This window comes from Lutjanus erythropterus, chromosome 10 (genome assembly GCF_056507025.1).
Source record: "Lutjanus erythropterus isolate fLutEry1 chromosome 10, fLutEry1.hap2, whole genome shotgun sequence".
In the NCBI taxonomy this organism is placed as follows: Eukaryota; Metazoa; Chordata; class Actinopteri; order Lutjaniformes; family Lutjanidae; genus Lutjanus; species Lutjanus erythropterus.
In genome coordinates, this window is record NC_139326.1 from 20,902,879 (window position 1) to 21,047,057 (window position 144,179).

Consider the following 144,179-nt stretch of genomic DNA (forward strand, 5'->3'; position numbering starts at 1 on the left):
TATGGGTGCGATGGACTTGTGACTCAGATTAACCTTATATGACAGCAGATTCATTCCCTCCTGCAAAAATAAAACAAAAATTTGTGACAGAATTCACTTGACTTGTTCACATATTTCATTCCTGAATTCACAGATTTGCGTTTGGCAACCTTTTAATGAACTCATTATCAACCTGCCTTCTTTTCTGTGAATGACAAGGTCATTAATATTCTAATGGTATATTGAGTACACTGGCGACAGCCTGCTGTCAAGCCACAGCAGACATTCATTTTGCCTTAATGGTTATTATTACATTGTGTTCTGGCTCTGCCCTTGAAAGAAACTTGTAGCTCTGTCTGGTGGCAAAACAAGCAGAACAATAGATTTCGGTTTGTCCTGTGATTTGTTCACTTTTCAGCTCTGGACTTGCCACAAAATGTACTGAACCAGCCCTCTTTATAGCTGCCTTCCCTACTTTGAACATGTTACAAGCCTGTTTCTGAATCCTCTAAGGAGAAAGCAGATACAGTGCTTAATAAAGTGGCCACAAAAAGTATCCACAATGAAAAAAATTCCAATGACCTGACAAGGTCACTATGATCTACCACAACTCTGGGATATACTCAAACCTCTGTATTTTAGGGACCAGTGTGTAGGATTTAGTGACATCTAGTGGTGAGCTTGTAGACTGCAAACACCTTGCCTCCATGGAAGAGGACCAGCACATCTGTAGATATAAACAGCTCATTCTAAAGTTACAAAAACAAACATCAAGCTGACCTTATAATATTTAATGACATCTTTATGACAAGTCCAAAATGTACCACTTTACATGCAGACAGACACACTTATGATGATCCCACGACGGCCAATGCCAACGGCAGCCACATATGACGGTATGATTTAATGTTAAAACATAAAGCTTAACATTTTAGTTTGATAACATCAAGTTGTCATGGCCAAGACATCTCAAACAATGTAAACTTTGCAAAAAAAAAAAAAGACACAAATGACCAAATAACACTCAATGACAACAGTCATAAACATTCATAAAGACTCCTTCATGTTCATGACAGGTGTGGTGATATGCACATCCTTTCAAATAACTTTAAGGAGAGATTGGATACACCCAGCAGTACCAGTGGTGGATGATATGGACAACACTAATATAACAATAATTATCTGTCCTCTTTTGAATTTAGTGTGTGACAAACTTTTTGGCCAAAAAAGCTTCAGATTTTGACTCTTATTGTGTGTGGCAGGCAGAGTCCAACATCCATATTAAGTGAGCTGGAAAACAAGAGTGTTTTAGTGTGGCATTTCAGTACAAGCTGACAGGTCAACGCTAGTCTCTGTCTAACCTCCCATTGTGAACGTGCTGTGTTCACGCAGAGCGCAGCGCTGGACTGTTGAAGTGGATTAAGTGATCTAAGTGAGGGCTGTGGAGGAGGATGCTCCACCATTACAGTGAATGATACTCCTGTTACAGCTCTCCAACCGCCACTTCAAACAGCCAAAAGTGGGAGAGAAGGAGGAAAGGTGGGGATGCAATGTGGGAATGAGCCACCCTACTTCAGTGTTTTATATTAAGAGCACTTGCAGATTGCAAATTGCCCACTTTCCTGACAGACATAGAAGTTGGATTAAACAAACAGGCCACACAATAGCAAGATGGCCTCAGCTTGCATGTGTTGCATCACGTTGCTGATAGATTTGGCTCGTTAGGCTGCAAAGATTAACATTACTTTTCTTCCTAACGAGACTGCAGACTTGGATGTTAAAAGTATGCATGTTTGTGACTGCTGTTACAGTTGTTGTCCTTCCAAAAACCTTCATGACCATGTTAGCAACCTCACAGTCTGCTAGTATAATGTTTGCAAAGTGCCACTTTACAGAACCATTATAATACTCTACTAAACTTCAGAGCACTGTCAGAATCACTCTTAATTAATTCACTTTCAGAGCACTGACAGCACACTCTGGAGTCTCCCGAAGAGGATTATACATGCAGAGCGAATATTTACTGCAGTTCAAAACAATGTGAAGCTCACTACAAAAGCACTGAACAAGAGTCTACAGCCATGAGAGTGGTTCTGTGAAATTGTACTTGGACACGGTTTTTAACTTTTGGCTAACATGTCACTAGCTTGTTTTGTCATGATTTGTGTTTTTTGTTTGTAATCTCTGGATTTATTTTGTTGTCCTTGTCTACTCTCTTGTTTTTGTTGTTTCACTTCCTGTCTTTGTCTCTTCTCCCTCCTTTTTTCTGATGGCTTCACCTGCCCCTCATCAGTTTTTTTTTTTTTTTTTTGTATATTTGGTTCTGGTGTTTCTCTATTTCTTTGATGGTTCATCATCGCCCTTTGTGTGTCAAGTGTTTCATCCATTGGTTTCATCTTTTAGATTGTATGTCCTTTGGATTCAGCTTTTTGCTATATATACCTTTTTGTTATTAAATCATTTCAGCTGAAATTGCTCTGCCTCCTGTCTGCATCCCATCAACCCCACTGATGGCTGATGGGAATGTCATTTGCTTTTACAGGTATTTTGCCATAAACCAAAGTATTCAAATAAAACATAGCTCCATTATGGTGTTATAAGGGATATAGAGTTGCTGTCAGTATCGAAAAATGCCTCACATACTGCCTTAAATGCCAGTATAATGCTGGCAAGTGCACTGAGCTGATAACAAAGAATTTATTAACCCAAAAGCAGCATATGCCATATTTTGCTCATGACATTCATTCTCTTTTTGTATTGTTTGTAATGTTTCCAACAATCTTCTAAGCTGCTAGCCATAGTTGTAATTGCTATAACTTCTGCGTTAACATAGAATACGCCAGATATGTCAGCGAGCGACGAAGGACATGATTTTTGCCTGAGTCATGTTAGATAGATTTTCATGTGATATGGTGGTTGTTTCACAGTTAAGAAAACAACTCTCTTGATCCTGCAACACTTCACAGGATCAACAAACTACGTCAGAATTGATGTATTGTGTATTTTAAATGGAAATCCACACAAAACAAAAAGAGAGAAAAAGTCAAGGGATCACCAGCAACAAAATACACAAAATTTCATTGCAGTCCATCAGGTTTTTAGATATTTCAGTCTGGATCAAAGTGGTTGACTGACCGTCACTGGCATACAGTAGTCATGACTCGTGTGTAGTGAAATCAGAAAAATAAATTACAAATTACAGCAGAAATCAACCATATTAGATTCAATTTCATCCCAACTGAATGCTCACCGTATTAATGCTCACCTATTTCTGGTCCATTACCACATCAGCAGAGCCTTCTTGCCCTCTACGGACAGATTAAACCGCTCTATATAAAAGTGTTATTTCTTCTGGCACAGTACCAGTTGTGGTTGCTAGGAGATTTTTTTTTTTTTAACAAAACCTCTATACCTGATTGGGAGGGTTGGTGAGCAACATCATTACCTTTTACTGTGCTTTGATCATAAAACCTCAGCTGAACTTAAAATCATCGGTCATTCTTTTGATGGGATACACAAAAACCCGGGAGACAGCAGTGGTGGATGTGCTGCTGTGTAGCTTTAGTCTTTTATTCCCTTAAAAGATACACCCTGCACAGAGGGGACAATTACCCCTGGAAATACCAGGATTTTTTTTAAAACTTAAATAATGAATGTGGATGAATTGATAAAACACCTGACCAGCAATAATAGGCGGATTTTATACTCCTTTAGTTCTTGTGAGTATTAGCTGTGAACAAGAGCACACTGCAGGCAACTTAATAACTCCTGTCAAGTAAAAGACATTACCTTATAACTGAGGATCAGAGAAACTCCGTTCTGAGATAGTAATAAAGTAATAGAAATACATTTATGTTGAAATAGTTCCAATCCCTGGTCTACGTTAAAATGATTTTATTATGTGACTTAATTACACCTCTGTAATAAAAACAAACGGAACAAACGCAAAAACACATTTAGAGGGATGTAACGGCCAACTAATTTTGTAGCATATAGGGCAACCTATATGGCACACATTTTGTCCACTGGAGAGGCACTACAGAGGGCAGTTATCATACTTTACCCACCAGAAGGGCTCTGTAGAGGGCACTTCATCACATTTTGTCCATTAGAAGAGCACCCTAGAGGGCAATATTTCAAGTTTTGTCCAATGGAAAGGCACTTTAGAGGGCAGTTTTTCACGTTTTGTCCATTAAAAAGGCACCCGAGAGTGAGACTAGTGAACTTTTGTCTGATGGAAAGGCACTTTAGAAGGCAGTTTTACACAGTTTGTCCACTGGAAGATTGCACTTTATGTAGATGTCTTGGATATAGCACCACCACAGAGGGCACTTTACCATGTTTCATCTGCTGTAGGGGCATCTAAGAGGGCACTTCTGCAGCATTTTTCTTTTTGTTCAAACATGAGTACCCCCCTTTCCACATAGCAGAGCAGTAAATAGACAAACAAGTAATGGGCAAGGCATTAGTTTTGTCACAGTGCTAGTATTTCTGACACCTATTCACATTATTGTAACACTAGGATGAGAGTACATTTTTGTCAGTCCCTGCTCCCACCATACATAAAAATGATGCCTGCACTGCTGCAAGAAAATGTGACTTATTATGTGAATACAGATTTGTTCCTTTGGTATATGGAGTCACGGGTTATGCTATGTGTTCAGGATGTACTTTAACATATCACTACTTTATAAGGTTCATAGTGTTCTCTTTTACAGCTGTGTATTGCATTTGAAGTCACACAAATCTGTCCTTGTCATATCTGGCTTACTAATTTCACCCATTTTTCACCTCGCCAGTGCTATCACATCTGTGAAAGAGATTGGACACGAGGGACCACGTCCATCAGCGTGTCTGCTGGAGTAAATTTGATAAGATGAAAGATTTGTAAGGAGCTTTATACTTTCAAGCGATTCAAAGAGACATTTCTCACAACAACAGATGCTGCTAACAATTTCTTGCCCTATTACAGGGTGGACTGATGATTAATTCATGTCTCCGCCATCTTAACGAGGTTGTGCCCGTCAGTGGGCGGGAGGGGGCCGCACTCTGTGGTGCTTTGATACCTTAAATTCAAGGCTGTGTCACACATTAATGACTTCTTTGAGCTGAGAAACGAGCATCATTATCTCTTTTCAAAAAGGTAAGAATGGGAGATTTCAGCTCAGCTTGTATAAAGATAGGGGAGAAAACTGTTGCTGTGTGTGTGTGTGTGTGTGTGTGTGTGTGTGTGTGTGTGTGAGGCACTGACTGAGTGACACTTGAGCATTGCCTTGTATTGCAACCTGCATTTGTGAGAAAGGATGGTGGAAGCTGATTTTCTGCATACAGTTCAACCCAGACAGAAATTAAAGCTGGGGTTGGCAGTTGATTTTTGCTGTCATTGGACAAACCTTTAAGGATGATGTAATTCAAGTATTCTGAGAGAAGACTAGACCTCTGCTCCTCCTCTTCACTCTGTTTTCAGGCTCTGTAAAATCTAGCCAGTGATGGGAGACTTCGGCCAGTTACATGTCAGTTGATTGTTTAGTCTCATTAGAAAAACGGAAGTATTTTATGACCTGGGAATGCGTTTCAACAATCAGCTATCTTTCTCCAGAATCACTCACTGCACCTTTAAACCTTGAATCCTTGTTTGTTGTGTTGAATTCTTGTTTGTTGCATCTACTTGTTATGTGTAGGACTACAGATGGAAATTAGTGTTTCGCTAAATCTGGTGCAACCGTGTTTTCATTTCCTGTAAATGATCAATGTCATTGGACACTGTCCTTTTATAAATCAAATAAACTAAACCAAACTAATGGGGTTGAAACAGGTTTCATTGGGTAAAATTAAATGAGTGCCTGGAGTAAAAGATATAATACTGGACTCCCAAAAAGTTGACAAACAAATGATTTGTCAATTGATGCAGCAAAGAGGCTGAAAAGTCCTCACTTTTAGCTCCAAGAAAAGCTGGATCCTACTTTTTCCATAATGCAAGCAGATTGTGTCTTTCATTGTATCCTTTTCCTGTAAATGCTCATGTCTTTTAGACCCCACCCCATGGCAAGGTTTTTGACAAATGGTTCAGCTGATACATCTTCAGAGCCACAAAAGACATACAACAGTTTTCACAGCCTGAGATGTACTGCCCATGTTGAGTAAACTGACCTTTCATCTGAAAAATGGGGGAGTGCCCACTTGAATGCATCTCAAGACTAAGGCTGGGTACTGTTCAAAATGTTTCCATACCAGTGCTGATACAGTACCTGAGTTCTGGTATCCATTCTAAAGCTTAACTTGTTTGATACTTTTCTTTGAGAGAAATAAACACTCCTGTTTTTATTGAACAACAGAAATATCTGTCATTAAAGCTGCTATTATATTTCCCATGTCTGCGAGTGTGCAAATTACATCGAATGCACATTGTCAAACATAAATTTAATTACCAGAGGGTGTATGCACAGGCTCTGTGCAGACATTGAGTGCCCCCAATTTGTTGTTAAGTTCAACTCGTGCAGTAGATCATCATCTATAGGATCTATGTAGGATTTGTGTGGACGACAAATGTGGGGTACAACACATGTCTGCACAGATGTGTACACTCTCAGATGTCGATGTCTACGCCATGTGTAACAGACCCTGGCACACGTGCAGATGTGAAAAGTATAAGATCACATGAGAAACTTTGCATCCTTTATTTGCATGTAATTCAGCTACAGTGAATTCTGAGTGGTGCTTAATCAATACCAAAGATGTGTTTGTGTTGTTCATCTCAACAGTCAATGACCACTCCCCTTATTTTGTGTGTGTGTGACTGGGTGTAATACCAGCTTTATCCGCTGATATTTCCATCCAGCCACCACGCCAATCCTGTAGACGCTGAGCTATTGAGCATGTGTGGAACATATCTTCCAAGCAGACTCCAGACGGTAGTATAAACAGAACTACTGCTACATGCAGCTGCCCATGCACACTTCTGTTTGGGAGTATAATCCAGGCTTGACACACTGCAAGAAGTGCACCTACCTAAAATACTCTCTGAAACTATCAACATTTTGATTAAATGAGGAAAAAGTAATGAGGTTTAATATCCAGGCTCAAAGATAACACATGCAGTTCAATGTGCATGAATTCTAAATTCAAATCAAGAAGCTTGACTATTTGCTCAGCCAAGTAAAACTGTATCAAGCAATATATCACTGGAAAATACTACAATAAAAACAGAGTACTTTCTGGCCTGGTGCTGTAACGTGGCTCAGTGATATGCCTTGATGTTCTGATATACTCAACCAGATTCCTTGTCTGACCTTATGATTTTCTACAGATTTCATGACAAAATGATACTCTGTTCTACCTTTTTTTTATATATATATATATATATATCCAACCCTGGTGTGCTTTTTAACCACTCTACTCTCAGTCATCAAAATATTTTATTTATTAATTTTTTCTACTTTAAGAGGCTTTTCATACCTCTACATCTATTCTGTCACTTCAGCGCTGCAGCAGTGAGAAGGGTTCAAGGGTCACGGCAAAGTAGAGAGAGCAGGCTGAGTGAGAGGGTTTGAGTTCACGCAGAGAGTGGAGGATTGTATATTTCCTAAGAAAACAGGAGCAGCCATTTGAGTGGAGGTCATGGACATTTCTATGCATGCTGATAGAATAGGTGGAAGCGTTGGAGGAGAAAGGCCTCTTAAAACTAAATGAACTAAAAGCTCTTGGTTTGAATGCTCTTCAGCCTATACTCTGCCAAATGTACTCTAGCTCGAATAAAGCACTCAGGTCACAAGGGACGTTTTTTGAAGCTTTTAGGCTAACTCTGATTCCCACTTAAAACCAACTTTAGTTCCCATTTCAAAATGAGACAAGACCTTTTCTCTGCATGTGTTTCAGTGTTACTATAGCATTTTACAGTTGAATAGAAATTTTCTTTTACACTTTTTCAGACACTTTATTAAATGGAAAATGAGCCTCTTTGCCTTCAGATAAAGATAACACAGTCAACTGTATTTTTCTTTTTAATTTCTTAGATTTCCTTTTCTGGAGTTCAGCAAGACACGTTCTTAGAAAAGATTAAGTGTCTTTAATATGGATACTTACACACACACACACACACACACATAAATTATGCACAGATTTATGGAGTGTAGTGCTTGTAAAATCCAGATGGTAGCAGCATGGATCTCTCTTGTCTTCATGTTGCTTTTCTAGCATAAAACAAATCACAAACCCACACCAAGTTTAAATGCTTAAAAACATAATGTTTTAATTGATTGATTAAGTTTTAATTTCTTTGTCAATGTGAGAAAACATATTTGGGCTTTAATGTTGTGGGCAGATCTTTACTCAATGCACATTCAACATCTTTTTTTGAATTTTAAATTGCACCTGCTCGTATATATGTACATATATGTATATATACATAGTGTACATACTTATCACATACTTTTGGTCCTCAAGCTGCTTATCTTATCAAACCATATCACAGACTACAGTACATGTCAGGTGTAAGTACATTATGGTTTTCAATGGTATGCAGCTGAAAGCTCTAGATAAATGTAAATGGACCCTGAGTTCAGATCTTTTTGTCAAAGGTTTTCATTATAAAGGTTTTCATTTACACAAATAAATCTCATGATTATGTCTTATCTAAAAAAAAAACCACTCAAATTTGCAACTGGAGCATTTATTTTTTATTTTTTATTATTTTATGTTTTTATTAATAATCTAATTAATAAATTAGAATTATTTATTATTTATTATTATTATTTAGCATTCCCCCTCTTGGCATCAATGAGGATTTGTCTTGTCTTATCTTAACCACCAGGAGGCCATATGGAGCTTGAGTCTTTCTAACATTAACCACAGAAGAAGAGCACTGCCAGTTTAGTTAGCAGGCTAGCAAGTCGCACATATAGTTAGCAAGACGTGAGCATCAAAATGCTTCTGCGGACGGCCAGACCGTGGTTGCTCCGTTTCAGGAGTCTACCTTTGGCTTGCACCAGGTCATACCACGCCGACAAAGTAGCTCGAGTCGGCTCTCAACCGGATAAACTGTCTTCTGAATATCAGGTAGGCTAGCCTGCTGCTAATCCTAGCTAGCCAAACTGTGACGTTAATGTTCCACTCGCTGCTAATTTCATCGTTAACTCTTCAGCTGGTTAGGTGAAGTTGCTCACCTGACAGGCAAATCTAAAATCACACCAAGCTCAGGTAATACTGACAAGCATTAAAACTGTAGTGTAGACCACGCAGATAATAATTCTAGCTACTGTTGTGGCTACAGGAGGTCAAAACCTTGAGCTTTCATTGTGCTCCTCCAAGGTCTTTGCATCATCACATTAGCCTGACAGAAACTTTGTCTCAATTTGTCTTTGCTTGCATGTGCAAACGCTACATTAAAACACAACATATCACACCCAGACAGGACAGCTTAAAATGCATTTGCATTAGAAACACACAAGCCTGTGAACTTTCGTAGAGTCCCCTGTGCACAGAAAGGTGTCTGTGCTCCGCTTGTCATAATAGTCAGTTTGTGACTCCTGTCCATCCTCCTCTTTATCCTTATCCTTATACTTTTACTGGAGTGAAACTGCACTTGTAATATGGCTGCACAGTTAATTTCAATTGCATTATGCCTATGTGCAATCTCATACATGAAAAAGGAAACATATCAGGATTTTGATAGTTCTTTTTTTTCATTGAAAATGGAAATTGCAATACATTTCCACTAATTGCATCACATATTGGATATCACAATTTCAGTCAAAATAAACACAACTTTTTTTTTTACCAAATCGTGCAGCCCTAATTTGTACGCATCTAAGCCCCATTTTATACCTTTCAGTGTGCATTAATCATTACAGTTGAAACTTTTCATAACTATGCCTACACAACAGTACATCAGTACTCAGTGACCAGAGTTAAGAGCCTCTTCCCCAGAATATAACCAGTATAAATAAAAATAAAATTTAAATACTCAAAAGACAACATTACCAGAAAAAAACACCTGTTGTTAAACTGTAACCTCTGAAAATGACCAGTTTGGTGTCAGCATTACTCACCATTAAAGCATCAATAAAATATAGAACCCAAGGTAGCAGAAATGCAAATTTGATTTACTTTTTTATGGTTTAAATGCTTAAATGTGTTGAGGTTATAATTTAACTGTTTAAATCAAAAGATGCATCAGTGTGACCAGTAGTACATAGTGTCCACATTCAGTAAAAAAACAAGTATCTCATCCTCACTGATGCAACACAAAAAAATGCCACTTGATGGCACCATAGACACATTTTCTTCACAGTTCCAGCATGGAGAAAGACTTGTTTGAAATGCACCAACATAAACATGTCTGTTAAGTGATAGTATTGCACATTAAGTCAGTGTTATTGCAGCTATGTTCTTGACCTTTTTCATTTCCTCTTGACAAATGCAGTTTGATGACAGAGTGTTGAGGGAGTAGTAAACGTCTTTATTACAAACAGTCGAAGAGCTGACTTTACACTTTAATTGGCTCCATAATCATAACTTGTCCTATTTTGTAATGGGGGGGATCAGTCACGATGTTCGCCCACTCAGATGATGATTGGGTGTTATTGCAAGCTAACACGGGTGTTTTCTGTTAAAGGCACTGATCTTATATGCAATTTTATTTATTAATCGCCTTACTTTGTATGAGGAGGAACAGATTAATTGTAAGAGTCAAGTGGTGCTTTTATTTGATTAAACTTTGAATTATGTGTTTCTTCCATTAAAAATAAGGTATTACTCACCTGAGTATTTTCAAGGCTTCATCGTTCATGTGCATGACTTTGAGACTTTCCCACAGGCCTTTTTGACTAAGTTACAGCAGCCAATCTTAACCCTGTCAGTAGTTTCTTAATGTGGTGCTTTTTCTGCCACAAATTGCCATCTTTAGAAATCATTCCTAGACAAACAAAATAAATGAATGTGTTGTTTTTGTTGTTGTTTTTCAGGAGAATTATGAGCGAATGCAAGTTCTTGTTGATGAATTGAAAAGCCGGACAGAGAAGATTAAACTGGGTAGGTATGAGCACATGGTGGATCACGCTAGTGCTGCAACTAATGATTATTTTCATGGTCAATTAATCAGGTGGTTATTTTCTTGATAAATAGATTAAGAATTGTTTGTCTATAAAATGTAAGAAATGGTGATAGTGTGTTGATCAATGCTTTTCAAATCCCAAAGTTACATCCTCAAATGTCTTGTTTTGCCCACAACCCAAAAATATACAGTTTATTGTCATAGAGGAGTAAAGAAACCAGAAAATAGTCACATTAAAGAAGCTGGAATAGGGGGATTTTGACTTTTTTACCCTCAAAAAAATTACTCAAACCGATTAATAAATTATCAGTAATCATTGCAGCTCTAGATTATGCACTACACAAAAGTTAAATTCATGACTTAGTGTTTTAATTCCAACATTGCAAATTAGTCTGAGTTCAGCAGTCTATCTTACCCCTACCTCATATTTATTATAATTTTTTTGGACTCAAAATGTTCATTATTCTTTGTCACTTAACTAATGTACTTTTTTGATGGATAAGCCTAAAATAGAGGGAAGAAAAGCAGCGCTTAATCTGTATCAGACTGAGGTGGTGGAGCTATCGATAATCAAACTGGATGAAACAAGCATCCAATCAGTCAAATGAATATTTTTGCACAGATTTGAGTGTGCAGTAGTTTGTGATACATGACAGTAGTAGATTTCAGTGTCCAACAGTTGTCATGGAATTTCTAAATGCAAGGTCGTTGCTTGAATGGTAGAAGTTGCAGCTGTTAGCAACCCTACGTCCCTTACATTTTTCAAGGACATGCCTTACCAGTAATAATGCCCCATTTTCCTCAGTAATAATAACACTGTGTCACTGCCCCATTATGAGGGCCACTTAAAGACTTTAGTTCGGATCAACAATAGAGTTTTTTTTTTTTTTTTTTTTTTTTTTTTTAGAGTTTAAGCAACAAAAGCTGGGAGATTGTATATTGATTGTATATAAATCAAGAACCCACAGTCTAACAATGGCTAAGAAAATCTTTAAATCAATTTGTGACCTTCAAATCAAAAGTGGGCGGCACGGTGGTGCAGTGAATAGCACTGCCGCCTCACAGCAAGAAGGTCCTGAGTTTGATCCCCAGCTTGCTCGGGCAGGGCCTTTCTGTGTGGAGTTTGCATGTTCTCCCCGTGTCTGTGTGGGTTCTCTCCGGGTTCTCCGGCTTCCTCCCACAGTCCAAAGACATGCATGCCAGGTTAATTGGTGACTCTAAATTGCCCGTAGGTGTGAGTGTGAGTGGTTGGCTGTCTATGTGTCAGCCCTGCGTTGAATTGGCGACTTGCCTCTCGCCCAGTGTCGGCCGAGCTCCAGCAGCCTGCGACCCTTACGGAATAAGCGGTTACAGAAAATGAATGAATGAATGAAATCAAAAGTCAAATTGAACTGTGGAGACTGACTTGTGAGTCTAAGTGTATGGATGTTTTTTTCCATTCAAGTAGAAAAGCCTAATCAGGGACAGGGGTCACAAATTAGCCTCGGCTAGAAATCCTATATGCAATACATCCGTATCCTGCTATTGAAACCCGTTGCAGTGTTTTTTGCATTGCCCATAATAAATAAACTACTAAATGAACAAATTAGGTATCTGTTATAGTAAAACTGCCAGTCCACCTGTACATATTAAGGTTTTAAGGGCCTGCTGTCACATGTGAATGTGCAAACTTCGAGTATCAACTGATTAATAAAGGGTAAAAGCTCTTATACTGTGAGCAAACACTGTCGGTCACACTTTTATTTACAGTAGATATTTCGGCGCTGACACTCATCTAACTTTGAGTAGATTACACTGTATAACCACAGCGCGTTTCATTCCGGTTGATAAAATAGTATAGAAATATTTTAAATGATTATCTTAGTTTTAATGTGTAGGGTACAGGTTTGTGGTTTGGGTTCACATCTACACTTTGACTCATGCTAATCAGTTGAAGATCAACATAAAATTATTTTAAGTGTTTTCAAATGGTTTGTTAACATGCTGTTTATTTTTATTAATCCAGGCGGGGGAGAAAAGGCCAGAAGACTTCATACATCTCGGGGGAAACTCCTGCCCAGAGAGCGCATAGACAGACTGCTAGATCCAGGGTAGAATCACCTTCTTCCATCTTTGGTTCTGACTTATTAATGGCTGACTCATACCCAGCAGACCACATATATAAGATTTGTAATGCTTTGGTTTGACGTCATTGCACAAACCATGGCGCAGGTAGTTTTTTATGTCTGATGCTGTACACGCTCCCTGTACACTGAGAACAGGGAAAAGATGATGGCATTGCTGTCTTCCTGTTTTCCACCATGAGGACAGACGTGTTCGTGCTAAAATTTTGAACATCACATGTATAAAAGTGTAAAAATTTCAAGTCTGGACATTTTTTTACACTTGAGAATCATTTTACATGATGTTTTTATTTGGGTTTTTTTGCAGGACCCCTTTCTTGGAATTCTCTCAGTTTGCAGCATATGAGTTGTATGGGAAAGAGGAAGTCCCAGCAGGCGGTATACTTACTGGGATTGGGCGGGTTTCAGGGTAAGCACCACTTTGTGTTTACCTGTAAATGTGTCACAGTGTGAGATCTTTGATACTTGAGTGTGTGTGTTTTGATTAGAGCAGATATTTCTGCTAAAAAAAGACTCCAAAAATAAAAGTGGAGTGTTAATTTAATCTTTTTGATTTGTAAGTAGGTTTTTGTTTAATTTCCGGTGAGATTTTGCTGCAGCACTGCAGGTGGACCTGAAAAATGTCAACATGTTTTTAATTTCTCATAGGGTGGAATGTGTTATTGTTGCAAATGATGCTACTGTCAAAGGGGGGACATACTATCCAGTCACAGTGAAGAAACACTTGCGTGCACAAGAGATAGCCCAGCAGAACCACTTGCCATGCATTTACTTAGGTGAGTTTTTCCTACATTTTCCAACGCGTTTATTTTTATTTATCCTGAAGGTTTTATTGTGACTTTTTCTTTTACTTTTATTGTCACTTCTGCTGTAGTTCCAAAGTCAAATGGCCCCATGGGAAAAATTCTAATGGTATTGTTTTTGTCAGTGTAGACTTAAGACATCCCAGAGGTCCCTGGTTGAGGCTTTCAGGCTGCAGTTCATCATAAAAGTGGAGACTGGGTGTCTGTAATCTAGCCAGAGGCTATATGTTAATAATAATCACTGAGCTCTCAAAATTTTCTGATGTTCTTGACTCCTTTAGTGGATTCGGGCGGGGCCAATCTACCCAGACAGGCCGATGTCTTCCCAGACAGAGATCACTTTGGACGCATTTTCTACAACCAGGCCAGGCTGTCTTCAGAGGGAATAGCACAGGTGATGCTTGTAAAATTGTGTTTCACATAGGGCAGCACAGTCAATTGCAAAATTATTGGAATGAAGTACTGTAGTGCTGCAGAGATTCCCTATCCTTCAAGCCTTGTTCTCCAGATGAAAGAAGACATGTTTGTTTGGTACAGACCCACGAAAATGTCACGTCATCACAAAATGAAAATTTAAAAAGATTCCCACTAATCATATCGCAACAGCAATTTCAGACTTTCAGACTTTCTTACCGTTTCACGCAGCCTTACTTTCACATGTTTAACACACTTAGAGCAGCTGAGACCTGACTTCATTATTTGCTCATCAACCTTTGGTCTCTCACAGCAGCATATTGTCTTTACCCTGGCTGGTTTATTTGGTGGATTTGAATTAACTTGCACTGATTCATGAATCATTCCTTAGAAGCAGAAAAGGCTTGTCGAAAAAAATTATACCAGAGAGAGCAGAGATGGTAATTTTAAATGAACTGCACTGCTGTAGGTTATTCATCTTTTCATTGTCTGCCGGCACCTAGAATCCATCTTGCTATTGACTACTGAAGAGGAGACATGCTTTTGTTTGGAAGCGAGACAAAAACAAGTCAGTTTGTGTAAGAGCTGATAAACGCAAAGGGTGCTGCTGTAGAGAAGTCAGGTCTCGCACTCGTATCTCTGCAGTAGACCCAGAGGTGATAAACACAGCTGAATATATTCATACACCCTCACCTAACTGAATGCCCTGTGATTCATGCTAATATTGTCTCTCCTAATGATTAAAACAATATTTTATTCAAGGCTTTTCCTTCTGTGGCATCTGCTCTTCTTTCTTAAGGTTTTTTCCCCCCGAGCTATATTTAGTAATACCTGCAGATGCACCACTAGATTGCTGTATTACAAATTTACGAGTCTAGTTTCCAGTGCCCATTACATTGTTATTAATCCCATTGACAATTCAGATCTTCATATAGATAGGCCTAGAAGGACAGAGCTACGATACAGCCTAAAATCAGTACTGAGTTTGAATTCCTACCGGGTGTGAAAATGCAACATTTCAGAAATAATGGCTTTCATAACTTTTAAATTGCGCTGGTGTTACAGCAAACATTCAAATTAATCAGTCATTCATTTGATGCCAGAAATTTTTGGATGTCGTCTGTTAATATTAGAGTCATTCTTTTTCTTGACTCTCTCAGATTGCTGTTGTGATGGGCTCCTGCACTGCCGGAGGAGCGTACGTACCTGCCATGGCAGATGAGAGTATCATTGTGCGGAAGCAAGGAACCATCTTCCTGGGAGGACCTCCATTGGTTGGTAAAATTTTCATCCTTAAATTGTATAAGAATGGGATGAAAGTTGGAGCATCAAATTGGCTCTTAATCCTGCTAGTGGATCGGTGGTTCATATACCAGGCTAAATTAAGCAAAAGAAATAGCACACTAATAGCGTGTATTTGTAGTAGCCTCATCCAAGTTGTACAATAAATAGTGACACACAGCTAGCGGACGCTAAAGTGGAAATTGCGGTTTCTTTCGTATTTCTCGGTTTGCACATCTTCAATTCCTGTCCATATCTCTGCTCCTTAGTCCCTCCCACCCGAGATGTGAGTGGAGGAGGTGGGGAAGAGACACGAGTAAAGAGAAGTTGAGGCAACAGGCATTTAACAAAATGAGACATCCCCTTCTGCTGAGTTGTCATTTTAAAGCGACTTCGATTAAAATATGACGTTTGGCACAGCTGCATCATCTGTCCTTTGTTCTGTTATCTACTGCTGTGATCTCTGTCAGACCTGCACAACAGTGTTCATGACAACTTATCTACTTTCTTTAATACAATTTACAATGTGGCATAATGTGACAAGAATGTCCAGATGTTATACATATTTATTATTTTATTCAACACAGATCTATAAAGAGGTTTTACTTATTTTATTGTGTGAAGCATTATACATATTTATATGAAAAGTACTATTCAAATAAATAAAGAGATATATATGATCTATGTATATGTACAAAGTATATATTTTTCCCTCTTTTCTCTCCGTCTCACACACAGTTACAGCAGTTGAATTGAATGTAAACTACATTTAACAATAAAAACATAGTTCTTATAAAGGTGAATTGTCAGTAAAGAATGTGGTTAGAACAACACCTTTTGAGGCACTACACAAACAGTTAAGGACAGAAAGTTTGATCACTACATTTGATCAACACTAGATTTGTAGAGTCCTGCTCCTGGCATGGTTTGTATGTTCCAGCTGTGTCAAGTTTCTTTTATTTGTCACAAGTGCCAAAAACACTTCCGCCAAGGATAAACCTGTGTATCATCACTCATAGCTCCTCCAGGAAGCCTCCTTTCTCCTCTCTACTCGAGATGCATTTTAGGAATTCAGACATCCTTCAAGATGATGCACTGAGATCAGTTTTCGGGTCACAGGCAGGAGGACGGAGGATCGAGATGACAAGGAGGCACAAAATAAAGAAATGAGAAGAGCTCTTTGTTTTTGTTGTTAGAGTTTGTTTGAGTGTCTCCGTGTCTTTGTGTTTACAGGTCAAAGCTGCCACCGGGGAAGAAGTTTCTGCAGAGGACCTCGGTGGTGCTGATCTTCACTGCAAGTATGATATAACAGTATTTCATTATGTTGATCTCATGTTTCTGCTGAGAAAATGTGGTACAGATATTTTCCAGTGTTACCCTTTACAAGCTGGGTTTACACAGAGAGCAGGTTGTTCACCTCCTTTTGTAATTGTGTAGACAATACCGTAGTTGTGATTTGTTTTTCACTTTAGAAAGAGCACATGTAGATCTGCGGTCATAAAGAGTAATTTAAAGTAAATGTATTTTTCATTGTGGCCTATAGCCACTATTCTTCTTCTCATCATTTTATTTTTCACTTGACGTAGATCTCAGTATTTTTAAAGGCCAGCAAAACAGGCAGAAAAGCTCCACATTTACAGATTTAAACCCTGTAGTTTTATGGAAAAATAATACACGATTAAGAAATATCATAATTTTATTTCATTTGCTCCTATCAGTGTTATTATTTTAAGTATTGATTCATGTGCTGTAATAATTTCACACTGATTTGTTGTTAATTTTACAGAAAATCTGGTGTGACAGACCACTATGCTTTAGATGATAACCATGCGCTCCATTTAGCAAGAAAGGCAGTGAGAAGCCTCAACTACAAGAAAAATATTGAGGTCAGTCCAATGATGACAATCACTGACAATCACCTTTTGTAAGTTCAGCTGTCTGTGCTTTCTGTAGACATGGAGCCTGTTATATTTTTCAGGTCACCACAGAACCTACTGAAGCCCCTCTCTACCCTGCAGATGAACTCTACGGCATAGTTGGAGAGAACCTGAAACGCAACTTTGATGTCAAAGAGGTATTTGTCCAATTTTCTGTACATTGTTTCAAAGGAGAAAAAAGAAAACAAGTTACAGGCTGTGCTTCATGAGGAAATGCCTCCCATATTTCCACCACTCTAACCTATATCTTTTCAACTAAATGATTCAGAGGTTTATTAAATGTATAGTTTGGGTTTTTGTTCTGGTGGTTTGAGTGATTTTGAAGTTAGAAAACTTGATAAGCTACTACGTGGGACTACATAATGGTCAATTTAAATTCCTTTATTCTTTAACTCCACTCTCATGTAGCCTCTTAGATATAACTTTGCCATTTAATGTGTGCTTAGCACAGCATTATGATTAATTACATTGATTTTATCACAAGAAAACAAGATTTATAGAACATAAACACACTTTGCACTTTGGTTTTATACTTGAGATTTATGAATAATACAAATGAAGCTGAATTTTACAGGTTCAGAATGCATTGTAAACAACTGTCAGATCTCTGTATCAGGGGCTCAGTCGATAATGGACAGCCTGCATCAATCACTTTGTTTTCGCTCTCTCTGGCAGGGTTTGCCAGATGTTCTCATTCGGTTTAAAGCCTGTGCCTTTGATTCTTGATGTAGACCCAGGAGCAAGAATTACTGCTAACTCGAGAGATGTCAAACTGTTTGTAGTGTTGAACAGTATTGGCAGTCCGTTTAGGATGCAAGATCAACTAGCTGCTCCCTCTTTACAGGAGTATTTCAGCTGTAACAGGCTTTTTAACACAGGGCACATCTAAATCACTCAAACTATTGTGTAGGATTTACAGATTTGTAGGCAGAATATGGCAAAAACCAAATACAGTATTCATAAGTATGTTTTCATTGGTGTATAATCACCTGAAAATAAGAAGCGCTTTATTTTCGTTACCTCAGAATGAGCTGTTTATATCTACAAAGCCTGGAGGTACACCACAGAGGCTGACATGTGACACTACTGTTTTTCTACAGTAGCCCAGAATGGACAAACCAAACACTGGCTCTAGATACGGCCGTTTGCATTCTTTGAAAGATTCGCGGCCACTGTAGGTTTTAATCTGAAAAGATCTTACTAACAAGAATTGATAGTGTAGTCGGGCCCAACTGATACTGGATTTTAAGGGCCGATGCTGATATATGTTCTGTTAAGAAAAAGTTTTCATATAGGCGCATATCAGAAAACATACAGTGCATGCAGATACCCATATAGTATAAAGGCCTAATGTTAGTCAACTGATATATTGTTTAGCCAAAGGCTGATACCAGTATATTTTATTCTTCTGTTTTATAGAGCACCAAATCTGTGGCTGAAAATAGTCTGTAAAAAAAATCAGTTTACTGTTTCAGTTGCATCTTCAGTAGCCAGTAGGAGTGAAGAGACCTTGGGCTTTGGATTTGTTGACAGTCACAAAAATATAGAAAATCAGAAACGTAGAACATGTCAAAAAATGTTGTCTAAAGCAAACATGAAATTAATTGTGCTTTCTGCATTGCTGGCATTTACAACTTTCTTCTATTCATTTGACTGCAGGTCATTGCCAGAATTGTAGATGGCAGTAAATTTGATGAGTTCAAGGCTTTCTATGGAGACACACTCGTCACAGGTATTTGGCATTTGACATTTTTTCCATTTCTGCAACCCAGAGAATATTTTTTTTTCTCATGGAATCTACCGGCCTTACTTTCAATATTTACCTTTTCAGGATTTGCAAGAATATTTGGTTACCCTGTTGGAATCATTGGAAACAATGGAGTCTTGTTTTCGGAGTCTGCGAAAAAGGTAAATATTGTTTGTGCCAAAAGATGACTGAAACGTCTTTTTGCAGTATGACCACAGTGTTAATAGTAAGCCTATAATTTGCCCCTGGTTTGTCAAAACATTCAGACTTGTGGCACAGTTTCGATTCTGTCATATTGAACAGATGGACAACACCTGTATAAAGTGTTAAAGAGCTCCACCTCATGAATATACTGACTTTTCATACGAAATAAGCATTATACTGGCATTGTGTCTCTCAAGTGTCTTAAATGTCAAGGACTTAAACACAATACTCACGCAGTGTTCTCCATAGAGACTTGCTGCTTTTACAACAATGACTACCCATATTTCTCTCAAGAGGGAGTTTTAGTCTTCGTAGATGGTTTGTACTGACCTTTCGCTTTCAAGGCGTTGATTTTGTCCCGTACAATAAGCTCTCAAATTGCACTTGTCTGGGCCATCTCATGAGTGCTCTGATGAATGGCATTGTAGTAACACAGCATTTAGAAACCATGGACAAGAGACAATGATAATTTTCATTCAACATAATTCACTTAATTTGCAAGCCAGTCTGCCGTGAACAGAGCTGAACTTTACACGGGCTTAGGAAAGATGAGGAGCTGAATTTGTGATTATAGACTAATGCGTTTTTCAAACACATTTTGAATTAGATTACAAGCCTGACCTGAAAAAAAAAAGGTTTCTTTGATTCATTTTCTCTGTGAGGTCTCAATATGACAGTATGAGTGTTCGGTATCTCATCATTGTAATTACTGTCGAAAAGGACTGACACAGTGCTTCAGACACACACAGATGTGGAACAGACATGCTCAGAGAGCATATCCAGGAAAAATCAATACAGCACCTGCATTTAGAGAGAGGTTTTTGAGGCATGCTGTCATCACTTAAGACATGCCCAGGCTTCTATTATGCTAACAGCTAAATTGTTAAAAGCTTTTCCCCAGGTGTTTGTGAAAGGGAAAAGGAAAAAAAGGCTAGATTTCTGTTGTTGAGCGCACATTTGGGAGCAAACTGACGGATCATTTTGACAGTGACAGTTTCTAATCGGCAGCTGTCTTTCACACCATCTCCAACTTCTGTCTGCACGGTGCGATGTGAGGCAGGATGCTTCACTAAAACAAAAGCCAGTAGAGGTAACTGCCAAAATAAAGAAAACACCTGAGTAATTCAGCAATACAAAGTACATGCAAATGAGGTATCTCCACGCCGCTGGCAGTCTCTTGTGCTTGTTTTCCTGCGCAATAGCTCCTGGCAGCAGTGTGTTGTGCAGTGCATTTTCCTGGCATCGCTGAAGGCCATTTGGCTCCTTCATATTCAAAGTCAAATCAAGCAAACACAAAGCCAGTGTGAAGCCTGATGACCTTCCTCCCAAGTGGAGAAATTTTGGTCTTGACTGGTCTCGACTCAGACAAAGATGATGGTAAAGGTGAGACCAGCTGCTCACAGACACACTTAATGTATGGTTTGATGAACAGAAGCAGTCTTCAATATATGAGCTATGTTTGATTCAGCATCCAGCATCTCCAGATGGTTTCTGACTTCTCTTGAAAGCACAAACTTCAAATGTGTTCTGGACTGCACAATTGGTGTTTCAGTTGGTACGCTTTGATTTTTGTTCGTCCAGACTGTTGCCCTGTTCTGCTTTCTAAGATATAAAATTCAGAACTTCCAAAAATAAATGATCTTAAAAGCAGTGTTTTTCATGATGTTTGGCACAGGCAACCAGTGCAGCCAAATTCTTTATCACTGCTTGAGACGGCGTGGGCCAGAGCGAACTTGACGTGGTCGAAAGTAAGGCAAGAAGTATGGTGTGCGATTAAACACGCGCTCTTACGCAGACCTTTCCCAAGTGCCTCATAACTGTACCAAATCTGGACATCCATGACCAAATTAGTTTGAAACAAAATGCAGCAATATCTTTGATGTGCATATATACCATCACAAATAACCAATTTTTAAGATTTGCTGAACATGCATGTGTTATGCAGTGATGTAGTTTCCAGACAAGTTGATCATCATCTTTACGGGCAACTGGGCAAAATCAGATTATTTAACTTTTTCAACTCATTTTCATGTTCTTATTTCTAAAAGAGGCTAGAAGGAATCGGTAACATAAAATGTTGGTTCAGTATGTTAAGAGACAAACATACAAGTTTAGGTAGCACAGGTTAGTTTGCTTCCTCTCTGGGCAGAGATGTTTGACAGTGCAGTATCGCCTAGTGAGAACAGACGTGACGAGAACTGCCTTAACAGTTCCAAATATAAAACCTGGCTGGCTAATGATTCCAAGTGGGTAGAGAAAGCTATATGTAAACTATATGTAAACTATTTCATGTTAACAAGATACATGCTAACAGCTGAATTTTAAAAACATTTATGTACATAATAAAATCCAGCTATTTGTACTCAGATGTCAAATATCGTCATAAACATTTTCCAAGTAGTCTGAACATTTGAGTCTGGAAAAATGTGGAACTTTTAAAATGTAAAATGTGTAGGAACCTTGTTATATTCTATATTAATTCTTTATGCAACTGTTTTTGTTGGTAGCTCATTTGCAGGTTTTATTCCTGTTATGATACCCAGAAAAATAAATCACCCTCTCATTTTATTTTAAGGTAGTGATAGCGGTACATGTCTGAGTTTTCCTGTAGCAGTGTGAGAATGTACTAGATTGACTGAATACTTGAATTCTTTTTCAGGGGACGCATTTCATCGAATTATGCTGCCAACGCAACATCCCACTTATTTTTCTCCAAAACATAACAGGTCAGTGGGGATTATTGACATCAGAGATTTTGTTCTGCTTTGCTGTTTTTTATTTTCTCTCTCTATTACTCTGTCGCCTCGGTTTAGAGTGAACACAATAATGAAGGTTATTTATTATCTGAGTGCTTAAATAACTGAAAATATTATGTCAGTAATGTTGCTTTTAATGAGACCCTAGACACCTAATGAACAATGTATTTAATATAAGATTATAACGGCTCACTGCAAAGTGATATGTGATAAAAGGCAATATCACATTGATCAATTTTAACACTCCCACAGTACTGTAGACACTTTCCCTTGAGATGATGACACACAAAGTCAACCCAGTTTTTATTTGCAATCTCTCATCTACATCTCCATCTCAGGCTTCATGGTGGGTAGAGAGTATGAAGCGGGAGGAATTGCCAAGGATGGAGCCAAGATGGTGACTGCTGTCGCCTGTGCCAATGTACCCAAGATTACTGTTATCATTGGAGGCTCCTATGGTGCAGGAAACTACGGCATGTGCGGCAGAGCCTACAGGTACGAACAAGTAAATGAGACCGCGCCAGTAGCATCACAAATAGAAGTCTGGCCAAGACCAGTTACATAAATATGATCATTAGCTGTGTCTGAGTTGTTAGTGCATAATTTAAGTGGACAGAATGTACTGTGCTGTTCCAATCGAGGGATAATATGCATCAGAGATTTTTACATTTAGACCGAAGTAACTGCAGAAGAAGAGGCTTTCACAGTTGAACCTGTTCAATGTTGAAAAGACATTTTATAATGAAAATATGCAATTTAATTAGAATTTCCCGTCACTGATGACACCTCTTCGTCATGCATTGTTCATTTTCTTTATAAAATGTCCCCACAACCAAATTGCTTCTATAGGAATGATGGGATACAAAACAAACCTCCCAAACACAGCACTCCAAAAACATTGTCGGACACACAGTGGACACCACTGAGATATATATATGCAGGGCTGTATGTTAGCTTTTTTGCACATAGCACTGGTGCTACAGAGGTTGAGCGTTTTGTACATGCCACTACAATTATAGCACAGGTATAAAATATCCGTTACCGTCTCTAAAACCCCCGCCATTGTGCAGTTCAACACTTCGAGAGGCGTGTGACTGGCAGTGGACATTAATGTTGCATACAAGGCACACAAATCCAACAAATATATTCTTGATTTTCCCACAACGATACATTACAGGAAGGTAAAACCTTATGCTATACAAAACTTCTGCTTATAATAAGCAGTACAAAAATTCAGTAAATTTATATCATATTTACTATTTCTAATATCATTTATGTTAAATTCGTATTGATCATAAAGTATAAATCTATAAAGTGTTCTTGTTCTCCGATTAGTGGTTCACAAAAACAAACATGGGAAGTGGTGTAACTACTAAAAACTAAAATCCAATCCAGTTCTCAGTTCTCTTCATCAGCAGTATGTTTTATAAAGTCGCACCATTTTTGTTTTTGTTTGTTTTTTTCATTATTGGCAATTTATTGAATTTTAGGACCTAGGAATACAAACATGAAACAAGGGGAGAATGGAAGGGGATACATATATAACTGAAAACGAAAATAAAATACAAGTAAGATTAAAGTAGAAAAGAGGCTGTGAAAATGGGACCAAGTAAGCAGATGAATGGCTGTTTGTACATAGACGGGAGCTAAGCCATAGGTTTGTCTTGAAAGGCCGTTAATGTATTGAAGAACTTTTTCCCATTTCAGATAATACCCTTCCGTCCTACACAGCAAAGAGAAGGATACTCGTTCATATGCCGCCAACCTAGCAAGCAAATTATGCCTGTGTGGGGTCGCTGGTGCGTGAGTGGACTTCCATTGTTGGTCAACAGTCTCCTACCCAGCATGATAGCAGTCTGGACCCATTCAGTATACAGAAAATGGAGGGTCTTTCAGGGTAGATGGGTCCCCCAACAGAAATAAACACATGTAAAAGGGTACTTTCTGACCAGCAGTTCTTTGAATACAATCATGAGTTTGTGTCCAAATTCACTTTTTGGATTTTTTTTTTCATCCGTAGTTCTGTTTTCACAACAGCAGGTGAGCTGCAGCTGGAGGAGGCTCATTGACTAAACAATTCTCAAATAGCAGAGCGAACAGGAGGTTGAGAGAGGAGAGACTGTCCACTAGTTAATTGGTTGTTGTTTCAGACTGGATGAAAAAAAAATTGTTAAAAATGTCACCACGTAACTTGTGCAGCCATTGATATACTTGGGCGAACGTCCTCAAGTAAAGTCTACGTGTGGAAAACATGCATCAATTCACCTCACACACAAACAAGCAGTTCTGTCCTTCACATAGCATTTTTTCTCTCTGCCCTTGGAACATATTTGTCACACTGTACAGCCTCACATGATGCTGATCACAAAAGGATCGATGCAGTTTCTTCCTCTTATGCAGTACTATTCCCCAAGACCTGTAAGCAAATTTTGATGTGTAAAATCAGTGGAGTTCCTCTTAAATATTTCTGTGTGCATTGCGTGTACACTCAAATTTCAAATTTGCTTATGTTGTGTGTATTGTTCAAACACAAGCTATCATCAGAATGTAGACTGAATTAAAGTAAACCTTTCACATCTGTGTCTCACTCAGCTCATTCTGCGTATTTGTTTTCCATCAATTTAAATATATTTAGAAAACTGTTGGCAAGCATTCTCTTGTAAAAATTTAAATAGCCACAGATGATTTAGTATTTTAGAAAATTTATGCTGCTACTCACCTTTGGTTGGACTTGTTGAATTATTTAGTATTGCAAGTGGTACTTTTCCCAGCCTGAGCTCTCATAAATCATGTTTTGCTGTAGTTGTCATCAGATTATTAGACTATTACTGGAGTATTAGATCTTCATTAATGCAGGTTTCTGTTTGCTGTTTTTGTTTTGGTCTTATTAGCTGTTCATCTTTGATTTAGCTGACTATTCTGGCTCAGCAAACACCAGCAAATTGATGCTTCCTTATTTTTCTTTCACAGCCCCCGCTTCCTGTATATGTGGCCAAATTCTCGGATCTCGGTAATGGGCGGTGAGCAGGCAGCCACTGTTCTGGCCACTATCACCAAGGATCAGAGGGCACGCGAGGGGAAGGAGGTAATGATTCACATTAATCATCTCGTCTCGGCTTCACTGGAAGGGTTCAAATTAGCTTTTGTGGATGTGCTGCCAAAATCATAAACATTATGAAAGACACTTTTCTTTCAGCAATGGTTTGATGTGGCACTTGTACAAGGGTAAAATTATATCAGTGTTAAGTGTTACAGTGATGACTTATGCTGAATAGTGCAGTCATCAAATGGCTGTAATTAGACTGTGTCAGGTATGCTGTTATGGGTGTATTAAGAGTGCATTAATAGCTTCAGAATGACACCTCACGTCAGTGCCCTGATGTCAGCCGTTTCAATCTGTGTTTAAGATAGTTTAACAAAGTATGACATTAAAAAAATCTGAAAGATGGCAGAAACTAGGCATTTTTCAATAGATTTTAATTGTTCTTATTGTACTGCTCTATTTGTATTCACAGTTGAAGTGATGATTTTTGTAGATATAGCCAAGCAGTACCATGCAAATGAAACCAAAATATCAAAATCCCCATCACTTATTTCTTCTGACATTGCATCAGATGGTCTTAAAGTCACAATAAAATGGCAGTTAGAGCGTTATTATCTTCTGCAGTGTGACTGCAAAGCTCAAATGTGAATACAGCAGGAAGACACAGAGCTGTCTGATAGAGAACTGTCAGCCTCCACCCACATCTCCCTCACCCATGTTATTTTATCAGGAGCAGTGGATGAGAAAGAACTGAATAAATTAGACAAAGTTTTTACCAACTTGCGTCCAAGTATTCACCTCTGACCCATGGTATTAATCTTCCAGCTACTGCAACCCACATGCTAATGCATAAGCATGGCTTTATACGATTGACAAAGTTAGCTTCTCTCCCCAAAATTACATTTGAGTGGCTATATGTATGTATCCACCCCTGAGTTTAGGATGAGTCATCAAGAATAATGTCTTAACAGGAAAAAAAAGGGATTTTGATTTAAAGGTCCAGTGTGTAAGATTTAAAGATGGAGTGGTTCTTCTTCTGCAGAGGCCACCATGTTGTACCACCATGTTTCTACAGTAGCTCAGGACAGATTAAAAAACACACTGGTGGTAGATACAGCCTTTTGTATTTTGCACAAGTTTCATGGGCGCCATAGGTTCTCTTACATGCTTGTAGGGGAGAGTGAGATGAGGTCTTTGCAATCTGCAAGCTCATGGTTAGAAGCCTGTAAATTTTACACTTTGTGTCTTTAATTAATTAGACCTCAACTTGCATCCAAGCACGCACATCTGACCCATGATATTACTCTCTGGGCAGTGTGAGCTTGTCTCCCCAAAATCATGTTTCACTGGATAAATGTACACATAGACCCCTGAGTTCAAGATAAGTTGTCAACAATTTTGTTTTAGTTGGACGAAATTTGACGCGTTTTGGGACATAATACTAAAAAATGATTTTCTTTTGAGACCAGTATTTGCAATATAACAAGAAAAGCTGATGTGATTCCTTGAGAAAACTGAGTAACTCATTTATTGATAATCATTTAGTAATTATTTAATCCAAATAACACAGTGTTAGTGGTGCAGCGGGATGTAGCTGGGCCGTATAGATCACACTCGTGTGTGCAGGAGAGCAGAGAGAAAGACGTTTTTAAGTCTCTTTATGTTCAGCTGTCAGTACTTCTGTATCTTTTAACTGAATGTCTGTGCTTTAAAATGTAGTTTCTCTCTTGTCTCGCTGTTTATACTTTCAGATACCTGCTTTATTTTACGGTTTAAGTTTTTTTTTCAGCTGCGTCAGGGTCGTGGTTAAGTTACTGCTGACAAAACCACCAAATGAAAATTTTTCCTGTTTTTGCTTCTTCATAATAAAAGCATTCAAACAAGGAAACAACGCAATTTTTATTGTGAAGACATGACTAGATAATTGACACGATGGCATGGAGTTAAGTGTATTTTCTATTTCAGTGTGTCTTTAACTATCAGTCTCAAATTCACTGAGACTAAAGCAGTTTGATGTAATTCAGTACAACAGATCTGCAGTGAATCAAAATGTCACAAAGGTGATAATCATTTTGTTGAAACTGGCTTTGAGAGGTGTTTATTCCACTTTATGGTTATTTTGGAGGCCATGGTTTGTGTTTCTTTTGAAGTGTCACATTTCATGTTGAGAAGTGTTTGTAATATTTACTGCACTTCACTCCATTTATGTGAATGAGGATAGACTAAAAGCACTGAAAAGCTTGTTTGTGAGTGTTTTCAAGCCAAGCAAACTAACTCCTTGACAAATGAAATGGCCGTGTGCTTTCAGCTTTACTTTTTCATTGCTGCCTTATACAATTTAGACAAGCTTTAAAATGCCTTTGGCACAGGTCCTTATTGCATATTTGTGTGTTGAAGTGCACATGACGGAAAACTTTTTCCTGCCGTTATCTCTGACAGACTTACAGTAAAAATTCTTTTTTTTTTTTACAATTTCTTCACAGTTCACTGCAGAGCAAGAGGCTGCTATGAAGGAACCAATAGTGCGGCGATTTGAAGAGGAAGGCAGTCCATACTTCTCCAGTGCTAGGTGAGGTTTGGTCACGTCATACCGTATATCTCAAGCAGGTGTTTGATAAAATGGCGCACCAAATCAATGTATGTGGTTTAACACTGTTACTGAGAGAAAATGTTCTTTGTGAAATAACAATAGAGAGCAGAGGTGGACTACCAACAGGCCATCTGCATTTGTCTCTAGTTTATTTTTAAGTCCTTTCAATAAATCATGTGATCCTGCATTTACAAGCACTGAAAAACCACAACAGACTCTTCATGCATGAGGAGTGATGCTGTGATGTGTTTCAAGTGCATTTCTTCTCCATTAGATGTCCTGTTGTTCCGCTAATATGATCCATCTTTGCTCTTCATTTAGCCCTGCGTCTTTTTTTATGGAGTTTGTAAACAGAGCACATATCAGATGGTGGAGTTCTTATAAACAAAATATGCCTCATGTTGTTGAAGTGTGCACATACTGTATTTGCAGTGCTGGGAGACAAATCAAAAATTGAAACTGGGCAGATTTTATAGAAATTCATTTAATAAAAAGGCCTCACTGAGGCTGAAATGTTTTTTATGGGAATGTCTTAGCCAGCATCGAACATAAAACAAAGAACACTTACGAGTTAGATGAAAAGAAAAAGAGAGAAGTCAAGATTCACTAAGCACAGTGTTTTAAAAGGATTTGGTGATTGCCTTTTCTGTATTTTTTTATACATATATACAAGTGTATATGTTGGTCACCAAAAATTTACTTTGGCCACCAAATTTAGGAGCTTGCAAACTATTTGTCTCAAACTTTTGCCCAGGTGTCCTCTGGAATTTGTCAAATTTATGTAAGTCAGTAATGTATGAAACCATATCAAAATGCCTTGCTGGCTGTGCATGCACTTAGATGCATGTGGTACAACTCTAAGAATAAATTAAACCCAAAATCAAAGGATTTGTGATATATATTTTCAGGGGACTTAAAAAGATTTTTTTTTATCTTTTGATGATTGAAAATGGCTTCTTGTTCAGAAGATGTGCAGGAAGTTATTGATCGAGTGGGACACAAACTCTTGATTACAAGAAGCATCAGATGAGTGAGGTGTAATGTGCTTTCATTAATGTGATGCACTTTTTTAACTTCACAGGCTGTGGGATGATGGGATTATTGATCCAGCTGATACTCGTATGGTTTTGGGACTGAGCCTCAGTGCAGCACTGAATGCACCAACGAAGAAGACGCGTTTTGGAGTGTTCAGGATGTAACGATAATTTAACTTGTACAGGTGAAGAGGAGTTGGACATGTACTGTACTTTCACTAGTTCTTGTAGACTTACTTGTGAGATGTCACTAGATTAAGAGTAACAAACACAGGAAAAAAAAGAAAAATCACTAAAGTAGATTCACACAACGTTGGATCCATATGATTGGATGGTGTGCTGTTTGTTGTGGGACATTTCCACCAATAAGTTGTGCCTTAACTGTTACTGTTCCAGTGTCAATGCAAACTGTTTCCTTTTCCTCTTGCCCTCTTTGATGGATTAGATTTTTTTTTAAATCATACTGTAAATGATGAATTATAATAATCTGAAACCATACAAGTGCTGTCTTTTTATTCAGGACAACAGTACCTGCTCAAGCAATATCAGTGAAAACGAAATCTTCATAAGGGGGCGCTGTTTAGCTATAAATATCTGATTTGCCTGGGTCTAAAGGGATGGTGGAAACACATTAGACATTTCTCAAGCTAAATGCCTTTTATATGATCTATAATGGTGTTCTGGTATTGACAGAGGAGCTGTTTTAAGGAAAAACATAACAAAATAAAGTTTTTTGAAGATGTCCAGGCTCAGCGCAATTATCTTTAAATGCAATCTTAGAATTAAATATCCTGTCCGGAGACACTGGTGGGTTTATTATGCCCTCTGAGCCTACCGTATGTTTGCTTTTCTTGTTTATGATTGTGCAAACATTGCATTATAGCAGGCAGGCATAGGAAGTGGTCTTATAGATCTCACGCTGCAGGCAGTGTGTGCTGTGTACCAAAGCTGAGCCACAGAGGAAGAGTGCTTAACTTTACCAGCTGGCCACTCTTTTCTTCCCCTCCCTCCCTCCCTCTTTTCCATTTTGTCACTTTATCTCTTTGAGTGAGCATGTTGCACACAGCTGGTATGCTCACATATTGGTATAGACCCTCTGAGTTGGCAACAAGTTACACTCTTTCCCTCCATAGTGGGACTTTTAGAGGCAGAGGATTAAGTACAGCAGTGGATTTGAATGTTTGAATGTCCTCCTATGAAGCCAGCTGGGTAAAATGCTTAACTGGAAGCCCTTCATGCTCCTCTGTGTGTGACTGTGTGGCTGCTGGTACGCTGAAGCTGTGGAGAGCCTCACCTTAGGGAGAGCAGAAATAACCCAGGCCATGATGTGTGTGTGTGTGTGTGTGTGTGTGTGTGTGTGTGTGTGTGTGTGTGTGCCACCCACACACACATCCTCCACCACCTCCTCCTACCACCACCAGTTTTTAAAACTGGTTTGCTGGTCATGCCTTCATCCTCTTCCACCAAATATCACAGTGGGAGGCATTGCCAAACGGCATGAACCACTTTGAAAAGTTTAGATTTTATTGAGGTAAACAAAACTTGCCAGAGATGTTGAGATCTATCGATTCAGAAAAGATTTGGCTCATTCATGTTTTCAAGAAGAGACACAGGGAGAATAATTATACACACATCGTGTAGGTGTGAGGCTATCGGAAAGGGCAAGAACAAAAAGGTAAAACCTGCACATTCAAGCCATCCCACAAAAGTTTAATGACGATGTTTCGACCCCACCTCCAGGGTTCAGTGTTTTTTCATTTGCTTGGTTGGACAAGTGGGTCAGAAATCTACTTGCCCAAAGTCAATATTTATTTGCCTCTGTGCAAATTGGCTTATTTATTAGTGGTTATCAAATGATAACAAAGACATAACTTAATTGTCATGTTTAATCCATGGCTGCAACGACTATAAAATGTCAGAAAATAGTGAAAAATGCCCATCACAGTTTTTCAGTCTGAGGTGTTGGAAATTATGTGAGGCTGAAAACAGCATTTACTGCCATTTTTACATGAAAATATCTATTAATGATTAATCAAAATAGTTAAATACTTTCAATTCTTTTTCAGCACGTCTTACTGGTTCTACAAACCCAACATGGCGTTTTACTTGACAAAGTAAGTAGGCATTCCTTATTGTTGAGCCCTGCTCCTGGATTTCATCAAGTCAGAATGTTTGAACAATAGAAACCTATATTTATACATCATGCACCTTAACAGGCTGTCAAGCTCTGTGACAGCAGGTGTGGTTATCTGTTCAAGCTGCACAGGGTGATAAACATTCAAAAACCATTAACAATTGAATAATTATATAGAAAAAATGCACAGAGAAAGCAAGGGTACAAAAATCATACCTCAAATATCAATATGAAAACAACAAATTCATCATCTCATAAATGAAAATCTACATGACCTACATTCAAAAATATTTTATGTTAATTAGGTAAAGGGAAGGTAAAAGGAAAGACAAAATCATCAGATTGTACAGACTCTGTCCTGCGTTCCAGTACCCATACTACCATACTATTTAGTATGCCAGAAAAAGATGTCGTATGTCCCAATACGTAGTATGCCAAAAATACCAGGATGTCCTACTGCATCCGCTCGCATTTTGCAGTATGCAAGCCAGCATGGTTTTCTGGCTATTCTGATCCACAATCCAAACCCATATTTGTAAACATTTTTACAAAGTATGCAAGCCATACTTTGTAAACATTTTTACAAATATGTCTGTCAATATCTAGATATCACCAATACCATTATTTTTATTATTTTAGAGGAACAGTTTTATCTCATACTCTTGATTTAGACATCTGGAGAGTGATGACATAAAAACTTTCTCTTTGGAGTAAGAGGGTATCAAGAGGAGATAGACCAGGGAAATGTCAATAAGGAGTATTTATGATGCCTCTCTGTTGTCCAACCTGTCTTGCTGACCGGGTCAGCTCTTAATTGCAGTAATAATCACTCACTGGGTGGCTTCCAGGTCTCCTTTGACAGAAGGGTGAGGTTGTGCCTTTGTCTGGCCAGAATATCTGGCAAGCTTTGCAACTGATGTTCAGTATTTTGGCTTTGAGGTTGTACAACACTTCACAACTTAGAAGATGACAGCCTTCCCTGGTGTACACTGGATTAAAAGGCAATCTGGACAGGTTGCCAGACACACAGACAGATTCTCTCATTAACGGCTGTGTGCAGTCAGTGTGTCCAAACTTGAATGTCTTTGAATCATTTGAGGACACAGAAGCCACTGGAGGAGGCACAAAACCACAAATTACACGTTGAAAAGGTCAAAGTGTCAAACTTTTCCTGTCAGAAATCATTGCTGTGCCCATGTCTTCTGAGTGCTGTATATTTATAAAGGGGCAGGGTGTAGAATTGGGTAGGGACCGATATCCAGGGACTACTGAATTGTCCCCTACCTCAATATTTTTTTTAAAGAAAGTAAAATATAACCACTTTTTTTTTTTTTTTTTTTTTACAATCTATGCTAATTATAAGCACAAAACAATGTGTATTTAAGTTTTGAAAGATTGTGCTCCCCTCATATGCCTCACAGTGGTTTGGTCCACTGCCTGCTTATAGCCATGGGTCTTTTTAAAATAGTTAATATATGAATCAATCAACTAATGATAAATCTAGTGAAGTATTCAGACCATCAGGGGGAAAGAGAGAAGTATGCTCAAATGTATAATGTTGTAATTCATTCCCATGCATGTTAGAATCTTAGTCAGCACTCCTCTGGCAACAGCACAGTCTCTCTCTCTCTCTCTCTCTCTCTCTCTCTCTCTCTCTCTCTCTCTCTCTCTCTCTCTCTCTCTCTGTTTCTGTCTCTCTGTCTTTCTCTCTCTCTCTCTATATATATATATATATCTATCTCTCTCGTCCCTCTCACACCAGTTTGTTACGTTCACATTGTTTGCCACAGGCCAAAATCAATCATTATTCCTCTGGCCTATAGTTCTATTTATACATCTAGGTAGTTTCGGTCTGGGTTGCTGAGTTTGAGAGATATCGACTGTAGAATATAATGGAACTAGATAGCATTCAACTTGTGTTTCTCACAGCGCCAAAAAATACACTTGAAAAACTCTTTACAGACATCATGACCTGGTTATTCAAGATAATCCATAGACCTTTTTGTGAGCAGTTTCTTGGAGGATAGTTCACATCAGAACCATCTAGATGGATTAACAGCACTACAGACCAGAAGTATGCTATGCCATACACACGTCGTGATGTCCAGGGGATCTGGCAGTCTTTACAACTTTGAAGAAAGCTTTTCTTGCTGTGTTGTTCCTCATCAAACTGACAAGAATGTAGTACTCCACACTTCACAAGTCACAAGTTTTCTTTTGAAATTCAGGTTATCTTTGAATTCTGTTGGTTTATGTCTGTAATGGTCATGGGGTTTGAGGGTAGCAGGGGGACGGGGTTGGGATGAGGTTGTATGTGTAGTTTTGGTTATGTGCATCAATGATTTAAACAATCCTTGGAGAGTTCTTTCATCAGGGTGTTTTTTGTACCATAATAAATGGTTCTAGGTAGAACAACCTGGATGGGTTTTAGATGAAACCCTTGAAATATGAAGGGGTTCTTAGTAAAACCTCCTGTGTCAGTTTTGGATAAAACCCTGTGGATGAGTTCTTGATGAAACCCTTGGAAGATAAAAAGGTTCTCGGTAGGACCCTCTGGGTGGGTTCTTGTTATCACCCTTAACAAGGTGGAAAGATTCTGGATAGAACCCCCAGAGAGGATTCAGGATGGAACTATTACACAATAGAAGGGTTCTCCTTTAGAACCTCTCACTGGGGGTTCTGGGTGTAAACTTTCACAGATGGTTGTAGGTATAACCCTTTATTTTTGATTTTTAGTAGAACACTGTCAAAGTGTTATACCTTGATTATAAACAGTTCTCACTTTTGTGACAGTAATATCTTCCTTTCATTAACAATAAATAACTGATCTCAAAAATAAATCCACCTTATTTTTACTCACTTTGTCACCCAGACATACTTCAAGTCATTGTGTGATGGCAGTAAATAACTGGCTGAAATGGTGTCAACTCTCACTAAATAAACGAAAAATAACTCTTGGTCTTTAATAGGATTCTTTTGTTTTTAAGTTGATAGCTGCCGTCTTTGTTGTGTATCTGACTCTGACCTTCTTGTGGAGGAGAGTAAGTAGAAGACAATTTTCTCATTTTTAGATCAATAAAGTGTCAAAATATTCCTTGACACTCTGCGTTGTACAAAGCAAACCTTTGTTATGTGGCTCATCGTGACTGTTTACATAAGTTCAGTGAAAGATGAGATGAAGTCAAAGCAAACTATGTCAGCAGTCGCAGCCTAAATGAAATAAACTCCAGGCAGACTGGGAGACTTAACTGAACTATTTTACATGGAAAATATAAGTGTATTTTGTGTTGGGTTCGTTTAAGGTCAGCAACAAACTGTCACAATGTGAAACTCCGCCTGCTCATCATTCTTGACCCCCTAGACGTTTGCTCTTCCTTCAGTGCAAACAATCCAGATTAATGATTCATTTGTGTCAAATAAATTATACCCGATCTGATTCAGGAGCTCATTCACTCCCTGACAGATCTGCCTGGACAATTATGACTCATGTTGAAGTCACCATGCTGCCTAAAAATAATCATGACTGAGTGTGAATTTGGGTCACTCTTAATGTCCGATTCCTGGAGGGAAAAGGATTATGTCTGTCTGATGCAAGGATTGGTTAAAAAAAAGTATAGGTGTATATGTATAAATATTGAAAATACACACACACACACACACGTATATATATGTGTGTGTATTATATATAAAAATCTGAAAAATAACCACAGAACCAACCAAACATCAAACATGGTTTTCTTATCTTCTGACCGTATTGAAACACAATAAATAATCCATTCCTTTGACACAAAACTAGACTTGGACCCCTGTTGTTCTGGGGGACCATAGGGGTCCTTGAGCAGATTGTAGGGGGTTCCCAGCAAAAGGAGGAATAAAGTATTAAGTGTTATCACATTTTTTGGAAGTTGGAACAACAAGGGATGAAATGGGGTAGCTGTTTTGATTGATTGTAATTTAAATTAAACTTTGTTCTGAAGACTTTATGTTAAAAAAAACTTCAGCAAACTCCTCTCAATTTGGGGGTCCATGGTTAAATGTGCATATTGTGAATATTGTGTAAAAAGTACTCAAACAGAAGTAATACATTATTGTGCATGCCATACTTATCAAACATACAAAAAAGTATAAAATCATGTTTAGAAGCATTTCTCATAGAAATAAGAAAAGTATTAAGATGATAAAGAAAAGAACAGGGTAGTTAATACAAAAAATACAAAGAAAAAGATGAATGATTCCAACTTACTAATAGATGGACAATGGTGAAATGTAACTAAGTACATTTACTCAAGTACTGCACTTACATAGGGCAAACAAATCTGAGGTACTTGTACTGTACTTGAGTATTACATTTTCATACAACTTTCTACTTCTGTTCCACGACACGAAACACTGCTGGAGTTTCACAGAAAATGAGTGTGGCAGAATCTCCCAAAGAATGTAAGTGAATGATACCCAGTTTTCAAATAGAAAAAACAGCCAAACAGAACATAAAATGCCTCCATAAAGCCCCAACATGTTCACCTGTGTGTGCACACTGTCAAACCACGCACACCCAGTTCAGACAGTGTGCACTTGCATGTGAAGGTGACTCCCAAATAAGGATTTACTGTGAAGATTCAGCCTAAAAACATGGTGTAAATGACGTCTTTCAAATCAGCTTGGCATGTTGGGGCTTTATGAGATTTGGATTATAACAGACAAGCAGTATGGGAGCACTTTTATTTATTTGTTTGTTTATTTGTTGTTGTTTTTTCCATCTGAAAACAGATCACTATTCTGGCCCATTGCCACCATACCATCATACTGATTTTAATGGGTTGTTTTAATATTCAAGACTTTTTTACTGACATTCACCCTGTAGATTATGAACCTTTGACGCAACACGACTCGCTGAACTTGGTTAAGAAACAAACTTGATAGTGCTTTTTATCCAGAAAAACAGCAGCTCCCCCATTTACCTGGATTTGTTTACAGGCCAGTCTTGCTTTTTTGAATATGGCAGTGATGCTGACATAATGCAGTTGTCAGTGTGGCATCTACATACAGCATGTCTTTGGTTACAGTTGTAACATTCTGACTTCTTATATTAAATTTGATATCTGTTAAAATTATGCACATTTTTTTATGTTTCTTGCACCAAAGATGTCTGGTGGTGGTGTTTTTAAATGTTACAATTTCCCCAGGTCTCCCCTATTATTGCTGAAGACCGTTAGTACTTTCTCCATCACTGTAGGTTTTTTTTTTTTTTTTTTTTTTGCAAATGAAACACACTGCAATGCAGAAGAACCCGCAAATTCAGCAAGATAAACAGATTTTTCAGGACATATGTGAGTTCAGAGGGCTGCGGAGGATCAGATCGGGTCAGATACTCTTATCTATCCTCCCATAACTTTCTGTCCCGGGTCCTGGGTGAGGAGGAGGCTGCAGCCTCCGGGGGCAGCTGTATCCTCTCTCGGCCCTGCGTGCTGTGTGGTGGCCCGGACGCCGAAAGTGACGAGCCTTGTGGTGCAATCTACGTGTGCGCCGTCCCCCGGACTGACAGGGCCGGAGGTCCAATGAAAACAAGTCGACATATTGAGGTTGTCAAATCAAAGCCAAAGGGGAGGCGCTGTCCCGTCGTCGTCTCAATTACGTCATGCACAAACAGCTGGTCGTTGGCAAAAATCTGAAAAAATGTAGACCAGCACAGCGACTGAGCACTGCACCCGGGCTGGAGCCCTCCACCACAGATTCCGCTTCTAACGATGTGGCAGCTGGAGCTTGTGGGCTCAGGATGTAGCCCTCCGAGGCTCCTCTTGCTTGTTTACACCTCTCTGTGCGCTCTCGGAGGTGAGTGTCTCCATTCACTGTGTGTGTGTGTGTGTGTGTGTGTATGTGTGTGTGTGTTGATTCATCAGGAGCTGTTCCTTTTGTCGGGGTGCTGAAATCCTCCCGGAGAGCAGCAGCAGTCTCTGGCTTGAATTCGGTCCACAGCCGCTGCTTTTAGTCTTTTTTAGCCACCAGCAGAAACCGACCGTGTTCATGAGCTTAGGCTGCCTTCAGAGGGGTGACGCATGGGGACGGTTGCTGCTAATAATGGCACGCAACACATTGACAGATGCTCCTATAGGTTGTACGCTACGATGCTGAGGGCTGACAAGAAAACACATCAGGCTGGACGCTTTGGTTGTTGTAGCCTTTGGTCGTTTGTTTGTTGTTGTTTTGCTTTGTTAAAGAAGGCATAGACAAGTTAAAGACACGTTGGCATGATGCAAAATATGAGCAGGTTCATCCAACAATAAGGCAATGTTTGAGTTGAATCTTGTTGTTTCCTCTTTTTAATTGATAATAAACAGATTTAACTGGATAATGTGGAAATGTTGAAGTTAAATCATTCAAATCCCTTTAATCTGGACTCATTTTATCGGAAAATGTATCCAAAAAGTACAAGGTGTTTTTATTTCTGTAGATTTATTTCCCTTCTAACAAAAAAAATCATATGTATCTAATTCACTCTGATTGAGAAGGAGCAGAATTAACTGGATAATGTGGCAAGTTAAACCTTTTAAATCCTCTAATTCCTGCCCCTTTTCTCAAAAAATGTGATCAAAAACTACAGCATGTTTTTCTTTCTGTATATTTATTTCCTTTGTCCATCCTCCTCCACTGCCTTCGCTGCTTCAAGAACAGAGGCGTGAAACAAAACCCTCAGAGCTCAACTGTGGGACGACAATGAATCCATACCTTCAGCACACGCTGTACTGCCTGCGTGCTCACCGAAGAAGACCTTAAAGGTCTGTCTGAGGATATTGCAGTCCCCTGATAGACTTGTTGCTGTTTTGCTCCATCAGTTTGGGTAAATCCTTTGACTTGGTTGAAGTCAGTCAGATCAATTTCCACCCTCTTACCCCCTTTTTCCTGGCTGTTGGGTTGTTTTTATTTAGTATACACCACAGTGAGGAGGATCGAAGTGATGCTGGGTCTTATTCAGAGGAGAACACAGGAGTAATTGATGGTTTTCTTTATGGTCATTGTCTCGATGGTCAGTTTATCCACTCTAGACTGATAGGATATTTTGGATTGATCTCTTATGTGACATCTCTGGTGTGGACATCTTTGAGGTTAGAAGGAGGAGAAGGTCCTGTAATTTATGGCTTTGTGTTTGTTTCTGTTGGTGGGTGAGAGCAACAAGAAGCAGAGGATAGTCTGTTTGACCAGGTGTGGGAATAGATCTTTTTAAATCATTGTTGGTACAGATGCTTCTTCTCTTACATGTTAGTAGAGGAGGAATTTTTCAAAGCAGCCTTTACCTACGCTGTTCTAAAAAAAAAAAAAAGAAGTCTCAAGACCATCCAACGAAGCATTCAAGGGTAAATCTCTAGTTGAGATGACAAAAAGCAGGATTATGTCTGTATTAAGCCTCTAACAGAGTAAAACAGTGGTTGGGAGGCGTTCATTGAAAAGATTACTGAATCCAGAGCCGTGCTGTAAGAAAGCCTGTAAGCACCCTGCTGCCTTTATCTTCAAATGAAATGTCTTCATTTAGCTGGCAAACAAACCAGCATATTTAGATATGTTGGCATGTTTACACCTTCACATTGAGAGGAGTCACAGTGTGCGGCTCCTGGATTGTCACTGAGACTTATGTTGGGGTTTTTGGGGTGGATTTCCTCTGCAGAATCTTTTGTATTTCACATAAAGGGTGTTGAAAATAAATATTCAAGTTTCCTATTAAAATTTTCTACAAATAGCTTGGCATGTGGGCTTCAGTCACGCACTTAATTTGTCACAAGAACCTCAGATGCTGATATGTTTGAAATGTAGCCAGTCTTTCAATTTAGTGTAACTGTATCCATCTATATGTGTGTTATGCATTACAAAAGATTAATGTGAAATCTGGCAAAACAGTTTGTGACATTAAAGGAGGAATATGCAATATATTGACTGCAATGAATCATAAAATGACCATGATATGTCATCAGGGATTAAGGAAACATGCCAAGTTGAAATACTGGTTTCTCCAACAACAACACTACAGCCAGCATGTTCTCCTTTGAATTTTTCCAGAGCGTCTGTTTCTGTTTGCTCTTTTCAAGTTTATTAGAGTTAGAATTTCATGGTAATGTTCACCGAATGAGTAATTGTTTGTTTGTGAGTTGTAAGAAATCATTAATAATCTTTTAGAGGAGTTGGATGTTTGTAGTAGTTACATTAAGCAATATGTTAATGGAGTCTGGCAGGCAGTTAGACAGACAGTGACTGAACTCCAACTGCAAACTGTATTTTCAAAGCATTGGGCTTTTGTTTTTGGGACAACAGGCTTAGCTTAATATTGACAGACAACAGTTATTAACAGCTGATCAACTTACAGTGCAGGACTCGTCATCGCTTGTCATTGTCCAAGTATAGTGTTGCGCTCCTCTTGTGCTCCTGTTCAGTATCACTGCAGGCTGCAGGCAACCTGCCTTTCAAGTCTGGAGAGGAGGGGGCAACAAGTCGCTTTGACCAAAGATTGTATATTAAATTAGATTTCAACCTATTTAATTTACCATCTATACCTCAAAGTTGCTATTTGGACTGCAGTATTTGTTTTTGAACACCAGGGTCTTACATATTACTACTTTAACTGATAAAATGTCTATTTACATATTGATATGTCAAACCTTGAGCTATTATTGTAACTAATATTGTAAGAGAATAAATGATGAATATCATTTATGGACATAAATAGGTACAATTTGGTACAGTAGCCTGTATCAGACACTTAAACAAACCATCAACTCACAGTCCATTTTGGGGGTCCTGACCCCCAGGTTGGAAACCACTGATTTGGAGAGTGTGTGAGCAGAAGTTTGTTTTGATGTAATAATCACCGACTTTCTTATAATTGAGGTTATGCTGCTTAAATAATGTGGCAATTATGAGCAATTCATCCTCACTGAAAGACTTCCTTTGAAGAGTGTAATCACCATCCATAACCAGTTGTATATCCAGATGTGAAAAAATTGGCGTCTTTTAAACATCTGTCTGACCAACAAGTAATCAACTGGTCATTAATTTTTCATGATCTGTAGCTGCAACAAACCCTGTCTGTTTCTTTCTAATCAGACAAGCAGAACATACACTAGCCTTACTGCAGACCCCTGCGCTCCATTGATTGAATTACGGCACTTCAGTCTGACATGTGTAGGTATTCATGTAAGGAAAGGGCAAAAAAGACCTTTAATGTCAAGATGGCTCACATATAATGCATATAGCAGAGCAGAGGAAGGCTGGGGTGATGGTGAAATTAAGGCTGGGAGCTTTGTACGGGATTAGGCTTCAGCTCTTGACAGTGAGGTTGCTTCATTCTTTAGAGTTTCTGCCTCCTTATTCTGCTGCCGTTAGTATTCAAAGTTGCTTCCATAGGTGAGAGCCAGTGCGTGAGGACTGGTAATAGTGTGGAGGAGTAGGGCAGAGCCATTTTTCTCTCTTTGCTAACACACATTAGAACACACTGCACATTCACAGAAACCTTTTCCTTTATGCGTTCACGGCTCGGCGCCTTGTCACTGTAGAGGGTCACTTGGTTTTCTTTACTCCGTGTCATCATCAAGGCAAAAAGCAGAGGCAATTGCAAAACATGCAGCTGCAAATGGCAGCATTAGTACAGTGATCTCACTTACTGTCTCGCTACAACTCTTAAATGAATTGGGCTCATGCTGTTTTAGCGGCACAGGCTTTTCATTGCATGCCCCAAAAAGATTTGTGAAATTTTTACTATTGTTGTACAAATTGCAGGGAAGATGAATTACCCCGCCCAAAAAAGGAAAACAGTGAAAGAGATCGCCACAGGTATTCTGAGTACAGATGGTTGGTATGCACAAACACAAAGGGAGTGTGCTATAAATGAAAAAAACATTTTCCTTCAGTGAAACATCAAGGTGCCTCCACATTGTTCCCATGAAATATTGCTTCCTTTTTTCTTATCTACTTATGTTTATATTCACGATAACACTTATCTAACAGATGCAATATGTTCTATTATAACAATTAAATGACTCAGACACAATTTCCTCCTGATTTTGCCCACCCGTTGGGCGTGCTCCACGCCAGCCAGGCTCATGTAGGTAATATGGGAGATTACACCTGTCACTTGTTCTGCAGCTTTTATATGCAGAGCCTTGGGTGGATGTAATCCAAGGATTTGACATTATGCAGGACGTGTGTGAGCCTGCATACATACATCTCCCACAGTTGCCTTTAAAAGGAGTCTGTGATCACATATTTAGATGATCTAGCTCTCTACAAACAGTTTGCCAGGTTCAAGGAGAAGCTTGTCATTATGGACTTAAGTCAGAGAGCCTGCTCATGCCTCTGTTCTGTTTACTAGAATGTTTTCCAGCATTTTCCAATTTGCTGACAAATTGTAAAATGTTTGTACTTGGGATTCAGACTTTGTAAGCAAAAGTTTCAATCATCAGCTCAGTGTTAACTACACTAGCAGCATGTTGATGGAGATGTTAGTCTGTCTCTCGGCCGGACTGAAATCTCTTGACAGCTTTCACGGTTTGCCATGAAATTTTGTCTCCAGGAGATGAATTCTAATGATTTTGGTGATCCCATTACCTTTTACCAGCGCCACTAGCCTCATGAAGATGTATCCTAATAACTTTGATGATCTCATGACTGGAATGGCCATATTTTCAAATCCTCAAACTGGGACACTTATAGCGATATTGTTCACCCAAAAATGAAATTTCACACGATATCTACTCACCCCTGTGCTGGTGTGAGGATGGGTGAAGAAGAAGTTCACAAAACACTTGCGGAGCTTCAGCGGAAAACAGCGTTGCAGCCAAATCCAGTACAACTGAAGTGAACGGTGACCAGTTTTAAAATGTAAAAAAAGAACACAAAAAAACTCACAAAATGTCTCCATACTGCTCATGTGGTGTAATCCAAGTGTCTGTAAGCTGCAACATTCAAATTTGACCCAAAAAGACACCATTTACATCATGTTTTTAGCCTAAATGTTAACTGTAGCCTCTCAGACCGGATCATTGTGCACACGCCTGAAGCAGGTACACAGGCTCTCATCCAAGCAGCGCAACACGAGATATACGAGATCTCACGATACCTTCACACCTGCATTTACATGCTACCTGGAAGCGACTCAGACAACTGAGATCTGCTCAGAAATAGTGACTTGTTATGCGCACAGTTGACTGCAAACTTTCAACAAAGAAGAAAATGTCTGAGGACTTCGACATAGAAGAGGAACATCATTTCTTTGCTGCAGCCATGCCGCTTGGGCGAGAGCCTGTGTACCTGCTTCAGGCGTGTGCACGTGAATCCAGTCTGAGAGGCTACAGTTGACATTTAGGCTAAAAACATGATGTAAATGGCGTCTTTTGGGGTCAAATTTTAATGTCGTGGCTTACGGACACTGATTACACCACACAAGCAGTATGGAGACACTTTGTGGGTTTTTTGTGTTCTTTTTTTTACATTTTAAAACTGGTCACCGTTCACTTCAATTGTACTGGATTGGGCTGCAACGCTGTTTTCCGCTGAAGCTCTGGGAGTGTTTTGTGAACTGGAGATCTTCACCCATCCTCACACCAGCATAGTGGTGAGTAGATATTGAGTGAAATTTCATTTTTGGGCAAACTATCGCTTTAAGTGTGCATGTATATGTAAATGTATGCACCATATGTGCTTTCATCATGATGGTTGACAGTTATTTCAGCCCTTAGACACGGTAGACACAGCACTTTGACGCCATGAAAGCAGCACTTTCATTTCCAGGTCCTTTACAAAGGAAGGAGTAAGCCTCCTGGAGCCCTTTAGGCAAGACGGACGTTCTCACCAGCATGTCAGCTAACTGTTAGCATACTGACAGGTTCTGACAGAAAGAACTGCAAGCATCACATGACACTTTCCTATGACGCATGGAGATGCAACAGCCTTGACAACGACATTTTGATTGACACATGGTGCATTGTTACTGTTTTCATATTGGCTTCATTAATACTAACTGGAACAGAACAAGAATAAATGTAAGCACTGAAAACAAGTATAATATATATATACTATTTTGTTTGTGGTGAAAAACAGGACAATTTGTTAGTGTCATATTAGTGTTTTACAAATTTTTGTCAGAGCTTAAGATACCCAACTTGAAACTGTGACAGTCCCAGACAAACTATGATTTCTTGTAACTATATCCATGACTTGTTTTAAGAACAAAAAAATGTTTTTGTCCAGTGCTTTGGTAACTAAACTTCCCATTGGCCTCAGCTGTACATTGTGTGTAGTGCAATTTAGAAAATGATTAACATGATAAACATTATACCTGCTTAAGAATAGCATGTCAGCATTGTCAGTGCAAACATTTTAGCGTACTAGCACACTAAACTAAGATGATAAACATGATAAGCATCATGCAGGGACACTTTCATTCAGGGACACTTTCCTCTGCCTGTGTTCCCTACAGATTGCCTTTTTGTGACTGAATACTTCACCCGCACGCCTCGTAAGCTGAATGCTTTCAACTCCTTTGCGAGTGTGGAACTGTTCCACTTCAATGTGCCTGACGACACCATGATGGCCGTATGGAACCTCATCACCTTCAAGGAGCAAGGGGGCACATTTGGAGACAGTTGCCCGAACCGCAATGTGACTGTGTAAGACGATGAGATTCTTCCTCTTTTTCTTAAGTTCCTTGTGTTTCGCTTAAAGCCTTTCTTTTGTTGAAGCTGTAGTCTGCTCCTTATGTAGTGTATAAATAGATAATAATCAGCATCTTACATGTTTTACCTTTGGGAAAAAGGTTATAGCACATAAAAGCTAGTTAAACCTATGAGCAGTGTCAGCTATTACTGGCACCCTCGACATATGGAGGAACTGCTGTTAAAGCATTAGCTGCATTTAGCTTTTAATTTTGCATGTCTATTTTTATCATATCGGTAAGCAGTGTTTGTCATGAGAGCTGCTATCGCAGGTGACTCTTCTGTCACCCTGTTTGATTGACATGGACATGGTTATCACATTCAAATATGTGGCACTGGATATGATTTTTAATGTTTTAGATTTAATCTTTTTCATATCTTAAATAGAAGATGCCATCTGTGCTCATACTGTTAGCTGTTCCTATAGATGAATTTTATATTTGGCAGATGCCTCTGCTGTTTGTGAAAATAATAGGCCTAACAGGGATTAAATTGCGGCTTTGTGATTAATAGGTACTTCAGGTCTGGGGCTCCTCCAGTAATCAACCCCCTGTACACTCGCTTCCCCCGGGATACGGTCGTCCCAGGATCCTTTGCTGTGACTCTAACCTGGACTCTTCCAAACCGCACAACAGGAGCATTCAATGTGACCAGCCCGCTCCCTGGAGACTGGTTCCTCGCTGCACATTTACCCAAGGATGAAGGCAAGATCTCAGTCAAGGTGAGTCTGAACATTTATCACAAACAAACATCATAGTTTCATCTAAAAAAGTGTCATTTTGGCAGTATGGCTGATCCTAACATTGTTCACTTTGTTGTTTCTGCACTGCCCTTGCCAGAGGTCCTCTTATAAACACATAGTGTGGCCAACGCTGTTTCTTGTAGATGGCATTCTACGTTCTGCATCAGTGTGTGGCTGCTAGTACTGTAGGGACGCCTTCTGCAGCGGAAACAGCCACAAAAACAGTTTTGAGTACTTTGCCAGGTTTTTATATGTCTGTGGACAGATTTTGTCAACTTGATAGCATCATAAATGTGTAAGATGTCATCACGAAACTTTACAGGAATTACGTTGAGATCAAAATGAAGGTTGAGTTCGAAGAGGGGTGTGGTCTTATAATAATCTAATGACCACTACGTAGGGCTGTGCATTCTGGTGATATGATATGTATCATGACTGCTATACTGTAAGTGAGTTAATACTGCTTTTTCTAATTTTAGTATAAAGAACACAACATCATATGCATAACATCTGAGTTTACTTTTTTATGCAATCAGTGCAGTGAAGATAGAGAACAAAACTGATCTCCTGCAGTTGGGTTTAAACACAGCACAAAATGAACCACAACCACAAATCTTTGTCTGTATCATGGTTTCACAGATCAATGTTTTTGAGAATTGATACAGTATCACAAAACATAATATTGCAATACTCAAGTATATCAATATTTTTTACGCCCCTGCTACTGAGTACTCTTGGTTTGTAACATGTTGACGGGTGATGGTTTCTAGTTTGTTTGTCTGTTCAGCCACAGTTGCTTGTATTGCCACTAGACTCTGGGCTATAAGCAGAGTGATGTTTTGAACTAAATGCTAACATCAACATGCTAACATTCTCACAATGTCATTTGGAACATGCAGATTTTTAGCAGCTATAATGGTGCCATCTTTGTTTAAGGTGTTAACACTGTAAGTAACAGCATTGCCAATTAACACTAAACATGAAGTAAAGCTGAGGCTGATGGGAGTGTTGTTAGTCTTGCAGATATTTAGTCACAAACCAAAGTATTAGTCAAATCAAAATGTTGAAGATTTGACCTGACATTGGTGCTTGATGAAAAGGTAAGTGATCACCAAAACTAATACATGAATGAAGTGAAATTTTGACTTGCTTGTGGTGCTAAATAAAAAGTGAGGGAAACACCAGTGTCAGCAGATTGATTATCAGGGTACCACATATGTCTGTATCATATTTAGTGGCAATCCATCCAGTGGCTGTTGAGCTATGTCAGTCTGGACCAAAATAATGGACCAAATGACCAACAGACCAGCATTTCCATCCCTGGGGCCATGCAGCATGGAGAAAAACTCTAATCTATCATCAGCTGTTTATAGCAGCAAATGAAAAGCTTGCATCACTGTTTTGTTATACATCACTCACTAATGGAGACTGCTTAAGACAGAAGTGTTATGTAATATAACTTAGATGAGATCTACATCTGAATTTTCTTCATGGTTAATTCCCCTTCATGGCAGAAAAAATGAAATAAAAATGATGTAAGTAATCGTCGGGATTAGTATTCCAGCTCGTGCTGCTGAGCTTAAAGAGGCAGAATAGTGTCAGAGAGTTTTTCTTCATCCCATCTTGTTCTTCTATTTGGCCACATAAACACCTGCTGATTTACATTTCAGGCAATTTTTTTGTCACTGGCTTGGTGCTCAGTTGTGCTTCCTTCGCGGTTTCCAGTGGCTAGAGAAGGTGTACCTGGAATGCACAACAATCAAAAATATCATCAACAGTTGCCGTCAACATTGTGACAAAAGAATTGGTTTGCTTTGGGGGCAGTGGGAATAGAAGGCACTATGGCTAAAATGTGACTGGCCCTCCAATGACACACTGTAGAGATGGAAATAACGCACCTTTTCCAGATTCTGCTTTCTGAAGCAATTTTCCAGCAGCCAAGATGTGATGTTTTCAGTTCAGAGAGAAAACACGGGTAAAGGCAGTGCAAGCAGAACAGAGGGGACGCACACTGCATCTATAACAATCTCAGGCAAATACTGAGGTTAGCAAACAGGATATGAAACAATGAATGATAAAAAGCAGTGATAAACTGTATCTCCTCATTATGATAAGACACATTAATGCTTCTCTTTCACTCTCAGAAATAAAAGTGCTAACTAGAACCATACTGGGTTTTTTTTTAGCTTGTCGTTATACCTTTTTGGTTCCCAAACAGCATTCATCTAACAGTTTATAAAAGTTTCACCTGGAACCTATTCAGAGGGCTCTACCTAGAACCCAAGAGAAAGGGGTTATACCTAGAACCATCTGTGAACATTCACGCACAGAACCCACTTCTATCTAGAACCTTTCTGCCTTCCTAGGGTGGGAACGAGAATCCACCCAGGGGGTTCTGCTGAGAAACCTTGTTTTCATCCCTCCAGTCTTTCCATTTGGAACCTACCTAGAACCCAACGTAAAGGGTTATACCTAAGAGCATCTGTGAAGGTTACACAGAGAACCCGCTCCTATCCAAAAACTTTCCACCTTGTAAGGGTACTAAAAAGAACCCACCCAGGGAGTTCTACTGAATAACCTTTTATATTCCAGGGGTTTAATGTGGAACTCACGCAGGGGGAGCTAAAAATAGCCTTCTTATGAGGGTTTCATCTATAACCCTCTTGTCTTCTGAGGATTCTTCAAAGCACCATATTTTATTCTGCAGATGAGGCAAAAGTGATTGAATCCCATAAACCGTATTGTGGTCAGCCATCACTTTAACTTTAACACTTTATTCAAAGGATAATCTTTTAACAGCCATGCTTTCAACAATCCTTGAAGAACAAGACTGAAAAGGGTCCTTAATGGAACCCTTAGTCTTACAGCAAAGAATACTGACAAACCCTTTCTTCAAAAAGGATTTTTCACAAGTGAATGGTTCTCAGTAGAACCTCAGCCCATCAAGAGGAACCCTTCTGGAACCCTTATTTTTAGCACAGCAAGATTAGACAGTCGTGGTTATCTGTATGTAGGCCTATATATTTCATTCAGGTATAACTTTTTTGTGAATTATTTGACCTGCATATCACCTTAGAGTAACCAATTATTGAATGTTTCTGAGATTTTTCATTATTTGCTCTTCGTTTAACCTTGTAATGTCTTTATGAAGACAACGAGCAACATTGGATGCCTTCCAGACATTTTTCCATTGCTTGCTTATCAAGATCAGGTGCACAATATCCTGATTTGAAATCATTACACATCATATAAACCTCATAATGAGGAAACTGATGGGAAGTGATAAGAGTCGTAAATGATATTAAATGTTTATCCATCCATCCAAGCACCTCTGTGCTCCTAGACGTTTGCTGGTACGACTTAATCAAAGTGTAGGGCGACCAGTTTATCTTGTACCTGGGTGATGGTGGGTGATTTTAGGGTGTTGTAATATTGTAATTAAACCGAGGGTTGGGAGAATTCAGTGAAAAAGACTAACTCTTAATCTAATCAATCACAGTTCTGGAGGGGTTTCTTTTTCTTCACTTACTTAAAAAGATCTTCCTGTTTTATGAAGATCATTATAGGATTTGACATAGTGGTTTGCCAGTATATATTAGCTTTTTATTAAATGCTGGATATTGGCCAGTCAGCGTTCTCTACTGTCAAAAAATCTATAAAAACAGTCTATTAGAGATGCAATTAAATCTCTTTTTTTCACATTATCTACTGAACAATTGTTCGTATGTTTTTTGTTTTGTAAATGAGTTTAATTCTTCATGCGAACACATTAACTTACCCTTAGCTCATAAAGTACACCTTTATAATCTAATGCCATCTAATACATTATGTCTCAGAATCCTTCATGTGAGTAGTAAAATTATATTGAAAGGTGTTCCTTTCTGTTTAATTAATGTAAGTAAATGGGAGTATTCAAAACGTAACAAATGCTCTCAATAGTAGGCAAAGTAAAAAAAATTACCCCATTCACCATATTTGCACAGCAGCCATTTTCCTCTGATGTCATGTTCACAATGGGAGGATCGAATGCTGCACTGCTGTGTTCCAGGTTGCAAGTCATATAAAAGTAGAGATTCTGACAAATTATCGTTTTGCTGCTTCCTGACTGATAAGCAACTGAAAAGACAAGTGAAAATCTGGAGGGACATCGAACCATATGTTAAGATAAAACAACATAACCCTTTAATTACTGAGACAACAGCTAACATTAGCATTCTTGCTAACATTGCTGTTTGATACATGAAACGAGAGGATGTAAATTAAATCTGAAATATCAACTTGTATCTTGGACACATTTATTTATTCCTGGAAGTGAAACACACTGGATGTAATCAGTTTGTAATGTAGGTTAACACTAAGGTTAACTGTGTGCTGTCTCTTGTATAAGTAAGCAGTTAAAACAGAGGTAGTGGTATGTAATTTTCTTGATCATACTCATAACACTTTTGTGTTGGATGTAATCTGTATGAACACTACATAGAGATATGTGTTCCAGAATATGAGATTTAGATGGAGATTAGATTTTTTACCATTATTTTTTTATTCATAAATTGTGATTGATTTTGGATTAAAAGCTTTGACTAGGACACACCATGTTCCCCTGAGTATTCCTCTCTGTATCCCTTACTTATTTTTCTTTTATTCACTTTATTCCACACCAATATGGGAATGGAAATGTATGTACATTCATAATGTATAGTAGATTACCCACCTGAATAGAAGTGTTATGCAGTTTCATTATATCAGTTATTTTACTGTCATTTGCATTGCTTCCTCCATCACAAACAAAAAGGGAAAGAAAAAAAACAAACAAACAAACAAAAAACAATAAAAACGTGGTCACAGAAAAAGAAACTCAAAACAGTACAATTCAGGACAACACAACCACTAACTACACACTCAAAAATGACCATGGACTTCAATAAAGCTGAAAACAAGCTCTAAAAGGTTGCATTTATTGCAGTACTATTGCGATGGATTGCATTAGATTGCTTAGGTGTACCTAATAAACTGGAAACTCAGTGTATACCCCAGAGTTTTCCCCAAAATTGCATTTTCTCAGTGGGTCATTCTAACTGGAGGAGGTAAAATAATGCAATTAGTCAGGCTTTCAATGGGGTGTTTTAGTGCTCTGTGGCCTAAATTGATTTTCAGAGGCTGTAACATCCTGCCAAGACTGAAATTCTGGGGAAAATAAATTAATTTCTGTATCTTTTTTGGCATGAAAATGGTCAAATTTAAAGCTATTGAACAACATCATAAGCCATCTGCACTTATAGTGTAAAAACATTGGGCTTCAGAAACCCATATTGGCCGAGCCTTAATTAAAACACAACTTGCTCTACACGACACGTGTGCGGGTCCAACTGACAGGCTGTAATAAATCAAAGGGTCACCTCGGCAGCTCCCGGACTAATGCCACATGCCACAGTAATTGTGGCTCGGCCAGGACGAGGTTACTGACTGGCTGACAGATATGAAGGACCTCATTTGGCATTCACACCTGTCCTTTTGAATCAGGTGCACACGTCCCGCGGTCCTTTTTTAAAACAAATTTCACAGCAGATCATGTGTAGAAACAATGCACGGTCTCCTGGCTCCAAGTCGTTCTGTCTGCTCGGCTCATCTCACACACTAATGCACATCAAGCATTAATGGTTCAGAACAACATGAGAGAAATAGCGGGTGCGTGTTACGCGGTGTGGCAGGCAGAGGAAGGACGGAGTGATATTAATCCATGAGGGTGACAGGCTTTATGCACACAGCCCATTAGGAATTTTCAGCCAGTCTGAATGATATCTAATCTCCTCTTTAGCAGCTTTTAAGAAATGTTGGTGAGTTAACCACTAAAATACCATCTTTCAACCTCTGCTGTGTTATTTTTCCAGGGTCTGTCTGAAGAATGCCAGTATCTGTTCCAACCTCAGCTCATTGTCCAGAGGCTCATCGGGATCTCAGTGCTTTATCCGGGATACTTCATCGACCAGATGATCCCCGTCCATAACAGATCTGCGCTTTATAAGTAAGTCTTCAAGCTGAGCTTCCAAACTCAAAACTCAGGATGGGTTAGCTTTGAAATTACACTCTTAATCATGGATTATTTAAGAGAAAAATACACTCTGCTCTCTCCTCATCTGCCTCTCAAGTTATGATTTTCCTGGAGTCCTCTCCATAAACTTATCTTGCATTTTCATTTCAAAAAGATGCAATTTCCAAGTGTGTGCTCACAGTCTGAGTACCTTTATTAACTCCCCTCTTCTCTAAAAGTCAGCTCAGTTATGTGAGCGGGGCAATATGAATTTTATTTTTCAAGGTTTATGGTTTGTTTTTTCATGATCTTTTGAATGTGCCTAAAGGAAGGAGATTCAATATTATGAGCTCCACATAAAAAAATGATGTGAAGGATATTAAAATATTACTTTATTATTTAAATATTATATACACAGTATATTTGCAGCTAAAGTAGGGTGTTGGATGTGGTTTTAGTCTTTGTTTTGTGTATGTATGGAAATAATATACTGTAAAGCACCACTTTGCAGAGAAGCCTACTGGTATTGTTATTAATTATTAATGGAAAGTGCCAAAAAAAAAAAAATACATGTGAAAAACTCAAGACCAGCATCTCTTTCCAAAAATCATGACCTGGTTACTAAAAGATAATCCACAGGTGCACACTAGATGCACACTTCCTTCTGCGCAGTGATATGGTTGGCAAGTGTAGTTCAGCAAAAGAAAGTAGTTCCTGCATGAAACTGCTCACAATAAGGATTGTGGATTATTTTGAGTAACCAGGTCATGATTTATGGAAAGATAGACTGCTGTTTGAGTGAGTTTTTCAAATGTATTTTCTTGTCTTATTTTATAATTTTAGTTGGGAGAAGGCAGACATCTCTACAGCTGATATCTCCAACAAAACTGGGCAACTCACAACAAAATGATCTAAACATAAATCGCTTTACAGGCCAGAGAGAAAATATGTTTTGATTTTGGTGTTCTGTCCCTTTAAGTTGAATACATTTTATATACAATACTCTTTTCTTCATTTTGTTGTATGAGATAGCATATAGTCTCTTGATATAACTGCCTAAAACATGTGCCTGTGTGTTTTTTTTTGTGTGTGTGTGTGTGTGTGTGTGTGTGTTTGTGCTTGTTCAGAGTGTTCATCCCCAATTATATATCAAAGGTGAAGGTTCAGCTGGTAAACTGCAGTACCAAGAACAAGAGTAGCGAGAGTTGTCCCGTGGTGCTGAAGATAAGAGCACGGGCACCACCGGTGCATAACTCAAGTGCCCTCGACTGCAGGGAGTGGAACCCTTGTGAATTAGATACCCTCGTACCTGCCTGGGAACAATGGTACTACATCCTGGTGGAAAGATATCTCACTAACTGCAACGTCTACTTCCGAATAGGAGTGCAGGTCACAGGTGAGTTTGTTTTCACAGGCTAACTATGATTGATGAGTCTTGAATACATTTTATGTACTGTTTTTATTTTCATGAGTTTAATTTCTAGCTTGTTGTGAATTTCAGCTGCCCAAGAGCTCAATTACATCTGTCTTCCTAAAATAAAGCAGCAATATGCATTCTTTATTTATGGCAGAATAACAATATTTGAGCACTCCGGTATTCTTGCTTCTTGGCTTAATGTGAAAATAATGTGCAATGTTTTATTTGTAAGTCCCATCAGTGTTTGTCACAATGTGTAGAGTTTTGTAAATGAGAGTATTTTACCAATTTATCCAATTAAACTAAATTATTTAGTAATTATTTGATGATTAGAGGTAATGTGTCAGATTTTTCTTTCCTGTGAGATGTTCGCTTCCAGCATTGCTCATAATTTTTCTTCCTGCTGCTTTTGATGTGCAATTTAAGGCAATACAGGAATGGTTTCTACAAACCTGAGAACTCATGAATTAGGCCAAACAAAAACTCAGAGTAGAGCACTGCAGTATACCGTATCCAGTAATCACAATTATACAAATATGAAGGATTGTGGCTTTCAATTTGCACAGGTGCTCCTTTAAAATGACTGTTTCTTTGTGTATTAATTGTATCCTTGTATCAAAGCAGAAATCGCCAATGTCTTTTAAAGCAATATGTAAGATCCTAGCATTCAAAAATGAGTTCTGCAGTCCAAATTGCGAGTTTGAGCCACAGACAAATATTAAATCGTCTGAATCCCTATTTAATATACGATCTATGGTTGAAGCGAGTTGTTGCCTTTCGCTTTCTTGTCCTCAGACTCAGAGCTCAGGTAGGTTGCCTGCAGACTGCAATGACACTGATCAGCTGTTTTTAACCATCACTTACCTGTCAATATAACGCTAAGCCTGTTATCCTGAAAACAAAAGCCCACTGCTCCAAAATTACATATTGTGGAATTGAGGTCAGTGACTGCCTGCCTTACTCACTGCCAAACTTCATTAACATTTTGCTCAATTAAACAGATATAACATCAGATCCTTCTAAACGACATAATTATAATTAGAATAATAACAACAATAATAACCTGAAACAGTCATAAACATCAAGAAAGAAAAGGTAACAGTATAGTATTGACATTGTCAGATATTGAATCCGAACTGTAAAAAGTGGTTTGGTGCATATTTAAAATATATTTCATATTTCTCCTTAAAAAAATATGCAGATATGTGGGGCAGAAATGTAATTGTGGGCATGTGTTTTGATGGGAAAAGGGAGGCCAGACACAGTCGGGCCATTAAGAGGCTTGTACAAGCCCAAACTGAGGCGATTCGTATGGGATTCCTAAGAGGTTGGTGATACCATGCTTAAGTGCTACATGCTGTTTCGGGGTTGTGCAGAGCTGAGATATTCTTTCTGCTCACTCCACGGGGATGGCTCACAAATCTGTGGGAAGTCTACTCCCGTGTAGCGATCCCCTCCCTCTGTTGGACACTATACGGTGCACTTTGTCACCATGGCAACACAGACACTAATTATTCACACTCTGTTTCTCCCCCTGCCTGCCAGGCAGATCTTACTTGACCTTTCGTGGATTTAAATTGAAGAACACCTCAGGTTCAGGGACCATCTGGAGTCCTCACCTTTTCTAGTGGTTTCTTGCTGTTATTGGTTATTGTTGTTATGAGCTGTCTGAGAAATATGTGCCCTTATTTGAATTCAGTCCAATTTACACGCATCACGGTCGCCGGCTACACAGGAAGCGTTGAAACTAGGTTGCACTTTATTATTTATTATTGTTGTTTATACAGTATTTTCACTGCAGGTGTCTTGCCCTCAATAGATGATTGGGCATTGAAGAGAGTTTATGCATTACACTGTGTATGAAAGCAGAAAGAAGCCAATTCTTTGGATTATGAATGTTATGAAACTGTATGTTTTCCACTCCCACCCACCTACACATAAAGAAGTGTTATATATTTGTGTCTATACTGATTTTACACAGATTTTTCTTATTCCACCAAAGTTAATATTGCCTCAAGCCCACAGTATTTGGTATTTCAGTATTTTTAGGAGTGCTTCAGCTGCCTGAACGGACATCAAAATACTTCAAACCCTTTCAGAGACAACACTATGCAAACGAGGCTGAGCTAGAAAAGCCTTTGAAATCCTTTCCCCTTGGGGATTGGCGGTATTTGATGGTACTTTGCCAGTTGCCATCAATGACCATTTTGCAGTGAGTTGCTTTGTGTTGAGTGAAAGCATACTGTTTGCAATTACTGTGAATCTTTGTCTCATTAAAAAGCAGTGTACAGTGCTGAACCTTGCTGTTTACATTGTGGAAGCCAGCCGTAGGGGATCTTTTCAAACATTTGCAAAAGACTTGGTTGCTTAACATGAATAATAACCAAGTAAAATAACTGACTTGGTTATTGCCTGTTTGTCTGAGGCTTGCCAGGGACTGGTTCTTAATTTTTCATTCATAGACATTGATTGATTTCATGATAGGGGTTGATAAATTTCACAAGATGTTGCCAAAAAAATATATCTTAAAACCTTCTGCAACTAGCCAGTGAAAATCTACCAGAATGTCCAGCTCATGCTGGAATCAGTTTGATTGATTTCCTCTGTGAATTTTATGTCTTCCTCCTCTGACTAGATTGCTCCAAGTCCAATTTGTCAAAGGACCAAGCACAGCCCAGCTCTTCCATGAACATGCCCCAGTCCTTTGGAACAGCGATGGGTTTCTCCCTGTCTGAGACTATGTCAATGGCAGCCCTGCCCAGCCCGGCGCAGAACGCCAGTCACCTGCACACGTCGGAGGACAGCATCATTTACCTCGCCCCCACCGCCGACCCTAACAAGTGCTGGCCCATTCGTCCGACTCTGCGCAATGAGCTGGACACCTTCTCTGTGCACTTCTATGTCTTCTTTGGTCCAAATATATCGATCCCACCGGACAGAGCTGCTGTGTTCGCCATCAACCTGATGCCCGTTTTAGACAGTGGAGGAGTCCTCAACATGGAGCTCAAACTCAACATGGTGAGTTGATCTGATGACATAATTCCTGCTTGTTTTAAAGATGTAATATAAAATAAGACACAGCATCCATATAAGGTCAGTTCACCCTACTATTTCATGTGAAAAAGGTCCACTGTAAAAACAATTTTAAAAGACAAATTGCCATTACTCAAATTAGTTAATAGGTACGTTATTCATGTTTTCTGATACTATTAATACTCTGTTTACTTTAAACATTTACATTTATAATGTAAACACACACAATATGTTTTTTTTTTAACCATCAAGATGCCTAAATTAGGTACATGTATGTGGAGCCAGACATATATATCGGTTAGCTGATGTTACTGGCCCAATATTGGCAGATATTTTTTTACAGAACATAATTCAGATTGTATTTATTTACTTAGTTTTATATGATGAATTTTATGTGTATTTGATCCTTTTTCTTAATTTAAGCTGTTATATTTTTGTTTTTCTTTTATTTATTTATATTTATTAAAAATACCAGCGAAAGTTTACTGTTTCTGTGCCACGATGTCATTTTGGATTTTATACATAAAGAATTTAGGCCAATATATTGATTTTTTGGGGGGTATCCTCATTAACCCACAAAATCCAGTATCAGCCAGACTCTACATGTATGTACCTTCAGTTATATGTCAGGAAAATTAAAGATTTGGCAAGATTGCACATTGTATTTGTTATCTTGACCATGCTTGAGAAATTTAGGCATTGCTATGTTTTCTAACTTCTTTACTCCTTTTATATCAGTCAAAAATGTAAATGTATACCAGACATCTAGATCAAAGGTGACATTTTGGTTCAGGGTGTTGGACGGGGCTCTGTTGCCTCACACTTCACCTTTTATATCTTTTCTGCAAAGGATCAGATAATAATCACTAAAGTAAATATGCAACAGTTAACAGAGGGAAAATCCCTACGCAGCCAGTAAGAGTGAATAATTTGGCTCACAGAGTGTCTGGCTGAGCTATCCTGCTAAATATGGATGCTCGTATGGCCATAGACTTTGCTGTGGGAGCTGAAAAAGTTCACAATGAAACAGGCGCCATTATTTTGGGCTTGTGACATATGCCTCTGATTGAGAGCGAACAAAATGCAAAAATCAGCCAAGCAGGATTTGATATGTCTTTGTTAAGCTGTCCTTCAGACAGTAATGGCATTAGCAATGCACCTGCAGCGGCTCTGGAGGTCTACAGGGAGCCAGAAACTGGAGAGCTACATGCTGGCAGATGGACTTTTAAACATTTTCTCCTAATAGAAAGCAAGTCAACCGGAGTTGAAATGACTGAAGGATGAAGTATAAAACCCCAACAAATATCTTTGATTGTTCAGTTCAAAGGAATATCCTGACATTTTGGGAAATATACTTCTTTTTTTCCTGTCTTTATTGAAGTCAGATTGATATCAGTTTCATCTCTCAGCATTCAGAAAAGATATTGGTTGAGGATATTTTTAGCCTGCAGTACCTGTAGTTTAGCTCAAAAGGCAGAGCCGGGAGGAACCAGTCTTCATTCTTGTATGACACGATGTGTTATGATGAGATTGTTTCGTCAGCTACTGTTTCTCAATTTTAAAACCAATCGATTTACATGTTGCATCCAGTTTGCAAGTAAATTAGGCACCAATGAATCCAGTTATCACTTGAGTAGCTCAGAGGTAGAAAGGTGTGCAGAGCCAATGTCAAAAAGCAGCTTCACATCTGCATGCAACACCTTTAATTCAGTGAGCCAAAGGACTCTATTATATTACTAAATAAAATTCAATATATATCATCTAATTTCTCTAAAAAGGTATTAATATACAACATGCAAACAGAGCTGGAAGGATTAGTCAATTAATTGATTCAACAGAAAGTGATTTTTCAAATATACTTTTTAATTGGTTATGAAGCTGTTCTGTGTTGATGCCTTTTTATTATCTATATAAGCAAACGAGACATCAGCAAGAAGACTGGCTACTTCTAATATAGATATTCTTAAAGGATAAATGTGTAATATATTTACTGTACCACAGCTAAATCATGAAATGACCTCAACATGTCATCAGGGATTAAGGAAATATGATTAGTTAAAGTAATGACACTTCAGCCAACCTTTGAAATTTTAATTCCGGTCCTGAGTGTCTGCTTTTGTTTGCACATTTCACGTTTATTAGAGTTAAAATTGATGCTGAATGTTTGCTGAAGTGTCTGTTTATGATCTCTGTTTAAGAGATCATTAATAATCTCGCAGAAGGAGTAGATGTTTATAACGACTGTATTGAGCAATATGTTAATGGAGTGTGTCAGGCAGTGAGACACTGAACAACGGGCTTAGCTTCACCTCATTATTAACAGAGTTATAAACAGCTGATCAACTGCTTGCCATCACTTGTCATTCTACTAGTATAATGTTGTGCTCATCTTGCGCTGATGGAGGGATATATGGTGTTCCCTAAGCCTGCAGGCAACCTGCCGAGCTTCATCTCTCAACTCACTTTAACCATAGATTGTATAATAAATAGAGATTCAGCCTATTTAATATACTGTTTATGGCTCTGGCTCACTATCTGGACTGCAGTACTCATTTCTGAATGCTACTGAAGGGACTTACATATTTCCTCTTTAATGACTGCCAACTGGTCGGATTCCCTGAAATCAGATTAACCAATTTCCTGACCAAAAAAGCCTATGTTTACATTTTCCAGGCAAAGAAAAAGAAACAGGATAACTGTATTTCTTGACATTATATGTACTGGTTATGGGGGTGGAACAATATCACCTTTGTCCTCGGGTGCCTCCGGAATCAACAAAATATGAAAGATCCTTGTAGCTGTTTTAAGCAAAAATACCATTTACTGGTTTCACTTCTTCAAATGTGAATTTTCTATGTTATTAAACGTCTTGAACTGTTGGTGGACAAAACAAGACATTTGCATGTATTTGTCATCTTAGGCACTGTGTCCTGTAATGGATAGTTTAGATTTTACAGACAAAAATGATTAATCAGTTAGTCAAAAAAAAAAAAAAAATTGTTTGTTGCAGCTTCATGTGAAAAAAGTAAAAATTTGAAGTTGTTGCTGTCATGCAGCTTCTATGCCGTTTGCCCTGCTTCCAGACTTTGTGATAAACTAGGCTACACACATCTTTCATCTCCACTGAACACACAGGGATGAAATTGATAATCGATCTTCTCATCTCACCCCCAGCCAAAAAAGCAAACAGCAATATTTCCCAAAATGTCAGAAAAATGTACAAATAGTTGAATCTTAAGGAAATTAAAATAATTGACTGAAATTAATTTGGGGGTTTATTGATTGGTTGCTTGGTTGATGTGGCGACACAGTGGGTTATTATCACCTCACTGAGAGATCATCCTGGGTTTAAATGGCATCATTTGCCCTTCCTCTGGGGAGGGTTCATGTTTTCTTTGTGTTTATGTGTGTTTCATCCCACAGTGCAGTGAGAGGATCCTCTATAGACCTGAGTGTGTTTAGTAGGTTGATTTTGACTCGGTGGATTCTGTGTCACAGAGACCGTGCGCTGTGATGAAACCTGTTTGCTGTGATTGTTGTGTGAGCTGCGAGATGTATTCCACAGAGAGACTGTCATACTATATTATTCTATGGACAGATTTCTCCCCCCTCGGCGGTGATCTGTCACTTGCTTGTCACGGGCGCAGAATCCAGTCAGCCGCTGCCAGTGGGGGACTCTGGCAGATTTGCAGGGCTTTAGGAGACAATAGCTGGAGCTGCTTGTCTGGCTTGCATCAGTCTCTGTGAAAAGAGTGTGAAGGGAATGCATATGGCTTTTATTTTCACTGATACCTCAGCTGGCAGTAGGTCGCTTTAATCACTTCAGATCCATTTTTCAAAGTTTTCCTTAGGTAAAGAGAAGGAAATAGTATGCATGGAAGCCCAAAGGTGACGTGGGAATAAATTAATAAATAAATGATTTATTAATGAATAGTAGGGTCATGATTCTCCAAACCTATGATTTGATTCAATTTTTCAATTTACCTTTGTTGTCAATTTGATTCTTAAATCATTTCCTTCCTCACTCACTCTCAGACGTATCCAACATATCGAACGTATCCTGTGTTTTCCCAGAAATTAAAGCAGCTAACAACTAGCTAGCAATGGCTAGCAGGAACACATCGTTACCTTGACTTAAGTCCAGATTTCTCTGGAACCCAACTCAACAAAATTTATAACGTATGTGTTTATAGACATTGTGATGTGGAAATGTTACATATTATAGTTTTAATTTGGTTAAAATTACTTTAATTAATCTATCATGCTCATTTATGTATGTATTTATTTATTGTGCGTTACCTTTGGGACTCCACACTGGGCCCTCAGACCTGTTTGTAAAATTATGTTCAGTTTCATTAGAAAATATTAAACTGAAGCCAAAAGAAAAGGCTAAAAACTGTAAAATAAAACTTTTCACAGAGTTTATTTTAATTAGTTTGGGCACTGGGATGTGTGGCATATAATACAGATGCCAGATCCATCCATGTTCTTGCATCAGTTGGCGCTGTGTCTTGCCTGGCACATGTTGTCAACATAACTCCTGGGAAATTTAGCAAAGCAAAAGCCGCATGAATCCACAACACTGAAACACTGGCATTCATCAAAAGCTTTTTGTATGTCTGCATATATATGTCCTTTGTAATGATGCTTTTGAAGAGATGTTTACTGAGAGTCAGTAACCTTGAGCAGTGCATTGTTGGAAGATAGCCCTCCTGATTGAATTATGCCTCTGCCACTCACGTTCCACCATCATAACTAACAGCTGCATAATGGATCAGGCATATAAATCACAATATTAACTGTGATTAATGTAGCAATGTTCACAACAGTGTTACAAAGTGCTTTACAAGTAACAGCAATAAATAAAACCCCAAACAAAATTAACATTAAAATTCCAGGCATGAAATTAAAATGGGACATAAAAATGGAGCACAAGAAGAATTGAACATAAATTAACAGCAGTGCCCTGACAACAGAAAGGTATTTTCAAGCAGTGATTGAAACCCTTTTCGAATCACCAGTTGACAGACAGCAAAGGTGGCGGGTGCTGAGGAGAGGGCAGCTTCCAGCTTCAGGGGAAATTATATGAGATGGAGCTGGAAGGCAGATTGAGTCTCCAAAGTTATCAGTAAAATCTTAATTTCACCTCAGCGCACAGAGGACAAAAGAATTTCCTGGTTTCACAGCACATGAATGGTTCAGATGACAGATTCGACAAGGATCAGACATATCACAAAATAATCGTCAGTATCTTGAGAGAATCTTAATTTGCTAACTTGACAAGTCAGGACGAAATGTAACGTGGCGGGACTACTTGAAACTGTTGACCAGTAGAGCATTAGGGATTTTAATGCTGGAGGTTCAGTTTAAGGGATTTATGTCAACACAATGTAAATAAGCTGTTCCTGGCTGCATAAGCTACTTAACCTAATGTTTCCCTTAAATTTTCATCTAAGGATGCCTTAAGAAAAAATGTATAAATTCACCTTAAGGATTTTTTAAAGATTCTGTAAGGGAAACCCCTTTAATCTCTAAGTGTTTGCCCGTATCTACTCAAGTATTCCCTTATGCGTTGCCAGAAAGTCCTTAGTAACCATTTTCCTTAGAAAATTTTAAGGGACATGTGACACTCTCTTAAAAGTAAAATAGTTTTGGAGCACAAGACAATGGCTGTGTAATAACCAATAGAGGGAATTATAATTGAAATCCCACAGGTTACAGTGTATTAGGCCACAGAAATATTGGTAGAATAAAATCCATTTTAATAAAATGTCTTGTAAACAATGGTGTTAGGAACTTGCTGGAAGTAAACTGTAAACAGTAAACCACCGTATAACCAGGAGGCTAGAAAGTTTTTTTGGCTAATGTGCCAAGAGAGCAACTCTCATTGGACTGAAAGTTGATGTGAATGAAGTGTAACTGAAGTGCTTGTGTTCTTCACTGTGACAGTAACTCTACACTTAAGCAAGAAAACAACCTAAGAGACTTTATGCAATGCTCCAAAGCGAACCATTTAGCTTAGGGAAATGTTTTGCTTAATTGATTAAATTAATACTTAAACTTAAGGTGGTTTGTGTAACGTGATACTGAAGTATATCAGTACAAATGAAGCTTAGAAACCATTTTCTGCTCACCCTCATGTGCACTGAAGGGCAGGTTTAGTTTTTTAGTCCACAAAACACTGCTGGGGTTTCACGAGTAAACAGTGTTGCAGAAATTTGCAAACAATCCTGTGAATGGTGACCAGTTTTCAAACTTAAAAAACAACATGATAAAAACATAAAATGCCTCCACAGTGCTTGTCTGGTTGTAAGCCAAGTCTCCTAAAGCCCAAATGTGGACTAAAAAAATGTTATTAATACCATGTTTTTAGTCTGAATTTCACTGTAGATTTTAACTTGGAGCCACGTTCACGTGCACATGCACACTGTCAGAACTGGGTGTGTGAGTTGTGCGAACGGCAGTTGTTGGTTTTTTTTACATTTGAAAACTGGTCACCATTCATTTACACTGTTTTGGAGGTTCTGCTACACTGTTTTCCTGTGAAACTCAGTAGTGTTTTGCAAACTAACAAAATAGTCCTGACCTTCAATCAGCATGAGAGTGAGTAGATGATGACTCAATTTTCATTTTTGGATGAATTATCAGTTTAAGTGTGGAGAAGTAGTGTTTTTGTTATATATATGCGTGGCGGCAGCCTAGCTTTATCTTAGCCACCAAAATGTTTATCCATCCTATTCCAGGGAATAGGTTTTGTTATATTATTTTGATGATATCCTGTTGAATCCTCACTAATGAACTACACATGATGTAAAAGCACAAAGCCTCATATTTTCATCTGTGTAAACCATTTAAAGATCCCAGTTTCACTGTGGCAATAGTTCCTTATTGTATGAGCACATACAAAACAAGAGCTGTAAAATAAAGTGCGTTAAAAATAGAGGAATAGGCGAGGAAAAAAAATTGCACAGCACCTTGTTTAAGAGTCCATGAATCTGGGTCAGTGTCACTTACACTTTGTCTTAGTTTTTGAGAGTAAATTCCCAAAGAGGAGACAAGGATTATGACTGTAATCAAAAGGGTTTAAGACCACAAGAATTTTATTGTAGGTATTATGTCATTTTCTGGCTTGTGCAAAAAATAAGAGTGCTTATTAATCTCATTTTGGGAGACTTCATTGTGGATTGACATAGAAGTATTTCCAGGATAAACTGATGATGTTCATTATATGAGAGGAATGATTTCTGAGGAGAAACTGATCCCTAAATACAGTTTCCCATCTAAAGATATTTTTAAGGTGCTGAAATGACAGTCTGTCAAAATTCAGTGAATACATTTTACAGAATTTATTTATTTAAATGAATCTAGAAAGTAAACAAAAGTCTTTATATCCCATATAACATTACATTTTTAACAATCAGAAAATCCACTGGAATTTTCTTACACCCTAACATATGAGTTTAATTGAGAATATGTAGTTTTATTTATTCTTATTTCTTCAGTTAAATTGCTGAAGGCCGAGGAAATGTCTAAAATCCTGTTATGCTATTTTTGGCTGTATGTTTCCCTGTGTGCCTCCTCATGCACGATGGTTTCATCACATGAGGTTTTCTGTGTGCCAGAAATAACAAGTAATAAGATTTTGAGCCACAACATAAGAAAATGCTTCTTTTTTTTTGTTTGTTTGTTTTGGTTCAGTTTTCAAATAGTTGTCGTGTAGTCGGGTAATTACACTGAGCAAAAAACTCGCTGAAGTCCTTAAAGGGGTGTTGAGTCATATGAGACCTCTGTGGAGATTTATGTGGGCCAGGAGGAGGGGCAACAAGTTTGAGTGAACTTATTTCCTCCAGTCTCATCACATGCTGCACCTTCTCAGTCATGCAGGCTTAATACTGCAAGTCCTTAAGACATCCATCACAACACTGCTGCTGTGACTTTCTGGGCTTGATTGTTTGCTCAGACAGATTATGGGACAGTGAGCCCCTGGACATAGATGTGTACACAGGCCCGTTCTTCCATATACTAGCAGTGTTTGTGTCTCTGGAACAACATTAGCAACCTTAACTCTACTGCTTGTGAACTTCAGCTTAGTGTGCAGGGTATGCACCGTGTAGCTGTGTAGAACAAATATACATTGAATTATAATGAAAAATTAATGAACATCATGGGCAAATAAGGATTATGAGAACAAGAGTATACAGCCACATTAGCTAAATGCTAATCTAACATGCACAGCTAACATGCTTACTATGATAATGCTATTATGTTAACCATGTTCACTGTGTTGATTTAACATGTTAGCAAACATTTTTGTTTTGTATGTGTTTGATCGATTATACACCAAAATACTGGACAAATTAAAATGTTGATCATTTGATGGTGCTAGATGAAAATAATAATGAAAATAAACTTTATTACTATTCATAATTCGTCCTCTGGGGACCATGAATGTGTATACGTCTACAAATTTTAACAGGCAACCATTTAGTAAGATAAGAACTAAAATGTCAACCTCGTGGTGACTAGTAGGGGTCTGCAACCTGCTGTTCCAGTGGCTCCATTTGACTTTGACAAAACATTACATGGTAACAAATAATGGTTATTTATTGTTTTAATTTCAAAACCTAAAGTGATTATTGTATTCTCCAGTAGCAAAAAAAATGTAGGTTATACACTGAAAAGAAGCTCAGAAGCTTTTCCTCTAAATTTTCCCTGTAATCTTGAGTCACCCCAGGCAAGCTATGGAGGCCAAATCCAAAAAAAGAAAAATCTTAGAGGAAAATAGTAATTTTAATAGTTGGGACTCCAGACAGATTTTTTGGCCGACAGTGGCTGTTTTGATAGTAAAGGTTGCAGACCCCTGCTCTGGAGGAAAAGTCACATCACCATCACCAGTGTTATTAGGACACATCATCTGGGAACCATAACTCTGTGCCAAATGTAGTGGCAGCCAGTCAAATGAGTGAAAACTTTGACCTGCTGGTGGTGTTACAAGGAAAGTCAGAGGATCACCAAAGTCATTCAAGTTAATCCTCTATGGAGTTTTAATTACACTTAATAGTTGTAGATATTTCCCTATGAACCATAAAGTTGAACCTCATTGTGTTACTAAAGGAGAAGTCAGAGGTTCACCAAAGTCAGCAGGATTCGTCCTCTGGGGACCATGAATTAGGCTGACCAGGTGTCCCATTTTATGTGAGACTGCACAGCATTTTTATCCCTTGTCCCTTGTCCCACATATTGAGACCATGTCCCACTTTTTGACTGGTTTTTAAGAAACCAGTTGAACAGCTCTTTTCTACTGGCTTTTATCCAGCGGCTGTGAAGAAAGCAGGGGAGGCTGTCATTGTGGGGGCTGCGTTCGATGTCAATCAATGTGCGCACATGTGGGTGAAGTGGAGGTTAACCTGTCAGCAGTTTTGCTGCCTACCCTACACCCAATGGAGAAAATTGTGAGTCACCATAGAGTCACAAACTGTGCAGATTTAGTTGGAATATGTTGAAACTATGACAAAGAAAAAGAAAAGTAGTGGACTAACAGAGTGATATTGCCATGGTGCCAGCCATACTAAAAGCATGTCTACTTTTACTTATTTAGAAATGTTGATAACAGCCACTCACTTCGTATAAAAAGTCTGGCTTTGGGGGCCCCCTGGCTCCTTTGTGGCCCCTGGCCTTGTGTCTGCTGGGCCCGTCTGGTAATCCATCCGCGAGTGTTTCTTGCTCAATCCTTCATCTTCAAACTGAGGGGCAGAGTCGAGACGAAAGTGGGGAGGAGGAGGAGGAGGGAGGAGACTATCTTGAAATGCCAGTGGGCGTGATTGAGTCTTACTACCAAGAGAGTCCAGGCCAGATGGTGAGTTTAGGAAGCCTGAAATCTCAGCACCTGGCAAAGTGTTTGTTGAGTCATTGCATTAATCAACAACTTTGCCAACTCCCTGCATATACATTATGCTCATTTTAAGCTGGGGGAGGGCAATAGAAATCTTATTTATTCAGGAAATAATTGCCTAAAGTTATCCCTACCACAAAGCGCATTTCCCTCTGGACACAAAGCAAATTCATGTAATGTGCTGCATCTTATTCTGCAAAGTTTCTGTCCGACTTTTACTGTTTTTGACTGGCAGGTTTAGTAACTTAGACAGACACTTTTCACAATAGTTGTGAACCATTTCAATGCTCCGCTGCAACTCCTCTTCGTTCCCAAAAAACAGAGACACTGCGAACAAATTAGAAGACATTTTGAAACTTGTGAAGTATCAAATTTGATGCCTGACTGCACTCTGATGCTTTATGAGCACGCAGTAATTTCTCTGCTATTTGTGCTCCTGTTGTTTTTTGACTGATACACCAAATTGGACTGTAGTGGTCTCCTTTCACCTCTCTGCAGGATGAGCCAATTTGTATAAGCATATGCAGTTCCCAACGCTTGAATAATTTGCCAGGATATTTTTTTTTTATGCATGAGCGTGTTAATGTATAATTGATGCTTTAAGGAGATAAACCGCCAACATCTTCATTTAGGTGCCTCAGGCAGACAGAGGGAGAGCAGTTTCACTTGATTTGTTAGTTTTAAAGTTTACTATCTCACGACTGAGGGGGAAATGAGACCTGAGGTAATCATGAACAGTGTCAGCTCACCAGCATGGTGGCAGCAGATGGTTGATGGTTGGATGGATGAACGACATTTGCTTGTGTTTCTTCCTGCAGTCGACGCTGAAGGGTGCGAATGTCACAGTGTTTGGCTGCCTGAACCACGGGATGCCTCTGTTCTTACGGGAAAACTCATCACTGAAATGTGAATCAGGTATTTCACATTTAACCAAGACAAAACAGCTACATGTTTCATAATTCCCAAGTTATTAAACAGTGGTTTGTATCACAAGAATATTACAAATGATAAGTGCTTTTTCCGAGTGAGAGTAAGCCTCCTTTAGCTTTTCATGCTTGAACATAAAAAACACTTCACACACTTCCAACTCACAAAACTTTGACTATTCATACACAATTTATTCTAGATATTTTGCTTAAACTTCTGCCAACACTTCAACTATCATCATCTCACACTTTAATCACTTGAAATGCAGCTAATTTCTTTCAGAACTTCTACTGACACTTCAAGCTCAGTTTATCATCTACACACATGACCTTTCAGCTCCTCTCAGCAATTGAGCCTCAGCTGAATCTTCAACTCATTTCAGCACTCTCATTTCAATTGATACTTCAACATCTTTCAGATTTTTTTTACGATTGCAACTTCAACGGTTTCAGTATTTCAACAATTTCCAAATTTTGTTCAGAATATGTAACCTTTTCTTGTTACGCGTACTGTTTTAAACTCCCTGTTTTATCGTTGTTTTCTTCTGTGGCAGAATCGGTGGCTGGATTTTTCCTTTCTGTGAACGCCTCAGCTAATATCACCAAACTGAGGATTCCCTACCCACAAACAGGCACCTGGTACCTCAGTCTGCGGTCTCTGTGTGCCACTGAACATGGGTAAGAGAGGCAATACTGCGTCTTTATTACTGCAGACATTTGTTTATTCTAAATGCTTACACTCTACTTCACTGCAGAACTTCAGCCAACTACATTTATTATACATGAAAAGAAACTGCTGCCAGAATTTTTGTTTTCATGTCTTTAAAGGAAAGGTTTGACACTTTGGGAAATATGCTCATTCGCTCTCTTGATCTGATTTAGAAAATTGATACCACTATCATGGCTGTATGCTAAATATGGGGCATCCGCCTGCAACTGGCTAACTTCGCTAAGTTGCACTTAGTTAGCTTAGTATAATGAGTTGAAATGGGGGAAACAGTGAGCTTGGCTCTTTCTAAAGGTAAGAATTCACCTAATAGCGCCTCTAAAGCTCACTGATTGACGTGTTATATCTCATTTGTTTAATGCATTCAAAAACCAAATGTGAACCAGCAATTCAACTTTTTATTCATAGGTTAAGTACTGGAGGCCTTATTTTCTTCCAGGATGGGGAAGCTGCATTATGACTCACCCTACTTTGACTCTAATATGTTTGGTTAGGATTAGAGTATCAAGGTAAGTTAATCACAGGAAGAGTGGGGAAGGTCATGCCTTTGTCATCATGGTAAAAAAAAAAAAAAAGCATAACAGATTATTTGGGACGAGTAACATCCTGGAGTCTATGCTGGTTGCTTAGCAATTCTCGTCTGATTAATCCATACAAACAACGTGTAAAAACAATAAATTGCCATCGTACAGGTTAAACGAACAACATATAAAGTTGTTTATTTGTCAGTTTTACAGTAATGAGACAGTGGGTGGATGTTGTTACCTTTGGAGAGAACCTGGCTAGCTATATTTAAGCTAAATATTTCCTAGGACTTTTCTGTTAAAATGGAAACGATGTGAAATTTAAATTGTATGCTGTGGAGTTTTCAAGCCAGAAAGTCTCCAAAACATCATTTACAGCAGGATTCGCTGACACCAGTTGAATGATTGTTGCTCATAAATATTTGACAGTCTCATAATCAATTCTTTGGCTCAGTCCCACTTCCCCAAAACAACCTCTGTGAGACAATATTTGCTGTCAATTACAGGAAGACAATTGCAAAATGGGACATTCAGTATTTCTTAAGAACTCATCTTTGTATAACAATCACTAGTTTATTTACCAAAATTAATAATTCAGCGCTGTAACGAAGATGCCATGCTCGCTGTTTAACCAGTGCAGCCTCCCTCATTCTGCCACATCCTCTCCCATCTGTCACCCAGCAGATTAATTTGGGACTGGCCTCATGAATGTACCTCTGGTGCACACCTTTTTTTCACATTTCCGCAATTGCATTTTAGAAAATTCAAACAAAATCATTCAAATATGTCTATTGTGAAATGGGACGCAGACTTGCAAATTGAAAACCCACCTTCAAACACAGTAAAAACACAGCGTCTGGAAATTTGGCTGTGAGAGTGAAAATTAAAGTTCATAGCTATTAGTAAACCTAGTTCAAAAAACAACTCATTTTGATGTTAAGACCATTTCTCAAGACTGTGTACACATGGCAGATCTGGACTGACCTCTACCTCAGATGTGCCACCACAGAAGCTAAGCAATATACTGCTGTGGACAGGGGCTGCAGCAAAACCCATTTCAGTCCCCTAAAAAAGGACCTCTTAAAAATCAATATCATTTTAAGTGAATGCTATAATAATGAAATTCTCACCACTTAACTTTACGGGAAACTGAAGCCATCATCTATGTTCTCTTCAAATCTATCAGACTTCTTCTACAAAATCAGTAATCTTTGCAGAGCGTGGGAGTTGCTGGTCCAGCGTCACGTTAGTTGGCTACTTTGTTTGTGTTATTATGTGATGTTTGGTTGATTCTTGAAATTAATTGTATAATAGCATAATCATGCCCAATTCAAACCCAATATCAGGAAAGTGAACAAAACTTTAATTACAGTATTTCAAACATGTATTGAAACTAAATTCTAATACTTTTTAGTTGCTTAACATTCAACTCTTCATTTATATTCACATAGCAAAATTGAGACAAGAAACAAATAAAATCAATAAATAATATAACACTTAGATAGATAGATAGATAGATAGATAGATAGATAGATAGATAGATAGATAGATAGATAGATAGATAGATAGATAGATACATAGATAGATAGATAGTTAGAGAATAGTAGATAGATATATTAAGTATGAAGTAGAATGAAGAAGAGAAACACCAAGGATACAGAATGATAAAAAGAATGACTGAAGCTTAAAAAACTATAAAATGTTATAACATTACTCCCAATGAAAAACTTAAAAATAGATTTAAAAGATACGTCTTTAATTGCCGTTTAAAAATACAGAAAGAGCTTGCTATCCTAACATAAATGAGGAGGAGGGCTATTGTGGGTTTTGGTTGCCAGTGGCTTTAAATATTTTAGCAGGGTACCTTAAAATCCTGCATCTATTTTATTTGCTGTGCAATATTTATGTGGTTCAGCATACTATATACATATATATACTGTAATCACATTATTTGGTATTACTTTAAGATATATTTCATGGTGGCTACAATTAATATGACCACAGAACATTTTTGAATCTTTTTAAAACATGAATAGTGAAAGTCCAGTTTTTGTGTTAATCTTGCAGACTCAAAAAGCAAGAGCTTCTTTTTTCATTCATCAACATTCATAATTCATACAGGTAGAAATGTATTGCAAAAGAGGCAGAGAATAGTTTTTCCACATTTATTATACTTGGCAGACCATAATGCATTGCACCTACAGGACATGTGGGGTTTTTATACAAAGGGTGCAGCTCTTATCTTTTGTTGACTAGAAAATATCTTGTGATCTCTATTGTTCTCTCAGTATAATCCACCGATGAATGCAGTAAGTACACACTCTGTCTCTGAGGGTTGTTTAAAGTCACTGTGAGAAATGTCGGCAAGAGAAAGTGGGGAAAATGTTTCCATTAACTTGTCCAACGCCATGTTTTTCATGAGTTCTTAAGTATTAGCTATTCAGCAGATTGAGCTGTTTTGCCGAAGCCTTAATGGCACAGAAATGTGAACAGAATGAAATTAAGCAGTTTTTTGGAGGCCACTTGGGAGTTCCAATTGAATTTGAATAACAAATAATAACAGATGGTGTGGGACATGGTTTCATCCTCACATGAGAGCACCGCTGAGGTAGGAAAATGTGTGGAACAGGCACATAAGATATGTCATTTAGATTTCCACACATGCTAAATCAATCAGGTCTTGTTAGAGAAGAAGAGATGTAGTGTGAATGATAGGTGCTCTTCAAGGCTTCAATTAAGTTGATTGATATCATTTAAAAATAAAGAACCGAGCAGCTGCGTCAATTAAAAAATGGGTTCTAGGAAAAGGCAAAGAAACACATTTGTTACCACCCGGAGTTTCATTCTCTGTGACTGATTGTGTAAGCTAGCAATTAGAGAAAAAACAGTGCAAGCCCATCCCTACAACAACTACCTCTATCAGGCTCTGACTTCCAGAAAGATTGTCCCTTTTGGTTGAAATGGTTCTCTAGAAATACGAAAAAGGGGATGAGATGATTATGGGTTGTGTTGTGAAAAATTTCAGGTGGGTATTAGTTTCTAATTGAGAGACTTAATGAAGGTTAAACTATCATCTCTAGCTCTCTTGTTGGTCCATAAAGCACAGACGTCATTTGTGGAAAATTACTTTTGTAATTGCTTTGTGAATTTGGAGATTTCTCAGGCCCAACAGAGTAAAGTTGCCTGACATCCGACAACCCTAAAATGACCTTTTCATCTCCAGATTCCAGTGGTGATGATAGTGCTAGAGGAAATAAAATGAGACTAATGCCATGTTTCCACTGCAGGAACTTTCCCCTGCAACTATAAGTGGCTTCGGAGGAACCAGGGTCTAAATTCCTAAGTTATAGGGACATTATTTTGCCCCAAAAAAGTCCCTGATTTGGGGGTGAGGCTTATAGAGCTGAATATTTCTGATTGGTTGAATACTAACAGTATTTTATTTTGCTTGCAAGCCCATTCATTGTTTTTGTTGGGATCTAGGAACAAGAAGTTAACACCTGAAACCCCCCATTGGTCAGTTAGAACTTAAGAAGCCTCTCGTATTAGAAGTGAAACATCTTGAAGAACCTAAAGCAAAATCCAGCTGCCTACGACAGCTCCTAGCATATACCATGATCTGGATGCCTGTGGATCTTCACAAATTTGTTCATTGTGCTTCAACACATCAGCATGGAGTTACAGAGGAAAGCATAGAATATATGGGCCAACAACAGCAAAGTCCAGGCCTTACTGAGCATTTGCTGAGGATGAAATCCAGCAGAAATTGGAAATGGTTATAGTCGTGCACAAAAATGACATGTAAAACCAGCTGTCGCTTTGCCTAATCTTAGTGGCTCTTAGGCTGCAATGAACATGCAGACAACAAAAAGCAGAAAGAACCTTTTAGTTCCTCAAAAAGTGATGGACTAAAGGTTCTGGATACTGTAGGTGGAAATGTGCCATAATTTCAGTGAAATATGAATGTCTGCATACCAACATGCTCATAATGACAGTGGTCACATGCTGATATGTAGCACACTTATCATATTTCCTACCTTAATTTAGCATGTTAGCAACATTTGCTACGTAGAACTACACACAATATACAGCTGAAAAAGATCTAAATTACCATTACCAAACTAAATTGCCAAATAATGAATTCCAAATTGGCATGAATGTATGTAGCTATACAAAAAAAAACCCTGTGAATCTTGTGGTAACACTAGAGGAAAAGTCATAGGCTGGTGCAAATGAATGTCTGTATAAAATAGTTGAGATTTTTTAGTCTGGACCAAAGTGGTGGACCGACTGACCAACAATCCCATCGCATGTGCTGTTTGGCTACAAACAACTACCCACAAATGAAAAGGTCTCACTTGAGTGCACAATATGTCAGTTGAAATCCATTTAAAAGCAATTTCTACCTTTCTACCTGGTAAAAAAAAAAAGTACCCAAATTCACCGGTGGTGCTGCCGTGATGTTAGTCATGCTCACCTAAATCCAATGTTCTGCCTGTCTGTGACTTTTTCAGATTTGAGGCATGCACCAACATCACTGCTGAGGTGTATATGCGTTCATACCTGACTCCATGCATCAATGACTGTGGCACATACGGACAGTGCAAGCTTCTGCGTACCAACAACTACCTTTATGCTGCATGTGAATGCAAAGCAGGTAAGAATTTACTTAAAAAAAAATAAATAAATACTGAAACACAATGCAGCTTTTTTCCTCTTTGTTTGTTGACTTGATTTCGTGCAGAATGTGAATGTGAATTTAGATGCTCCCTTCATGTCCACTTTACTTTCAAATTGCATTCACATTCACTCAACCCATTTAAGGAAGCCACTTTCAAACAAAACAAATCAAGCTGTTTGATAGAAGTGGATAAATAATTGTATAAATATGGTGTATACTCAACAGTTCCTTTAATTATTAATCTGTAATTAATAATTAGCAAAAAAGCATGACCATGAATTAATAATTGGAAGTGACTTCAGCAGTTAAAAGCCTTTTTCCCAGACAAGATGAGATAAAATTTTCTGTGAGGAAATGGGGTCATCACTGCTGCAAAGAATTTCTAATTTGCTTGAAAAGACTTTATGCAGAGTGACAAGAAAATGGCAGAGAGCAAGGTGGGAAGACACAGGTCGTCCTCCAGAACTAAATGTATGTGCCACTGTCCAACGAGTCATCCAGCGGGCCTGGTATTAATCTTCTAATATAAGCCGTTTTGATAAGACAATAAAACAGGCTCTTAATTACGAACAGCTTTTCAATAAAAGATGAGCTTATGAAACTAAACAAAGCGTGTCCTCTGAGGCTTTTTTAAATCCTGCCTTTGATCTTCTTTTATCAGAGCCGGTTTCTCTTCAGTTAAATTCATTGTCATACTTCATACGTGTGTGTCTGCTTCCTGGCAGGCGCTTTTGCATTCAGTACTCGCCCTTGGCCCGTCTCACACTGCAAACCCTCCATTCAACAGCGCTCACGAATATTTAATTCACACTGTCTTATCCAATCCACCACTTGATAATGATCCAATTCAAGTGGCAGAGCAGGCCTGTTTTAACATAGGATGGAGTTCACACCGGGAGCCTCTATTGTGCAAGATAAACAACTTCACACGTATCTGCCTCTGGTTGTTTTTCACAGAGAAATGTGTGTGTCAAACAGAGGATGAAGCATTCATCTTGTTGAGAGATAAATATTTTATCAATTTTAAGAGATACTGTAAACTCTAAAGGGAAGAGATTCTGAAACAAACTGTTTCATCTACAGTCGAGTTTATTCTCACCCGTTCAGACAAAAGATTTAAGACTTTCCTGAAGTTTGTTCAGAGTTTAAGAAAGACAGAAAACCGCTTTCACTGAATGTTTTCTGACCTACAAAGCCTGAAAACACAGAAGCTTTCGGCTCTCTTAGATCGCTACTTTCTTAGATCAACATTCAGTATAGTACTGACTGTGTGGGTGTGTGTGTGTGTGTGTTAGGCTGGGAGGGCTGGGGATGCACAGACAACTCGGAGGCCTACTCCTACAGTTTCCAGCTGCTCTCCACCCTGCTGCTCTGTCTCAGTAACCTGATGTTCGTCCCTCCTGTGGCCATTGCCATCCGAAGCCACTACCTCCTGGAGGCTTCAGTCTACATCTTCACCATGTTCTTCTCCACTGTAAGTGACTGCCACACAAAGTGAAGCTTATTCTATCTATGTACTGTAAAAACAAAACAGAGATGACCTAAAAAATATTTTTGAGTCTGACACAGGCACAAACAACTGGAAAGCTGCATTACTGCTTCATCTGCAGCTAAACCAAACTAAAAATGTGATAAATATTAGTAATGTTTTATTAGAAATGCAACTTACCAAGTTAAAGGTGCCCTACAGAGATTTTCACCAATAAATGTGCTATAGATTAAGGAAACAAGTGCATGTTTTGTTTATATCATCTAAATGCACAAGGATGTACATCAACATAAGTGAGCAGGTGGGTGACATATTTCTGCCACTGGTTTCATGCTATTCTACTGAGTTAGCAGCAATAACACACAAAGAATCATAGCAGTGCACCAATAAAGGCAAGGAAGGAGAATACTGTAAGTTAGCAAATGTGGATGCAAATTGCACACTGAACGATTTGAATTGAGAAAAAATGGCTTTGCAAATGTTTAATGAGGAAGAATATGCAGTCAAAATGCAGCAGCCTTTGCATTCATTTGAATAGGGGCAGTCCATCAGCATAGCAGGGATGCCAAAACAGGGAGTTCTGGCTAAAAAAGTTGAACCAGGCTCAGCTTCCTCTGCAACATGACGGCAGCCAGCAGGGCACTGTGTTGGCCAATCAAATCCATGCAAGCACATTTGAAAGGCGCTCCGGGACTGTGCACTTTATCCGATACTGTTAGAAAGAGCAAGAGAGGACCAAGTTAAGGATCTCGGATGGGCCCCCAAATCATTGTGGCAGTTCTTTGCTTACAACCTGTCTGTTAGTAGTACAAGTCAGTAGAACTGTACAAGGCATTATACAGTGTTTTGGCATCTTATAAGTAATTTAGTGCATCAGTCAAATCGACCTGGAATTCTTGGATTGTATTTTATGTCTCACCAGTTCCTTAAACAACACGCCCCTTCCAGTTTAGCTCCGCACAGTTTGTTTCATCTGAATCTCACTTAAGACCTGAAAATACAATAGTTTTGGTGAGAATCACTTAATCACAGACTACCCTCAATTTGTTGAAAGGAAAGTAATAGCCATATCATAACCAAAAACTTTTGGTTGAATTGAAATACAAATAAAGTTTGAAAAGTTACTGACTTTTAGAAATGTAAGAAATTATTAAAGCATGAACACAAAAGAATATGCTTTCAGGAAGTTATCAGGTCATAAAAGAGGGCAGCAAGACTCCACTGGAGCGTACAGTCTGCCAAACTCAAAGAGGAAGGAATTTTGAACTAAATTTAGACCAAACTAGAAAGACTTGTCAGTTAGTATGAAAATAGCCAGGTTGTGCCAACAGCCAAGCATAACAGACCGCATTCAGCTTATCTATCAAAAGTGTGCAAGTTAGCTGTTGTGAAAAAACTCACCACATGCCCATTTATTAGCAAAGAGTACATTTTCAATTTACTTTGTTATGGCAGTGATTTTTTTCTGCCTGTTGGTTGCATTGCTTGCATTTCCCCTCTTTTCTGACAGTTCTACCATGCATGCGACCAGCCGGGTATTGTGGTCTTCTGCATCATGGAGTATGATGTCCTGCAGTTCTGTGACTTCCTCGGGTCGCTCATGTCAGTGTGGGTCACTGTCATTGCTATGGCCAGGCTAAAGTCCATCATCAAACAGGTTGGTACCTACTGTCATTCTACCTATTTATTCTTAAAGGAAAGTCAAGAACTGTAGTTTGTCAAAAAACAGTGAGTGAATTGAATTTTAATTTTGGGGAACTATCCCTTTAAACTGCCATTTTTTTTCCACTTTTAAAAAAAACGTGCAAGCTCATATTCTCTACGTGGGAAGTCGAGTACACTACATTACGTGCTCAGCATTCAAGTGGATTAAGTCATGACAAAGTGTAGGAGCTGTGAGCTGTCAGTTCATTTTCACTCGCAAGTTGTTAACATGTCAGTAGGTTGTTAAAATCATCTTTTTTTAGTAGGCTGGTACACATGACCCTACTTGAATGCACCATCTGACACAGATTAATAATGAGTGCACTCAAAATGTGACACAGTGTTGGTTTGTGCTCTCTATTAATTCTCTATACAGAACAGCACATACCGCTTGTGCCAACCTGAGTCAGTACAACTGTGCAACACATAAGGAGATACATATGCATGTGTCCCAGTGGCATCATTAAAGCTGGGGTAGGCAGTTTATTTTTGCTATCATTCGTTAATAACCTTTAAGCATAATGTAAGTGGTGTGAGAGAAAACTAGACTTCTGCACCTCCTCTTGGCTCTGTTTTCAGGCTTTAGAAAATCTAACCCGTGACAGGAGACTCAACAATCAATTATCTTTCTCCAGAATTGCACACCGAACCTTTAACAATGCCTACCAATCCAATAAACATATATTTTAAATGGCTTGTTGTGGTAAATCTGAAAGGAAAAGGTACACTGTAAAAAAAAGTTAAGATTTTGAAGCCAATGATCTTTATACAATACATTTTTGAGTTTTAAAGCAAACTCATAGAAATAGATAATAATAACGAATTCATCAAAGTGAAAAGCAATGACGTTTAACAATTTAATATTTTCAATTGCAAGGATTATATTTGATTTTCAAGTACCCAGATAATGCCAGATTCAGTTCACAGCTCATTGTGAATTTGTGATTTTTGGGAGTTTCTTAAACTCAAAGATTCCAGTTTATCTAAAGAAGAAAAGTAAATTATTCCAACCAACGATTATAGGCCGGCAAAACTTGTTTTAGTTTATTTGCTTGTTTAGTTTTTTTCAAAACTTAAGAGTTTGAGTTTACATGAAACTCAAAAGTTTTGGTGAAGTCAGTTGCCCTGAAACTCTGATTTTTCTCAACCTTTTTTTCTACAGTGCACTTTAATGTACCGCCAGTGCTCAAAGGCTGTGAAAAGATCATGTTTACCAAAGCATCTTCACTACCTGTTTTATTGTGGTGTACTGCACTCTATTTCAGCAGTTTTCCCTGTCCTTCCTGCTGCCACATTGGCGCAGCCACGTGGAGCACAGCCTACGTCACTATGAACCCTCTGATTGGTTCGTTTGTGTCTCTAACCGAAGAAGCAGTCACTCGCAAGAGCAACTCCAGACCTCTTTGATTTGCTTGACAGACTGTTCGATGTGGACAGTGATTCAGACGTCTGGAACCAGACGTCTTCTGACCATAGCGCGTGTCCACTGCCATGTGTTGCAGTCTGGCAGCACCTAAGCTGAGAGCTCCATGTTAGTGGTGGACGACTTGAGATAAGCCCTAAAGTGCAGAGGGATTTGAGGACTGAGGAGGAGTGGAGCTGTGGAGCTGTGAAGGAGAGCTATAAACGAGTGCCGCATATGCCTCAATTTTTAGTTATAAATTAAAAGATCAATGTGTTAGAATCAGTGACGCGCAGTGCTAAATCCTCTGGTTGTTGACATATTGCAGTGGATAACAGTAAACACTAACAGGTGCACCTTCTCCCTGGGTCACTCCCTGGCTGCACACCAAGATGGAGCAGTCTCAGGGAACGTGTGTGTGCGTGTGTGTGTGTGCGTGTGTACGTGTAAAAGTGTGTGTCCATGTCCATAAATGAGACAGAGAGTGGGGGGAGCAGGGGAGGGGGTGGAGTAGTGGGAGGGAGGGAGAGTATACGAACATCTGCTGTCCTCTAGAGTTTTCATTTTTGCTGAGCGCTGCAGTACGCAGTCACTAATCAAATCGCACATGTCAGGACTGGCAAGTGGAACTGTGTGTGTTTGTGTACCAGACAGTGTGCGTGTTTGTTTGTTTGTGTGTGTTTGTTTGTTTGTTTGTTTATGTCCATGACCACAGCAGCAGCAGAGGGTGAAGGGCCCCGGCACATCTGATAGTGTGTGTGTGTGTGTGTGTGTGTGTGTGTGTGTGTGTGTGTGTGTGTGTGTGTGTGTGTGTGTGTGTGACTTTTGGACCTTCAAAGGTCTAAACCTCCTCACAAACATTTCAGCAGAATATCTTGCAACCACATTTTAGCACGTTCACATAAAGAAAGAGCTTCAGGAGATCTGTTGAAGGTTACTGCATCAGAATCACATAATACATTTAAAGGATATTTATGTTTTATTACATTTTGGATCTCATCCACGTAGTTTTGACCTTCTTTTACTGAGCAGTTATGATGACATTGTTCTCACCACAGTAACTGCTGTGATCTGGTACAACAAGATGAAAAACATTCAGAGGATCAGAACATTTTAACCAGATTATTTTAACAACTAAAACTGAAAGTGAGCACACCTGAAGTGTCAGAAAAACTGTCCAATGCGCAACAACGGTCAAAGTTGAATCAGGAAGTTGGGCACAACTCAACAATTCAAACACTACGTATAACAAAAAAATCACACAAATGTCTAATAGGATACTAGCAGTGCTGGGGAGTAACTACTTACAAGTAACCTGTAATTACATGTAATTAATTTACAAAATAAATAGAGGTAGTAATTGTAATGTGTTACAGTTACTGAGAAAAAATATTTAATTGAATTACAGTTACTAATCAAAATGTTGGTGGTTACAAAGGCGATACATCTAAATATTCATTTAAGGTGGCCTGATGGAGATCTGCACTAGTTATTTTCTGTATTCTCACTGTTTGGTTAGGTTTAGGCAACAAAAGTGTTGGGTTAGGATTAGGAAAAAATCTTGATTTGGGTTCAAACTGACCATTAACCATGTGTGTTAGAAAGCCCTTTCTGGCAGAAGGATTTGAAGACTAACTTCTTCCATGTGATGAAGTTGGTCTGTAAACTGTAGTAGATGTTAAAAATGGAAATGTTGTTTAATTATTTGTTTAACGTTTGCCTTTGTTTTCTATTTCGAATAAGCTTTTAATACCTGATTGTCAGACTTTCTTGTGTTTCTTGGCCTGTCAGGCTACTTTTTAGCGATGTTGCCACTTTCCGAGATTTTAGCTCCGTACAATATCACAATTAATGAATGGACTGGTGGCCACACCTACAAAAATCAGACCAAAGTTAGAATAAAAAAAGAGACAGAATTGTCCTTTTAAGTCCACAAATTCTTATACAGATTGTGTTAATTTACTAATTTAAAAAATATGCAAGAATTCATGAACATTTTCAAAATTCATCAATCTGAGAGTCTGAGTCCTGCAACATTGTTATTCAAATTATGCAATAGGAAACACAATTGTGTATAATAATCAGTCAAAGGGTTCAGTTCATCAGCAGATGAACAAACAATCAACAGTGCAGGTAGAAAACTGGAATAGCCACCTTAATGTTGCATGAAACTGAGTATACAGTGGATGAACACCTATAGAATCAAAGCAAAGAACTGTGAAAACATGTCAAAATGCAGAAACATGATGTTTCAATATGAATTAATTAGTCATTTCAAGGATTCAAGGTCTTGTACTGTATTAAGCAAATGACCATGATAAGCTAGAAAGCAAACAACTGTTTTGACACTCTTTACCACCTACTGTTCTCAAAAGTCAAGAGTGAACATCCATAGTCAAATTATTGAAAATATTCACTGACTTGTTAACATGTTTGCTCAGGGCTGCCCTTGTAAGACAGGTTACTGTGGTGCTACTGTTGGATGTTGTAATCCACACATGGATAAGCACAGAATAAGTCTATATTACTGTATCTTGAAGAATGAAAATATGCATGGAAGTTAAAAATAGACCTCCTACCAGAATTCCTACAAGCTCGTCCGTCACAGTGACACATAAAGACTCATTACAGCGAAACCCCTGCCTGCGAGCCTCCACGCGTTCATGCCTGCATCTAATACATGTATAGAGGCATGTTTGGGTGCTGCTGGATGATCCGGCGGTGCCGTATGACTGATGACTGTTGCTGCACAGTGTCCTCAGGCTGCACCACGCTGATCCTCTCCTCCTTGCTCTGTGCCAATTAGTCCTGTTCTCCTGCAGACGGGTCACCCATTGCCTGCCCCGAAATCCCCCAATTTCTCCTCCCGTTCCCTGGCAGGCAGTAGAGTGCAGACCTCAGGCATCCTGGACAGGCTTAAGTTCTCCCAAAGCATGTGTAGCACAGCGTATTGATTTTTTCCCTCTGACTTTATCTCTTTTATATCCCGGGGCTTTATGTCAAATTGTGAGCTTGAGAAAAAAAAAAAGTTAAACTGGTTTTATTTATAGCACTGCCATCTATAGTGACTTTTGTTTTCTTTCTTCCTTTTTGTTTTTTGTATAATTATCTTTATTAATTTCACGCTGTTCACCATGAGGTTTTACTTACAGTCTTTCATGATATGTATTCCATAACATGTCCTATCCTTGAACGGTGTCAAACAACACATCACTCCGTCCATACCGTTATATACACAAGACATCAAATACAAGACACAAAACATTCAATCCTACATGCTATTCACATACCTCTCGTTCCAATCCACCCACCCCCACAACATTCAAACACACTCACACGCACACACATTAACACACACCTCACAATAGTTCTTTGCCCTTGATCTCCACCAGAGCCCCCCCCCCCCCCCCCTTCTCTTCCCTGCCACCAGTTATTTTTGTTTGAAATCTTATAAAGCACCATATATGTGTTCCTAAACCTAACTGAATTGCTTTATTTTGTTGTTATCCTCAGACAATGTCTTATCTATGGACAAATAATATCTCATCAATTTTTTCCCAGATCTGTAGGGTGGGAGCTTCTGCTTTTTCTTTTTTCCAGTGTTTTAAAATGAGCTTCTTATAGACGAGGGAGGAGGACATAATCTGCCATCCCAAAGGATATCTTATTTTTTTCAGCATATTGAAAAATGCACAGTTGAGCTGAAAAATTAATTTTTGTTTTGCATGTAGTAGATATCCAGTCTTGGATTTCATTCCACACTCTGTTCACTTTTGTACAAGACCAGAAGGAATGCATAAGGGAGTCATGAGAGCCAATTATCTCTCATGTAATATATACTTGTCATTAATTTATATTGTGTTATCCAGAGATTTTCATTTGTGGTGATGCTGCTAGTGATGTATAAACATTCCTTCCATCTTGTGTCAGCTTCTTTAAAATGGAGGTCTTTGTTCCATCCATCATATATTTTTATAGCTTAGATTGTTCCATGAGTAGCATATTATATAATTTGCAAAGTATTTTTTCCTTTCTTCCCTCTTTAAACAAAAGGACCTCAAGAGGCACTAGATAATAGTGTAAAGTAAAATTTTTAGTAATCCAATTTTTTAGCTGTAAATATCTAAAACATTCTTGATTTGTCAATGTAAATTTGTTTTGGAGTTCAGTAAATGATTGTACCTTGTTATGCATGATTATATCTGATAAATATTTACTTCCCCTTACGTTCCAAGAGACCCAGTTAAGTTTAATTCCAAAGCTCTGTGTTCCTAGGTATATTAAATTGCACTCCTAATATATTTTCAGTTCTCTTCAATTTTTAATGTACTATTTATAACAAAATTAGATACTTTTATATTCTTTTTACTGAGTGTTTTGTTTTCATTGTTATATTGTGGGTCTCAGTCATAGAGAGGAGGCTCAGTTGGTGTATCATTCTGCAAGCAATTTGATACTGATTTTTACTTCAACAGAACTCAGGAGATGCAGTCATTGTCTGCACTGACCACGCTCCCACTGATTTTTATATAATGACAGCCTTTTACCTTTTTTAAACACGCATTAGCATGCTGTGTGTGAAAGTCTTTTTCTTATTGTTGACAAATCCCGTGAAAAGAGCAAATGAGAAATGGTTTAAAACACTTCTCAGTACTTTATACTTCACTGCTCTTTCTGTGGTACTGTGGTAGATGTAAATCTTTAACAGTGGGCACAAATTTAGCATTTTATTTAAAAAAAAATCTAATCTCCTAAACAACTAGGCAGCTTTATATTTAAAATAGAGTATATGTTGAGGATTATTTTCACCCATGAATTAAAAAACATTTGGTGCTCCTTTTACTGCACGAGGCTGCCGTTTGTCAGATTGAGTCAAAATAAACTACAGTGTGTGTTTATGATAATGAAGGAAAATGTCACCCAGAGCAACAGTGTGGGTTTTTAATAGGTCTACGGCACAGAGTGATAAGCTGTATTAGAGTTTGGTTACACAGGCAATACATTTTAGTAGGATCAATTTATAGTTCGTGTTCATCTTTCTATTGGAATTGTTGATAATAATTTAAGCCTTAACGTTAGAGGTCCAGTGTGTAAGATTTACATACGGAATATAATTTTCATAAATATGTTTTCATTAGTAGCCCAGAGCGGACGAACCAAACACTGCTCGAGCCTGAGCCATGAGTTTCTCCTACATGATTAGCAGACAAGACAAGAGTGAGACAAGGTGTTTGCAATCTGCAAGCTCACCACTAGATGACACTAAATCCTCCACACTTCTTCTGCTCCCGTGATTTATATGTTTTTCCAAAATAGCTTGCTGGCTATTTAACATCGCAAAGCCAAATTGTTAAATGTTTTCAAGCTGGTGAATTACAATTGTGACTAGTACCAAATAACTACAGACATGATGAATATATATATTTTAAGTATGATTTTATTCTGAGTTCTCAGTGTGCAAATTTATGCAAATCATTTTAAGCTGGTTCAACTTAAAAATGTTATTTCCCTTGCTGCCTTAAAAATGTAAGTTATCTGAGCATGGATTGCAAAATTGGTCCAAAGTTGTCTTATGTTTTAAAAAGCTTTGAAAATGTAAAGCCAATTGAGTTAAGTGAACTTGATAAACCATTCAAGTGCATTAAACTTAAGATGTTAAAATTGAATCAACTAAGTGTACAGATGTAGGGAATAAATTACTAACATTAATCATGGTTAACGTTGTTTTCATTATTATGGAAACAAGTGATTTATCTTTACATGTACATCAGGTTTCCATCAGGTATGTTTTCTTGAAACTACAAAACAGAGTGGTCTGACGAGAGTTTTAACTCTTAAAAAATTGCCTGCTGGGAAGTCTGCCAATATCCTGATCAATTTCTTTCAAAATTTAATTTTATGATTTGAGTGAAGTCACAGCAGTACATTTATTTGAGACAAAAGACTTTGAGTGAGAACAACTTGCATTTATACTTTCTGACCTGAAAATAAAAACTAGAAATTTTAAATTGATTTCTCTTGACAATATGAAAACATATATATATATATTTAGGCTGTGCTGACAAGAAAATAGTAGTTGATTCCACTAAAATCCATTGTTTTACAGTGTACACAATATACAATTTCCACCAAAACAAAGACCCACAATCTTAACGACAAAACAAGACATGCTTACACATTTACCCCATATAAATACACAATATCTGATCAACTTAAACTAAACATGTTAAATAGAAATAAAATTACAAATCATCTATAACTCGAAAAACATTCAGCTCCATCGAGTAGCCCCATCTTTCATCCTTCACCAACTGAAATGTCAACAATAATACAATCTTTTAGATTCTGGGCATTTAATTGTTATGTCCTAGGTATTGTCCATCTGTCCTACATTAAAACAAAAAAAGAGAAAAAACATAGAAATGAACAAAACAAAGCTTAAGTGTAAATGTTATTTTTTCTCTTATGCTCTCCCTATGTGATTTCAAATTGAGTTAATTTGTTCTTTTCGATGGCTATTGTTTTTTCCATGTTCAAATGATATGTGAAGTGATATTTCAATTCTTCTTAACATTACCAGCAATTTTTCTTCACTTCACTGAATGGGCTTCCACCCACAACACGATTTTTCAGTGAGGCATATCTCCACTAGACCTCCACAAATGTACCAGCTGTGTTTGGAAAAGTAGAACTCTCACATCTAAAAACAGGACACAGGTGCAGAAATAATTAAAACGTAGTTCTACAAACACTCCTGGTGTTTTAGTAACTGTCGATCCAAGATCACTGATGCAACTGCAAGGCTTTAGTTATCGTTTTTCACGTATGTTAGGAGAAAATTGGCAGCATTTTTCTCCCCTAAAGCAGCGACGTGCTGCTTCTTGACCACACAAACATCCTTTGATTTACCGTGGATGTAACCATGTCAGCAGTATTTATGGAGGGCTGTTATTGATCCATGTGTTTTTTTGTCAAGGTGCTGTATCTGCTGGGGGCTATGTCTCTGTCCATGGCTCTGCAGCTAGACCGTCACGGTCTGTGGAACCTGCTGGGACCCAGCCTGTTTGCTCTGGGCATCATGGCCGTAGCATGGGTAAGAACAACTCTTATATTTACTGCACAGTAAACCAGTAGTGTACAGCAAAACGTTAGTCTATAATGAGTTTACATTTGAAAAGAGTAGCCTCTGCATTGTTCAAATAGTTTATGGGAATATAGCAAAAATGAAGGACTTTAATAATGATCATTAAACTACACTCACATATAGCACATTTAAGAAGGCTTTGGTCACAGGCAGGTAAACAGTCCGTGTGCCGGCTACACAAGAAACCCAGAAACATTGGCCATTGGCTACAAGATTGGTCTGTACTTGACTCAACAATAAGGATTGCTTGCTTGCCCAAGGCCAATAAAATGCCATGTTGGGCTAGTATATCTAGCAACTCACTTGTCCGACCGGGCAAGTGGTAAAAAAGAATTAAATATTAAACTATTTTTATTACTGATCAATCATTAAAGTCATTTTTCAAATAAAAATGGTATTAAATGCTGTTTTCAACCTTTCAAATATTGAGATTTCCTGCTTTTTTCTGTTTATTATCATATTAAACTGAATATCTTTGTTTTGTTTTGTTTTTTTAAAGATTATTTTTTGGGCTTTTGCCTTTATTTTAGATAGGGACAGCTGAAGATATGACAGGAAAGGGGGAATGACATGCAGCAAATGGGTCAGCAAACCAGCGACCACTGCAGAGGACCAACAGCCTCAGTACATGATTAGATAACCACTCATGAAGCAATTGATACAGGGGCAAGTAAAAATTGACTTCAAGCAAGAAGACCGACAGAATTTTACACAGGATAAAAGAAAATTAATTTTAATGCATAATTTGTGTTTGACATTCAAAGACAAGCTTGTTTTAACATGCAGATGAAAAGTGTCAGCACTGTCCCGCTATTGTTCCTCATGCCAGTAAGTGTAAGAAGACTTAATCCATCATTTAGGCTTAGGGCTGGAACATGGGGCTGGAACATATGCATGGCTAAAAACTGTGGGTTTCTGACCAATGAAGCTATTTTACATTAGCATGGAAGGGGCTTTAAAAGTTTTGCAGCCTGTGGGTATTAGTCATGGGTTGTAGTTCCATTATAAGTCAGCTTGTACTTTCACTGACTCTTCTCCGAGTCATAATGTGCTCCCTGAACTGAGAAGATAAAAAATAATAGACTTTCAGGCAAGGTTCTTGAAAAAAAAAAAAAAAAGCCTTTAACACCAAACCTCTGACATGAGTTTGAAAACAAGGTTTGTGGCTTCCTTGGAGAAAGCTTTGCTTTGAATAAAGTGTGGGAGTTGTAGCTGTGAGAGTTATCTTTCTGTGAGCTGTAGGATCCTACAGAAAATATGGAAGATGAAGCACTGTTTAATTCCACTATGTAAACCCTCCAGTTTTAGCACCAGTGCTACGAGACAGTATATTTTACCATGGACGAGAGTCTTTTCTTCTGAGATTAACAACAGCGCTTCAGAATTCATGCAAAACACCACTGTATCATTCAAATGTGAGTGTATTCAGAGATTTACATAAAGCCACTGGCTTCCACTACTTGGCTGGATTTCCTGCCTGGTATTGGCACATTCATAATTCAATTATAGATGGCTTATTGACATGTGTTATTTGACCAGTATAAAATGCAAATATCATGGTCTGCTATACTGTGACAATATCTACAGTATACACAAACTTTCAGCTACGCTCAGAAATAACGGTTCCAAAAGAGTTCTTCCTGAAGGAATAAGGTTCTACCCAGATCCATATGCTTCTGAAGAACCCTTTTTGGGAGAAAGAGTTTGTCCAGGGTTCTCTGTAAGACCAAGGGACCTGCTTTAGAACCTGTCATCAGGGGTTTTACATGAAACATTTCACAGATGGTTCTAGGTATGACCATTTATGTTGGGTTCTAGCTAGAACTCTCTGAAGGGGTTCCAAGTGGGTTCCAACCTTTACAAAAGGTTCTACTAGGAACCAAAAACAGGTCTCCTTAGGGACAAGCTGAAGAATATATATATAGTTACACCAGCCAATAGGAGGCAATCACATGACCCACATAAACATAACAGGTGAAACTGGTGAAAAACAAACACAGGAAAAATAGAAGAATAATTTTCACACATCGTAAATTGGATAAATACCCATATACAAGTTTTAAACATAGGCTGTGAAAAAAACCAAGGAGGCATATATGAAGAAAAATGACAAATCATAACGGGAAAAAAAAAATCTTTACAGACAACATGTGAAGTCTGTATCTTCATTGAGACCAGGATATTTCAAAGCATCCAGTTGATGGATCCCTTTTAAAAACACAGAGTTTGTGTAATCAAATGTCACACTGAGTGAAACAGAGACATTTTCTCTGATCTTCCAACACACTAACTAGCCACAACAGTAAACTCAGCACAGCAACTTTTCCATACAAAGTCACTTGGATCTTATGCTAATGTTGCAGTTTTTTTTTTTTTTAGATAAACCTGAGCTCATGCTTTGATTACTTGACACTTTATAATTTATCAGCTGCTCAATAGTGTATGTCTACATTTCAGCAGTCTCTCCTCAGTGCCGCACCTCTGAGTTTGAGCACCGCACATTTTCTACAAGAGCCCTTTCATTTCAACTTGTCATGTTTCTGCAAAGCCTGGCATTCTGAATGTTCCCAGACACAACCGAATTAGATCAGTCAAGCGGAGGGCACAGAGCGCCTGCTGCTCTGCAGGGGTGTCAGGAGCAGTAAAAAGAAGGGGAGAAGTTCAAAACTGTCAATGCCAAATATCCCTAATTCTCCAAACTAAATGTGGCCCCTGACTTATGCATGAAAAGACCATTCTTGTCTGAAATTGTTTGTTTTAACCAAGAAAATGTGCAGGTCCAAAGGGAGTGTAACAATAAAAAACACATTTCATGTTTTTCTTCACTCTGCTTCACATAGATTATTAGTGTTAAACCTAAAATGTATACAGCATAATAACTCAATCAGAGCCGTTTTCCTGCTATGTAATTATTCTTGTTATTCACCAACGGCTTACATTTCCCTTGACAACGTAGGGATTCTTTATGGTAATGTTTTGGGGAAAAATATAATGCAGGCAATCAGTGTTTATGAACCGATGAAAATAGAGACTGAATACAATTATGAAGCACTCTCTAAACGCTGTTTAGAAAGAAATGAAATGAAATGTCCAAATCTCTCTGTGCCACACTTTCAGCAATTGTGGGCCACTTACAGAACAAGCACATTCTCTGTATTAAACAAATAGAGACATCATATCCAGTTACTGCCAAAAGGAACATGAGCATAAATAACAAAATAGCCAAAGCGGTGACTGGCCAATCACTGATGGCCAATTTAAAACATCTATCAGCTGATTATGATTGTCATGATGGACTTTATGCAGCAGCAGTAGGCATGAATACAAATTTCAGACAATAAAACCAATGGAGATTTATGAAGAATCCCATCTCTTTGTTCCTCCAATCAAAGTGAACTGCCTGCTGCTCCCTCTCTGAAATCCAATTGGTCTCCATGTTTGAACGACTGCTCCCTGTGTGATCTCCCACTTCAATATCCTGTTTCTACATGACAAGTGCTCATCAAATTAAGGAAATGAGAACATTAAACATGGGGCCTTTGAGATCAATTGCAAAAGAAATAACCTGTAAAATAGTTTATTTCATGGGCCCCTTAGTTTCCTAATAATATTCTGGAAAGAAATTGACACATAACTGTTATTCCTTAATACATTTTTGGAGATGACTGTTTAATTTGAAACTAATCACAGAAACAATTGAATTGATAATAATTGTCACATTTTATTTTCAATTTCTAGCATAGACGAGACAGAGTTTTAACTAGGGATATTCCTGGTGACTAATTTCCCTGTTGATTAAATGGAAATTTTAATTTGGATTAAACAACGAGTTAAAAGTGAGAAGAAACTTAGAAGAAATTTAGAAAACTGTCAAAACTGAGCACAATCTATCTCTCTAAGGTTGATTGTCTGGAAAAAAAAAACAGTGTGTATTAAAAGCCATTAATCACATGGTTTAATAACCAAAGCATAATTTAAATGCTGTTAGATTGTGCTGCACTTTGCACCATATATTATAAAGATTGCACATCATTCTGCAAAACATAAGAAGTCATTAAATACGTTGTCTTTTGAGACTGAGCAGGATCACATCATCTGTGCCTAAACAATTTCATGACATGACACAGTGTGGCTAATATTAGCAGTGCTAGCACCAGCAGCTGCTCTCCACGTAGGTTAACGTCCACATGCCTGTGCTCCTCTCTTCTACTGTTTGATGTAACCTAGCTCAAATCGATTAGTGTATTCATAGCAGCTATTCTTCAAGATTACCCAATGATCTAACTAATTCACACATCCAGAAAACCCACTAAGAAGCAATAGTTACTGTAGATATCCATTCCATTTAATATATTGAAAAAGCCAAGGGGTAAGTAAGAAATTACCATATAAGCAAAGAAATACATTTAATCTGCATTTTACTATTTTACTGTCTTACACTTCATGTTAGATAGGTCTGAATGGGAAAGCTGAATGCATTGTTTTATGTGTCTGTTGTGCTTGTCAGACGGTGCGCACCATCCGTCGGCGGCGTTGCTACCCACCCACCTGGAAGCGCTGGGTCTTCTTCCTCTTCCCAGGCACCATGATCGCCACGTCTGCTGTGGCCCTCTACGCCTTTGTGGAGACGGAGGAGAACTACTTCTACATCCACAGCATCTGGCACATGCTGATTGCGGGGAGCGTGGGCTTCCTCCTGCCGCCTCGCGCCAAGCCCGATGCCAAGGTGACCCCACTGAAGCGTAGGCGGGGCTGTGGCTATCAGCTGTGCGTTAATGAGCACGAGGAGCTGGGTCTGGTCGACCCGGCCATCATCTCCATCAATAGCATCTGCACCAGCTGATAAACTCCTTTTACCTTAGAGACACTTCATTGCCTTCTTTTACTTGGGAAATTCACACACGGGAAATTAAGCCACAGAACTTGAAAAAGCAAATGTAAATACTTTAATGCAGATGTGACACATTGGATTTCTTTTTTGGGGGGGGTTGTTATTGTCATGGTAATTACTATCAATACAACTGTAATTATTATTATCTATAGTTAAAGTTGTTCTGATGAATTGTGGGTGTACAGTGACACACAGTTGTTTGTGAATATGTATTTAAAGTCAAAGCTGAAACACTGCTGCTATCTGACGGTGACTGTAAAACTGCTTCTGTTGGTTATTTATTGGTGGTCTTGTAATCAGGCCAGTTATTTTACTGTCGGGGCACAGATCAGGGGGAGACTTGGGGGGACATTTATCAAGGGCACGGCTTTTCTGAAATTCTTTTGGAATATATATCTTTTGCACTGAGACACAAAAATGTTATTCTGTAAATTTTTATAACGATATAAACTACAGTGGGCATCACAAATGTAAAACCTAGTTGTCATGTGGAATGTTAGACTGTCTTTTTGCAATTGCAATGTATCGCTTTTACACGAATGTGCTGATTGTTCTTGATAGGAACAATTCCAAAGTCCAGCTGCCTGCTGACAGAGAAGAGGGGGAGGCAGGATTATTTCAGAGACCTCAAACCAAGACCTCACCTCCCTGTTCTTTTCTGACAGGACCTGTGTGACACCACATTCATAAACAATAAATGTTTTCTTTCTTTGCCTCAGTATTACTCCTGCTTTCCAAGCTTTTAAATGTAGTGCAACTAGTGAACCTCCCACAAAGACATCACATTGCAATTCCTGCCCTAATGGAAGCTGGTGGTACTCAGACAGTGAGATGAGACGCTGTCAACAGCATCCTCCCAGGAATAGAGCAAGAGATAAATAATTCTCCTACAGAGCAGCAGCATGAAGGCAGCTTCAGAGCACGCTGTCGATGTGCAGCCTCGCTCTTATATAAGGAAAGAGAGTGTTTTATGACTCTTTGCTTTATGTCTTATTAGACGTGATCCATCAGCAGCACCTCAGTATTTATCATCCTGTGCTGTGAGCATGCCCAGTCTTATCAAATTATTAGAGAGAAGAAAGATGAAAGAAGTCATTCTTTTTAGCGTATCGCACCACAGAGCTAATATCACACTAATAAACAAGATTAAGAGTCTGCGGCCATGCTAGCAGCTCTGTAAGGCTCTACATGAACCATGTAGAAATGAAACGTGCTCACAATGATGATGCTTAGGCGGTATAATGTTCACCTTCATAACATTTGATAATAAGCACTTAGCAAGTAGGTTGATGGGAATGTCATTAGTTTTGCAGGTATTTGGTCATAAACCAGTGTAGGCTATTGGAAATTTTGACCAAAGTCATTACAGTTCCTCTTCAGGAGGGGACAGATTTTGAGATATTTTAATAAAAAAAATTGCTGTACTAGTAGGCATACTGGATACATGTACCAAATCTGGTGCCAATCCATTCAGTAGATGTTTAGATGTTTACAAGATAAGTGAAAGCTTTGACTGCTGGTGACACTAGAGGAAAAGCATGAGGGAAACCAAAGACAGTAGAATTCATTACCTGGGGACCATAAATATGACCTAGATATTTCAGTCTGGACCATAATGGTGGACAGACCAACCAACCGACATTACCGACATCTCCAGTGCAGAAGTTGTCAATTTTTTGTCCTGTCCCAGATAAAAGATGACCAACGTGAAAGAAATGTGACGATATCTTTTGTTGTGACTTCAAAACAGTGGTCTTATGTTTCCCTGCAAGAGAGACTCGAGGACGACTGTTCTCATGGTCTTGTGACCAAAGAAAAAGTCTGATAGATGATGCAAAATAAACACACAAACACACACTTGAACGCAATGACCTAATCAACTTTCTTTTAAATTTGAGCTTTGCAAGCAAAATATTTATTGACAGAGCAAGACAGAGGAGGAAAAAAGTAATTCCTCATTTTTAGCAGAGCTGTCACTGCTGCAGCTAATTATGCATCAATTCTTTACTCCAAGTGTTTCTGTTGAGCTTTGAAAATGTGATGGAATGAGGTCACTGGAGGGCATTTAAAGTCTTTACATTAACTTTTCTTCTCTACTCTCTCTGTCTGAAAGGAATAAAAGCACAAGCACACAAAAGAGATGACTATATAGTCAAACTGGAACTGCTTCATGCTTTTATCTAAATTTTGTTGAATAATATTCTTATCTCTTTATATCCTTTATGTAATTTTTCTTCTGTATATTAAAAACCATATATTAAACTGAACAAAGTGCAATCTACACAACCTGTACAGTAAAAAGAGTCTTTGTTGCTCTCTTCATCTCATCAAAAAGAAACGGAAATTCTTCCCCAGATATTTCCATAAAAGGATTCAGTCACTAGTAAAAGGAGAAATACAATGAAATGCAAAATGAAACAGTGATTACATCGACACAAAACTTTGTAAAGCTGTATATATTTCAGGGCATTTCTCAGTCAATTCCCTGCCACTTCGATGAAAAGCCAAGTAATGGAAATTCATGTAATAAGAGACTCAATATTCCAAGTGCAGAGTGCACCCCTTGGCGGGAATAAAAGGCCTGTGACTGTGCTTAATGAGACAAATTAGACCAAAATGACAAGGTCTTAGATATTGAAATTTCAAACAGTGGATATCCCTGTACTTCCACCACACATGAAATCAAAGCAAGTACCTTCTTTGTATTCATGGATTCTTGGCTAACATATCTAACAGGATTATTACTCTGACACACCATAACCTACAGCACTCGAGCAATTTCAGATAGGCTTATTTGCATGGATGTTTTTCCTTGGGTAAATCCTGCAGTATGAGAGCAGAGCTACTGTCTCGGGCTGTAATATGATGAGCTGCACAACGATAAATTACAGCTTTTACTACTTTTTATTTTATTTGCCTTTTGATTTGTTGTCCATATATTGCTGGCCCACCTCATTTTTGCTTAAATGACACTAAGACTTTATGTCCATGCTAGCAGCTCTGTGAGGCTGTTCCCTGGTTACATACAATATATTTAAAATCACTATGTAATGAGATATAATGTCACTATGTAATCATTTTCACACATTTACGTGCATGGTAATGCGATAGTTCACCCAAAAATGAAAATTCACTCAATATCTATTCACCCCTGTGCTGATGTGAGGATGAGTGAAGATCTCCAGTTCACAAAACACTCCCAGAGCTGCAGCAGAAAACAGCTAAATCCAGTACAACTGCAGTGAATGATGACCAGCTTTAAAATGTAAAAAAAAGAGAACACAAACACACACAAAATGTCTCCATACTGCTCCTATGGTGTAATGCAAGTGTCCATAAGCTGTGACATTAAAATTTGACCCAAAAAGACACCATTTACACCATGTTTTTAGCCTAAATATCAACTGTAGCCTCTCAGACTGTGCAGACACGTGCACACGCCTGAAGTGGGCACACAAATTGAGCCTTTCTCAATCTGGAAAGGATTTTGTGCAACTACACCACCAGGTTTCCGTCAGCGCTGTTTTCTGCTGAAACTCCGGGAGTGTCGATAAGTTCCATATTAAATTCCTTCGAAGTCTTCACTACATACATTATATGAGTCTGGACAGACGTGGATGTAAACTGTAACTTGACTGCCTGGTAGAGCCATATAACTGCGAGGCAGTAATCCTACTTTTTGACTGCTTTATACAACCGTTGACAGCTGTCTTCTCACTCTTCTTAACTGGCCACTGGGGGCTGTGAGTGATCAACAACTGCTTCAGTGTGAAATCTTCTGAGACAACATGAGGGTCGTGTTAATGTTGGCAGAACTTTGCAAAACTTGTGAAACCATAGTTCCCTGGTTGTGCCTGGCAATTGAGGTGGCATTGCAGCAGGTGTTTCATCATCTATTGCTTGGCAGAGATCTGCACTCTGCTGTGTGCACTCTCCTAGTTCACCAGGGGCCCTGTTTACATATTTTTGTGTCTAAATTCTTATATCGCTCATTAGATTTCTCTCTTCAATCCCCCAGACTCCATTTCAGAGAATGGTATTGTTTCTGGTCTACTTAGATTGTTTTGTAGCCTGACATCAGACCAAAGTGTCAACTCATTACACCCTATTTCCATATTGAGTCAACTCAGTGGAGAAGAGGGGTTTTGAAGGCGTGGACCCAGGTGAATTGTTTTCTGTTATTGTGTGCCTTTGGTGTTTTAAAATGGCTGGTTTAGATATGAACTACAGCACGTAAATAACAAATAAAATGTAATACATTTCAGTGATTAACCTGAACAGAGAGGTATTGATCATTCCCAAATTATGACCAGGAATGTATTGTTTTAAAAGTCTACAAGAACACATTTGCATGAAAATATTTTCTGTGGAGTTTACTAGTGATGATAGAGTCTGCAGTGATCCAAAATAGGCACTCACATTTCCAAAATCCTTTGATGGGAACACTTTGCACAAACTAACACATGCATAAAATGTCAAACACCCATGTAACATCTACAGTACACAGCATGTTAATTCATTTGAAGGCTCACCTTAATGCATCTCCTCTTTCAGCGTTACAAGGTATGTTTTAAAAAAAAATAACCCTGCAGAAAGGTGGGAAACAGATTTGTGTGTAATGAAAAGACATATGATGTTTTACTTTCACTGTCAAAACTACTTTCATAGTAATTTAAAAATATCACAGATAAACACATGTGCTTCATTGTAATAGATTTCATCTGAAACAGAAAAGTCATGTTCAGTTGAATACTAATTAACAGTACATGGTAGCATGTACTAGCACAGGAGTTGCGAAAACCAAAACCCAGCTAGCAGAGTTACAAAGAGAAACAACCTAAAATAGCTGGTGCATCTGTCAGACAAAATGAGAACAACTCAATGCTGCAGAGGAAACATGAGAAAATAATGACAACTTTTTCTTGACATGGGCAAACTGCCTTCTTACTCTGTTTAGAACTTCCATCGCAATGTCAACAAAACTGCCAATCAAAAACATCTCAAGGCTGTGGCTGATAACCGAAAAGGTTGGGCACCACTTGTATCCAAGGTCAACAGACAAAGATGCATAATGTGGTCTAAAGGAGCCGAGACGCTGAGGGGCTGATGGAGAACTAATGAGTCATCTTTCAGCCTGTTTTCATCCAGAGCGATTTGAATTTGAAGAAAGCCAAAGGATGCATTTAACCTACAATGTCTGTTGCCCACCATTAAACATGCTGGTCAATCTGTAATGGTTTGGACATCCGTCTGCTGAGAGTCGCTGCTCCAATGTTTGTTCTGCACGGCTGCATAGCAACCAGAAAATATGAGACCATTTTATAGGGCCAGATGCACTCCAGGGTGCAAACACTGTTCCATCATGATGCTAGGTTAAGTTAATAAACAGTCAATTACATCTTGGATGGGCTGATTTAATTACAGGATAAACAAATATAGTTGTTTATTTCTCATTTTTCTCTCTGATTTTTCATTTTTCATAATGTTTCATGGTGAGGTCAAAGCTTCTCGGACCAACTCAACCATCTGGGGGCAAAACATTGGCTTTTCCTGCATTTTCATCCTGCTATCACTCACTTAAATTGAGCCTGAAACAGTAACAAGCCTCATTTGGCTCATGAACCAGACATTCTGCATAAAGTTGTGATTTAAATATAAATGAGAGATTAGTGAATGTCCATGAGGGAGATTAGAAGTTACGAGAGAGAGCAAAACCAGCACCGAAGTTATTACAGCGGCTGTAGCTCTATCAGTTAGGATGAGGATGAGGCAGAGGAGAAGCTGTTCTTTAACAGCAGACAGCACAGAGACTGAAGGGAAAGTGGAGACTCTTGAGTTTTATCTCACCTCACTGAAGTCGGGGCTGCAGGTTAAATACTGTACTGGGGAACAAGCCCAGCAGTGAACACAGCAGCAGTTAACGGACAGGAGAAAGAGGTGCACTGAGTTTCAAACCTGGAAAATAATTCTGTGAATGGGCTGATGATTTGTCCTGTTTGTGATTTTCAAAGTGTGTAACACCAAAGGTAGCCTACACCACAAGTTATCCCTCTGGCAGCTAGTTAACGCTGTGCTGCCACTACCTGCAGGTCTGATCTCACACAAGTTCACAGTTCAGCCAGTCGATATCACATATAGAAATCCCAGGCCAAATCTTATTGTTCCTGTTGTCTCTGTGGTCTCCTTGTTGCTGTTGAATTGCATTTTATTTGTTATTTACTTGCTATATTTATTTTTACTTTAAGTTACTGTCTTGTTGCCTTTTTTAAAAAATTGACTTTAGCCACAATAGCAGCATGGTTGTGGAATGTCAGTCTGCCAGACAGTCAGTCCACCACTTTGGTTCCAACTGAAATATCTCGATAACTATTGGATGGAATTGCAATGGAATTTTGACCAGACATCCATGGTCCCCAGAGGATGAATCTTAGCAATTACAAAATAACTTTGTAAATCCCATGATTTTTCCTCAAACGACTCCATGCACGTGGTTGTAGTGATATTTTTGGACAGCTGCTATGGATTACTGTGGATTTTGATTGAGCCTCATGTCCCCCTCAGGATGAATTACATTCATTCATCCTCTGACGTTTACACTACTGCCACCACCAGGTCAAAATGCTTACTCTACTAAAGCATATTCATCAGCCACTTCATGTATTAACTGCTAATTAGCAAATGTTAATATACTAACATGCTAAATTGTAATGGTGAACATGAAAAACATTATACTTGATTTACATTAGTACATTAGTACATTAGATTAGTATTGTCATTGTCAGTATGTAGTAACATGCTAATATTAGCATTTAGCTTAAAGCACTGCTACAGCTTCACAGAATTGCTGACATGGCTGTAGTCTCACTTGTAAACTTTGTGCAGAAAAAAAACATACTTTATACAGAAATATATAATACATATATATAGAAATAAACATCATCTTGGAGGGATGTGCATGGCCCAGGACAGGAAAAATTTGCAGCGGGTGATTAAAACAGCACAGAACATCATTGGTACCCATCTGCCAAGCATCAGTGATATCGAGGAAGTGAAGTGCCTGCACAGAGCCCGAACGACACTTAAAGACACTGCCATCTGGAAAGAGATACAGAAGTATCTGCTGCAATACCACCAGACTACAGAGCAGCTTCTTATCCTCAGGCTGTGAGACTGCTTAATTCATCCTCTAGCTAATTTTGTTGAAATTACATTAGTGTATGACTAAGAGGGAACAATGTTTTTCTACTCTGCCATTCTTATTCAGCTGGACTTGTTGTCCGTGTCACATCTTTGGTGCTGATATTAATAATTCAAATGGCTTGTGGATTTTGTTTATTCCACATATTAGACCTGGTTACAATTATTTCAAACACCATTACGTAAGATTATAAAAGAAATCATACTGTGATGAGATGGTTTTGCACAAAACTACACAAATGCATTTTTAAGGCCTATTTCCTAATATATATATTTTACTACATAATCCATGATAAGGTTGGTACAACGGATTTGGAGGTAGCCTGTGAGCTTTCAGCCTCAAGTACTAAAAAGTGAAATGAGATAAATCGAACATGTGTCAGAGTCTGTGCGCTCATCCATTTCATTCACACATAAAAAGAAGCAGTGGTCTAATTATGTAGTCATTTTTGACATGTGTGCAGGCTGAATGCTGATTATCCAACTTGCGCGCCCTGTGAGCACTTTGTTCCTGTTACCCTGAGATAAAAATGAAAGTGTTATTCCAAGATTATTGCTGTCAACTCACAGATCATCATATATAAAGAGGTATCACAAGTTCTTTATGGAATAGTATGGTTCTGACTAGTCTGAATCTTTTACATACTGATCATTCAATGTCACTTGAAATTTAAGTTAAAGGAGGATTTTAAAGTGTGTCCGAAATAACGGGGTATTGAGGGCGGGAAAAAAAAAAACTGTCAAAACAGGGCTGATCTGAATAAGTAGCTTCACATCTCTGATTTGGCTCCGCTCTGCTCCTCCTCCGGATTCCTGTCAGCACACACTGGACCCAAACACATCAAGCAGACAGCCTGGCAGTCTGATGGGACCTGAAAGGTCATGCTAGATTTCAGATGCTGTGTAGAGAGGGATTGGCTGGATGTTGGAGCTTGGAGATTTAATAAGGTCTGTCGTGGGTATATACAGTGTGTGTAGCCTCACACGGACATCTGTCAAACAGGGCAAAATGATGGCTGGCTTTTGATACAGTGAAAAGCCTTGGGGTTTGAAGAGTGCTAATGATGCTCGCAGTTTAAGATGCAATGATGTTAGGACTTCAAAATTAAGGGCCCTTGTCCTTGTAGTTTAGTCTCAGATTTGACTGCTACTGATCAGAGGGATGGGGGGCTTTAATTATCACTCCTCAATGTCAACACTCTGTTGTGAGTGTTGAGATGCCAAAAGTAAAGTTTTCCACAGTTTCATGAAAGTTAAAAACTAAAATGCAGTGAGGGCCTTCGTGACATCAATATTTATCATTTTTAACAGAAATTGTTTGCATAAAACCTCATGTCTTGTAAAACTGACACTGACTTGGATGATTTGCAGTGGTGGAAAAAGTATTGAGATCTTTCACTTAAAGTGCCCTAAAATGGTATCTTAAAGATTCAGTGTGTAAGATGGCAGAAAATGAAAAATAATATTCACGTATGTTTAAATTAGTGTATAATCACCTGAAAATAAGGATTGTTTTGTTTTTGTTACCTTAAAATGAGCCATTTACATCTACAGAGAGCATGGATCCTCTATAATGTTTCTACAGAACAGACAAACCAAAAGAAGGAATTTCACAGCCACTGCAGTTTCTCCTTCACACTTGAAAGGGGAGAATGAGGCGACATGTTTACTGTATGCAACCTCACCACTAGATGCCACTAAATCCTGCACACTGGTCTTTTAATGTAATGCATCAAATGTCAAAATAATGTGACAATATGAAAGATATAACAAATAGTGATGAACCTACAGAGAATTATCTCCAGAATCTGCAGCTCCCCTCAGCTTTATGGAGCTTATTTTAGATTCAGCTCATTCTTTAACTGTCCAGCCCACAACTTTGCTGTCTTAGTTCACTCTCACCGCACCAATGGTGTCATTCACAGCTGCGACAGGCAGCTAAAAAGAAAAATTCAAGCAAGTAGCTGGTGTATTAGTGGAGCATTTAGCAGCTAAAGAGCCGGATATTTCCCCCAGGATTTGGTGGAGACCAGTTTTAGTGGTATGGTATCAACAAACTCGTAGTTTATCCAATTTACAACATGCATCATAATTTAAACACCGAACAACCTAAACACTGTTTGTTTTGAATATCCTATTATTTAAATAAATGAAATCTAACATATAACTGTAGCTGTAATAATATACTATACTACAAAGGTATAGTTGAAGTAGTGTGTGATGCAAGTGATTGGGTAAAGTACTGGACTTAAGAATTATACTCAAGTAAATGCATTCAGCAACCAAAGCCAGGGTGTCTTTTGTTTTGACTTTTTGTTGACCCAGTACATGCTCTTCATGTGATGACTAAAAGATTCTTAAAACCCCCCAATATTTCAAAAATCATCCATGTTTAGACGGGCAGCATTTACATTTTTTGTTTTGTACAAAGACCACAATGTCATGAAAGCTCCAAAACTACAAAAGTGGACCTCTGAGCTGAGATAACTTTGTTACACATGTACTCAAGAACAAACTTCCATGCCCAAATGTACAGACCAGCTCTTACCTGTTTTTCAATATGCTGTTGGACAGTATAGCAGCCTAATTTATCCCATTGCTGTCCTTTCTGTTTTTAAAAGCATGTTGCTGTTAGACTGTAGCTTTCCAAAAGATCCCCCTCTTTATAATTGGAGGAGCGCTAAAAGCGTTTTCCCCTGGCCTGTGGTAGTTATTTTATATCATGAGACACATCTGGCCTCCCTGTTGCCTCCAGGGGCTTATGCATTATGCTAAATAGTCAAACCTATCAGCACACCACATGCAGGCTCGTGCCAGCTGCTGAGTGTTATGAAATTATGAAAATCACTTTGAATTATATGATTAAAAAAATGAATTAGTTTTAACAAACTTTGTTAACAAACTTTGTACCTGCTGAGGTTGTCATTCATTAGTGATCAGTGTGTCTTTCACATAGTTTGTGAAGTTTGCAGATATAATTAACCCCTTCATTTTTGCCACCTTAAAAATAGACACTAAAGACACTATATTTAAATCCTGCAAAATTATATACACCATTGTTTTTATTAGTTTCCCTGGTGGATGCAGTGTCTGTTACAGGAGCCATAAAACAAGCACCACTGAAGATTAAAGTTGATATGACAGATGGGTTTTTTCTGGCGCTCATCATTCACTGCCTTCTTTTGGACAGCGAGGTCTAATGTGACCTGTGTTGTGATCTCTTCACAGGGTGTCTGTCACTCACGTCGGGCTCATATCTCAAACTCATGGCCACTGAGTCTGAGCTTCAGAATGATGCATGTCCCTTTTTTAAAATTATTATTATCAAGTTATAGAGACAGTAGGTTGGTTGGTGTACTATTTAAATATCTAAACAACTATATAAATATCTATATATTTCCATGAAATTGCGAACACACATTCATATTCCCCAGAAGATGAATCCTGCTTGCTTTAATTTTATACAGTCATTCATTGTCTCCATTTTAATGTCTTTGATGATCCCCTGACTTTCTGCTAGTGCTGCCATGAGATTGGCATTTGTGGTTTTGAGTCAAACGTGAAATTTGGTATGGACATTAGGACCTCAGAATGAATTGCAAAATATCTGATGCCCTGACTTTTATCTCCTACCATTATTTTTTGTCCATCAATACATATGATGAAATACCTGCAAAACTAATGACATTTCCATCAATCTCAGCTGTATTTTGTGTTTACTGATAATCAGAAAGTGTTTGCATGCAGACACAATCCACTAAATGGTGGTGAGATATGGTAAAACATTATACCTGCTAAATATTAACATGCTAGCATTATCACTGTGATCATGTTAGCTTACTGATGTACAGAGCATATTGCTGATTTTTTTTCATGATTTGAGACCTAGTTTTATATACTTGGCAGTTTTTTAATCATTTGAATTTGGCTGGGTGGTTAAGGTGTGACAAACTCATAGGTCACTTAACTTTAATGTATATATAACATCAAATAAATGGTACACATGAAAAATGAACACTTCATCATGTCACTGTTGTCTCTTTTAGATTTTGGTATAAAAGGTGTGGCCAGATGTGATTGTTGCTGGAAGGTGCTTTTTGTTCTGCGTTTCGCTTTGTTATCATCGCATCGTGGTCAAAAGGCAGGTGGTGCTTATTTTTCTCCCAGGCAGCCAGCTGTTTGTAGTGGGGGTTCTACAGCAGACTGTAGCAAAGATAATTGGCAAATGTAGCAAAGTAAAAAGTACAATACTGTCTCAAAAATATACTTGAATAAAGACTAAAAAATAGAAATATCATGAAAAGTACTTGTTCCTTAAAACTAGGCTACTTTTTTACTCATGTGTTACTTGTTAATCGTTAGCTTACAACCCAGCCCTGTATAATCCATATCCATTACCAACAAGGTAATATAACGAAGTGTCATTTTAATCTGATTGGTGAGCGATGGCATAAATTTGATTAATAGTCGCCGGCCTCTCTCCCCTTCATCAGCCTGATGCTGGTTTGGCTTGGCCAAATGCCATTAATTTGAAAGGTTTGGAATGAGGTATGAATAACTGCAGAATGTTTGACTATGATGTTATGTACTTTCCTCAAATGTACAACATAAACTTTCTGCTCAGCGCTTTCTAACAGTGTCGAGACAGGTGGGGATTTGAGTAACTGTACTCCATGTCTGGTGTGTGTCTGTGTGTGTTTGTGTGCTGCTGCTCCCATGATGCTACAAGTAACTATGCCTTAACAAGCTCCACAGCCAGCATGCAGTTCCACTCCTGTGGAGAGGAAGACATCCTGATTGGCTCATTCCTCGCTATAAGCCCACAGTCTTTCCAATTAGGGGCTCGGAATATTGCTCTGGGAGGTGAGGGACAGGGAGCCCAAGTTGGGTCAATCACTGGGTCGAGTCTGGTCAGCTCCACGCAGCCTGTTGCTGTTTCTGTAGCATAGAGAAGATGGTATGCTGTTGTCATACTGGAAATGTACAGTGTTTTGTAAAACAAATTTCTTCTTAGTTTTTGACAGTTAGGAATGGAGTCGATACTCTCACAGAAGCTGAGAAAGGTGGGAAAATGTGCCAGTGCTGAGCCAGTAGCAACATTTGCTTAAACTGCAATATGGAGCTTTTTGGCATTAAAATAGCAATAAATATAAAGATTGGGTTCATTCCACATTATACACCCATGCAGGTCTTGATCTCCTTGTTCACCTGAAATTGGCTCTCAGTGATATTCAGGGTGTTTTGTGGCAGAGACATTTTGCTGAGGGTGTGACATCTGGTTAGGATGAGCAGGTGGAAATGATGTTGGAAGGCAGCCAGGAGCAAAAAAAAAGGAAGTTAAGTGGGTGGCACAGATAAAAATGAAGACAAAACATGCTCATTATCGAGATGATGCAACTTGTCACATGACACTGTAAGCTGCAGGTGACAGAAGTTGTGTGAAATTTTTCACAGGTTTGGGTTGCCAGCCTGCGCACTCCACTTCTTTTTTTTTTGGTTACAAACCCATCATTATCCTTGTGTGAGTACTCTGAACTCCTCTCTTTAAGTATACTCGCTATAAGCCAGTGGCTTCCAGCCATTTTGTATGAACCCTTAAAACAAAGTAGTGTCTAAAAGAGACTCTCATCACGGGGATATGCATATGCCTGTGAGTTATGAAGAGTGATCCTTCCTTCTAACAGCGACTCATTTTAGAGTTGAAGATGCCGAAGAAGCTGATGGTTTCAAACTATCCACAATCCAACACATCTTCTAAATTAAAAAGCTTCTCTGTCTGTATCCTTTCCCAACTTTTTTCAGTCACTGACGCAGTGCAGTGACGCAGGTAACAGTGCTGATACCCTCCCCTCACCTAACCTAGGGGGTTTATATGTAGAAACATCATGATGCAGAAACCTACGTAATGTCACACAGGAAAACATTTTTAGAAGGACTTGGGAAAATAACATTTCGACACTAAAATATACATACTAGGGATGCACCTGAATTGACATAAACAACGCTGATTGTGATTCTGATTTCTTCTGCCTGAAACTGCTCGTTATTATTCTGGAAATGGAACTGTGATCTCCAGTAAAATTGAAAACATCATGAAACATGAGTGCAGGTTTAAACCACGTCCACTTTCAGCCTTCTGTCTGAATACAGATACAGAGACAGATAATACAGATAATGATGTCTCTGTGCACCTGTAAAACATACAGTCCTTCGACCAAAATTTGATTGTTCAGATTTGAATGCAAAAGGAGCACTGCTGGGTGGTTACAGAATGATAAAAGCCTCAATAAAAATAAATAAATAAATAAACAATGGACCCAGCCTTTAAATGACAAAACACCTCTTTTATAACTCCCCTCTGGAACAGCAAACAAAAGTGTTTACACACAAATGCAACTTGGCTAAGGTAAGGGAAAGGTAATATTTAGGTTTACAGCTCTATTAAAATTAGAGAACCTTTGACATCGTGGTTACACTAATAACTTGGTTTACTGTCCACTGTGAAAGATTTATGGAGATCTATTGGCAGAATCTGATCGGAATTTAATATTCAGATCTTTTTGATCTTTTTTCATTTTGTTTTTGTTACCGTAGAATATGCGTACAGAGGGACCAGGTCCTCTTCCCAGGAGCCCAAAGCAGACAAAGCAAATACTGGCTTTAGAGAGCTCCTTTCACGTTTTCACACATGAAAGGGGAGGGTGAGGTGAAGTATTTGCAGTGTGCTAGCTCACCGCCAGATGTCACTAAATACTGCACACTGATCCTTTATGGTTAAGGAATGATTGAAACCAGCTTGAACTGTAAAAGAAACCAGCTTTGACTGTTGCTATAACAAACAGAAATGAAGATGATGATGATGATGATGTTATTGTTTAAAATAGGTTGGATCAAGCCTACAATAGCACACATCATATTTTGTTTTACAGGAAGAAAACATGATTGGATTTTGATATAAGAATAGCTAAGACAGCTATTCCCAAATGCAGCATGATGTTTACAGACTGCTCTGAAATCTTTATCAAAGACAAATCATTACTAAAAATAGAAATGTCCTTCATTTTTAGGAACATCACAGCATGCAAATTACCTACAGCGCATGAAAATTTGAACACCTGCTAAAGAGACAGTTTGAATTAACATACACAATTAAAAGTTTACTTTTTGATGAGGAGGCAGCCATGCTCTACACTGTGCCAGTTGCTTCAGAGAGACAGACAGACTGACAGGGTACTGGAGTCACAGGGTGGAAATGATATAAAAGCAGGGGTAATTCTCTCAGCATTGTCAAACACGGAGACTAATCTTATCTTTGTCTTGTTGTCAAGCTAATAAACGTAATGCCTAATCCAATTTTGTAGACAGTTCTGCAGCATGTTCAACCATCGTCACAGCAATGCAATGATATGAAAGATGATGATGATAGTAAATATATTTTACTGAAGTGGTGAAATGTGCTCAGAGTGCCATCAAAATACTGTCTGGATGTTTAAGAGTTGGGCAGGTAGCATTTCAGTGTTTTACTCTGGTATACTTTGTGTAGCATTTTGCAATTCTTCAGAGCATCTTCCTTCTTATACATATAAAAAGACATACATACACAACACAGATTCTTCTAATTATCCAGTGCGTATGTTTAAAATGAACCAGCACACCACGGCATGCAGACATTTTGTTTATCTGGATTTCAGCTTTATTTTACTGTGAGGGAACAAGCAGTGAGCATAGATAATTTCGCTTCATCTGCACCGGTAATGAACGCAGGTGCACCCCAGAGGTGTATCCTTAGTTCACTTCTATATTCACATTTCACTCATGACTGCATTGCAAAATATGATAGGCACCACATCATTAAATTTGCGGGCAGAAAACTGATAGAGGGAATTCAGAATAATGAGTCCTCTTTCACGGAGAGGAGTTTGTGTGACTCGGAGAGTGTTGAAGTGAAAATAAAGTCGATTTAAATGCCACCAAGATGAAAGAAATTATTATTTCTGACTTAAAGGCAAACAGCAGTAAGCACATGCCTATTAGTGTCAATGGTGCTGGTTTAAAGAAAGAGGTTTTTTTTTTTATTATTAGGACTTCAAACATTCAAGGACCTCAAATGTCTTTGCTCTACAGCCATTGGCAAACAGGCTCAGCAACAACTGAAAGAAAAACACTGGTGTAGTAGTCAAGATTTCCATAGTAAGTAAGCTGTTCAGATGAGTGGGGAGGCTTATAGACTAGGTCGTAAAAACAGCACATTAAACAGCTCTGGAACACAGTTGCCATCTGTGGGTGTCATTTAGGTGCTGTGATGGGGAGATAGTCACAGATGCAAAACCAACAGGGTGAAAGACTCTCACTCCGCCCTCATCAGGTAAAGATCTAATTACTAAAAGTGCTACTCAGACACAAATGTAAAGTATTTTGTACCAACAGTTAACAGCTGAGTTTTTTTTTTCCATCACATTATTGAAGTTTTCACTTAACATATAACAAGCTGTTGAACTTTATTGACAGAAATATTTAATTTGCTTCACCAAGCAATTTCTAACCTGTTATGTGTTTTCTTCCTAATACAGCAATTAACCACTTATAAAGCTAATGACAAACTGCAAAAAAAGATCCAACAAGATACCGCAGTGGAGCTTGGTGTTCCTCTGGCTATATCTTGTGTAGTCTACTCAGACAATGAGAAACTGTCTGCAGGTGAACAGAAAATGTTTGGGTATGGGGAAAGCATCTGTGGTTGAAGCCTCTTCACATAATGCCCCCTTGAGCAGACTCCTGGTGAGGGAAAATAGCTTTATACGACTCCATATTCATATAAACAAATGCCAATTAGATAGTAGCACGCATGCCAAATAAAGAAAAACAGAACAATTAAGTAATAGTATGCGATATAATGATAAATTTGACCCAGACAGACATGATCATTGTAAGAGCACTCTACTGTAGTATCTTTCCACTTATCTGCCTGCCTAATTTATAATTTTCTTGTCATGTCTTAGAAATTACAAAAAAAAAAGATAAAAATTGCAAATACTTTCTGATTCACGTTATAAAATATAATGATTCACTGCTTTTCCACGCTTCTTTTTATCTTGAATTGAATATCTTATAGTTATGAATTGTTTGTTGGAAAAAAAAGATGTTTGAAGACTTCATCTTGGGCTCTCAAAGCTTGTGTTGGGCATTTTTCATTAGAATTTTGATATTTCATAGACCAAAAGATTGATCAATTCATCAAAAACCTCACTGGCAGAATATGAAAATTAGCTGCAGCCCTGTTTATCTTGTGTCCATGCAAACTGAAAACAGTCAAACTGCAGCAGATTTTTAATGTGTTTCTCGCCTAAGGTACTGGATTGATTGTAAGACCTGAACCATGGACAGCCCCTTCCATGTAATATTCCATGTTCTCAGTTCTTGTTCTGAGCTCAGACTCGACCGTCCCTGCAGCCCTGCTCAGAATAAGCAGCTACAGATAATGAACAAATCCTAAAATGAGAGGCCGTTACCAACCATAGATATCTACAATTACGAAACATGATCAATAATGTCAAAGCCTGTGCTTGTGCCAAGAAGCATTACATTGATGTGTGACCACTCACAAAGTAGTAGCTCCACTGTGTAATTTATGCGGCATTTTTATCTCATATTTGTTAGATAACAACATCGAACCCACATTTCTTTCTGAGTCACAGAGGATTTTGACTTTAAAAGCAGGCATATATTGCTGTTATGAAAAGAGAAACATTGCATGCTTCACTGGGGACTGGATTACATAAGGGTGATTGAGTCAAATCAAGCTATTGTGGCTACACAGCCTGACATAAACAAATCCGTGTAAACCAGTCATCTTCACAGGAACCAGTCTTTTAAACTGCTGCCCAAAAGATCAAAGACTGAAACAGTTTTTCACATGCATAACAACTTTTGGCTCAACAAGTTAAAAGGCAGACTCAAAAAGAGCAGCTTTCATAATGTTGCATAATTACATACATTTCATTTCAGTATGGCAGATTATCTTAAAGAGTCCACTGTCCATTTGAGGGATCAAAATAAAACTTGCGTAACATTTAGCAGGTCAAGCAGTGTTGGAGTGAAATATAGACTTTTTCACAACCGCTGCTGTGACATGAAATAGTAGGTAAACACAGGTGTTATCAGTGATACTAATTAATGTTCATTACATTCAGGTCACACAGAGTCGAGGTGCTGCTATTGTGCATGCTGGCTCACAGGAAAAGCTTTGCTGAACTAAATGGAACATAACCTTAATTCATATCATTAGTAAGACCTGTATTTACCAGAATATTTCATATCAATGGCTGCCATAAAAAAGGTCTATTAGCTGCAACACATACTTATGTTTATGTCAGACGGTGAGGTAATAGTAGACTTATCATAAAAGTCTACAGCAATGCTAGTATTAGATAAGTAAAAACCTGTTTTGATGTGCTTGTGGCACTAGAATAGGCTGACCATATTTGCAAACTGGGACCCTTAAGTCTACCACATGTTATTGCATGCACACATGCATGAACTATAGACGTTTTCACCAGGATCAATTGTTTCAGTGCTCAGCATACTTACTGAGCGCACCTTTCAACACCATGGATGCAGCAATTTTGTGGCCGGTTACTTTACGAAGGAAGGAGTTCAGTCTCCTAGAGCTCTTTAGAACAGACAGACTTTCTCTTTGTCATGGCAGCGTACTGTTAGCATACTGCCAGGTTCTGAGTCATAGCCGATGATGCTTGCCTACGACTCATAGGCTAGCAACAGCCTTGACAACAACACATTGACTGATTGACACGTACAAACAAATCCGTCTTGAATTCAAATGTGTGGTACATTGTTTATACTTTCATATTGAGTGATAATGAGTGGGATCTGGCATTAACATCTATGTAAGCACTGAAAATAAATATTAATTATTATTTTAATTGTGTTGAAAATCAGATCTTTTTATTTTTTTTACATGTATTTGTTAGGACACACTACTGTGACAGTCCCAGCCAAACTGGGGTGTATGGTCACCGTATATTAGAAGATAAAACAGGACATTAGTGAGGTTATTACAGTTTATCTTGAGGAGGAAATGAATGTATGTACCAATGCATCCAGTCATTCTTGAAACACATCACTCAAAAAACCTCCCCAAAGTTCAAGCAGGACGAGGTTGTGGCGGATGTCATGTCGTGTAAGGATTCAGTGATTCAGGGACATTGTATTTTTCACTACGCAACACAGGATGATACAACAAAATTAAAGTTCTAGTTCCTCTATAATACACACAAAATACAGCACAGATGATTAATTAAATTTAGAATGGAATGGGTGAAAGCTTTTTCTTCTTCTTCTTCATTTTATATTATATAATTATATTACAAACTAAGTAGTTTTGGTGCTTAATCTAACTAAACTGCAGGTGTTTCTCAACTTTAACAACATAACAACAAAGGTCCGGTGCAGTAAAGGTCTGGTTCTCTTGTCACATCTCCAGGGAGTCATTGGAAAAAGTGTTCTGTCATTGAGCTATGAGGAGGCATTGATCTCTAAACTACTAATGTCAACCTAATTATAGCACTACATAAATAGTTAGGTAATTACCAAAGCCACAAGGATTCATCCTTTGGGGAGCATAAATAAGTACAAAATTACCATTCCATTCCTATTATGCATTTTGTTATGCAGGAACACAATATCAAGTTTGTGTCTGGTTTCATTGCCTTAAGTACTATCTGTCTATCTGAAAAATTGGATCGGTATAACACTTGACAAAGACTTAGACATTTACAAATTCAGTCTAAAACACACATATCACCACACAGCCTGAACTGAGCAGTCCCAGTTGTATACATTTCTGATATTTATTATCCTTACGCAAGTCTTGCACTGTGAGGGGATAAAAGTAGGAACATATAACTAAAAATAACACTCAAGTGTGAGGACTTGTGGACAGTAGAGGACCTGCTGCCTCCGAAAGTAACTGACTTTTTAAACCATCCTGAGGGGAAATAAGTGTGTGAATGAGTGGGAGTGATGGTACTTTCTAGGTCAAGGAAAGTGAATCCCAGGAAAGCTTTTACTTAGAGCAACACGATTTGCTTATCTTGAGTTGCCAAAGCCATAATCACATTGTCACTCTGCAAGGCTGTACTATTTATAGGCTTTTCTATTCATATAAACAGCAAATTACCACGAAAAGTAATCATCCTCCAAAGTCATAAAGCAAGCCAGGCCATTAACCTTGTTGCTGTCCTTCTTTGGAGACAGCTTACTTTTTTATTTAAACATAATTCTGACTGCTGGATCTGCTGTTGAAAGAAATCACACACATCTCAAATTTTTTGAGTGGCTGTATATGGAAATAGACGACACGCTGGCTCGATTGTTAGTGCATTTGCCTTTTTTTTAGCCACATTTGTGTGGATATCTTTTGGACGTTGTCCAAACAGGTTGTTTGGATTGGAAACGTTATTTTGTCCATAAATGAGAGTGTAAATATGTGCGAGCCCTGTTATTAACTGGAGTCTTGCCCAGTGCATGTTGGGAAGTACTTCAGGCCCCTGCAAACAAACAAACAAGACAATGAATAATTTACTGTATGGAAAGGTTTACCACAGACATGCCACTGCTATTAGCTAAATACCATCATAGCCATTCTTCATTTTCAATGACTGATTCACTTGTCATTCTGCATTGTTATGAAATGCCAAAATGTCTGCAGGATTTTTGCATTTATTTATTTACACTCTCCCTCAGTCTTAAAACTGTGATGAATCCCATAACGCCTCCTACACCCTTTTTTATTGGTAGACAGCATGCACACATTCCACTACAGTGTGTTTAGTTTGGACATCAGCCAACTCCTGGACAACTAGTCTGGAAAACAATTGCAGCTCCATCACAGCAAGTGTATTCAGTTGTTCATCCCAGTATACAATAGATACCAAGATGATTAGTCATATGGGCATATGCAAATGTTAATAAGCATGTTAAAGGAAAATTATATTTTTCAAAATGAGTCTCATTCTTATAATGGTGGCTGTTATGAATATGGAACCCATATTTATATTCACATTCATAATAACTTTGCAATCACCACCTTTGTGTAGAGATTTGGGAGTTGGGAGGAAGCAACATTAGATTAAAGCTTAATCTAAAATCATTTTAAAGAGTAAAAGAACCATTTAAAATTGTGTCCAAACAAAAGTTTTCTTCTTCTGTCTTTTTTTCCCTCTTCTTTCTCACCACTGTGAGTTGTCTGATTTTATGATCTGTATATTTGATTTGGCACAGGATTTTCTCTTTTTTTTTTCATTACACTGAATGCCCCCTCTGGTGCAACCCTCCCCATTTATCCAGGCTTAGGACCGGTGATTAGAAATGCACTGGCATGCTCCACAACTCAGTGCATTCCTAATTGTTAGGATCTAACTGCCCAACCTGTGCTCAGTAGACAAGCAGCTCAACCTCCTGAGCCACAGCCACCCTTATGTGTCCACACAAAAGTATACACAGAAATTATTAAGCAATAGGAAGCTACTTGGCATCTAACCAAACTGCTGCCTGTTCATCTGCACATGCTGCTTAGTTTAAATGTGTGAGGTTGTGGGTGGCTGTTGATTTTGCATGCATTTATGCAACAGAAGTAGTTGCAAACAAGACAAGATGTACATTATTATCTCCTGTGGAAATTCAGGAAGTGCAGTTGCTGGGTATCTAGTCAACCGTTATATAATTATGTAGTAATTTAACTTTGATGGCTGACCTTATTTGTTCAAACCATAACACACAGATGAGGAGCTAAATCATATGGAAGAGGAAGGATATAGAATAAAGCCAGGGGGGGGAAAGACAACAGAGGACAATGAACCTCATGAGGCTGATGAGGTTCTGTGGTCACTGTTCTTCATTGTACACGTGTCACATGGTGGAAGTATTGGTTTATTTACTTTCTTTATGTTGTGTCTATGGTGCATTATTTTATGTATTGTCTCAGTGCTGTGCATGATATACCTGCATGATTTTAGACTGTGTTGACTGTGTTTATCAGTCCTGTGTTTGATTATTACTGTGTCACTTTTACTGACTGCTTTTAGGTTGAAATGGACTGGTGTTTTATGTTATTTATGTAACTTCTTGTCTCTGGTATTGAGATAGTACATTAACATTAATGACCTACACCTGTTTAGCTCTGATAGAGGATAGGTAGTAGACACTGCCGCCAACCAATTGGACACAAGCGTATAACCACAGTGACTTATGGAGCTGCTGAGAGGAGGGACCAACCACCTGCAACAACAACATAAGAGGGCAGAGGACAGAGGCAAGTAGACAAGATAGTGGTGTGATCTCAGGAGGAGGACTTCAGAACTGCTTGTGCACCCTTAACAATATTGATGCTAGTTGACTTATTTTAACTTTAGTACACAAGTTAAGTTACAAGTCAAGGATGTAAGTTAACTACATTATGTACTTACTTACCTCATGTGCATAACTTAAGTTACAAAAGTCAGATGCTTATATTTAACCTTAACCAAGATCTTTCCCTAAACTTAACCTAGCCAAATGGTGACTGCTTTACATTGTTAACTATGACAAAGATCACCATCAAGGTCAACTGGCTATGATAAACAAGGTCATCTGACTATTGTTACCATGTCCAAAACTCATAAAATAGCATTAAATGAAAGTGGCGTGCTGTTTACAGTATAAACTATCTTGTGAGATCACAGCTCTGACAGTAAATCAAGCTGCTGTTCTCCAGTTTTGGTCTGTCAGATCAGTTTGAGTTTTCAGGAGTCCCAGCGAGATAACAGCACTTAGCAAGTGCACTACTGTAGACTTGAATGGACAGCCTGTAACCTTCTGCTTTATTGGATTCTGTGAGTGCCCGCGCCAGGCATTAGGCTAAATGACTTCTATTTCCTCCAAAACACTGTAATAGTGTTCAAGGACCTCTGTCCACCAAAGGTCAGTGTCTGTCAAAGACAATGGCAGTTAAATTAGAAATACGCCAGTCTTATTCTCGCTTGACCGCTTGTGGTAGTGGTCCCATCAGGTGTATTAACCAAAGTGCAGGGACAGAGCTTGTTCCTCAAAAGCAGTTGAGTTTAAATAGCATTTTCTCCTGATACATCAGGGGCTTATTCGTGGACAAAGATTCTGACCTTGTCTCAAGTTTGTGGATACCTGACAGCTAAAAAGAATTTACTGCTAGAAAGTTTTAGTGTTGTCTTCATCAAGCAGGAAATGTCATTTGTCATACTTTGTGTGTGACATTGAAGGGAGAAAGTCATGGTCCTTAGAGCAAGTACACTCCACAAGTCCTAAACTGAAAAAAGAAAAAGACAAGAAAAATTCTACATTAAAAATTTTCTATCGAGGCAACTAATGATGATGAGTTACCGGCTGCAGGAAAAGCGTGAAGAAGAAGGTAGAGAAGGTGAGGCTCAAGGGTGGATTAGAGATATGGGCCTGAGAGCAGTGGCTAAATGTTTTTTTTTTTCAACAGGTGATTTTAAAATTGAGAGAATAAAAGGGATTTCTAGTACCGTTTGTGAATCACAAATGGTGGTGAGTACTCACGAAGTGGATAAAAGGTGGAAGATATTGAGAACCCTACAGTTTTCGTTATGCAATAATGTTACAAGAAGTCTTAACCTAAATCCAAATCTAGTTCTAAAATGTGTTATACAAATTAAAAGTGTGAAGTTTATTTCTTTTTTCTTTTTTGGTACAGTAGAACCAGAGATTTTTTTTTATTCCACATTTCCTACTCTACAGCCATGTTACACACACTGAATGAGGACAACTTCCATTCAGGTGTCAAAAGATTTTGTTAGATATTTTAATTGAAATAATTTATTCATATCGAAGTACCACCAGAATGACTCCATGCACGCACATGGTCATATAGGCACTCAACATGTCATGCTCAGGCTGGGAGGAGGAGAGGAGTTAAAGGAAGAAAGAAAGTGAAAAGACAAGGCAACAGGACAGTTTGTGTGTTGATGAATTGAGTCATACACATTTACAAAGCTGTATTCTATTTAATATACTCTATCTAATAACACAAGGCCATTTTTGCATGTATGTAAAAGAACTGTTCAGGGAAAACCGCCTTTAATGCAGACACACTAAACATTTATGGTATTACTTTGTAGATATTACAATATATTTGCCATTGCTAGTAATTCCGCTTTAAAAGTGGTGCATATGGTTTGGCAGGAGTATATTCTGAGTTGTGGTATGAGGCTGTTTATTGGCTGTTGGCCTGATTTTGACCTGCCATTTGGCTGGTTTTGTCTCACAGACCTGGCAACCCTGGGTATGTGACAAATTGGGATGAAAATGTGTTGGAAATGTGCAGCCAGTCGTGAACAAAATATGCCTTCTGGTCCAACATTTATCCTTAAAGCATCTTGTGTGACAATACAATTGTAAGGTAAAGGCACTGCCATAGAGCCATTAACCAGATTAGCTATAAAAGCTTATAATAGTTTTATTTTCGGAAATAAACCTGCAAATACAGATTAGATGCCAAAAATCTTCCTTGTTAGTTGGTATCATTACTGTTCTAGTAAGAACAACAATGTAAAACAAAACAAAAGCAAAGCAAGAGCAAAGAAATGAATATTGAATGAACATGGACTGGATGATAATGTGCAGTATGCATGTATACATAAATATATACACATATGTAGAGTTTGTACATATAGACACTTACAGTGCTGGTATGAGCAGGGTGACATCAATAATTTTCTCTGCAGACTGTGTGTTGTAGTCTGCTGCTGTCCTGTTCAGTGGCCAATCCAAACTAGACAGTGATGGATGAACAGAGAACAGACTGGATTCTTGCAGTGTAGGACTGGGTGAGCAGCTACTGAGGCAGGCTGAACTTCTGAGCGTTAAGTGCATCGTCCGCTGGGCCTTTTTGATCATTTAGTCTAAATTGGACCCCCACTTTAGGTCCTCGGAGATTGTGGATCCCAGAAACCTGAAGCTTTACACAGCAGATACAATGTTGTTGAGTATGGTGATGGGGGGGGTGGGGGGGGGGGTCTTGTCAGGGGGTTTCTCCTGGAGTGCACTGTCAAGAATCAGACTCGTCATCATCCTGGAGGAGTCAGACGACTGTTGTGTAGCCTGCAAACTTCAGGACTTTAACGGATGTGTCAACTGAGGTGCAGCTGTTTGTGCAGAGGATAGCAGTGGGGTGAGTACACGTTTCTGGGGGACGTGCTGATTGTCCTCTTATTGGATGTGATTTTCCCCAGCCTTACCTCCTGCCTCCTGTCTGTCAGAAAGTTTGTAATCCACTGACAGGTGATGGCAGGCACAGTACACTGAGTTTAGCAGGGAAAACCTCTGGGATGATGTGTTGCGCACAGTCCACAGAGATTCTTGTATGGGGATCTTCTATCCCTGGGGAGTTGGGGTGTTGCAGGAAAATAGTGCAGTTCCATGTTGACTACATCATCCACTGACTTGTTCTCCTGCTAAGCAAACTGCAGGTGGTTTAGCACAGGGTGGCCTGTGGTGTCCTAAAGAGGGGGTTTTAGTGCTTTTTTGTTGAAAACGGCTGCTGGTGAGAACCATGAGTGGTGAACCAAAACAAGTTGCAGACTAAAGATTTTGGCTTTGAGTGCCTAAACATGACCATGATCACAAAATTGTGTGATCATTTGCAACTTGGTAAATAAGCTTCTGAAATGAAATGATGAAAGGAAATGAAAATCTCTCTGAATTACAGTACGTGTCACGAGGAATATTTGCTGTTATTGGATACTGTAGGCAACAGCTGAGAGATGACAATTAGAGAAATTGGAAAATTAAATTAGAGGTGAGAGGGCGAGGAAATGATATGCAGCAAAGGAATTCACCAACAACACAAACCCAGGGATGGATTTAGTAATTTTGAGGCATAATGCAAACAAAGACATTGGGCCCTCCTCATTTTTCAATCCTTGATGAATTTAGGTGTCTTGGCCTCAGCAAAGAAGTTGTTCTGACGTCTGGTGGTCTGGCAGTGGATAGGCTACTGCTGTATCCCTTGGCAGACGGCAGCAGGGTGAGCAGACTGTGGCTGGGGTGGGTATTGTCTTTGGCATCATCAAACTTCCTCCTCCTTTCAGCACCGCAAGGGTAGCTACATTTTTAACAGTCATGTCGAGCCCTTTGTTTACAGAGTTGGTGAATGTCTTCCTGAGTCATTTCCCTAGATGTGCAGTAAGATGATGGAGTAGCCCAAGTTAGTGGGGAGGCCCAAAGACACTTGAACTAAGCATTCTGATGCCATTTTAGCATATGGAATTTTACTAAGACATAATTAATTAGCAAAAGGTAAAAACAAACACAAAAAGGGGGCGGGGAGGGGGGCATTTTATGGGTGTCTTAGTAGTTTGGGGCCTAAGGCCATTGGCGGCCTTTGCCTAATTGTAATTCCCCCCAGCATGAACCAGGCATATCGTGGTTCACGGTGCCACAAAGGGGGCCCATAAAGGAGAGACAGGGCTGGTATGTGGGGCAAAAAAATGTAATCCCTTTGGACGAAAGCAGCCACCAAAAAATTCCAATTTTCAATACCTCCCATTTTACAACACATAGTGGACCTGAAAACTTTATGTTCAGAATCACCAAACTGCACACCTCTGTAATACAACCGAAACTTTCAGACTGACTAAAAGTGAACTTGCACAGCTACGTTGCATAAAGGTGTTCTTTGATCTGGAGCGGCTGTCTAACTCCTTATCAGACAATGGTGTGACAAGAGCGGAAAGCTCTGAGGTAATCTTTGTTATTCTGCTAGAAGTAGTGTTGCCCACAGGGAGAGGATTCCCAGACTGTTTAATCAGCCATATTAATCATACATTATTTATTACAATTACAAGAGCTGCTCTGTGTGCAGCAGTAGCCTCGGCCCTCGAAGGCAACAGCATGAAAAAGAGTGTGAGAATAGATTAAACTGAGCCTTTGGCACTTCTCAAAGAACAAAATGTATCGTTCAGGACCAAGCGAAAAGACATCTTTCTATCAGCCCTACATGATGTCGGTCCAGAGGCAAAAAGGAATGACATACACGTTACTGCTGTGTGCTATATCACACAAAATGTCAGAAATGCCCCGAGACCCTGCACTTCTCAGCTGTGTCCGCACTTCAAGGCATCAGGTTTGAGCATTAAAGTCGATTATCTCCCCCAGATACAAATAAGACACAGCGGGAGAAAGCGATAATTAACAGGGTGAAAATGTTGAGGAGTACATGACTCACTTGTCTCTATCAGTTTCTTGGTTCGCTACCACACTTTTTGAGAGCAAGCACCTGCCTCGCCAAACACAAAGCATAGTGGAGAGCTTGCCATTACAGGTATTTCTCCAGGCCATCCATCATCGAGGCATGGCAGCGCTGAGGTATGCTTAGGTGAGCCTGATTAAAGCCAAGGATGCCTCTCGACCTGCTCCGAAGGAAATGAGAGGGGAGGGAGGACTGGAGCCTCTGCTCCATCCGTCTCCCTACTGCTTTATTCATGTGCTATCTGGTTCACTGGCTTTTGCTTCGTGTTCCCTTTCCATTACTTGAATTCTACAGCAGGTGCTAGTGAATTGTGCATGTCTCATTATATGTTCCACACTCCTCGCTCTTTTGTGTGGATGATTGTGCCTGGAAAGATGATCTATTCTCAAAATCTGCCTTTTCAGATAACGAAAATAAAATGAATGATTGAATGTATTGTACTTTCTTAATAGTTCATAAAATCCTTTAAGCAATAATGGAACACCTCTACAGCAGCTGCTACTACTCCTTCCAATGCTACTAATAAAACTATGTTAATATGAGGACATAAAATGATAAAAGGTGGGAAATATTAAACTTACAAAAATATTACATATTGGTTCCCTGTGGATCTGAGACTTGCAGAATCTTTATTCTTAATTACTTAACTTAATTAATATTATCCCTAGGCTTTATTTCAGGTATTACCTGCTTTATTTGTTGCTTTCAATCTTACTTTGGCTCATTTTATCATTCTGTATTTATTCTTCTTCAATTTTTGTTCTCTAATCAGTGATGGAAGAGGTATTCAGATATGTCACTTGAGTATAAAAATAGCAATACAACAGCATAGAAGTAATGTGTTACAGGTAAATGTTCTGTATTAAAATGTTTTACTTAAGATTACAAATGTTTTAATAATGTAATATTATCATATTATAATTATTTTTGCATTTATGTGTAAATCACTTTAATGTTGCAGCTGCTAAAGCTGTAGCTAATGATTAGTACTTTATATACTGCTGGATAGCTTGACAATTTTACCCTAGGGATCAATAAAGTCTTAACTTATAATAACAATAATAATAATAATAATTTAAGTATATGTAGTGTTATTCATTTGAATCTGCAAAGTAAGATATCAAATGAATACAGCAGAGTAAAAAATACATTATTTGCCTTGAACTGGAGTAAAGTAGAAGTATAAAGCAGCAACATTTACTTACAGTACTTAGAGTACTTGAGTAAATATACTGTATGTCACTGTATTTAGTTACTTAGCATGCTATAATTTTGTTTTGAAATGTGTAGTATATAGTTTATGGTTATTATTATTATTATAATAAAACAGACACACAAAAGTTGAACATTTTTATGTAAGAACCAATTTTTTTTTTCTACAGTAGAATCTACCAGATCTATTTTCTTACTCCTAGAAACTACTCACCAGAAGGTCTGTGAATTATCTCGAGTAACTGTCATGTTTTCTGGAAAGATACATTTCTGTTGAGTCAAAATGGATTTTTTAGCACTTTGAGCCTCACAAGCCAAGTGCCATCTAGTTCCATTACATCTGAGACAAGGCAGACATCTCTGTGTTCAATAAACCTCAGCAACTCACACCAAAAAAATAGATGTATAAATAGCACTACAGGTCAGAGGAAAAATATGGATTTTTGATCTTTTGGTGGGCTGTCTCTTTGAGTATCTGCTCATTTTCCCAAAGTCCTTTTTTCAGTCATTTTTATTCCTTGACTTTGATTCAACACCAGCATGTGGGGAAGTTGCTGAAGTCAAATTGAGAGTTCAAATGAGGTTTGCAAAGTTAAAATGTTTACTTTGTGCCCCAGGACCAGATTTAACCATGCTTTTAAAGTAATCAGTAAAATTTAAAATCAATTCTAAAAAGTTAATCCGTGAGAAGATGCCTGCATTGGAATGGTGTGATTTTGTCTGCTTTTACCAATTAAGATCCAAGGTGCTGCATTCAGACCAAGGTGGAAATGTGAGAGATGCGTGACTTGACACCAAAATAGAGAGTTACAGTAGTGTAGCTTTGATTTTATGAAATTAGGGAATCAGTAATTACTTTTTTCCAAATGATTAACTATAATATTATTAGAAATTGCTCTCATGGGGAAGGAGGCAGCATTGCACTTTGCTCAATGTGTTCTTGACAATTGACCCTGTTTGCTCTTAGACAGTTAAAAATATGTTTTTTATGAAGTAAAACAACTTTGGAATTTCATTTTACTTTTGATTTCCTGTTATAATTAGTGGTTTAAGTGTTCACAATGGAAGATTTAAAATGTCTAATAAAAAAAAAAAAAATGAAACAAGGTGAAAACAATACACATTGTTAGACTTTCTTATCTTTTTATGTGTCATTATTAAATATAAAGCATATGTTTAAGGGACAGTTATTTGGGTTGTTGTCTTTAATAACTGGGTGAATTGTTTTTCATTGTGACGTGTCCATTCCACGTAAAAAGTAATTGACTATTTGTGCCTTGTATTTCTCTTCATTTCCTTGTGTGTTCCTATTCAGGCATTTTAAATCTTCCAGTTTAAGGGGTCCGAAGAGCTGTGAAAATTTGATATAACAATGGAAGGAGAACAATGTCACAAACTATTTCCAAAACATTAAGTTGAATTTATATTTGTGGAACAGGATCAACAAGATCTATTATTATCTTTCATATAAATGGGAATGAGTAAATGAAAAATGGGACAGGGCCTAAGATTGAACTGTGAGGAACTCCACAAGGTAATGTGTTTGAAAAAGGGATTTCCTAATAGTGAGGGTTGAGCTGAGGCAGTTTAGTGTTTTGCCTTTGATGTCAACCCACACATTTGAGGCAGCCTATTAAAATTCTGTGTTGTCAAATGGTGCATTAAGATCCAATAGGATTAAAATTGAACTCTCAACCCCAATCTGCTGCAAAAATAAAATCACTGGCTGTGTATAGAATCAAATGTACTGAGTGTTGCTCCAAAATCCAGATGGAATCTCGGTTGCTGTAAACCAATACCTCATAAACTGCGACTGTGGAAAACGCCTCGGATTTGATGCACTGTCTGCATCTTGATTTATTTTTGTACTGTGAAATGTTAAAAAAAAAAAAAAGAAAAGAAAAAATAAGCATCATCATTTGCAAAACATGAGGCATGTCGAGAATTTAAGGACATCAGGAGCCATCAGAGATAAAATGACCCATTCCATGAAACAAACAGGCCATGTGGAGTCATTAACCTTTCTGACACACGATAAATGTAAATACTATGCCTTCAGATAAATGGGCTGATTGAATGCGGACACTGGGAGCATGCTGATTTTAAAAGCCTATTTGCTAACATCATCAACATCATTAGACATAAGAGGTAAACATGTCACAGAAATTTGTCTGTAGTATTTAATGATAAATAACTAATATTTAAATCTGGATTAACATATTTTTTTATCTACTTGGAAGCAGGAGAAACAATTTTTGGACATAGTATTTACATCTCATCATCTTTTAAAGCTGTAATATGCAAAATTTCCGCATTAGAATGTCTGAAAATGCAATACATGTTATATGTTTTGCGAGGTTCTACAGGGTGTCCACAAAGTCTCTTTACAATTTAAAAAATCTATTACAAAAGCAATTGATGAGATATGTTAATCAGATTTGTTCTATGTACTCAGTGGTTATCAAAGTTTTTAGTCACATTCATGCGTCACACATGAAGCAAAAGATCACTGATGCCATTGCCACCATTGATGAGGCTATGCTACAGCGAACATGGCAAGAAATCGAGTACCGTCTTGATGTGCTTCGTGCAACTAATGGTGCCCATATAGAGGTGTATTAAATGAGGAAAAAACTTCAATCTCTACTTTTCATTTTGTAATAATTTCCACAGATTTGTCTATTCATTTGCTTTTGTAATAAATTTGTTAAATTGTAAAGAGACTTTATGGACACCCTGTATTATCTGAAATGTTTCCAACCGTGGTCAAAGCAGAGAAATACATAATTTATTCCAGGTAATGGTTCCACTGCCTCGCCAAACACAAAGCATAGCAACTTTTTTTTGCAATTATCTTGAAAACAGTTTAAGCTAGATTAAATGACTGACTAAAACTTATTACAACAAATCCAAATTCTAGACATCTTTCACTCCAAACTTAGACAATCAGACTGTATGCACAACATTTTCTTTTTTACTCGATGTTTGATCAAACTTGACTAAAATATATGACAAAACACAAAACATCAGCAGAATAATACGTGATTTTTTTTCAGAATTTTAATGCCGTCTGGTCTGCACAGCTAAACAATTGGCTGAAACTTTCAATAAAGCTCCATAAAACTATGGGAGCTGCAGATTCGTGGGCTAATTCTCATTCATCACTACAAGCAACCCCCTTCACATTGTCACATTGTGCTCACATTGTCATTGGATCCATTGTTAATATAAAAACACAATTCACATGGCCATTTTAAACAGTTTAAGAAACACTGAATCTGTTCAGGAAGGACATGACATTTGGCTCATATTTCACCGTGATGTGCATACAGACAGGGCTATTCAAGGTCAAATTTTCCATCCTTAAAGGGAAGGGTTGCACAACATTTTGCCTTGTTTTGCTGCTCTTCCAAGGTAGAAAATCAAATATTCAGTTTCACGCTCCCTGTAAGAACGTATGAGCTTTCTGAATCTTACTGGATGCTTTTCAATTTGTAAAATGAAATGAGAACTTGTGAGATTAATACGGCTTACCTGTGTGGATCACTGAGGCTTTCTTATACAGTACTCACCAAAGATGTGGGAATGACTCAGAGAGAAAAGTCGTGCTGAAGCCGAGGTCGATTAACTTTTTTTTTTTTCCTTGTTTTTATGCTTCTAATGAGCTGTTTCATCTCAAGGGGCTTATCCTGCTATTGAAGTGAATAAACCTAGTGTAATGTATGTTTGGAATTCAAAATGAGTTTAACTTCCTTTCACTATTGTAGAATGTAGTATTAGGGGATCTATTTTGGTCTGAATTATACAGCATAGGTGACAAAACATTCAGTAGAATAAGGTAAGGTAAATAAGAGTCCCTGATCCTGCAAGCTCCTACAGTGCATTAAAAGGAACTACATACAAAACAGCCTATTCCATATGATGGCCATTTAAATGGACAGGTCAGTGGGCCTGAACTACAGCAATGCCATCAGTTGATGGATGCCAAAATTAATTTTAACTGCGCTATTACAGTAGCCAGGGAACATTTCCAAGGTAATGTGTTTTCAGGTTCATAACTACCATAATAAATGATTGTTTAAAAGGATAGTTCAGATTCTTTGAAGTAGGGTTGTATGAGGCATTTTATCCATAGTCAGTGTATTACCTACAGTAGATGGTGGTCAGCATGCCCTGAGTTTGGAGAAGCAAGGACTACTGATGCACGAAGCTAAGCAATATCTTGCCATCAAACAGCCTTTTCCAATGGGAAACCACTGTTATGACCAAGTATGGCTTCTAATATTAATAATAATGCATGGTTTTGTTGACCTTGTCCACAGCAGTGCATTGCCAAGTCATTCTGGGTTAGGGCCTCTCCTGTGAAAACATTCAGCCCAGACAAACAGTGGTGTGTTGAACACGTTATTGGGTACGCAAGCGCACTGCAATGCAATGGTTTTTTTAATATGGCAGTGTTTATATACCCAACTGTGCTGATTGGGTAACACCTCTGACACCTACCCCAAAAGAGAGAAAGCCTATTACGCACCGTAATGAGGAAACATGTCATTCAGTCTGTAAAATAGAACAAAATGGTGCACATCGTTTTCACATTGGGCATGCCCAGGGTTATGGGCCAAATATGATGTCAACTGTGCCCATTATTGGACACTCTGCTTGCCTCTCTGCCAGTCTGAGATAATGATTGGCCTGAAGCCACATGACCAAATGCTCAGTCCGTCTTCATAGGTGCTCTGTTGGCTGATATGCATGTATATGATTGGCTGACCTTTATATTTTTTCACTTTTTTTTTTTTTCTGCTTCATACCTACTTAGTTTAAATGTTATTTGTGTTTCATGATGAAAGCGTTGCTGGAGTTTTACCTGTTTAGCCCCTTTTCCATTCTCCATGAATCTTGGAAATAGGGAGACCCCTGGTCTGCTTCTCAAGCACTACACCTATCTGTGGCTCCAAATGCAGACCACATTCTACCTCAGATAATACAATGAATGTGATGAAGTACCACATCTAATTGCACTTCAAATGATCAAACTAGTTGAACACAAAAACACTGTCTTTGTAGAAGCCCCTGAAAAAATATCACAATGGAGATTCTTGGCTTCTTTCAGGGGAGACATCCTCATATTAACAAACGTTTAATGTGATTTTTTGTTTCAGGTCGGGCGGGGCAGGGTTGTTCCTTAAAGTACATCAGGATTCTCTTGGCAGTTGCAGAGGACATAAAGTGTAATCCTCTAATGACAGTCAGGCCCAGCTTGGCTCACATATTACTGTGTGGAGGTAGTAGCTACAGCAGATCCTGTTAGTTTCAATTTGCTTACTGCTGCTGAGCCAGCAGACTGAACTGAATGATAAGGGACCAGAATCAAGCTTAATCCTTCAATCTCCCCCACTTCTCTGTCTCTCTCGCTCAAACTAACCACTACCAGTTGATCTGCCATCACCTCTGGCTGTGGGAAGAAGCCAGTAAATGTTCCTCTGGGTGTGATGTGATGTACATTTTATTGTCTTCCTCACTCACTGATTCTCATTTCTTTCAAAGATGCAAGAGGGAGGGAAAAAAGCAGAGTACCTTAATTTTTTTTTCCATTCTGCCTCTGCTTTTTACCTTCTCCCCTGGCAGCACAGAGGGGTTGGAAAAGGCAGCCTTAGTAAAGCCTTCCCTCGGTGCATCTGACATTATGTGGCAATGCAGAAATGGCAGTCCAAGCTGCATAATCTGGACCCCCGACCATGTGCCTGGGATGTGACCCATGCTCAGACTTTGAAGAAAATGTTGCACACAGAAATGTGACTACAATTTTGATGGTATGGCGTATGATTTATTTATAAGTTTTTTATCATATGCAGACTGGCACACCTGATTTCTTTCTATTTTTTTGTGGTGCATCTACACATAAATGGGTGCAACAGAATGCTTTAATATAGCAGCTACTCGGTGACTTCATGCCACTTCACTGTTAAGTAGCGAAACATTTTATGTGAGTGATTCACCTTGAATGAAAACAAGTCGAGCTGAGTACTAAAATACTTTTGAGAACATATTTTTTGTCTCTCCTTTGAAAAAGTTTTTTTGCCTGTCTATTGTACTTCATTTGACTGCTGTCAGAGCTGTTTCATGTGCATCAGCATTTGAATTTCCACACAAAGGGAGCACCTCTGTCTGAACCAGAAACTCTGCAGGAAGCTCCACAGAGGAAGGCGAACGACCCAGAAACAGACCTGCGTGCGTGTCTGCATGTGCGTGTGTTGTGGAGAGGAGAGGAGTGGGTAGCAATGGGCTGATGTAGATCAGAAGAGCCATTTTCAAGTTTGTTATTTGTATTCATACAGTATGAATAGCTCTGAGTAAAGGATTATTCATAAGGAAAGAGACATCATACCTTATTTTTGTTATTTGTTGAGAACAATGTCACATTGTTATCGATGCATTAATGTACCCCAATTCCAAAAAAGTTTGATGCTGTGTAAAACATAAATAAAAACAATATGCAATAATTTTAAAATACATTTAGACTTGTATTCAATTGATTACAGTACAAAGACAAGATATTTAATGTTCAAACCGATAAACTTTATTGTTTTTGTAAATATTTTCCAATTCTGAATTAGATGCCTGCAATAGGTTTCAAAAATGGTGGGACAAGGCCAGTGAAAGGCCATGTATGGCGGTGTGTCAGTGTCCATGGCTAACTGTCATGTCTGTGAAGACACCACTGATGCTGAAAGACATATACGGGTTTTGGAGAAACATATGCTGCCATTTGAAATTTTTCAGAAACATCTCTGCTTGTTTCAGTGAGACAAATTCTGAATGTGTTGCAACAGTGTGACTTAATAGTAAAAGAGTGTGGCTAGTGGACTGTTGTGTTGGAACATGTTACAGGCATCAAATTCAGAACGCATGTTTACGAATAGAAAGTTTATTAGTTTGAACATTAAATATCTTATCTTTGTAGTTTGTTCGGTTGAATATAGTTTTACAGAATGTCCCAACTTTTTTGGAATTGATGTTTGTAGTAAAGCCATTACCTATTAAGCAATTAAATATTAATCATTTTTAATGTAAATAATGAATCAAAATAATGGAGAATAACAATTTGTTAACAGTCGGCTGCTGATCACCATCAGTTTTGATGTATGGAGTCATCAAATTCACATTAAGCTTTTCAGGATGTCCTTGTTTGCTAACTTTGTTTATTTTAGGACAACATAACTTGAGAATGCAGTGCTGTTTTGCAGCCAACTCTCATATCTCAGATTTCTGAGCCAACAACAGCACACAAGAACGGATTTTCAACTGCATCAACACAAAATGATAAGGTCACTTTGTATATGGATTATTTGGTAATGGATGGGCAAACTGAAAGCATGGGAGAATGGGCGCCTGAAAACACAGGGAAACACATTAACTGATACACTCTGCAACACTGTTGTTTGCTTTGGAAAATGTTTGGCAGTAATATAAAAGAGTATGTGTTTTATTGGGTTAATAATGCAAGACTGGTGCGGTCTTTCAAGACATTCAAGGCAAACATGTTTTTCTCTGCAATACAGTTTTGTTTTTCACATTTCGCATCTGAATACAAATAATAAGATATGATAAGACAAGGTGATCCTTTATTGATCCTCCAGAGGTGTTACAGCACTACAAGGACAGAATAAGAGCATAAAAATAGACAAACTTAAACATAATAAGTATTTATATTTTTAAAATAAGAATAAAAATAGAAGCTATAAAAGTGCAATTAAGTACTGCAAAATTAGAGGCAATAACAGTATACATACAGCACCAGCAACTAGTGTTGTACTTGACCTTATAGTGCAGTACTCAAGCAAAGTAATGATTAGTAGTGGTGTGATTAGTAGCAGCAAAGTCATCAAACTAATATGACACTGTCAGCTGTAACTCTGTAGTATCATATAAGATGATTATTTAATTACACTTGGAGTTATCTGTATAAATATGCAGTTGTGATGTTATACGTACAATTGTCATACAATGTCATAAATAGTTTACATTATACAAATATATGCATGCATACATACATATTAAAGAAGTAGTATTTAAGACCTTAGCCTTCAGAAATGAGATATGCAGTCCAAATAGCAAGTTGAAGCCATAAACTGTATATTAAATAGGTTGGAGTGAGTTGTTTCCCCCTCCCCCTCTTCCACAGACTCAAAACTCCTGCAGGGACACTGAACCTACACAAGCACAAAACGAGCACAACATTATTCTAGAGACAATATCAAGCAATGAGTCCTACACTATAAGTTGATCAGCTGTTTACTGTCAATTGTCTGTCTTTGTAAGGCTAAGCTCTATATCCTGCAAACTAAAGTCCACTGCTCCAAAAAATGCACACTCTACAGTTGGAGTTAAAGGGCTGCCTGCTTTACTGCCTGCCACATTTAATTAACATATTGCTCAATTTAACCACTGTGAACATTTACAGATTATTACTGATTTCTCACAACGCATGAACAGATACTTACTCATTTGGCAAACATCTGGCATTAATCTTAACTGTATGTGAAGTGAGTAAACATGAAACAGGCAAACAAAAACAGACTTTACAGACCGGAACAGAAATTTGGAGCACATGCTGGATGTTTATTTCAATTTAGCATGTTTGCTTAATTTCTAGTGACATAACATGGTCACTTCATGATCTAGTGCAGAAAATATAGGACATATTTTTCCTTTAATTTTAAACAATATAGTATATATACATAAACACATTTGCTTCAAGCATATTGCTGACCCTTAAGTCCCCACAAGGACAAAAGGATATTTCAAGGACAGTCAATAAGTACAAAGTTGAATGAGACAAAGGAAATACAAACAGAGTTCTCTGTACATCTTGCAGATGAATCAGGTGCTTCTTGAGGACAACAGACTTCCAGAGAACAAAAGGGACTGAAGCACACTGATTAATTCAGTCTTTAATTGTGCACACAGACTTATGCTTCCACACTACTGTCTCTTCATCAAAGTCAAAGGGGACAAAGACATGAAGCAAACAACAAAAATACATTAGGCAAACATGTTTGTACTTGTATTGTTTGTACTTCTTAAAGCATTAAAGAGATGTCTATGCTCTTGTGCTGCTGCTGATATGGTGTTTGCGGTGTGGCACTTGGACCCTGACTATGACAATGTCCACCCTTTGATTCATTTCCAACATTCCAGATTTGAAACTTCGTTCAACCAGTTATAATCACAATTTGTACTGCTGGACTAGGTTGAGGGTGTGTTGTTTGCTTCATGCGTTTTTACTCAAAACCTTAGTCTTTATGCACAATTCTTTAACTCAAATAGTTTATAATATTTAGCTTTAAGCTTTGGTAATAATAAAGACAATGACAATAAATAGAAACAGTAGCAGCGTTCACATTTAGCTGAACTCAGTTGTAACAAACGTGTGTGTGTGTGTGTGTGTGTGTGTGTGTGTGTGTGTGTGTGTGTGTGTGTGTGTGTGTGTGTGTTGATGGAAGCAGTGTGACAGCTCTCAGGAAGAGCCTGGGGATGATCAGACCATCTCATAAAGGATTTTGCAGCAGATGGTTGTCTGCCTGGTCGGGGTGAGCAGTGATTCTCCCTGCCCTTGTCTCTGACCTGGTGTCATCCTTCTCCAGTATGGAGGGCGGCTGAAGGCCAGTGATTTTTCATCCTGGAGCTTGTCCTTGGAGCAGGAAACCGAGTAAGAATACTTTCACTTACATTACAGGCGTGGATTGGTTTTGAGGTGTTGATGACCCTCACTTTGAGCTTTTAAAGGGCATTATAAGCTCTGAACCTGAACACCATCATCCTGCTCCCACATATCTCCATTCATTCATTCATTCTCCGCTGAAAAAATCTTACAGCAGTTTAGTGGAAGCAAGTAATCTGTTCTCATTAAATTAAAGCTACTACAAGGAGCTTTTAACTGGTTATGAAACACTCAATTTAATACAGATGTCTCTGTATGACCTACATAAGCAAATGAGACTATCTGCAATAAGATTGGCTATTTTTGTATTTATAATTTTATTTCTGATGTTGCATTTTGTGGTTATGGTGGAGGAAACACTACCACTTCTGTCCACAGTGGCCTCAAAAATCAACAAAATATGGGTATTCTTTGTAGTAGCTTTAAAGCAAATACACAAGAATTTAGTGGAATCAATATTTTTTTTCTCACTACCTTGATATAAATATACATTTTATTCATTGAAGTTAATTCAACTTAAAATTTCTATTTATTTTCAGAACACTTCAGAGCTCATGAACATTTTCTTTTTTCTTAAAGACTTTTGACCTGAAATGATGAGTTGACTGTACTCAGTTCAATCAACCCATTAAATTAAGTCTCTAAAGAAACATGATCAGCACATTAGCAGACTTCCCAGCATTCATTGTTTGACAGTTAAGTCTCTCCTGAGATCCTTCTTATTTAGAGTTTGGAGAAAATTAAAACTTGCTGTGTGTCTCTTATACACTTAAAGATAAATTGTGGTTTCTTGTTTTTGCAATCATGAAAACACTGTGCACCACCATTAAGGTTAGTACTGAATTAGTTAATTCAAAGTTTTAAAAAAATTAAAGTCAATGTTTATAAATGTTTGTTTATAAATGTGTGGCTGAAGAGTTGCTGGTTCAAGTTAATAGCTCAAGCTTATTGAACATGTTTTGCATACAACTGAATTAATATCAAGTTTATTTGACTTGTTTGAATGCTTACAAAATTATCTCAACTAGTCTTTTCAAAGTAAATCAACTTGAAATTTAGATAAAACAGATAATCTATTTTTACAGTGTAGATTTTATCTTTGTTCCATCACATATCCAAGGTTTTGCTCTGAGGATGTTGGCTGATGTTATGAAGCCATAACATGTATAAATTCTCTAATCAAGAGGTATCCCCCTAAAATCTCCCATGGGAGACAGACAATAGTGCTGACTGATGATCTCATACACTCTGTATTGAAAAAAAAAATGAATTTATCATAGAGGTATAAAATATTTATGATGCATTTGGAACAAAACCCATCATGTATTCGCCTGTGCAATTTCCTTTGAATGTGGAGCAGAGTGAAAGAGGCAGGAGCTCTGTGCTGCTCTCTCCAGAGATGCCTGTAGACAAATGCAGGCTGTATCAAAACTTCAGTGAGGGAGGTGACAATGTCAGCTGCTGAACTGTGGAGGAGTGCAAACTGCAGGCAGAAAACAGACTGTTTGGGACTGGCTGCTATATGATTCTGGCTCAGGTTTGTCTCCTGCAAGGTTTCTCTATACTGACACCTAATGGCTGCAGTGATATAAAATATTCACAATATCTCCACATAATTAGAGAATGAATACAGACGTGACACATAAATCTTATCCTCACAACACCGGGGGCTCCCTGAATAAATCCAGTTTTAGGGTCTTTACCTCTGCTACATTCATTTCTCACTTTCTCGCTATAAATAATAAGCATTCCCTTTTCACTTTTTTCTCTCGCACCTTTTTTCCTTTTATGCACTGCTTTATTTATGGGAAAAGAGAATAGTGGTATTTTAGCAATAACTACAATGAAAGCTTTTTTTATGATTAGTGTCCAGGCTACTGAATTTGAGAAGACAAATTGAGATAATTTTGTAGGTATGTGGGTACCAGTGATATTATGGGCAGCTTTAATGACCCACTGTAGAGTCCTCTTGTCTTGGGCTGTACATCCCACGATGCCAGTTTGTGATGTTTCCAGTCAGGATGCTTTCAATTGCTCCTCTGTAGAAGCTGACAAGAACATGGCATGGGAGTTTTGCCTTCTTAACTTCTTTACCAGATGTGTGATGTACATGACAGGTTCTCTGTGATCTTGATTCCCAGGACCAACCCCAGGACAAGGGTGTGTGGTGTTGCCTTCTTTCTCTGAAAATCAACAACCATCTCAACAACCATTTTGCTTATGTCAAGCAGGAGGTTGTTTTTTTGTCCACCACTCTGAAAGACTGCTAATTTTCTCCAAGTATGAGGTCTCATTATTGTTTTAAATCCAGTCAGTGATGGTGGTGTCATCTGCAAACTTCACAATTGAGTTTTCTCCATGACAGAGGTTGCAGTCATGGGTGTATAGCGTGAACAGGAGGGGGCTGAGCACACAACCCTGGGGGCTCCGGTGTTGAGCACTAGAGTGGAGGAGGTGTGACCACCAATCTGAGCTGTCTGAGGTCTGTTTATCAGGAGGTACAATATCAAACTGCAGAGTGTGATATTCAGAGCGATCAGTTTGCCAATCAGCTTCATGGGTGAGATTGTGTTAGACGCTGACGTGAAATCAACAAACAGTATTCAGATCTAGGTGGGGGGTTTTTTCTGTCAAGGTGAGTGAAGACTGAGTGGAGAGCTGTGGAGATGAAATCCCCTGTAGATCTGTTGCTTCTGAGTGCAAGAGACTTCAAGTTAGAAGAAGTCATGTTTATAAATTCTGACATATTCTGAATCCTATCAACATTTACTTGTTTTACACCCTTTAATCTGAGCCAATGTACTACTTTAAGAAACTAAAGTAATTGTATTCAAAATTAAATTAAAAAATGTGATTATTATGTATCTTCTCTGTAATACATGTAGGGCCATAATCAAACAATCAAAATACATGATTGAACATATTGCCATACTTCTACTGCATACTGTGCTTTGGTTTAACCATATACTTCAACCACTCTATAAGTCTGAGCTGGAACAGGAGCTGCATTTGAAGCCCAATACAGAGCCAAGAAGTAGAACATGGTGCCTGACTTTTCAAGTGAAGGTTAATTATTCAAGAATTCCCTCTCCTCACAACAAGCCAAGAACAGCAGGATAGCACTGCACGCTTCAGCTTCTTCTTTATTCCCACGGAGAGTGTCAGAAGTTTAAAACCACTGTTTGAATATAATTGAAATGCACATGTTGTCTGAAGTCTGGCGCCTTCAAGCAAAGCAGAAACAAAATATAGGACAAACATAACCTCAGATACACTCTCGGTAAGCAGAGCAATCAGTGATATGATTCTAATCAGCAACAAGACTAATCTGTTCTTTGTTATTCTGATTATGCATACATTGTGAGGGTAATTTATGTGTGTAGATTAGCTGGTTCATCTGATCAAAGATTAAAAAAACATATTGGTAATCTACAGTGAATATGTTGGACATGCAAGCAACAACACAAAAGGTATAAGGTTGTCATAATTACATTTCCATAGCTTTAAAAATAATTAAAAGCAATTAAATTGCATTAAAAGTGTGTAGATAATTTTAAAAAATGTATATAGGCAAACCTTAAACAGGCAAAGCTGCATGTAAAGTAACACTTGCACTAGATTCACATTTTAAAATCTCCACAAATTTTCTGCGATCTGTGTACAAAAGCCTCTATTATTCTGCCTTCAGGATAATTTTCCAAAGCTCAAACCTTTTTTTCTTTTTCAACAGTCAAAACCAGATACAGAAAATTATTTCAATGAGAAGAAAAACAAAATAGATGTTAACCAAATGACAGTATTCACTGAGCTTTCTAACACCCCACTGTGTTAACAATAGGCCTCAAACTGAATTTATATTTCCAATCCAAAATGTGCTAAACCAGTAACTACAGAACAGGTTTTTCAATACTAGCTGTATCATCCTGATCTATCTCACATCATACCCTGCACACCATCAGCTGTGAAGTGAAGAAATGTCAAAACGCTGGTCTTTCTTGTCTCACTATTCAGGTAGGTGCACAGCTGAACACACTGCTAATCAAGGGTGAAGGATTTGACCTTTGTAGTTTTACTGGAAGCTATTGTGAAAACAGTGTTGGACAACAAAGTCAATGATAGTGGTGACAAATAAAAAACAACGGTATACAAACAAGAGTTAGAGCAAAAGAACAGGAAAATAAATCAGTACAGTAACAAGAAAACTTGAGTCACAAAACTAATTAGGATTGACCGAAAAAATCAATTCTCCCTGATGCTGGTAAGAAACAAGGTATCACCTACAGAAGATCAGCATTAAGTCTCTGCAGCAAGTACAATCCAGTAATTACAGTAATCACAGTAAAATGCACATGGAGTCAAAAAGTGTAGGCTGGAGAAGTACAGGAAAATAACCATTAGTAGTTGTTGGCTAGAATGTTGCAGCAACACATTAGTGGTTATGTCTAGATGGAAACTGCAGACCCACAAAAGATCAAGAGTGGTCTTTTTTAACCCAAACCATCATCTTTCCCTAACCCTCAGTAAGTGTTTTTGTACCTAAACCTACCCAGAACTTAACCACGACACTGACACACTATAAAACATAATTAGTTTGTACAATATGCACGTGAAAACACAATGCATATTGTACAAAACCTTCTCTCCTGGGGGTGCACTGGTGCACTGAAAAGTTTTCTTTTGTAGCATCGTTTACAAGATTAACTTACCTAATGGCTCACTTTATACACCAGATTATATCATGAGATGATCAAAAGTAATTAGCTATATTACATCTTATATTACTATTGCTGTTGTACCTTATTGGCTTGTTGCGCTATAGAGTTGAACTGCTGATCCAGTGAACTGTTACCACCCACAAAGCTTTTGCTGTTAGCTGTCCAGATGTCAGCTGTGGTGGAAACAAAGTTGACCTCTCTGAGTGCATCCTTCAAATTAGATTCCATCACCACATATTCTCTGTCAAGGAACCAAACAAGCTCACAATTATGACAATACTTCCACCTGTGGAAAGTATGCCTCTCTCCCTTATCCTCCATTCTTCATTTTGTTTTTTGGCTGCAGCTGATGTGAGTTGCCCTGACATGCTGCACATAGTCGTTATCATAAGATATCCTAGGTAGGTATAAGATAACTTATACACCTATATAACCTATACCTTGGACAAAAACGGACTTGGTCACTCAGAGTTACTTGGATTAGTAACTATAATAAAATTACCATGTTTCGCTTGGTTAAGGTGATGAGATTTCTGCAATGAACACCAGGAAAGTTCCCAGTTCAGCAATCAATATATCATTTAAAAATATGTTATATGTTATTATCTATGAAATAAAGAATGGGGTGTTCACTAACTTTGTAAATGGTTTGTTAAATCATAGCTTACGGTACTGTGACGAGTAAAGCTATGGTAAACTATTGACCTATGTTCTGAATACAAGAAGTGTTTACATTTATACCCGTGCTTCTCCTGCTTTGACTTTTCAACATGTCTACTATATAAAACAAAGTATTCAGTTTTTAATAAAAATGAAAACACAGCAAAAGATTCTTTCAGGATGTGGATTCACTCGACAGAGATGTCAACCGGTTGGCTCTGCTGCAAGCTTTCTCTTGCCATATAAAATATTATTTCACCTCGCAGTGACTTTATTTAACACACAGCAAAAAATGGGAACATTCCTGGGGAGATCTCCAGCAAGGGAAACCACCAAAAGTGGAGAATGTTCCCCCGGAAACAGGCACATCTAGTCACCATATTGGTTAGCAGAAAACTGATCACAACATGTAACGAATCAGCAATCACAAAAAAAATCTACGATAATGGAGTACGTACAGATAATGTTCCAACAAAGGCACATAGGGACTAAATAATGATGCAGATTGCAGACAAAATGGTGTCTGTAGCAACTGAAACTGCTATGAACTACGCCAGCAGTGGTTGCCACCAGCAACAGAGACTGAAAAAAAAAAACTGCTGGGTAGCAGCACAGTGGGCATCAAGATCTCCATTTGTTTCTGTGCTTTAAACTTTCTTATCTTTTCACTCCACAAATGATCTCATGTTCAAAAGAAGCTCTGTCAGAATATAACTCTAAAAACTGCTGTCAAAACTGTAGCTGTGAGCCTCAAGGGCAGTTGGGTGGTGCATGGAAAAATCTCCCGATGCTCAACAGAAGAAAATCATACAGATTAAATAGAACACAAGGAAAATAAAAAAAGATTTAGTTTCCTTGAGAAGAGAGGATTTCACTCTTGATCAACTCTGATCTGTGCCCGCACAACAAATTTATCATGTTTCTGCTGGGCAACCACATCAGAAATATTTTTTTCTGAAGTTTTCCTAATACCCCAGAGATTTCACTCAGAAACATAAGCTTGCCATGCTTGGGCACATTAAGAAATGGCATACAAAGCAAAAAGAAATTAGGCTACCATTTCTATTCATCTGATTCTTTTATCTAAACTACTGTGGATTACTGAAATGTGCCACTGAGCGCTGTGTGTTTGTAGGTTTTGCTCAAGCCAAACATAACAGCAGGTGATTTCAGTAATTTGAGTTGCTCTCTAGCTGAAGGTGCTTTAAGTCTTTGCTTGCAATAAACACAGGCAAACACATGACAGTGTGGGGGAGCATGCCTTGAAACACAAATTAGACATTAATTTAAGAAACTCAAATGAGCAGTTAAACAAAATGAACCGAATAAATACAACATGAAAAATCAAAATTGCAGTTATTAAGACATGTTAGTGACAATTGCTTATTTTATTTTATTATCAGGAGGCATACAGGGCTTGGTGGCTCATTAGGGGGACTTGAACTCATGACCTCAGATTAGCGTTCAATCCTGATGAAGCTGTTGAAATGGTTTATAGGGCATTTAAACACTGAGTAGCCCAGGGATTCCCAAACTTTTTCATGTCAAGAACCCCCACGAGAGATGCACTTTGCGGACACAGACCCTTAATTTGAGAGGATTTTGTCTCATGGAATCCCAGCTGAGGAATTTCTTTATTTTTTCCATTTGAAAATAATAAAGTCTTAACGTAAACATATCATAGCTGAAAACAATAAAACACCAGCTCATAACTGACTCACCAAACCAAGTTTTCTGTAGTTTAATCTTTTATAATGCAGCAGTCGTTTTTCAAAAAGTGATTAATCTGACGAGACTTCCAAACCTAAAAAAGACTACCTTCAGACATACTAGTCTGGATGGTGTTGGAGTATTGGCGTTATGATCATGAGTAATTAGTTACACATCCATCTCAAGACCAAACTTGAGATATTCTACACCATGATTTCATTGTCAAAAAAAAAACTGTAGGCTGTGTGGATATTTGGACGGTGACATCTAAACTGGACTGGTCACCCCACACAGCTGCACTTTATAAAAAAGGCTAGAACAGACTCTACCTGGTCAGAGGACTGAGGTATTTTGTATAGCAGGGGGTACTCCTGCAGACCTTCTTTGACTCTCTTGTGGCATCAACCATTCTCTATGGAGGGGTCTACCGGGGCAGCAAAATGTCAACAGCTGACAGGAAGAGACTGAGCAAACTGATAAGGAGGAATAGCTCTGTCCTGGGATGTACCCTCGACTCAGTGGAGGAGGTGGGAGAAAGGAGGATGATGGTGAAGCTGTCATCCATGATGGACAATGGCTCCCACCCCCTGCAGGACACTATAACACACTGGAGAGTTCCTGCAGCAACAGTCTGCTTCACCCAAAGTGAGTGAAGGAATGTTATCGCGGGTCCTTCCTTCCCTCCTGCAGCTGTCAGACTGTACAACCAGCACTGCTCCCAGTAGACTGCATACTCACCAAAACTGACTGCACTATAATGTACACCAACTGTCCAATATTGGTGAATTTTAATTTCAGTGTGCAACATCAATATTTCCTCTGTGCAATGGTGTAAATTCAACTGTTGAGTTTGTTTATACTGTATACATTTCCCCTATTTATATTGCCCCTATTTTTATATTTCCTCTTGTTTATATTATTATATTTTATTTAATATTTTTATTGATGCTTCTTTATATTTTTTATATCCACTTTGCTACTATAACACTGAACATTTCCCCTTTGTGGGACTAATAAAGGAACATTTTATCCTCCTTCACGAGGACGAGTGTCTCCTCTGCTGACAGGTGCAGATGACGGTACTTCTCGCAGTGATGAAAATGTAGTAGAATTGTTACAGACAGCCTAGTACTTGAATTTCAAAACTAATGTGTCATGTTGCTTAATGAGAGCACTTTAACTTGTTACTTTGTCACATCTTTATAAGAAAGGCTAGAACAGACTCTACACTGACAATCTGTGCAATGACAATAAAGACCTTATCTTATCTTATCTTGCCCCCAGCACTGATCGCAATCAATCAAAATGTCCAAACCTGTTCCTTCATCCGTGGTTTCAGCTTCCCATAAATGTGATAAAAGTTAAAATATTCAAGTCCTCTCTTGGCTGGAGACACAATATAACTCACCCAGGGACCCCTGCTGGTCCCTAGAACCTAGTTTGAAAACCACAGAAAAAGTATTAGAAAGGGCATTATTAGAAAATATATCATGGGCTTCAGTGAAACCTATAGGAAATATTTTGTGATGCAGCTACGTATATTGTAAATGATTTGCAACATGTTTACACAACCATGCACTGGGTTCAAAAAGTAAACACCACTGTTTTAATAGAGTAATTTCTGTGGAGACCGGCTGATGTTATCCTCTGACATACAGAGCACCGCCTGCTTCGGTAATATTGCATCAGAATCGCAATATCCGGGTAACGTCATCAGCCCTCACCCGGCACCCTGACAGGCTGCAGGACAAACCACTGAACCACACTGCAAAAGTTATCTCTGAAAAGGAGGTAGCTTTTCACTGGATATGGCTGACGAGACCGTCGTGGAGAAAATGAGCGAATTACAAGTGGACGAAGGAAAAAAGGTGATACTTAAGTCTCGTTGTCGGAGTTATTTAATCCATATTAGCCAGTTAGCAGCTAGCCTAGCCTGTAGTCGCATCCATGCTGTCATTCAGCCTATAGTAATGTGGTGCTAACTTTAACTTAACGCTAAGTAAATAGCTCTATTTTATGATTGACGCCATGTTGTCTCCAGATAACAGCAGCTTTACTTTCATTTTTGTTTAGAGACACATTTTCGTTTGTTCCACATGGCAGTTAAGCGAGCCCAGTCGGCTAGTTTGGTCTGACTAACGCAGTTCCTTGTTACACGTATTGCTCACTGTGGTCAGGAAGGGAGCCCTAAGCCAAACTCCAATCAAAATTCTGACAATTTAATGTGTCACTGATAACCGGTGGCCTCACACGCACGTTAGACCAAAAAGAAGGACATCGCATGAATCAGTTATGTTCTGTTTTCACATCGGCACATGTCCAGTAGACTAAACAGATTTTTTAAATACAAAGATCACTCTTAGAAGTAGTTTGTACTCATAGATGTCTAACAGTACTTTATGGTACGTTTTAACAAAAGGCGTGAACCACTTCTACATTCCCATTGGGACTTTTTTGAGGTCATTAGTCATTTTCTATCAGCTATGTGCCAGAATTGCAACGATTAATCGATTATTAAATTACTTGCCAACTATTTTGGTAATCAACTAGATGTTTCCAGTCATTTTTAGTTACAAAATGTCCAAATTCTATGATTTCAGCTTCTCAAATGTAAATATTTTGTAGTTTCTATAGTCCTCTTATGACAGTAAACGGAATATCTTTGTGTTTTGGACGTAACAAGACATTTGAGGATGTCAGCTTGGGCTTTGGAAGACAATGATAGGCAAATTTCACTAACTGAACCACTACTCAATTAATAATCGATTAATCTGGAAAATGATTGACAGATTAATTGGTGATAAAATAATCATTAGTTGCAACCCTACTCTATGTGCTATAGGCTATGTAACTAGCAATAAGGAAAGCCTCTTTAAAATAACATTTTTGTGTAGTGTTTATTGGTGTAATGTAAGCTGTAAATGTAACTAATGTTGTCAGACATTGTGTAAGTATGGTGTGTACATTTCACATCTGTATGGTATCTATCTGAACCAGCCACACTAAACTTTCTTCTTGATAAAAGTTCATTAACCTAATAGTGTCATTTTTGGACAGGGAGGGACTGAAGGTGGTAAAGATGGAGGAAAGAAGAAGGCTAAAAGTGCTGCTGGTGACTCTGGAGGCAGAGCTGAGGTGAGTTGTTCACTTATGTGTCAGAAATTACATAGATCCTATTATTAGACATTGTCATGGTGTCTTTACAAGAACTTAAATTATAGTATATATCTTGTATTTGTGTAAATCTGTCATTGCATGATTCAAGAGATCCAATACCTTTGTCACTGTGCTGCTGCAGACAGAGAACAGTATGTACATATAAAAACAAATATAGAAATATAAAGGCATAAAAGAACATGTAGTGAAATTAAGCATAAATAATCAGCTCAAATAGCTGAAAGCAGGCACCCACTGGCTTACTGGGTGTTAAGGTTTATGGTCAGCTTCTAGTATAGTAAATCATTTAATATGGTTAACAAAGCAGAGTTGTTCAAATGCAATGAATAAGTGGTCTAACAATGTTGTCACACTGACATAGTTTCAGCACTGATGCAATTGACTTTCAGAGCAGAAAATATTTCAGCAGTAACTGTCACTGCAAAATATTTTGGTTTTGGTTTCAGTCCTTCAGAGGTACAGTGTCTGAGTATGTCTTTTGTGCTCTCACAGTTTGCCCTGATGTTCATTGTATAATTATACAAACAGATGAGGTAGGCTGAGAGACTAGTGGGTACGCAAACATTTCCTCACCAAATAATTTGTGGAATGCAATCTCCCTCACAGGTTGATTTCTGATTGTTATCTACTGGACTTTTTTTCTTTAAGAGAGACTTAAACTTTTTGTACATAATAGTACCTGATGGCAAGTTTTCACAGAGACGACGTTATCACTCAGCCCCCCTTTTACCCGTCTTTTCTTGTTCCTGTTCAGCTCTCACCGCCACCTGGGTACATTGATGAGCGTCTCACTTTGTACGCAAAGCTGAAAGCTGAGCATGATGCCCTGATGGCAGAAAGGGCAGCAAATAACAGCCGAGCCATTAAAGTGACCCTGCCCGACGGAAAGGTGGTGGATGCTGAGTCATGGAAGACCACACCATACCAGGTGGCCTGTGGAATCAGGTCAGTGTGATGATGAGATTGCTGTAATTGTTACTTTCTAAATGTGACACCTCACTTTCATGAACTGTAGCACAAAAAAAGAAGGAAAAGCTCAAGGGTTCCTCAGGAATGTAATTTCCAAAGACTAGCTGTCAAATGTATTTGTAGAGCCTGTAATCACTGTTAGTTTCAAAAGGCTTCACAACACCCACATTATGAAAACAATAATTGGAAATGACACCCACCAACCTAAGACCGTCCACCGAAGACAAGAAAATACTCTGACAAAGACACCTCATTAGTGTCAATAAAGTAGAAGAAACCTTGTCTTGAGATAGTCTGAGAATGAGCTCCCTACCAGCACAGTCCAGCATATAATAGGTGTAAAGAAAGCGTTAACAGCGATTAAATGTTGATAACCAAAGGTCACATGAACAGACTGCACAGTAAACACTGAAAAAAAAAAAGCTGCGGGAAATGTCAGCAGCTCTATCACCATGATTGTATGAGTAGAGGCCAGCGTTGCTTCATATGACTTCCAAGTGCCAAACTCAGCCCCACCTCTGAAATCTCTAAATGATGCAACAAGCACATTGGTGTACATGACTGGGTTTTTTAACCTTAAGCACCTTAAGCCTGTTTTTAGGTCCTAAAATTCAAGACAATGAGACAGTTTTGTGTTGTAATTTCAGAAGCATTTGGACAACTTCAAAGTAGTCTTGTTAAAATACCTTTTTTTAAAAAAAATCCAAATTCAAATCCACAGCAAAAGGGATGCAACAATATATGTATACATCATAGTATCTATTGTGATATTACATGGTTAATTATTTTATTTTATATTATTGTATTTTTTTATAACATCGCTACCACTGACTGCTGCGTTGTCTTAGTTTTGCAGTTGTACATACATAATTCAAACATTAATTGTCAGAGACAATTGTTGCCATTGTTTTTGCACATTCTTAGGTCATGGCTGTTTACTTTTTTATTTCAAAAGAAGGAAAGCAGAAGCTTTTTAAGTTAAAAGGAAAAACAAATTTTATAGGCATGCACCACCTTAAACAAGTTAGATCAATATTGGACAGCCTTATGGGTATTGCAGTATTTATTTACATGTATGTTTGATCATCATTTAGACCTGACTTTTTTAATATGTTAGTTTTAGAGGATGTCACAGGATATGTTTTTTTTTTTTGTAAAACTGCACAATAATTTGACGTGGAATATTGTCATATTTTCCATCCAGTCAAGGCCTTGCTGACAACACAGTGATTGCTAAAGTGAATAACAGTGTGTGGGACCTGGACAGACCTTTGGAAGATGACTGCAGCCTTCAGTTGCTGAAGTTTGATGATGAGGAGGCCCAAGCTGTAAGTCCACGTCATCCCTGATCTGACATCTGCTTATATTTAGTTTTTTACCCTCCTCACCCCCCACATATGAGTGAGAGGAGGAGAGGGTTGTAAAGTCCTCTTTTTCTAGATGCACAGTTTACTCATTATTGTGCACCATCAACTATACTCACCTGCCAGTGTTTTAACTTAACTGAGAAAGCTTCTGAAAATATTTCTGACATGCTAGAAATGTCTTTGACACACAAAATCTGGTGATTACTTGCCAGTACCAGCATCTTGCAGTTCATCCAACCTTATTGATCTGTAGTTAGGGCAGCTAACCTGAGCATGCAAGGTTAAAGTGATGAATGAGAAGTGTACAATCAATAATAAACCCCAAAGCTTGGTGATTCATCAAGTGTCCGAGCCACAGACACATTAACAGGAGACGTGAGAATGTAAAATCCTGCTGCAATCATGTACTGTCGTAAAAGTGGCAGCAACTGGCCTCTTAAGAGAATAATGAGACCTGTTCCTAAAATAAAAGCCCAATTTCAGCTTCATTATCTATACAAGGTGCTGAATATTTTACCTGAAGAAGAGCCATTTGTCAGTTGACATTTTTAAGTACTGGAGAGATTCCAAAGTCTTAGTCAATTTGCTCTTTATGGTACCATTTGTCACTAAGTTTGATCTGCATATTTTGCAGATTTTTTAACATCTTTTGTACTGTCAGCATTCAAAAGAGCTGATTTTACACAGTTTAGGTGGTTTAAATTTTTTTCAGAGTCTTCAACAAAGTCTGCAGCACAGTGAATTGTAACATCAGCACAGACATCAAGGTCACAGTATACTTCTCATTCTTAATAAACACAAAGGGATAGACTATAAAGCTATTTTGCTAATCAAACAATATATTTTTTTATATTTTTAGGTTTACTGGCACTCAAGTGCTCACATCTTGGGTGAAGCCATGGAGAGGGTGTATGGAGGCTGCCTCTGCTATGGTCCCCCCATCGAGAACGGTTTCTACTACGACATGTTCCTGGAGAACAATGAGTAAGTCGTGCAGGCTTTGGGTTCAGATGTGTCAGTATAATTAGTTGTTAGTCACCCCAGTGTTATTTTGGTGTGTACTTCAAGGCTTAGCGGCTGTCAGTCTGGTTCACTGTCTGAGACCGGTGGCAAACACAAATAGGTGGATTGTAATGACACTAATGCTGTTGAGCTGGATTTTTATTGGGTGTGGATTTGAAATGGCATCTTTCCATATCTGCCCACAGGATTGGAAGACTAAAAGCAAATCTGTTCAAAACACAGAGATTACTCCAGTGAAGGTTTCAAAGTGTGTTGAGACATCCTCAGAAATTTCGACACTTCTTCCTCATAAACAGCTTTTTCACTTGACCTTTCCCTGAAACAGATGCATTTCTCTCTGCTTCAGGCAGCAGGAGAGCGTGAGGAGTGCTGTCTAATTAATTCTACAACCTCCTTAATGAAGTCATTTTATGCTAATGGAATTCTTGTTTTTTCAAGGATGTTTTGACATTGCACAAGCCCTAAAGCCAAGGACTTTTAACTATTTGTCCAGACAGAGGTTATCAGTTTCTGGAAGTCAAAGAATTACATTGGTGAACAAAACGTCTGGCAACATGGCTAAATGTCTGGTCAGACCCCTGATGCCCTCTAGAAACACTGGCAGACTAAATTTAGCAGTGATGGCAGTTTGCATGTTAATGAACTACATAACACAGTCACTGTCGTTGAATTCAATGTTGTGTTTATCTTTTAATGTTTTGGACAGGGGCGTATCAAGCAATGACTTCCCATGTCTGGAGAACTTGTGCAAGAAAATCGTGAAGGAGAAGCAGCCATTTGAGAGGCTGGAGATAAAGAAGGAAACTCTGTTGGAAATGTTCAAGGTATCTGAAAACACAGATGTATTAAAAAAAAAAAGTGGGTAACATTTCAGAAATAAAAGAACTCTAAAACTGTGTCTTCTCCTCAACAGTACAACAAGTTTAAGTGCCGCATTCTGAATGAGAAGGTCACCACTCCGACTACCACAGTTTACAGGTGAGTCTAGGCTCTGTGCATCTGAAAGTTTAATCTGTAAAGTGTAATTCTGGTGGTATTCTACACTTTTTAATCCATCAACAAATCCAAAAACCAAAGCCAAGAATGAATTGATCCTTCTTGAAGTATTGTCTGTGTTGTCGAAACCTGCCATAGGTCTCCTTCCAGGGTGGCTACAGGCCCTTTAAAAAGTCTTAAATTCATACTGATATAAAGCCTTAAAAAGTATTAAATAATCTTAAATTTAGTTTGTGAAGGTCTATTTATTAATTGGATGCTGTAAGCAAAGTCTAAAATTCCTTAACTGCAAAATGCATGTACATTTAACCTTTGCAGATATCCACAAAAGTTTAATCCGAATGACTTTGTTTTTCTGTTACAGTTGTGTGGGGTTTTTTTTTGCTATTTGTTTTTACAAACTTTGTCCCCTGGTTCCTGCTGTAGCATCTGTCTGGATTTCATGGAGAAGCTAGCTAATTAGCTTACCTACAAAGCCTCCAGTTTCTATGGGTTTACTTTCTTCCTAATTTTAATTCTTTCTCCAGTGCTTCCGTTTAGCCATTAATCTCTTGTATTTCAGAGCAAATCTCATGTCATTGCACCTGTCAGCATGAACTGGTGATTTGCATTCCACAGTATCTTGCACATTACCTATCCAGAATATAAATACAAGGAATGACGTTAGTTATTCTGTTTCAGGTGTGGTCCCTTAATCGACTTGTGTCGGGGGCCCCACGTGAGACATACTGGAAAAATCAAGGCACTTAAGATCCACAAGGTGAGCCTTTTTGTTTTCAGCAGTGCATTATGTACATAAACTGATGTATGAAAACTGTTGTTAATGTATATGTGGATTTATTGTTGATTAAACCAGTAGGATTTCAAGCGCTGTAGCCTCTGGACTGAATGTCTGGCAGTAAACACATTTGTTCCCGTTTCTAGAGCAGAGTTACCTTATGTTTTATTCTCAAGGGATTTGATGGACACAAAAGAATGATGAAAGCTAACATATTCCTCTTATGGTGTGCTAGAATTCTTCTACATACTGGGAGGGAAAGGCGGACATGGAAACCCTCCAGAGGATCTATGGAATCTCCTTCCCTGACCCCAAAATGCTCAAAGAGTGGGAGAAGTTTCAGGAGGAAGCCAAGAACAGAGATCACCGCAAACTAGGCCGGGTATGAACTGAAATGTGAAGAAAATGTGAGTTAGCAAAAGAGGGTTGTATGTATAGGTTGTATTCTTACAAAGGAAGGTTATTTAATGGATGTGAAGTTTGTGAAGCTGTGATTTGACTGCAGAGTTGCAGCAATGATCCCATTAAAAACAAATATACAGGTAGAATACTTCTAAAGTGTAAGAACCAGGGTTGGGTTTGATGTGTCTGATTTGAAGTCACACCGATTCAACAGACAGAATGTTCAAAGCCACTTCTGAGCAGTGTGAAAATACCGTACTCCTGGTGCATTTGCAGCAATATAGTTCGATTTTCTGGTAAAGGTGACTCTTTGTTTCAATTTATTTATTTAAGTTTTCTTATATACAATTTAACATAGGCAGTGAGATACAATACAAAGGATGAAGTAGCTCAAAACATGCATCCAAACAAAATATAACAATATCTACAACTCATGGTACAGTCATAAAGCCCAGAGAAAAGGAAACATTTATCTACGTGTAAGACGCAAAACAATAATAAAGCAACACAGAATTAAAATAAGGCCAACAACAAGTTAGTTCTCTCTGTGGGCTGATTAATAATAATAGATGCAGTATATGGGTCATCCAGGTCATACAAGTCTAGGCTGGGCAGGGAGAGAGTGGAGGAAGAAGCTGCAAGGTCTCTCTCGGTATAAACCCTTTCACACAAGCACTGCAATTCTGCACTTATCTAGACACTACCCGAAGGAGCTGTATGTCTGAACACAAAGGTGCGTCAGTTGCCCTGGACTTAACCCTGCCAGGTTTCTAGTCCAAAGTCAGGGTGAGCTGTGTGTGTGAATAGAGCAGGTCATTGTCTGTATAAAGCGAGTGTGTCTGTTCATGATGTTGCATTGTGTGCAGCTGCTTCCTCTCTTTTCTGCTTGCCTGTATATTGCTTTCCACTCTTTTATTGATAAAAGATATTATTACAATGATGATTTATGTGTTGATCTATCATCTATCTATCATCAGACACACAGCAGTGTAGTATGGACATATTTTTGAACATTTTGATGGCATCTTGCTAAGATGAGATGCTGATTCCATCAAATTAAAAGTGCATGACTTCACCTCACCAGACTTTATTGGATCTAGTTGCTGCAATAGTAGGCCAGTTGCCCATCACATTAAATAAAACAATGCTTGCAGTGATTGGCTGTGAGCAAAACTGTATAAATAGTATTTTTTTTGTTTGTTTGTTTTTCAACCAGGGTACATAAAGGATAGAATGCAGGTATCGTTTGACTGGATAAGTTTTGATACTACTTAGTACTGGGTTATTTTTTTGAATACCTTAAAGGTGCGGAGTGCCGATACCGAGCTTTACTGTCAGCCGACATGAGTCTCAATTTTAGCTCACATTTTAAAGTCTTTCTTTGTCATCTGTAATGTGAAAAGATCAGATGAGGTCAGAGTAAATAAAAGTGTGGCCCACAAAGCATCTCTCCTGCCGGTCAGACGGGCTGAAGTTGCTGCCCTCTAGGTCTATAACCTCTCTCCACTACTCCAATTAATTAGTAGAAGTTATGTTTTTAAATGTCAAAGAAAATTTCACTTACTTAATGAGTTGTTCATTTACATATATTGTTCATTTACATATCAATCTAGAAAGAAATACAGAGAATGGCATGATAAAAATCTACCCATGACCCATTTTCCGCTGTGAGTGATAGCAAAATTAACCCAAGGCAAGAGGCAGCAGTCAGTTACTGTAAATCTACATTACAGTCTTTGAAACACTTTCGTTTGCAGTTTTGTTTGTCTGGAAGGCTGCTTTTATTACCATTTAAAAAATGTGTTACTTAGTTGTTGTCAGGGAATTTGACAGTTCAGGGAGTGGGTGTTGTTGCCATTTATTCGTTATAAAAACAGGTGTGGAAAAGCAAGCTAGACAGGAGGACAGTTACATTGTTAGACAAACCCAGGCTACAGTAATATGTGATGAGCTGTTTCATTATTTCTAATTGAAACCAGTTTGGCCTGAGTGGTGGCCCCTTTAAATTTTCAATCACACACCAACAAACCTTTTTTTTTTTCAATCAGGAGCAGGACCTGTTCTTCTTCCATGACCTGAGTCCAGGGAGCTGCTTCTTCCTGCCAAAGGGAGCCTTCATCTACAACACCCTGATTGAGTTCATCAGAGTAAGTCAAAGCTGTCAGACCCACAGTGGATAATTGCTGTGATCTCACTTCAAAGTTTTAAGACATCAGAAAAGACAGAGAGTGCCAGTCAGAAGGTTTAAATTTGCACAGAGACTTTGGGAGAAGCAAAGAACAGATTTGGGCCTTGAGTTAACCTGCTGCAAATTAAAATCACTTAAGGAGTTTAAACTATGGCTAAGTATGCCCATATAAATTGTTATAGTTTGTTGTAGTTTCAAAACTACAGTTCCAGGCTAAAGAGGAAAAGAACCATCCCGATTGTTACCAGAGATGTTGAAGTTCAAAATCCAGCATCTGTGATGTTATGGGTTGTGTTGGTGCTCATGGCATCATGAGTAACTGTCACATCTGTGAAGGCCCCATTGATGCTGGAAGGCACATAAAGGTTTTGGAG

At 38.4% G+C, this 144,179-nt stretch overlaps 3 protein-coding genes across 3 annotated transcripts in view; all 3 read left to right on the forward strand.

The window, feature by feature from the left end:
* Positions 1-8,825: 8,825 nt before the first annotated feature.
* Positions 8,826-29,703, forward strand: mccc2 (methylcrotonyl-CoA carboxylase subunit 2). Its single transcript, XM_084728636.1, has 17 exons — positions 8,826-9,033; positions 10,941-11,007; positions 13,035-13,119; positions 13,460-13,561; positions 13,801-13,928; positions 14,237-14,349; positions 15,530-15,643; positions 16,884-16,948; positions 17,437-17,536; positions 17,629-17,724; positions 19,247-19,319; positions 19,419-19,495; positions 22,198-22,264; positions 22,633-22,789; positions 25,265-25,379; positions 27,821-27,906; positions 29,009-29,703. Exons 1-17 carry the CDS (start codon positions 8,902-8,904, stop codon positions 29,124-29,126), a joined length of 1,695 nt encoding a protein of 564 aa, XP_084584762.1. The 5' UTR covers positions 8,826-8,901; the 3' UTR covers positions 29,127-29,703.
* Positions 29,704-36,479: 6,776 nt separating this feature from the next.
* tmem8b (transmembrane protein 8B) lies at positions 36,480-89,108 on the forward strand. The gene is made up of 13 exons (XM_084728637.1): positions 36,480-36,924; positions 43,553-43,742; positions 44,301-44,508; positions 50,418-50,551; positions 51,685-51,953; positions 54,610-54,992; positions 65,718-65,814; positions 66,380-66,503; positions 71,591-71,733; positions 73,053-73,231; positions 74,757-74,903; positions 83,329-83,445; positions 88,004-89,108. Exons 1-13 carry the CDS (start codon positions 36,840-36,842, stop codon positions 88,337-88,339), a joined length of 2,412 nt encoding a protein of 803 aa, XP_084584763.1. The 5' UTR covers positions 36,480-36,839; the 3' UTR covers positions 88,340-89,108.
* Positions 89,109-134,609: 45,501 nt separating this feature from the next.
* tars1 (threonyl-tRNA synthetase 1) overlaps positions 134,610-144,179 on the forward strand; it is a 24,695-nt gene continuing 15,125 nt past the window's right edge. Inside the window, exons 1-10 of the mRNA XM_084728638.1 lie at positions 134,610-134,773; positions 135,963-136,040; positions 136,837-137,027; positions 138,256-138,379; positions 139,278-139,402; positions 140,148-140,265; positions 140,355-140,419; positions 141,119-141,197; positions 141,451-141,597; positions 143,666-143,764. Of these exons, the coding sequence (XP_084584764.1) occupies positions 134,714-134,773; positions 135,963-136,040; positions 136,837-137,027; positions 138,256-138,379; positions 139,278-139,402; positions 140,148-140,265; positions 140,355-140,419; positions 141,119-141,197; positions 141,451-141,597; positions 143,666-143,764 (1,086 nt within the window). The 5' untranslated portion in view covers positions 134,610-134,713. The remainder of the gene's footprint in view (positions 134,774-135,962; positions 136,041-136,836; positions 137,028-138,255; positions 138,380-139,277; positions 139,403-140,147; positions 140,266-140,354; positions 140,420-141,118; positions 141,198-141,450; positions 141,598-143,665; positions 143,765-144,179) is intronic.

What these genes read in the sequence shown, in the direction of transcription:
- mccc2 (XM_084728636.1), top strand. Translation starts at nt 8,902, where the DNA reads ATGCTTCTGCGGACGGCCAGACCGTGGTTGCTCCGTTTCAGGAGTCTA. An exon ending in GGTGCTGATCTTCACTGCAA is followed by an intron (nt 16,949 to 17,436) that starts GTATGATATAAC and finishes TTAATTTTACAG; the next exon opens with AAAATCTGGTGTGACAGACC. An exon ending in ACTACAAGAAAAATATTGAG is followed by an intron (nt 17,537 to 17,628) that starts GTCAGTCCAATG and finishes TATATTTTTCAG; the next exon opens with GTCACCACAGAACCTACTGA.
- tmem8b (XM_084728637.1), top strand. Translation starts at nt 36,840, where the DNA reads ATGTGGCAGCTGGAGCTTGTGGGCTCAGGATGTAGCCCTCCGAGGCTC. An exon ending in CCGAACCGCAATGTGACTGT is followed by an intron (nt 43,743 to 44,300) that starts GTAAGACGATGA and finishes TGTGATTAATAG; the next exon opens with GTACTTCAGGTCTGGGGCTC. An exon ending in AATAGGAGTGCAGGTCACAG is followed by an intron (nt 51,954 to 54,609) that starts GTGAGTTTGTTT and finishes TCCTCTGACTAG; the next exon opens with ATTGCTCCAAGTCCAATTTG.